The sequence below is a fragment of the Lontra canadensis genome, unplaced genomic scaffold (genome assembly GCF_010015895.1).
Source record: "Lontra canadensis isolate GAN:19392208 unplaced genomic scaffold, GSC_riverotter_1.0 scaffold21, whole genome shotgun sequence".
NCBI lineage: Eukaryota > Metazoa > Chordata > Mammalia > Carnivora > Mustelidae > Lontra > Lontra canadensis.
In genome coordinates this window covers 2,715,396-2,829,149 of record NW_022631015.1, presented here as the reverse complement: position 1 = coordinate 2,829,149, position 113,754 = coordinate 2,715,396, and the positions used below count along the sequence as shown (strand labels likewise).

The window sequence follows — 113,754 nt, the reverse complement described above, 5'->3', positions numbered from 1 at the left end:
TTTCTCCTAAGGTTCACGTCTGGAGCATTCTGTTTCTTCGTAAAAGTCACCTGACTGGGTTTTCATTTATGGAAAGGCTTGGTAAATAAAGACTTCCTGCTGACACAGAGGTATTTAGACAACATTCCATAAAGAAAAAAAGATTCCTTTTTTTTCTCCATCAGGTGAGAATAAGGTGGTCATCTAGGACAATGGAGAATTGACCCTGGGAAGTCAGACTGAGTTGCTTTGGGGAGACATGGATTTTAACTGAAGGTGGCAGAAGATGTAGAGGGCTTACCATGACATCTGTTTCTTTCTTGCCAATCAAACTGCATTTGAAACCTCATGCTGAGAGGGCTGAAGACCAGAAGATGAACAAACTGTGAGAAACTGGATGTTCTGGGTGTAAATGGTGCTGCTTTGGGAGCTAGAAGACCCAGCAGCACTGAGTTGGAATGGTCTTTGCTTGGGTATGGTAGTGGTCTTCTGCTCTGGCTCCTGAGCACTTGCGGACAGCACCTGTGGACAGCAGCCCCGGCACAGATGTTGATGTTTGCACCGTGGACACCATGAGCTGCAGCAACAGTCAGGCTTCTTCGAGGAGGCTCTTGAGCATTGACCTTCACTATGTGTAGAACCCTGCAGACATGACATGATGACTGCAGCCCACAGTAACACAAATGAAGCAACTCTTTGAGGAATTTCCAGAAATAAGTTGGGGATACGTTGGGAGCTGCTAGGTGACTGGTTGTTAGAGTGAGGCATTGCAAAGGAGAATCTTAGACACCTTTTAAAAAAAGGCATTTAAAATTAATGTGAAGGTCACAAATGATCTTGTCAAAAACTGAATAAACAAAAGAGAAAAATGAACTTTGGCTTCTACCTTACACCACAGGCAAGAATTAATTCAAGAAGGATCACAGACTTTGATGTAAAAGCTAAAAGTATAAAACTTCTACAATAAAATGTAGAAGAGTATCTTCATGACTTCGGGGCAAGGATTTTTTGGGAAAACACAAACAGCATTAGTTATTAAAAATATAGGTATATATAAATTGGACTTCATCAGAATTTAAAAATACCTGCTCTTCAAAAGATATCTTTAGGAAAATAAAAACACAAGCCATAGACTGAGAGAAAATATTTCAATACCTTTGTCTACATTGGACTTACTTCCACAATATATAAAGAATAATTGCAATTCAATAATAAACCAGAATGGGGAAAAGGTATAAAATATTTCATGAAGGAGATACATGAATAGCCAAAAACCACAGGAAACATGTACAGGGAGATGCAGATTAAAAGTACAACGAGGGGCACCTGAGTTCACTCAGTTAAGCATCTGCCTTTGGGTCAGGTCATGATCTCAGGGTCGTGGTATCAAGCCCCATGTCAGGCTCCCTGCTCCGTGGGGAGTCCGCTTTTCCCTCTTCCCCACTCCCCCAAATTGTTCTCTCTCTCTCTGCAATAAATAAAATCTTAAAAAGAAAAACAATGAAATGCCACTACATTCCTGCTAGAATGACTGAAAAGAAAAAAATGACTGACAATATTAAACATCGGAAGATAAGAAACATTTGGTGCTCTAACTCATTGCTCATACACCAAATTGGTATAACCATTTTGGAAAATCATTTAGCAATTTTCTTAAAAAGTGAAACATACCCTTGCTGCATAACCCAGTGATTCCACTCCTAAGGAAGTTACCCACGAGAAATGAAAACATGTCTACAACATCCAACACAACATAACTTGTATGCAAATGGTTATAGTAGATTTATTCATAATAGCCCCAAACTGGAAACATTCCGAAAGCCCATCAACAGATGAATGGAAAAACAAATTTTGGTTTGGTCATACAATGCAATTCTACTCAGTAAAAAATAAACTGCCAATATATACTGCAAGATAAATAAATCTCAGAAACATTATGTTGAATGAAAGAAACCAGACACAAAAGAGTTTATTTTGTATGATTCTAATTATGTGACATTCTAGACTAGGCAGAACTAATCTCTAGTGATAAAACTCATGTCAGTGGCTATCTGGGGCAGAAGGGTGGGCATTATTGATGGTGACAGAGTATTAGGGATTTGGCGAGGTAGCGACAACAATATGGTGTGTATTGATTGAGGGGATGGTTACAGTTGTATATATTTATAAAAATATCAAACTGAAAAAAAAACACATCAAACTCTACCCTTAAAATGAGTGCATTTTATTAATGCAGATTTTATCTGAACAATGTTGATTTTTAAAAATACAGTGAGATCCTATTTCATACCCAAGCAAATGATTAAAATTCAAATAACTAGCAATACCAAATGTCAGTGAGGATGTAGAGCAACGGGAACTTCCATACGTTGCTAGTATATTGCTGGTGGAAGTATAAATGGTGCAAACACTTTGAAAAATTTCTTGTAAAATTAAACATGCATCTACCTTATGACCTAGCACTTGTACTCCTAAGTATTTATGCAAGAGAGATGAAAACATGTCTACAAAAAATTTGTTGAAGAATGTTTATAGAAGCTTTATTCTTAACAGCAGAAAACCCCAAATCAAGCCAAAACAAAAAAACACCTGGAAACAATGTAAATCAGTAGGCGAAGGGATAAACTGTGGTCTATTCCCACAGTGAAATACTACCTTGCAATATAACAGGATGAACTGCGTATGTGTGCAACAACATAAAAGATTTATACAAATATTAAGTGGAAGAAGACAAACACAAAACAGCATAGATTATGATTTTTTAATAGGAAGTTCAAGAAAAGGTAAGAACAGGAGAAATATATTGTTTGAAATTAGAAGGATGGGGGCACCTGAGTGGCTTAGTAGGTTAAGTGTCTGAGTCTTGATTTTGGCTCAAGTCATGATCTCAGAGTTGTGAGATCAAGCCCCGCATCAGCTCCACACTCAGCAGGGAATCTGCTTGGGATTCTCTCTCCCTCTCCCTCTGCCCCCCAACCCCTTAAAATAAATAAATAATCTTAAAAAAAAAAAGGAATTAGAAGGATGGTTGTCTCTGGGGTAATTGACTGAAAGGGGACATAATGGAAATGTTCTATATCCTGATTGGTTTCTTGGTTTTTGGGTATACACATCTCTCAAAAGCCACAGAACTGTATAGTATTTTAGACTTCCACATTTCACCATAAGCAAATTTTATCTTGATTAAAAAAAATGAATGTGAGGGGCTTTCATTTTTAATAATGGCAGCTGGGAAATTCAGATCAATATCCCTGCTGGAAACAACTGAAGACGCTGGTAAAATATTTTAAAAATATTTAAATTATCAAAGGCCTGATAAAATAAGCAAAACTTCAAGGGAAGTCCAGATCCAGAGACAAGAGGGACCTGCACAGGAAAGTTCTTGCCCTGCGGGATTTGGCAGTTCTGCCAAATGTGGGCTTGGGTTTTGGTGGCCTCATGGGATGAGGAGGACAGTAGTCCAGCTTGGGGTCTACCCAGGCGGAGGGGTCTACTATACCTTACTCTGCTAAGCTGGTACCCCCAAAGGGCAATACCCTGATGGTAAGAATGAGCTAGAAGTAAACCCAAAGCCATAACTGCTCCTGTGAGATCATGGGAAAGGTTGCCTTGGCACTGAGCAATATGTTAAAAGTGCCTCTCTTTGAGCGGTGTGGCCACAGGCTCAGCTCTGTGTGATTTTGTAGCCTGGCCTTGCAGTTTCCTGAATTGAGCCTCAAGACAAAAACTTGTTAGGTCCTGAATTTCTGAGAAGTGCTTCCAGTATTTGGCAGAGGGACAGGGAGACCCTCTATACAGAAAGAAACACATTTTGGATAACCCATTAGTCAAGAATTCAGAATGGAAATAAGAACATATTTTGAGGGGCATCTGGGTGGCTCAGTCGATTAAGTGGCTGCCTTCAACTCAGGTCGTGATCCCAGGATCCTGAGATCCAGTCTGCTGGGCGGGAAGCCTGCTTCTCCTTCTCCCTCTGCCTGACGCTCTGCCTACTTGTGATCTCTCTCTATCTCTCTGTCAAATAAATAAATAAACTCTTAAAAAAAGAACATGTTTTAAGTTCAATGATATAAAAATATTACATTTCAAAACCTGAGAGATGTACTTAAAACAATAGAGATAAATTTAAAATTGTAACATTAATGCATGTGTTATAACAGAAAGAAGGCTGAAAACCCTATAAGGACTTTATTTAAAGGAAAAACTGTAGGCTAATCTTACTCAAGAAATATAGATGGAGAAATGTCAAAAACAAAATGTTAACACATCTCAGTAAGTAATATGTGAAAGATAGTAGGGAATAACAAGTTGAGTTTTTCTAGAAACTCAAAGTTGATTTTGCACTAAAAGATTCAATAATGTAATTAACCACATTAATGGATCTATATTGGTGTATACATTGAAAATATAGATCATGCATGCACAACAATTTCAAACAAGTCTCAAGCTGCAAATAGCCAAAATGTTCAATAGTAGGGTGTAAGCATAAATTTTATAATATTTATAGAACGAAATATTGCATGATAATGAAAAATGACAGAGACAACTATGCCCAATAATATGATGAATCAAAGACAGATTTAACAGAAAAACAAGATAAAAAGTAATGCAAATAGTATGAATACATCTACACACAAATCCAAAGCTGGCAAAACAAAACTGTATATTGGGGCACCTGGTGGCTCAGTGGGTAGAGCCTCTGTCTTTGGCTCAGGTCATGATCTTGGGGTCCTCGGACTGATCCCTGCATCGGGCTCTCTGCTCAGCGGGGAGCCTGCTTCCCCCTCTCTCTGCCTGTTGCTCTGCCTACTTGTGATTTCTTTCTCTCTGTCAAATAGGTGGGTAAAATCTTAAACAAACAAAACCCCCACTGTATATCCAGTGTGCACATATAAGTGGTAAAACTACAAAGAAAATCAAAGAAATTGTTATAAGATTTCAAATTAGTGGTTAATTTAAGGGGGAGGACAAGGGAATGGGATTTTGAGGTGCTGGCAGTATTCTAGTAGCTTTATGGGTGTTTCTAATTATTTCTTAGCTGTACATACAGTTGTATGTCCTTTCTAAATATGTATATTCCAATGAAAGAAAAATATATTTCAAGTTAGCATGACTTCATTTTGCAGCCATAGGCTGGTGAGGCCCTGATGTACAGTAGCAGTAAGTGATCTTGCACTGTCGTTAAGAAAATTGAGGTACTTGGGAGTATTTTTCCTTCTTAGAATTTAAGCTTTACGTTTTTCAATTGATACCTTTTATTTTTTATAAAAATACTACCCATGTATATATTGGTAATATTATATTATCAATGATAATAACCATGTAGGCTGACATTTTTCAAGTCCCTCTGATGCATTAGCCATTCTTATCTCCTTTCTTATATTTAAATGACCATATAAGGTAAATATGGTCTTCATTTAAGAAATGAAAAAAGCCTAGGTTCAGGAAAATGGAGCAACTTTGCTGACTTCAGACAACAAGCAATCCTCAAATGCATGCCTAAATGTTTCCAAAGCCCATGCTTTATCCACTAGGCTAGTCTCCTTAGTATGGCATTTATGATTTTCATGGCATTTTTTCAGATTAAGAGGAAAATACGTTTATTTTAGAAAAACTGGTAATTCTTGAAAAACACAAACCATAATTCCCATCCCTACTCTAGAGTTACCCATTGTTAATATTTGGTGTAGCAACCTTATCCATTTTCCTAACAGTGTATCTATCTGTATTACCATTCATCTATATATTTACAGTGTATCTTTTTTAGTCAAATTTGGAATCTTATTGCATACACTATTCTATAATCTGTCCCTTTCCTCCTAATTACCACAGCCATCTTTTCTCATGTTGTTAAACATTCTCTTACATGGGACTTAACGAAAGCCTAATTTTCTTTTTTCTAGAAGTACCATATCCATTCAACCATCTTGTACTTAGGTTCTCTTACAGGGTTTTAAATATAACAAACAATGTCATCGTGGATGACTTCAAACATAATATTTTGTGTGTAACTCTATTTGGGGAGAGGCAAAATTTTTAGGAATGCACTTGAGAGTCAAAAGGTATGTCTGAATTGCCTTTCATAAAGATTAGAACAATTTACATTCCAACGAGAAATATATGAGAGTGTCCATCGCCCTATGCCCACCCAAGCTTCATTTACACTGAGAATATTTCCGTATTAGGCCACTCTACCAGCTCCTATGGTCCTTTCTGTGTAATGCCATTTTGCCAGTTCCTATGGTCCTTTTGCACCCTCCCCAAAAATCAATGCTTTCAAGTATATAGCATAAAACCTAAGAACATACTGTTAACCATTACATAATAGCCAGATTTATCTTCTATGTAAAAATACCACTTTTACCTTTATTAGGGAATAACACATCTCTAAAAGTTGGTGAAGTATTCACCCATCTCCTCATTAGCCACTAATACCCTCTCTACTGCAGTGTTTTTCCCCATGGAAAATTTCTCCCCTGAACCTTACCCTCTTGAGAAGAGCAGGCCAACATTTGGTCAGAAGAGCGTGACTTGGGCTTTGCACTTCTGTAATTTCATGCCTTGTTACTATCATAAGCTTCTTCTAGCTCCTGAAATTCACTTCTAATTTAGAAGGTAGAAAAGTATTCACAAGAATGTAAACATAAATATACCCTTCCTCCAATTCCCAAAACTAAGGAAAAGATGATTCACGCTGTAGAATGGAATTTTTAAAAATTGGTAGTAAACACTTTAGACTTTGCTCCATTGGTTGAAGTAGGTAGTCACAGAGAAGCATGGATTTTACCTTGTAGTAAGCATTTTATTATTGTTTTTATTTTTATGGTTAAATAATTAATGGGAGGGAGATATGTATATGGAATGGGGGAAGGAGAAGAAAGAATCCTATGGTGTTAGGTTGGAATTAGAAATTTACAAGTATGAACTCATGATTTTTGAAAAAAAACTATATTACTTAGTTTTGTCCATGAAGGAGTTAGAAGCAATGACACCCTAGTAACAAAGAACACTATTACCCTTGTCTTAATTTCTAAATACCATTCTTCTCTAAAAGGAACCAAGGCTCCTTTGAGAAATGGCAGATTTTAGAAATAGAGCTGGAAAGGTACAACGTGAGCTATGAACATCTTGTTATGCCATAAAAGTAAGGAAGTACTCAATAAATAATGGTGGCATGTCAAAAGTACACAGGAGCATGATCAAAAGTGCTCCCATGGGTCAAATCTAGAAGAAATTGAGCATCAAAATGAATAATATAGGGAATGCATATTCATTTTTAAAAATCCACCAGTTCGTGGTGATACTAAAAAGCAAAGGAGGCCAGGATGGGGATGGAGAGCTCTTCTTTTACAGATGAATACCCGTTAATAAATGGAGAAGAAATGATACAATTAGGAAATCACTGCTTTGAGTGCTGTGAAATGTGTAAGCCTGATGATTCACAGATCTGTACCCCTGGGGCAAATAATACATTATGTTAATAAAAAAAATAAATACAAAAGGAGAAAAAAAAGAAAATCACCGCTTAAGAATGGCTCTGGTAATAATTGATTCAGGCAAGAATAGATACTAAAATCATAGGGTGATAGATTGTTGGGGAAGGGAGTATCCATAACTTCACAGAGCTGCTTATTAATTCCAAAAAGAAAAAAGGTAACTTTACATTGGAAAACTTAATCAGATCATCAAATTTCACATGACTGATCATACTACAAGCTACACCATGGACCACCTCTTGTGACATTTGGAAAGACACAACATCACTTACATGGTTTTCATACCCAATGGTTTGCTCAGTTCTAAACATGAAGAAACAAGGAGACAATTCAAATTGAGAGATATTTTGTGAAAATATAGGTCTGGAGTCTCCAACGCTATCAGTGTCATGAAGATGACTGGGTTATTGTTCCCCAAATATGTAAAAGTAGACTAAAAAGACATGCCAACTAAGTGTGCTGTGTGATTTGTGTTTGGATCCTGTTAGGTGGGAAAGTTATCTTTATTCTCAGGAGATATACACTAATGTATTTAGGGATAAAGTTTCATGAGGCCTGTGACTTACTCTCGGAGAAGACAGCAAATATAGAAAAAGTTAACATTTGGTGAATCAATGAAAAGGGTATATGGATAGTCATTGTTCTATCCATGTAAATTCTCTGTAGGTTTTAAGTTTAAGAAATAAATCAGAGGACGGATGCTTGCGTGGTTCAGGTGGTTGAGAGCGGGACTTTGGTTTCAGCTCTCAGGTCAGGATCTCAGGGTCTTGAGATCAAGCCCTGTGTGACCTCTGCACTCAGTGGGGAGTCGGCTTGGGAATCTCTCCCTCTCTCCCTCTACCCCCTTCCCTGGCGCCTGCCTACATGTGCTCCCTCTATATATAAAACAAATAAAAAAATCTTAAAAAAAAGAAAAAAGTCAGAGGAAAGGAAAAATATTTAACAAAAATTATATGAAAGTCATATGAGCTTTGGAAATTTATTTATGCACAATATTTATTCAATGTTCTGTCTTCCAACTGAATATTACATGTATTGTTTAAGCCTTAGTATATTTACTCAGTGACATGTATTTACATTCTATAAGAAAGTAAAAAAGGATATAACTAGTCGAACAAATTGTTAAACCATTACAGAAGTAATGAACTAGAACATTATTTAATTTTTCTGAAGATTAATTTTTAAATGGTCCCATCTATATTTTTATCTAGTTTTTTTAAAACCCTCCTGTTTTTATTTTCACTTTTTAATTACATGGAATTTAGCTACTTACGAAAAGTCACTTGGTAATATTAAGGGTCCAATGTAAATACAACTGTACTTTGTGCAACATCATTACCCTTGCTCTAAGAAGAAATGTCTCTGTCTCTGAGAAGAAAATGAGATAGAATTTAGTTTTAAGTTGCCACTAATTTTTCTATTAGTTACAAATCGTGCACTATGTAGTGTTCATACCAGAAGAAGAGTGAGAGTCTTGACTTTTCCCCACTCGCTGTTTCCTTCTCCTTTTCTTTGGCCCCAGGTGACCCAACAAGTATGGGTATAATTTATGTCTCCTTGGATCCCAGCCTTGGTCACCTGGAAAAGCTGTCCATAAATGTTCAGTAGTGCTTTGTTCCTTTATTTTCTTTTAACAAGCTTACTCTTTGTCAATCATATTATTAGGTTTTCTTTTTTCTTAATTACATTATTGAAGTATAATTTACATATGAAATTCACTCACTCTATACAATTCAACAATGTTTTAGGAAACTTAATGAGTTGCATACTTATCACCGAAGAACAGTTTTTTAAAAAATTGTATTTATTTATTTGACAGACAGAATCGCAACTAGGCAGAGAGGCAGGCAGAGAGAGAGAGAGGGAGGCAGGCTCCCTGCTGAGCAGAGAGCCTGATGCGGGGCTTGATCCCAGGACCCTGAGACCATGACCTGAGCAGAAGGCAGAGGTTTATTAACCCACTGAGCCACCCAGGTGCCCCACAGAACAGTTTTTTAACATTTCCACCACCTCAATAAGATTTTATTTACAGTTAATCCCTGTTCCTGCTCTCAGCCCCAGGAAACCACGAATCTACTTTTTGTGTCTATGGATTTGCCTTTTCTGGACATTTCAAACGAACGGACCTCTTTAATATGTGGTCTTTATTTCTGGCTTTTTTCACCTAGCACAGTGTTTTTCTTTATCCAAGTTGTAGCAGGGATCAGTACTTCTTTCCTTTTTATTATTGAGTAGTATTCCATTTGAATGGATGCATCATATTCTCTCTTTCTTTTTACCAAACCAATTGATGGACATTTATGGTGTTGCCAATTTTTGGCTCTTGTGAATAATTCTGCTGAGAACATCCATGTGCCAAGCTCTGAGTATTTATGTTTTCATTTCTCTTAGGTAAGATATCTAGAAAAAAAACTCTTAGGTCACACAGGAAATAACTTTTTAAGAAACTGCCAAACTGTTTTCCAAAACCTGTACCATTTTACATTCCCACGAACATACATGATGAGGGTTCCAGTCACTCCACATCCTCGCCAACATTTACTCTTGTCTGTCTTGTTAATTATAGCTCTTCAAATGGGTGTAAGAGGCTATTTCATTGTGATTTAATTTGCATCTTCCCTAATGACTGACTTCGAACAATTTTTCTTGTGCTTTGTAACCACTTGTTTATGTCTCTTCTTTGCTGAGATGTCCTTCAAATCTGTTGTCCCTTTTAAAACATTAGGTCGTTATTATATCGGTGATCTGTAAGAGTTGGTTATATTATTCAGGATACAAATCCTTTATCAAATGTATAACTTCATTGTATTTTCTCCAGGTCTGTAGCTTGTCTTTTCATTTTCCTATGCTGCCTTTTGAAGAGCAAATTTTGAATTTCTGTGAAGTGCAATTTATCAGTTTTTGCTTTTATGGCTCATTTTAGCGGTGATTTTTGAAAGGAAGAAAATTCAATAGTTATGTGGATATCAGGGATGTCTTTGATTTGCATTTTGGTATTTGTAAAGATTGCTCCACTTTTGTGAATAAATGTTTGAGAGGCTTGCTGTTCTGGAAACATTCAGAATGCTGTGTCCAAATAGAAATTATAAGCACTATCCAGCTTTGTTTGAATGCCAACCAGCACACGGTCATTGGCCATCCATGCTTTATATGGCTTTTTTGACATTACAGTCTCTCGTTAATTAGTGAAAATGTCCCCTGAAATGAATTGCAATTCCCATGGCTTTGTGGAATGTGGTTTTTCTGAGGTTAGTACTTTTAAACAAAAAGGATTTGTATCTCCATAATATCAGGGATAGCCAGGAAAAGTATCACCGAGTCTGTTTATAGCCTCATTGTCAACTTTTCCAAGCATAGGAGCATCTTTAAGACATTCTAATTATTTTTTGGGTATGGACTTAGGATGCTGAGGCTATGCAGACAGATCATAATGGACATGCATATGTTATATGGGTTTTTGTTTTGTTTTGTTTTGTTTTTGGTGGTCAAGTATTGTACCAGGCTGCTTTCCTCTGTGCTATCATAAGCTGAAAATAATATGACATAGCAGGAACTGGACTGTCATCTAATTTTAGAAGACAAGTAGCATAGATTGTTTTAATTGAGTTTTCCTTTTTTATGATAGACATAATTTAAAAGCTTCTCTCTAGTTATTAATCAACAAATATCTATCAAATACATATTGTGCATAGAGCTAGCTACATGTGATGACTTCCAAATTTTTATCTCCAATCTGGACTTCTTCCCTGAAGTCGAGATTTCCATTTCACAACCTATTCAACTTAAATGTCCAATGGACCTGTCAAAAGCTGAGCTCCTGATCATCCACCCCCAAAATTGTCCCCCACCCCCGCCATGCCCTTCTCCATCTTAGTTAATGTCTACTCTGACCTTCAAATGCTCAGGAAAAAAATTGAAAAGTCATCCTTGTCTATCATCTTCCTTTCACACCCCAGATCCAATCCATCACAAATTCTGGTGGCTTTAAATGGAATGAAAATCCCTAGATGAGATTCTGACACAGAAAAGGGACACTAGGGAAAACCTCATTAACTCTGAATGAAACATGCAGTTTCATATCAGCATTGGTTCATTAACTCTGACAGGTGTTGGATGTTAACAATAGGGGAAATTGCGTATACAAGAGGGTATGTGGAATCTCTCCATGCTATCTTTTCACTTTTCACCTTTTCTGTAGATCTCAAACTACCCTAAAATAAAACAACTTATTAAAAGAAAAAGCAAAGGAGCAGATCTTGCTGTTTTCTGGTTCACTGGAGCCTGTACCTGGTTTGCTGGACTGAGGGGATGGAAGATTTGATCCTATATGGATGGTCTGGATGGAAGTTATGGTCAAATCAGCAGAAGGCCATACACATTGCCTTTGGACAGGGGATTTGTCATTTTATCACTTTATCACTTTTTTCATGATTTAACTAGTCCAAGCAAAATTGGTAACCTCAAATTGGTTCACTCTTTTCATAACAATTTTGTTAAATAATTTACCTTTAGCAAATACCTATTTTGTTTAGTTACTCCTCTAAAGAACAAAGTTCTCTAATCCTAGAAAAACACCTAAAGTTTTCCTTTTTAAAGGTCTTGCTACAATTCCTTATATGCTACTCAAAATATAAATGTATTTTTATATTATATGGAACACAATGATCTGAGTTAAGAATAAGAAATTTTTTTCTTTTGGAAAAACAAGAGAACTCTAGAGGCTGGTTAGTTCAGGGGTCAGCTAAGGCTCCAAAAAGGAAGATGATTTCTGGGTCTTGAAGAATTGTATGATTGTCTGTATTACGAGCTCAGGTAGTCGAGGTTTTATGCCACTTAACTAAATCCAGAGATACGCTCCTGTTAGGATCATGGAGGTGGGTGGTTTGCCCTAGAGTCCCTCTTCTTAACCTGTGACAGACAATGGGGGGGAAAGTCACAGTGTTCTTTGTAAGGAGAATTTATGAAAATTCATTCTTGTTTTTGCAACTCCATGGATGCCTAAACAGTTGACCTTTCCTAGAGCTGGAAACAGTTGGAGATATGGCAAATCAACTTAAGCACTGAGAAAACCAAAACTTGCTGTGTTTTCAAAAGATGTCTCATATTCTAGTTATGTATGTTCTATGTGTCACATGGGCAAACAAAGGTGGCTGTGGGATTCCCACACCCAGAATCCTCTTGGCTGGGAATGAGCACTTAAATCATCATGAGTCTAAAAGGGGCAGGAGAACAGGGCATCTGATCGCCAAAGCAAATGGTCCTTGGTAATTCTGAGGGTATTGCCACACTGATGAGAAGAAAAGGTGAAGGTGATATTTCATCCACTGTTCCCAGTACATCCTCTCCTTACCTGACCTCTGAAATGGAGCCATTGGCCTTGAAAAGCCTGGTGTCTAAAATTAATGTTCTTCCCCTTCTGACTAAGAAGGCAACAGCTGAGCAACATGAGATCAAGGACCATATTAGTTTAAACAGGGGCTCAAAGTGGCATTTGAGAGAGAGGATACTTCCTTTCAGAGTGGACACTTGTCTTTTCAGAAGACTTACACCAACTGAGAGTAAAGACTTTTACCAGAGAATTGTGTAGTCATCTTGAACTCTGCAAAACTTCCTTTTATCTGCTGGAAATTGTACTCTGCACTTGGAGTGGTCCAAACCCTAGGATGTCCTCCTATACATGGTAATTGCTGTATTTTAAGTAATTGTTATAACCTCTCGCATCTCCTCTTTCTATATTGCCTTAAACAACAGGTTGTACCAAACTCCAGGTAGAGCTTAACATTTTTTATTTCTTTGCAAAATTATTATATCTTGGACCTGTTTTCTTTTTAATATGTTAGTTTTTATGTGGCTTCCTGATCCAACCTGAGTACCATCTGCAGCTACATATTGTATATAAGTCATAGTTTGCCTTAGAAATAGCCATGCATCTGCCTCCTTATTTTAATAATGACTTTTTTTCAGGGCAATTTGAAGGAATGCTAGTATTGATCTATAATGTATCAGAGAGAACTCTGTTTGGTACTACTTACATTTCAGAGTGTTTAAAGTAAGGTCTTTGTGTCTAAGAAGAATCTCACAGAGCATTGGATTTTTAATAATTTGGAACTCAAGGTATATATGAATTTTACTATCTGAGTTCAGAGAATGAAAAATGAAGTTTTGTGGAGATAATTGCAGGTGATTTTAAATTTGAGAAAAAGCTGGAAGTAATTTTCAGAAAACGTCCAGCAGGGGGCCTCAGCAGTCAGCGGTGAGAACCCGCTGCAAATTCCAACCGATTTCTCCCCAAACCCCCATACCATCAAGTATGTGGACACATACTATATGTAGATCTCTAGTAGCAGAGCAGTATTATGTGTATTATTTAATTTGTAATGAAAGTATTTCAAGGAAAGCACAACGATTTGCACTCCTTGATACCTAGCAGTTAATGACAATGCAAAGAAAACTATCTGGGTATCTTATCTGTGTGAGAAGGCTGTAAGGAAACTTCATTTTTAAAATAAGCAGAGAAGAGCTCTGGAATTGAGACATCTGGTGGAGATCACTCCCCAGATGGACAAAAGTCCCCCAGGGAAAGGATGAGAGACCCCCTCACACAGGAAGAAGCCCTTCCTGCTGAAATGGGAGGAGCGAAATCTGCAATCCCAGTTAGCCCCACCAAAATTTTATATTCTATATATAAATTGGCCACTTGATATAAATCTTATTTTATACAGTGAGGGACACAGTCACTCAGGGAAACTGAAGGTTGCCTTTTACTGTTCGCTTTTGTAGGAAAAAGGGGGGAAAAAACCTTTTTTTTCTTTCAAAGTTCCAGCATTTGAAACTTGATATTAACATTGGCATTTCTCTTCCTAATTTTGGATCTTCTTTTCAGTTTAAATAGAAGGGACCTCAAAATTCTCACTGGTCATTTTCTTCAAAAGTCAAATATGTGAGTAAGTGATGAGAACTTTGTTTCCTTTTTTTTTTTTTAAACAGTCAAGAGGAAGGCACGCTCAAAGCTCATGATTGCGTCTTAATTTACAAATCAGAGGGAGATGAAAACCACACTCCAGACAGTAACTTAATCGGACTCACCACCAAGATGTTAAAAGTGAAGAGGCTGGAAGAAATCAACACATGTTATAACAGTAACAAACTGGAGAAAATGGCTTTCTTCCACTGCATGGAAAAGGTTGAGAAAGTGAAATGTTTTCTGGAAGAAAGTTCTAGTGAACAGGACTCAAGATCTGGAAAGAATGAGGTAATTATGTGGTAATTTAGTCTTGTAAAAAGTATCCGTTCTACTTTATCTATTTTTACATGAATCAGTAAATGTAGTCACTTAACAGACTCGTCAAATTCTATTTTTGTCGCTTGTGTGAAGAATTAAGGAAATTTTATGGTTAAAACATTTTTCGTTGTGTTTCCCTGAGGATTATGTGTTGTAGATTATACACCCGAGTTTGGTAAGTAGATGCTTTTGAATGTGCATCTCTACCAGCAGGCTTCTCTTCATTGTGGTTAGTGGCTTAGACGTTATGAATGAGAACTTTTGGAAACACACATTTCTAAAGCAGGATCAATTACAAGGATGGATCTGCGTGTGAAATTCAGAGAAGCACTATGAGGGGCACAATTGCTCTGTAGAAGAGTTTCAAATTTTCTCAAGACTTTGAATTCCTCACAGCGTGGGTGGCATAACTGTTGACAGTGACGGTGAGTGACAGGGACAAGCAAACCTTCCCTGAAGGCTATGCCTGGGTCCTCAGTTGTGCACAATGAGGTCCTGAGCCTGATTCTGACTACTTGATCTTTGGCAAGTTCCTAACATCAGCCAAGATGCTACCTCATCAGAATAATGGGTTGATGACTGTTGAGGAAGCTAAGTGTGATAATGTATATAAAGCACTTAGCACAGTGTCTGTCATCATGATAAATGTTTGAGAAATGTCATCCAGCAGCAGTCTCCTCTCCTCTCTTGGCTCAGTCAACACCACTCATGGATCCATGGAAGTGCAGTTCCTGGCCCAGGGTTGGCCTCACAGCATGGTGCCTGTGCCTTTCTTCTAGCATATGCTATTGTTTTGAATGTTTGTCACCTTTCTCTCAACAGTGCTCTTCAAGGTCAAGACCTTGAATCACTCGTGCTTGGACTCTCCTAGTAACTAGCACAGAAGAGGTCCCCAAAATGTTTGTGGAATGAACAGATCTGTGAAAGTGAATTCTGCATTCTGGCTGAAGGCTAGGAATGAGTATTTTAGAAGATCAGAGCAGGTGATTCTTACTAGGTAGGATTGGGAAACATCCTTTGTCCAACCACTGTTCTGAAGAGCACTGTTCAGATAGGGAGGGCATTTCTAACTGTGTCAACGACAATGAAGCAGGGCCATTAAGGAACTAGGGCAGAAAAGTCTTCTCACTGTCAGTCAGTATGGAATGATAAAATGTGCTGGAGAAAAGAAATGAGATGGGTTGAAACTTAGGTCTCTTGAGAAAAGAAATTTCCACGGACTAAATGGAAGTGCCATATGAAGGACTTCCTCCTTAGGGCTGTTTTGATGCAAATGAATAAACAGAAGGATTCCTTTTTCTGTTCATTAATTTCTCTAGGACAGAGAAGACAAAACAATCTTATTGGATAACTTTGAAATAGCCAGCTGCTGGTAATAGTTTATATGAATTCGATTATTTTTCCAGTACTGTTTTTCTCTGGGTGTAATTCTGTGGTGTAATTTTTAGAAGTAGGAATTATCTTTGAAGAGTGAGGGGCTGCTAAACTGGAACAGAAATGTTTTAAGGAAGAATTGTTTTAATGATAAACTGCTTCAGGATATTTGAAATCAAATGATTGGGGCATAATATTTTGGGATATTTTTTGAGGACGAGACTGAGAATGTTGCTCCTCAGAAAGGAGCGTCCTTCGCACTTGGTCTGATGTCCCGCGTCTAACCCGGGCTTCCTGGCCTCGATCCGGCAGTCGATGCCATGCGGAAGGTGGAAAGGAGTGGCTGGAAGCTCCATAGGTCCCATTCAGCTTCTTCTTTGTAAGTGGCGAAGGGCCCAGAGATGTCAGCAATAAATTTCCCTGTCTCTCTCTCTCTCTGGCCCTCTGGCCCTCTGGCAGAGGGATGGAAGGGGAGACACAGAGCTCTTCTTTCTGTGGCTGCCAAGGTCATAGTCCTGGAGGCCCTGGCCGGCCCAGTCAGTGGGTGCCAGGATAGGCAGCGAGCCCTGGCCATGGGTGGGTGGAGAAGGGCACGCCAGCAGCTCAGATGTCTGCAGGTCTACAGACAGAGCTACACTGACATGTCTCCATCTTCTGCTGGGGCCACAGTAAATCTTTACAATATCAGTTATCACTCTTCAGGGATGGTCTAAAAAAAATGCTTGCCATAATGTACCGTAAGTGAAGAAAATTTATTCTCCTTTCTCTTTTTATTCCTTCTCTTTTTGAGAAGATTAGCATTGCTAATCACAGTAGAAAATGTCACTGTGATGCAGTGGAAATAATTTACTCTGAATTCCGAATACTCTAGTGATGTGGAAGCTTTGTTTGGAAGGTGTGAAGTACAATTTCTTTCTGGAAAGGTCTTTGCTCCCTAGTCCAGGCTGGTTATGCTCAGATTCCTTTATTTCCCCCTTATCTTAACCAAGTTTTTCTATTTCACTTACTTTTCCTCCACTAGATTAATTTTAACTATCTTCTTTCTTTTCCTCTACTTTATTTTTTGTTGAATTCGTTAAATGCCACATATTCTACTTTTCTCCTATGGTTTGCTTACTTTCTTTTTCTACTTCCCTTTTTATTCTGTTTTCTAGTGACTTTTCTCATTGCTTTATATTCTAGAGGATGGTTCAAAATCACCTAAATAATGCAGAACTTTTAAAAAGCTTATAGCAGAGATGCCATAACAAACAAGGTCTAAACCTACATAATGTGGTGTTGAAATAAAGTAAAACACAAAAAAATTAATCTGCTCCATACAAGGGATGAGCTCAGTAGCGACTGTTATATTATACTGTTATATTATATTATATGATACTATTAACTCGTAGATGGTAAATGACTCTCATAACTGTAATTAACATCATTTTTATAGAATCAAGTCCAAGTTTTCTTCTTTGGTTAGTTCCTTATTACCTATATGAATAGCCCCTTGCTATACTTGTCTTAGATATAATGTACTGTTTAATACACACACTTCTCTTAGATATAATTTACTGCTTAATACACACACACACACATGTGCGTGCACACATTTGTTTAATAAAAGACAAAAGGGCCAGACAAGCAGGGTTCTACTCTCCCAATTGGTTCTGTCTGCCTCCCTTTGCCTACTCCTGCTTATGACACATATATCTACTTTCTATGCCCAAGGTTATCTATGTTTCTCTCCTTGTCCTTTGCTCTCCCTCCCACCCGCCGCCTTTCTGTAGAACCCTGTTCCCATCCTCCATCTGAAAGGCACGGTCCCAGCCAGGGGAGTGAGGCAGAGCTGTGGGGGTAGAAATAAGGATGACTCTACCAGAGGCAGAATCTTAAATGCCTGCTACAAAGGGTCCAAAGGCCAAACAAAAAATATTTACCGACAGGATGTGAATAGCACTGAGTGGGTTGGAACAAAGCGTGGATCTTCCTATGTTGATTGCAGTTGGTGTGCTTAATTGCAGATGGCATTTCCTGACTAACCACTGTGAAATTATACCACCAGCGGTGCTCAGAATGACTGACGTGGATATCAAAATACCACGGCCGAGGGCGGACGTTTTGTGATTTTTAAAATTGCATTTCCCCACCCTCATCTCTTTGCTCCTTTGCTCCTTTGCTCCGAAGGGCAGGAGAACAGAGAACGCTCCCTGGCGGTGGCCCAGCCAGTGAGCCACAGGCCCGTTTCTGTGGTGCTAATCGTCCTTGAACTGGGGACAAGTGCATTCGAGTCGGTGTCCCTAGTCACCGGCGGGTCTGTCCCTGCCCCTACACCTGTTTCAGATCTGTCATGCAGGCCATCCTATTTTTCCTTTTAAAGAGACAGATTGTCTGTTGATCGTGTAGCTGGAAACACAGATCGCAGGACCCCGGGAGAACCGTCCGCCATCCGGCAACGCCTGCTCCTCAGGAACGGGCATGCAAACAAGCGTGTTCTTGGGAACGTGCTCGTCGTGCTGGATCAGGCGAGGGAAGGAGCATATAAGCCAGGTGGCTTCCATAGCCGCTCCCCGAGAATGGACTTAGCACTTAGAAGAAAAGACATCTGGATTGTAGGTAGCGCGTGCCTTATCTCGTCTTCCTTACTCTGGCGTGTGTTCCAGTCCGTGATGACACGGGGAGGTCACAGACAGACTCCTGCTCTGGAGGAGACGCAGGTAGTAACATCGCTTTTAACTAAGACAGATTCATTTTACTGTTGTTCTATTTACTGTGCTATTTCCAACCAGGGAGCGGTTCTTGCCAAAGGAGACGGAATGCATGCCCCGTCTTAATCCTTGCCTAAGACTACCGTGGCCTTAGGAGGGGTTGGGATAATAATAGTGGCATGTGGCACATTTCAACATTCCACACACTTGCACCAACTTTCGGGGAACCTCAAAGCAGCCGTTCCTGCTGCATGTTAAAGTCGGTGAGCTATTTTTGTTTTCAGAGCTAAATAATGGCAACCGTTCTCCATTCCCCTACTACGTATATGACTTAATTATGAAAATAAAATGACACGAGAGCAAAACTTCCGTCCCCCTTATCACGTCTATGGTGAAAGCAGCACGTGAAGGGTGGCCACCTCCCCTGGGGGAGCCCCGTGGGGGAGCCAGCTTGCCCAGCCTATATGCTCTTTCTTTGGAACCGTTGCCAGATAATGCCTTTCACGTAATGCCGCAGCTATTCTAGGAATGGAATTCAGTCAGGAGAACAGCCCAATTCTGAAAGAAGAGAAATAATTCAGATTCTAAGGATTTTAGCACCTCCCAAGAGAGGGTATTTGCATCTGGGAAAACAGCTCTTTCCACAAACTTAATTCTTTTATCAATTAGCATAAGATACATTATTTTAATGACAGTATAAAACTGGAAGAGACTACAGAAACAAGCCTGGTTCCCAGGAAGGGGATGTACAGCAGTGTCCCTCCACTTTGCCTGATCACCATCTACTCTCTGTACAGAGCTTTTAGGTTTTTCTCCCCCTAGTGAAACCCCTCCCATTAAATCTTTAAAAAAAATATTTTATTTATTTATTTGACAGAGAGAGAGAGAGAGAGATCGAGAGATCACAAGTAGGCAGAAAGGCAGGTTGTGGGGGCCGGGGGGCGGAGAGCAGGCTCCCCACTGAGCAGAGATCCTGATGTGGGGTTTAATCCCAGGACCCTGAGATCATGACCTGGGTTGAAGGCAGAGGCTTAACCCACTGAGCCACCCAGGAGCCCGCCTCCCATGAAATCTTAACACCACAGATATACAGTATACCTGCTTACGCATTACAGGTATGTCTGTGCTTTATACTTAAAAGGAATACTTTTTTTCCACCCCTCCTAAAGAAACAATTTTACCCCTTTGGGGGGCTGATACTGTCCTTGTTGAGAATGCATGATTTATAGTTAAAAAAATTTCTCCAGGGGAGTTGGGCATATATCCCTGTCCCTATACCTGCATGTAGATGGCTTCTTTATATTTATTCAACAAGGAACTGCCCCCTCAGCATCCTGATGGTGTTGGAGGACTGAGAGCTCCAGGCATTGGACTTTCATAACGGCTCCCTTTCCGGGGGACCCTGACCCAATCAGTATTTTGGGGACCGTTAAGTTCACTTTCAGAGGAATTGCCAAACCTTGGAATGGTATATTATCTGATCTATCTTTGTTGAGGGCAAGGTAAAAGAGATGGGAGAAAGATAGATAGGCAGGAACAGACTTTTTTTTTTTTTTTTTTTTTTTTAGTGAGATCATAAAACATTCTAAGTCTCTTTGGGTCTGACCTAGTGTCACCATTAGGTCTATGTTTTCAGACTTGGTCAGTGTTGTCCAAGCATTACTCATTTTTGGCTGCTTAACACATCTCCTGTGGGAAATACCATGCGTGTTTTCATCTGCTATATGGAAAAAAATGAGTTATTCACCCAAGCTCTCAGAATGTAGCCTTCATACTATTTCCCAATGACAAGGTCAGCAAGATATATGCGCTAATTGGGAATGTTGTGGGAATGTATTTCAAGGAGTTTTTGCAACTTTTTAGCTGTAAAGAAAATGTCTCTTAAGTTAGATTTTTATAACGTATCTTTTTGCTTTTCTCTCCCCATTGCTAATGGTTATTTAGAAATGTGGACAACCTATTGTCTTAGAAATATCTACAAGCACAGACGTTTTAGGAACTGCCTTTTCCAAAGGCATCGGGAGATCATACTTGTGATATTAGTGTACTCTGTATCCATAGAACATAAAACATAGCATTGGCATACAAGTATAGGGATATCCATAGAACATAAAGGAGTTGAAAGATTTTTCTAATACGTTGGGTACAAATGCTTGCCTATGTAAAGCTCTGGGTGTCCTAAACCAAACACACAGAGGAGTCATATTGTTTGTGTCATTTCAGGGTCTCAGAATAATTAAAATTATGAGAGTTTTATGTTCTTCAGTGTAATATGAGAAAAAAATCTTTTTTTCTTTAAAAGTTAAAGCAATATAATAAAAAATATAAATATTGCGAATCAAGTCTTTGCTCTTAAGTAAGAACATATTAACATACTTGTTAATGAAATTCACCTCAAACATTAGAGTTGTGAAAGCATGTTGAGCTGGTAGGGTTTCTCAGACTTCAGGTTTTCAGTCCACCTTCATGGGTTTCGCTACTTCAACCCCTATCGATTACTATTTTCACATACCAAGTCATTTAAAAAAATTTTAGTGAAAGCAACAACAGAGCGAAATCATGGTTTTGATATGTTTATTCTAGATTTTCAAAGACACAGTAACAAACACACATATACTTTTAAAAATGGTTTATTAGTGTACAGTCTAAAATTACCCCAAATCCCTAATGATGAGGTGATCTCACATTAGCCTCTGGACTGCTAGGCTCAGGAGGCTAGTTCTGGTTTTTTGCCCTGTGCTACTTGGTACTTTCAAATCTATTTCTCATTTTCTGCTCACTGTGTAGTGACAATAACAAAGACCAGGGAAACTGGTGATGAGCAGACAGCCTCGGAGAGCAGAGAAATTCAAAGTGTTCCTTAAATATAGTGGGTACGCAGAAAACTGATAATAGGTAAAGTCTACGTCTTGTTACGTGCCTAGACCCGTGTTCTCCCTATTGTCGCTCTTTAGGTCCCCTCAGAAGGCAGAGCTAAGACAAAAGCATGTGGGTAGATGGTTTGTTTTTGGAATTGACTTCAACAAGTATGAGTAGGGGGCTGGGGAATGTGAAGTAGAGAAGGAAAGAAGCCCCAACAAGCTCACATTGCGAGACTCGCCACTGCTGCGTAGGATGACCTCAGAGCTGTCCACCCAGAGGACTGAGGCGGGCAACAGTGATGCACTGGGTCATCGCTAGTGGTCAAGAGCTGTCCCATCCATCTGGTGACTAATCCCTTGGCCCTTTCAGTTGCGTATAGGTGACTGTCGGTTCCCAGGGGTGTCCCATGCACTTCAACCTCATTTGCAACTTTGACTTCAGGAAGAGCGTCTGACTTGCTAGTCCACTGATTTGGTAGGAATAACGTGCTCCTTTGGATCCCAGCACAAGCCTGCAGTATAATCCATGGCTCATGGGCTTCGTCCACTGGGGGGTTCTGAGGAGCCCAGGTCAGTGTGGCATTTCCATAACAAATGGGACACTAAAGACCTGTGCTCTAGCAAGGAAGCTGTGACTCAGAGATTAGGGATCTAGACACATAGGAGCCTTGGTGGTCAGCTCATCCAAATCCTTCTTTGAAGGGGGGACTCAAAGCCCAAGAAGGGTAAACTGGTCTTGACCAAGATTCATTACATGGAGGGACTATTCTCAGCTAAAATCAGAATTACCATCCCAACCATGTTTTCCAAGTTGCTCTTTACAAAAAAACAAAAGTTTCATTAGAGCCAGACTTTTTCACGGAAGGGGTGGGCAGCACTTTGCATGGCTGTGAAGGCTCCGTGTTGGCCATGTCCCATGTGAACACAGCGCCACAGGTATCTCGGGCAGGTGCTGGCTCAGCCGGTCCGGAGCAGGGCAGCTTTTCGAGTCCTGCAGGCCTGCCTCGAAAGATGACTGGCCATCAGCCAGGCCCACTGGCCTCTTTCTAGGCAGGAGCATCCTGCTTCTTAACTTTCCCGTGCATCAGGCTCTTCCTCTATGAACAGTTCCCACAAGGCTTCAACTCAGGAGCTGGGCACCTGAGCAGCAAGGTGCTCAGTTAGAAGGCTCAGGTGGTGAGAGATCAGGTTAAATGCTGCTGTCAGTGGCGGGTGTCAGGAAATTCTAAAGCAAGGTAGTGACCTGGCTGGAATGAGGGGCGTGTGAGCCCAGCCTCTCCGTTTGTCTACCTGATCTTTAGCTTCTAGCATTGGCATTCCAAATGTAAGCAGTGAACAAGGTTGTAAGCTTTCCCTGTTCTATTTAATATATGGTTTGGGGCTTATCTGAACTAATTGGGGTGAGGGATAAGTATAAAAATGAATTACAGAGACAAGATTTTAATTTGTAAGTGTATTTTTTTCTTGTGTCCTTGAGAAATGACTCTACCTTCTGTGCAATATAAATGTTTTATAATAGCATTTCCCCACATCCAGCCATATGGTTCTCTTTTAAAAAAATTGTATTTATTTGAGAGAGAGAGAGAGAGAGAGAGAGAGAGAGAATCTCAAGCAGATTCCCTGTTGAGCAGGGAGCCCCATGCAGGACTTGATTTCATGACCCTGAGATCAGATCAAGAGTCAGATGCTTAACTGACTGAGTGACCCAGGAGCCCCCAGCCGTACAATTCTACATGGACTTTTGCTCTGCTATTTCTGGAATGCCTAGTGCAGGTATACCCATGGAGTTTTTAACTGCAGAGTTTTGACGGGGCATAATAATCAACCTCTGACAAGCATTGTGCTATCCCTCTATTCCAGAGTATCTGTCATTCCAGGGGTCCCCGTCTAGCTTGGACATCTTTGCTTCTAGCATATATTTGGTCTAGAGGGTGGTTTCTGGTTCTGAGCTCCCTTGGACACTGGAGGATAAGAGAGGAGGAACTAGCAGGAGCTGAATATTTTATTTGGAGCTTCTAAGTCTCCTAAAATCTGCCAGAGGCCTTTGCACGTCCCTGAGTCACTCATGTTCCTTCAGTTCTCTGGAGAGGGCTTCAGATAACATCATTGTGTGGCCCCAGAAAGTGCTCATCACCCATTCCAGCCTAAACCCCAAAGAAGGTCTTAGCAACCCTTGGTATTTTTCCAAATTGTCCAAGAAAGAGAAACAGGGGGATGGAACAGGCAAGGGGAACTCATGATGAATCTTACCTTGTTCAGCACTGTCTTTCACTGGGACATCATCCACTAGGCCAGCAGTTCTCCAAGGGACGTCCCTGGACCCCCTGGGGAACCCTAAGACCCTTTGGAGGTCTGCAAGTTAAAAACTGTTTTCATAATCATTCAAATTATTGACCTTTTCCACTGCATTGACATTTGCCCTGATGATGAACAGGCAATGATGGGCAAACTCCTAGCTCCTCAGCACAAAATACGGCAGTGGGACCAAAGCGTCCTAGTTAATCATAGCATTATTCACCACCAGATGCTCAAAGCTTTTGTTCTCTTTTGTTTTTGAAAGAGCCAGTCTTCCTTAAAAATGTACTTGATGAAACAGGAATGTAAATGTAGTTAATCAGCTTGTATCAAAGTCATTTAGATCTTTGTGTCCATATTCTATATTAATCTTCTCAATAAAGAATTACTGAGTTTCTACTGCACGAAGACACACTGTTGATTCTCTGGGACTGTCCCATAGTCGTTGCAGGATACAACTCTGCTTTGGAGTGTAGATACCTGGAACTCAAAGACACAAGCAATTTCACATATTGATGCCCGCTGATGGCATCAAAAAGAGGCAGAATCTGATGAAACAAGATTATTTATTTAAAGGGTAAACACAGGATACGCATTTAGGTAGAAAATGTCTCTTTTCTGTTTAGTCTGAGTTCCCCGTATTAGAGACGTTTTATGTTAGGATCTCCCTTTAGACCCCTTGGCAATCTGTACTTATTTAGAAATTTAAGAATGGATAGTGACCTATGTTAGGTCCCCATTTTCTTCCCAACCTTCCAGAATAAGCAAGTTGAATTAATACAATAATATAGGTAAGTTTCTGAATTCTTAAGGCTGTGTTTCCATTTGACTTTTAGGATTTATGCTTTCAGTTTGGTCTGTTTATTTATTTACTTATTTTATTTAACAAGCACGTAAGTGGCCCTCATTGTGTTCCAGAACCTGTTCTAAGCAATTTACAAATAAGAACTCACTTAAACCTTGTAAGCACAACCTGATTGGCTCCATGGATAACACTAATGATTGCTAACACTTATGTTTATTGTGTCCCAGGCACCTGTTAAGAATTTTAATACAGCATCTCAGTTAATCCTCAATTGTCCAATGCATTTGTATAATAATTACCTCTATTTTATAGATAAATGAGGCTTAATGACATCAGGCACTTGCCCAGAGTTATACCGCTATGTATCATGATATCTGCTGAATATGTTAGCTTGCCCAAAGACGTGAAAAGGAAAATTACATTTATTTGAAGAAAATTTAACTGGAATTTATTTATTTTTTTAATTAAATGTGAAGTATTTGAAAACAAATGGTCTCTGATGAATTTTCCAAGGACAGTTTGTATTATCTTCACATTATCTGAAATGTAGCTTCCATTTGGTGAATAGCTTGCTTGTTTGTTCTATTTCTCTATGCAAACAGAGCCAGAGCCACGAGATTGAAAGCGGTCCAGTTTCTTTGGCTTGACAAAGTGAGGCTCTGTTCTGGAAATGTGATGTAACAGTGACCTCTAGCGGGGAGAAGTTGCAAAAGTTAACTGTGGCTGGGCAGTGACGCCACATCACTTCAGGCTAATCTTGATCATAGGGACTGTGCGTCCTGTGGCTGCAGCCATGGGCGGGTGTTGGTCCATGAACACAGCAGAAGCCAGGCGAGAATACATTGGAACTAATGCTTCTCTCAAATACATAATAAAGCTGGAAAATGATAAGCTAAATCGACTTATTTTATTGTAACGATACAGTACATCACATACAAAATATGTGTTAATTAATTGGCTGTTTACGTGGTTGGTAAGGCTTCTGGTTAACAGGAAGCTGTTGGTAGTTAAGTTTTGGGGGAGTCAAAAGTTATATGTGGATTTTCAACCATGCAGTTCAAGGGTCCACTGTGTTTGACACAAAGAAGGATTTAGTAACGTTGGCTTGATAGAACATGAGAGAAGGAAGAGCCCATTTATTTTATTGGACACATGTTACTGAACATGCCATAGGACCAGGCAATGGGTGGCTCATAAAGCCTGACACAGAGACAGTTAACAAAGAGTTATGAACTCCCAAATTATAACAGTTACTACCACTGGTATGACAAAAGGCGCAGGAGACTCCACTGATGTCCTGTCCAGCACCTTCATCTCTTGATATTTCAAATGGTGAATGATAAGACCCGACTTACCTACCTGTTGGGTACCACAAGAGAAGTTGCATTCTCTACTTCTCGACTCCCCAACCCTGTTCCCTGAGAACCACCCCTGGTCCCAAGCTCAGGAGGGCACACACAGTTTGCTAACAGAGCTGTACATTACTGGGGGATACAGGGAAGAATGGAAACTTACTAGGTGTAATATCTAACTCTTAAGCTTGTCCACCAGAAGATAATGACCTCTAATTGAAGCCTATCAGTCTATTTCCAGTTATTCTATTTTAATACTGTATGTTTGTATGATCATATCATCTTATGTGGGATTATTAATATTATTTCCCAACATATAACATTGGAAATTCTCAATGCATATTACAGTATTAAAAGCTCCAAGAGGTCCTCTGTTAAAACAACAGAACCATTTTAACCAGGCACATAGGAAGCATTCAAACAAATGTTAGCTGATATCTGAAATATTATTAGCATTCTACTTTATCCTAGAGCTTTCAAAATTTATCTAACCACTGAACTCTTCTGTTTCCTGACTCATCTTCATGTCTTAGGATGCCATAGGTGCTCCTTGGGGAATGCTGGTTTAGAGAGATCCATTATCGACTCTGATATCAAATAACCCCAGATTCACATCCGCGTGGGGCCCCTTACCCCTGTGTGACCTTAGCCATTTAACCTGAATCTCTATCCCTAGTTCATCATAATGGGTGAGAATGCCCATCTTGCAGAATAATTGGGAGAGTTAAATTAGCTAATTTATCTGTTAACAAGTGGCTTGGTGCCTGGCACAAAGATGTGACCCCCCCAAATTTAATATCTGTTCCCACTTCTTTATTTTCATCATACCTTACCTCATTCTTTTTCCTCTTCTATACCTTTTGAAATCCTTCCTGTCTTTCAAGGTTAGATTCAAATCACACCACCATTGATTCTAATCTGACATCCCACCTCACCCTGCCCACCAAGTTTTCCTTGACTACATCATTTTAAGTACACCATTTAAATAACGTGTGCCATTTGTGTGGATAGTTTTTGTGTCCTTTCTGGTAATAATTTTTTCACAGGTTGGGTGTCTGCTCCTAAAAAGCTGGGACTCCTTCTCTGTGAGGAATCACTCTCTAGATTTCTTTGTATCCTTCTTAGCAACCGTGTTAGGCATGTCCATTTTCATTTGTGCTCTAGTTATTACCAGCACATTTTAGGAAAAATTTCATATTTTAAGTCTTTGAAGTGAAGATAATTATTAATATATTTATGTCAAATATTTAAACAAAGCAATGAGTAGAATTCCAAGTAGCAGAATATTTGGAATGATATTGGTGTTGGACATTTCCCCCCAAAGTTCTAAGAGGATGTGCTTGAATAAAATTTTAATCATTTCTAGACTGGCAGAATCAGTTTTGAGAGATTGGTATGATCTGATACACTCCAGCATTCTTCATTTACCCACAGATCAGTGTGTCTGCAATAAGACAGCACCCATAGTTCTGGGTGTTTTCTGCCTCCTTTTGAAGAAGAAGGCAATCTACTTCCTCTTTCTCTCAAGTCGAAATCTCTCTATCAACTCGAACCCTGAAATGGCTCTAATAAAACTGAGTGAAAATTATTTATAATTATATCTAAGGGACAATGCATAGATTCTGAAGTCCCTTTTGAAATTAATTATCCAATAAAGAGTAAATTAATTTGAACATAGTTTTTATTTTTTTGTTCTTCTTGTATATTCTGATCCTTAATGGTTGCTGTTTATGTGTGATGAAGATGGTCATCCGCTACAGATCAGAATCTCATTGTTCAAAGCATAGTCTGTGACTTATCAGCATCTCCTGGGAACTTGTTAGAAATACAGACTCTTAGGTCGCACCCAGATCTACTAAGTAGGAATGCATTTTAATAAGGCCCCTAGATGATTCATATGCATATTAAAGTCTGAAAAGCACTAGAATATTCGTTACTCTTAGAACAGAAAAACAAAGGGCCAAAGTTTACTGCAAAAAATTGCTAAAAGGAAAATAAACATTTCCGACTGCACTTATGAATATACGCTTACCTAAGTAATCTATTTGTATATTACATGTATACATGCACATATATATTCAGGACATAAATGTATACATGTGTTTCCTCCAAGGGGTCTCTCTGGCTGCTTCTTGGGAACCAGGCAATATCCTTTCTTGAACATCTTATGAGAATATTTTCCTTGATAAAATAAATATGTCTAATAATAGTTCTTTCCATAAGATTTCCCAGGCAGACAAAATACAAAGCTTGCATTCTGGCCAGTGAGATTCGCTGCGGGAGAGAACTTGCCAAGTGTCAGGAATGGCCTGCTCTCTCTGGGGGGGTCACACTGGTCCTCTCAGCGATGGGTGCAGGCATCAAGGTCCTTGCTCGTTTGAGAGTTTGCAGCCCTCTGAAGAGACTGTGCGTCATGGAAATCCCTTGGTCTGCTCTTGTCAGCAAAGCAACAGGGGGTTTAATCGAAAGCCACGTATGTGCTGAGGAAAGGACTAATGCCCGCGATTCTATCCGGTCCCTGAGTTTCTTTTTGTGCTGGCGCTTCCTAGCACGTGAGCACGAGCACGTGTGGTGTGGAGCAGCTGGACACATCACGTTCCACTGGCACCGGTTTGGGGACGGCTTTTGATTCAGAAGCTCTCAGGGTCAAGTGGAAAGATCACTGGTATCTGGAGTCTGTGGGTCCTTCTGGCCTTGGCCACTCACATTAGATAAGTGACCTTGACTATGTTATGTAACTCTCCAAGAGTTCGTTTATCGGGGAGGAGAAACACGTTGGAATGCAGCATGTCCCAGACGCTCTTGAACACGGGGATCACCTAGGATCCCCAGCCCCCCAAGAGCCACTGATGAAGAATCTCCTTGAGTGGAGCTTGGGAATCTGTGTTTCTAATCACCCTTCAGGGGATTCTTATGGGGAGTGTGGTTAGCGCTGTTCTAGGGAAACCATTTGACTGATGTCCTGCTCATTTCCCTTCTTCTATCCCTGAACTTTTTCATATCGGCTGATTCTGACCGGCAGCTAAGAAGGTGATGTTATGTGATTACTGGGGGTTGGTTAGACTATAAAAATATATGAAACTTTAGGGGTGTCTGGGTGGCTCAGTGAGTTGAGCCTCTGCCTTCGGCTCAGGTCATGATCTCAGGATCTTGGGATCGAGCCCCCGAATCAGACTCTCTGTTCAGCGGGGAGCTTGCTTCCTCCTCTCTGCCTGCCTCTCTGCCTACTTGTGATCTCTCTCTCTCTTTCAAATAAATAAAATCTTTAAAAAATACATGAAACTTTGAAATATCTGGCCTGAGGATTTATCATCCCTACCTCTTACTGTGAAGTTAGTCTTGTGACCACTTGAATTTTCTTATCTGTAGAATAAGCTGGTGATAATACACATGGATGAGGTGATTTTTGTTCTGAGTAAATGCTGTGTAACTGTCAGCTGATATTATAGAACTTCTTGAGCCTCCTGTTGCTTGTTTGGTTTCTGGGGATTATGAATTCATGGAAAATTGTGGGAAACTATAGTTTTTACATATATATTTCCATTTCCACCATAACTCTTCTTTCCTTGCATCAGTTGCATCAAGACTAAAATGAGAAATGTTTTGTAGGATAAAAAATTGGGTTCTCTCATACCCAGTGAGAGAAGAGAGAGTGCTGGTTTCCTCACAGTTGTGTAGAAGATACACTAGGTAGTTAAAGTAGCCTACAAAAGAGGCTTTATCCAGGATAAAACCAACAGATTAACAATAATCTGATAAGAAGAAAGATATAGTACAAAGGTTTAAAGAAGATTTGAGAACCATTTTGCACAACATGCGAGCAGGTAGGAGACCCTGTCCCTGTCTGAATCATTATAATAAAGTAAGCCTTCCTTGAGTGTATTTGAGACACTGGATGAAATCCAACCCCAGTATTCTTAGCCCTCAACATAGCCACAAATAGACTGGGAGAGCAGTTGGGGACAGAGGGTCAAGGAAGGTTTTCAATGAAAGAATGTTTGGGAGGAACAGCCAAGGTCAGGCGGAGTGAAGCCTAAACCTTCTTCAGTGTGAGGTCACTCCCAGCAGAAATGAAGCACAGTCCAGTCCCTTTGGCCCTTCCTGCAAAACCCTCTAGATTTTCAGTTTTATGGCATTGGCAATAAAGATTCCACTAACCTTCCGGAATGCCGACTCCGCCTCCTCCCAAGACTCCAGCAGCTTCAGGGGTCATGGCCTGGCACAGAACAGCATTCCTAGGGTCACTGCAGAGTTGGCCACTAAGCTCCGTGAAGACCAAGGTCCAGCTCAGATGGATCCTGGCTGTGTGTGAGCCCAGGTGGGAACTACTGTCACCAGAAATGCAAGGAACTATACTATTCGGCTCAGGCCAGCTGGAAAAGATTTATGAAATGTTTCTTAAGTGCCCAGATACCCACTAGGCTCTATAGAGGAGGCCAAAGAAATGGGATTTACAGTGCCCGTCACGATTGGACCTAGGTCAGTTCCTGTAGCTTGCTGAGCAGGTATTTGAAATATGGGGTTAATAACACTGCTGTCATGCGGGCTGCTATGCAGAATACATAGACACTGTGTATAAAGCCCTTAGCATTCTGCCTGATACATACTGAGCACTCAGTAAATGGGAGCTCACGTTAATATTATTGTTACTGTTACTCGAGAGGCTTATCATTTAGTCGAGGTTGAAATGTCTGATTATATGAATCAGGAGGAAAACCAAGCTGGGCAAATTCAAGCATGGTTATTAGGAACTGTAATTCTCCAAGTGCAGCTGGCAGGAGGGTCCAGGCTGATCTCCTGTGGGACAGACCCACAGACCTTGGTTGTTTGGGGCTTTCTCTCCTCCCACTTGGGTTTATGCAGAAATGGAGTCACCTGCAGGACCACCTCACTACCATGTAGAAGGGAGCACTCATGGACATCCATTGTTATGATCACCCTCTCCTTGCTGCCACTTTCCCTTCTATACCGACCCCATTAAGTCTCCAACCTCGGAGCCGATCTCCAAGTCCTTTTGGAATAAAAGATAAACCAGATAAAACGGGCCTGTGAAACTGGGATCGCGGTTTGGAGTTCATTTGTTTTGCCAGTCCTCGCTGGACACCCCAATGGGTGGATGTCGGGTGGGTGGTGAGATGGTGTGGATGCAGCTGTGAGTGAAAGAAACTGTCTCCCCTCTGCCCCCACCACCCCCCAGAGAAGTCAGGCCATTGAAAAGAGGGCTGAGGGAGAAGAGAAGCCCAGAGGCTGGGGGACCGGACCTCGCCTGCAGGTAACTCGCCACAGCCTCTTTGAGCACACGGTGCTCCAGTTCACCTCCGCAGACTGAACAAGAATGGACAGAGCCGGGCAGCATACAGGAGGTGCTCGATAAAGGCGGACTGAATAGGTGGACTAAATAAAGAAGGAGGCACCGCAGAGGGAGATGGAGGGGAAGGGCTGAGTGCCCCTCCAGACCTGCCTGACCAGAGTCTGGGGAGAGAGGAGCTGGCTCCGGAGTGCAGATAGCAAAGGGAAGCCTGTTTCCTCGCATTTGACAGCTCTGATTTCCTGCTAATACTCCTACCATTATTTTGTCGCCCCTAAAAGTCAATTCTGGCAATCCCAGGGCTCATTTCTGGGACTTCTTAGAAATGAAATTATACTTGGTGCCATTTCCCTTCCTTCTGAAATTACTATTGCTATATTTTTAGTATGTTTTAGGGGAGTAAAAAGCATTACTAACCTCTAGTTTTCCATATAACCACTTCTGATGACTACTCCTTTTAAATACCTCTTCTTTTTTTCTAGGCCAGCCAGCCTGAATTAACTTTTCTTTAAGAAAAGGCCTTTCGTGGTTTATAAATTTTAATGCAAGATGCTAACTGCCAGGATATTTTTGGACCACAACCAGGGATTTAACCAGCCTCCCTTAACAGATGAAACGAGGCGAGCCTGTATGCACCTGGACACAGTGGCCCTTTCATCGTTCACTTTCAAAGTCATGACACCTCCTGGTTTTAACCTCAGGACGTCAGGAATTTTCTTTTAAAACCTGTTTCCTGGAAATAGGTCTTTGCTGTGCTAATGGATAGTTTTTCACTTCATATTTTTTAAGGTGCATAAATTCTATTTTTTTCCTCTTGCAAATAAACACACACACACACACACACACACACACACACATACACACACACACACACCAGGGTATGGAGGGGCATGGTAAGAGTCTCCTCTGTATTAAATAGTACAGACCATCCCTGTCCTGGATTTTAAATATTTCATTAGCAACAAGGGATTCTTACACTGCCCTATTCATTCCCTGTTCCTCCTGGAACACTGGACTGATTATTTTGATTAAAAGTGCTGAGTAAGAGAATGTGGGCTGAAAATTAGCCTCTTAAGCAAACGCCAGAGCCTTTAACCACATAAGGACCTGCTCCTCTGGCTATTTGGAGTTCTTGGTTCAATGCTGTAATTAAGGAAAACTGATTTTTTGAGACTTGCCCCCTCTCAATGTTTCCTTAGTCTTTCTCCCCCTGTGCTGGGCAATTCTCCTGAAACAGAGTCACTCCAAGCCGGGAGAGTACCTTTGTGCAACATTTTGAAAAGTGTTCCCTCTAAGGCAGTAGATTTGCAGGAATATCCTTCTACATGTCTCATGGGCTGAAGTCTTGGTCAGCTAACATCACTTATGGGAGAAGAAAAAGGCATCTGTTCCTTAGGCTTAGCTGCGGGAACACACTGGCTTACCGTCCATTTGCCTCCTGGAAGAGCAGCCTTGTGTGGTGTGTGACCCACACACTGAATGTGCGCGTCCGGCCTGAACCAGAACTTGCTCTTAGCGTGCTCTCCATTCATTCCTGTTGAACTGCTAAGAGTCCATCCTTAAGAATGTAAATAATGCATTTGCGAAAGCTTAGTGGGTTTCCTGGGAAGGCAGTGCTTTAGGGAGAAGAAAAGCTAGCATTTGCCAAATGCATCTCCATTTGGATGGAGGCAAAAAGTTGTCTTGGGCCCAGTGGTCCTGCTGGGAGAAATTGCTTGAGTAATCCTTCGGGGTTATGTAAATAAGAAAATCACAGAAACCACTGCCTCCCAGATAGGTTTCAACAGGCTTCTTTGTAGTTGGGCAAAAACTCCTCTCCCAATGGTCTTGGTGGGTGAATGCTGAAAAATGCCCCCTCAGGGGGAGCTCCTAGAAAGAAACAAAATGAGACCTTCGCTTTTCTCCCCGAAGTTATTAAAACACATCTGATGAAGATGAAAGTCTCCAGTCTGGAAAGGGTCCAAGAAGGCCTGAAGAGAAACTCCCCTTGGGGGGCTCTGGCCCACTGCTGGAGGGCAGGGTTGCCAAATAAAGCTTAGGACCCCCAGTGAAATCTGAATTTCAGATAAACCGTGCATCATTTTTAGTGTAAGTCTGTTCATGGAATATTTGAGATGTACATATATATTCTAAAGTTACTCATTGCTTATCTGAAATTCAAATTTCTCTGGGTTTCCTGTAGTTTTATTTGCACAGCAATGGGGTATGGCTCACAAATAAGGCTGCCTAGCATGTGTTTGTGCCTGGGGCTGGTTGCTAAAGCCCAGAACCTTGGGTGTGATTATGGACTGGAATGCCTGACAGAGGAGCTTAGCTTGAAACTCCCAAAGGCTGGGTGTTATCAAACTCTTATTTTTTTTTTTTAAGATTTTTTTAATCTTTATTTGACAAAGAAAGCACAAGCAGGGGGAGCAGCAGAGCTAGAGGGAGAAGCAGGCTCCCCGCTGAGCAGGGGCTGGATCCCAGGACCCTGAGATCATGACCTGAGCCCAAGGAGGACACCTAACCAACTGAGCCACCCAGGTGCCCCCAAACTCTTTTATTTTTAAGCTCTTTCTTCAAACATTGCATGATTAGGTAGGTAAAAGACTGAAATGGCCCTTCTAGACAGCTTGGTGCAAACCTCTCGTTGTATAGCAAACAGGCAGGTTTCATTGTACCCCGTTTGTCTTACATCTGAAAAACACCTTAAAACAAACAGGAAGAAACAAAGCATGCTGCTCAGGGATGGGATGGGACAGGACCAGAGGGGATGGGACGGGATGGTACCAGGTGCCACCAAAATCTCGACAAGTAGCATCAGACAGTGGTGAGGGGGCCCCCTCACCACTGTCTTATGCTACTTGTCGAGATTTTGGTGGCACCTGGGTTACCTTTAAAAATTGAATTAGCCACTCTACAAATTACTACCCACGTTGCCTTGGATTCATTACTTCACTCTTCTGTGCCTTGGCTTTCTTGTGTGTGGAATGGAAGAAAAATGAGCAAGATTGCGGTTGCTTAAATAAGAGCAGGGCCAAGTAAATGCTAGCTAATAATAGTAATAATTACAAGAAGAAGAAGTAGAAAAAGGAGAATTTAGGAACCAACCAGGCTACTCTTTTTTTTTTTTTTTTAAATTTCTGAGCTCTACCCCAGACCCGTAAAATTAAAATTTCTGATCCTTATGTTTAGGTACAACCCCTAGTAATTCGTAGGTATTCTAAACTTTTGAAAACCCTGCCCTTTTTTTGTCTATGAAAGGATGCCTGTCTGTGGGCAGCTTCCCACCTGCTTTTGGGGGAGATTGTGTCCTTGAGACTCTGGAGGAGAAGGGGAGCTTTCTAGTGCCTTCCTGTCACCAGCTCGGGGGCAGTGTCTTCTCCTGGCATGCCCCCCACTCTTCTCAATTTCCATTTTACCTCAAAAACCCCTGTGGGGCTTCCCTGTGCCTTGCTCTTTCCTTGTGTCCGACTCTTAGATTAATAGAATCCCAAGTTTTTGTGTTTGAGGCAGAAGATTGGATCTACTGTATTTTGTTTTAAAGAGTAGAAGCAATTGACTTCAATTTTGTTAACAGAGCCAGTTCTTTAAGATTAATAAAGATTGCCAAAGAGACCAGAAACAGCCAATTCTCCAGGCCTTTGGGGTTCCACCCATCTGCCTGTGTCTATGCTCTCTGAAACCACACAGTAGTCTTGACTAGCGCCACATTTCAGGTAACAGTATCTGACACATATTTATAATTCCAAAGTATTATATACCACAAAATTGGTCTTTCCTGCTGTAAGATAATAATCCAGTCTTAAGATATTTACATAGAAATTGTTTCAGCTTGAGTTATCATTTGGTTAATTATATAGGAAAGAAAAGCCAAGTGTGAGGGCTGCTTTGGTCTGGGGTTGCTTTGAGGCACTTCTACTTTTCCCTCTGCTTTCTCATCTCTTGTAATGGCCTTACAACTCTGGGCAGGGCTTTTGTGTCTTCTAAGTTGGAGTGAGGAATTTTTTCAATGGCTAGGAGAGTGCACCAAGGATGGAATTTACTTAAGCAGACACCTAACACTGAGATCTGGTTTCATGGAAACCACTCACCTGCAGTCTCCAAACACTTACAACTATTTCCTGGCAAATGGCTATGGCTTTGTGTGCCGAGAGCTCCTTCCTTCCTCTCACCTCCTACATCTTCTATGCTTTTTATTACATCTGTCTGTAACTTGAAACATTGTACTTTTTTGCAATTCTATAGTTGCAGAGTCTCGGTACCATTTTTGGACTTTAACAAGCATTACACGTTTTCTAAATACGTTGGAGATGTTGATTATTTTTTAGTCTTTTTAGAAATGCCTTAGTGCCTCTCAACTCCATGAGACATTCGATAGTAGGTACAACTGATAAGGAGAGAAGTCAGCAAAGAGAAAAGAGCCCAGCACCAATGGCCACTACTTGCTCCTTGGTAAACTCAATGTTAGTGTCTTTGACGATGAGACCAGGAATGCGGACCTTGGTATATAAGAATGGACCTTCCAAACACTGAGGTCTTTCCACATTGGAACGTGACCGTGAAGCCATGAGTTTGTAGCCGGACAACTATTTGTCAGGGTTTTGAATGAGACACGTTCACATGCCTCTCCAGACTGTAGGATTCGTCGATTTAAATATATATATATATATATATTTTTTTTTTAATATATATATATATATATGAGATTATTTTGAAAAGTGCTCTGCATGTCAAGATTTAATTCAAAAGATGCTAAGTCTAGCATCCTACTTAGCTACACAATATATTTTTAATTTTAATATAGTTTTAGTAAACTTGAGTTATTTGTGTCATGAGCTTGAACTTAAAAAATTATGTTTCTTAATAGAATATGAGAATTCTCCATGAGGATTTGCCTGTCAATCTTAATCATCATCAAGACATGAACTAATTTTTCATTTGTCTGCTGCTGTGCTACATGCAGTGTTTAGAAAGACTACATTGTGCCCTAATATGTTCACCCCATCATGATGAAATGGATTCCCTGAAGATCTCCAGTAAATAATGAACTGTGGAGTAGATTCAAATGTCTTGGATTATTCCACAACTGGCCATAAAGTTCTAAAGGATGAATTTCTGTAGTGTGAGTTTACTTGGCAAAAGAAAAAAGAGGCTTTCTTCTTTCCTCCACAATTTCCCTTATGGCTCTCAGTGACCCTTCTCACTTTCGTTTCTCAGCACAGGGTGACTAAGATCTTTAGATGCCTTTCTGCTTGGCTGCTTCTCAGCTGGTTCAAAGTTGGAGAACCCCTTCACAGCTCCTATAGATCTGAACCCTCCGGGATTCCTGCTGTTTTTCCTTAACAAACCCCTAATCCAGAGCAAACCCCCACTGGATCCTCAGGAGCAAGAACATCAGGATGATGGTGGCTAAGCAGCTGCCAGAATGTCCTTTACATGTCTACCTCACTAGCACAGGTGCTAGGTGAAAAGGAGAAACATCATTCTTGGTTACAGGGGTGACTAAAGGAGGATAATCTTTAAGAGCCAGTGTAAAGAATATCAGAAACCGTCAATAGAACTTTGCGTAGAAGAGCCCAGAAAGAGATAGGTTCCCCTGAAAACTAGCAACCTAATGAAAAGTGTCTGTCTAGCCAGATATGACTGGAGCCAGAGTTACCCACAACCCAAAAAGTTCTACCTGAGCCCTTACTGAGGATGCGAAAAGCCCCAACTTTATTAGGTGTTTTGACTAAGCCATAAATGAAGAGGAAATTTGGAGAAAGGATTCTAAATGAAAGAAGAAATGCAAACCCTAGGGTGTTAGTGAGAAAGAAAACCTCAAGATAGCCGAGTGTGAGGGCAGTCATCCAGTTTTACTGAGAGATCTTTGCATCTTTTGTACTTTTGACTATTTGAATGCTGAATTGCTTGAGCAAATTTACTTCACGGCAAACCTTAAAATACACTCTTTTTGATGCTGCACAGGGATGAGAAAGCTTACCTTTAAAACCTTAATCACCTTAATAGTTATCAGACATCACAAAACTTATTTTTTTAATTAGAGAAGTAACAATATGAGAAGTTGGTGTATCATTGAAAAAATGTGAATTAGTAAACATAAAAGTGAATTATTAAGGCAATATAACAGGGTCTCAAACTGTCCTGCCAAAATTGGGGCATCTCACTCATAATTAAAATATTTTACATATAAGACACATCAAATGTTTTTACATAAAAAATCTTCATATTTTTCATATAATTTTTTAAATATTCACTATACATTCACATAACTTAAAGAGTCATAAAGTTCTATAAATTTTTGGTGATAAACGGTGGTCCCTACCCTTAGTTTCTATTTCCCCATTATCAGAGGCAAGTATTTTCATTTGTTTTATCTGATTCTTTTGTTATTTACCTGTCTAAATATCATGTATGTGTTGTTTTACCATTTCATATTTAGGCTTCCTTAATTGAATGCTGTAGAAAGAGAGATAAGAATTAAGTCTCTTTCATCTCTTGCCTCCACCACACACACACACACACACACACACACACACACACACACACCCCTTTTATATCCTGCCTACTCTCCTCATTCTCCCAACATAATTGTAATTTTTGGTTAAATAAATTTTCAGTGTTTCAATTATGCTGTTTTTGAAAATTCTATCCATGACTGAGAGCAATGTAGAATTTCATTGTGTATTTTCATTTCTTGCTCGGCCTTTTCTTTTCCCTGGAGTTAATGGTTGCTTTGATTTTAGAAATTTGCTTATTAAAAAAAAATTGTCATTAGTTCCAAATCAAACTATTAACTGTCTAAATCTCTTCTACAAAATTTCAGATATATTAGGTATCCTATCAACTTTACATTCTTGAAGGAATTTCTCCCAGAGACTGCTGATCAATCTGAACTTTAATTCGTTCTATGCTGGTTGCCATCTAGGCCTGAAGCATAGTTGATATTCTAGGATTTCTACTCCCGCTCGGTGTAGAGAGATCCTGTCTACTATATTGGGTAACTTCTGGTAGATATCCTTTGTTTTTCTTTCTCGTTTTACTCCTTTGTTTAGATAGAACACATCTTCTAGTAGTTTCCTGGGAAGTGATGGAGGAATGTAATATTTTGAGAACTTTTTTACGTATGTACTTGAATAATGGTTTATCTGGTGTATAATTTCAGACTGGAAATAATTTCTTCTCAGGATTTGGAAGGCATTGTAACTTTTCTTCTAGCTTTCATGTTACTACGAAAAAGTCCGATAAATTCAGAATTCGGATCCTTTGTATGTGGCATATGTTTTTCTCTTTTCGCTCTAGCAGCTGTGACAGACCCTCTATTTTTTTTCCTGAAATTTGGAAATTTCATAATGATAGGCCTTGTACAATTGTTTCATCCATTGTACAGGATGTTGCTGGGCTCTTACATCTTTCAAGCTGGGAAACTTTCTTGGAGAATCTCATATTTCCTTGTTCTTGGGCTTCTAGTATTTGAATATTGGGTCTCCTAGTCTAGTCTTCTAAATTTCTTATCTTTTCACTTCATTTTTGTTTTCTATATCTTGCTCTGCTTTCAGTGAGACTTCTTTATTGTGGAAGTTTTCTACTATCATAGTCTTAATTTCCAAGAATTCTTTTGAATTCTCTGAGTGGTTCTTTTTTAATGAATCCTGTTCTTGTTACATAGACTTAATACATTTTCCTATTTCTCTGAGGGTGGTGATGAGTTTTTCAAAAAGCTTTCTTTTCTCCACATAATCTCTGTTTCCTTCAATTGCTTTGTTTTATTAGTTTTAAATCTCTGTTTTTCGTGTTAGGGCAGGGATCCCAAAATTTGTCTGCATATTAGAGTCACCTAGGAAATTTGAAAAAAAGTCCAAACTCTAGGCCACATGTCAGACAACAATTTTTGGGAATAGGACTTAAAGATAAGCACATTTGAAGGTTTCCAGGTAAGGTTATGGGACAATTTAAGTTACTTCTCAGTGTTTTCCTCTGTTGTCTTAAGATTCAGCTCTTCTGCATGTGCCCAGTTGATTACCACTTATTCATCTGCCTCCAGCTTCCAAAAGTCTATTACTGTCATCTCCTTTCATTTTTTTTTAACTGTGTGTTTGTGTTTTTGTCACTTCACAAATCCCTTTACTATTATTTTAAGGGGGTTCAAAGAAGGAGCAGAGTGTGGAGTTAGGAAATTTTTGAATCTGAAAGTTCCTATTGGTACATTTACAAATATATCAGCTGTGATTTCACTTCACATAACTTGTTCAAAAAGGGCTATTAGGTCAAAAAACAACCCCAGTTTTTGTTAAATATGAGAGCATATTAACGCAATATTCACACAGTAAAACCTCATGTAGTCCAACTTTGCTAACCTATCATTAGTGATAATGGAATTGGTTAAAGTTTACCTTTGTTCAGCTTGGCAGGACAGGATTTGCTTAAGAAAAACTACTTTTGTTCTACTTGGCAGAGGGAGGATTTGATTAAAAAAATTAGTGTAAACAAGATTGTAGATTAACAACCTAGGTAAGAGAGAAAATATTCAGGGATATTATTAGAACTTACACGTAGAAAGACAAACTAGTTCTTCTAATTACAAACGCTACTTGTCGATGTGAATCTGATATGGCATGTACTGGAACCATACTTTATTAGCTATTAATTTGTATTATAGAATTAAAAGACCTGGATTAAATTTGCACTTCTTTTTAAACAAATTTCATACTTTTTTTTTTTATAGACTTCTCAGGTACCCGAACTTGGAATTGTTAAGAACTTACTCTAATGAAAATAACAGAAAGACAAACTGTGAAATATAACATGTCATTTATAATTAATAAATCACTAAACACAGGCAAGAAATTCAAGGGCTATAAAATGCCATGCATTTTCACAGTCAATTAATACTAAATTATTTGGCACATTCAATTCTGTAGTTGGGTGGGGAAAATTACTATGTTTAATTGCTTTCAAATTCACAATTTTACCTGTGAAACAGTGGCCCTCTTTTCACACTCTAAGGGACTATTATAAAAGATGGGGAAATTGTACCTCAGCCTTCCATTTCACAGGAATGTTGTTTGTTCTGCTTCTTTTTAATACTACCCATTGCTCTTTTCTTTCAACTGTCCATTCTTTCTTTCTTTCCTCCTGTCCTTCTTTCCTTCCTTCCCTCCTTCCTTCCTTCCTTCCTTCCTCTGTCATTCCTCACTGATAAACATTCAATGTGCTAATCTTTATGCATAAAATTGGACTGTTTTCTGCCATGTGGATGGATGTGACTCAAAGAAATAACCCAAGATTTAGCTGCACTTCCTGCTCTTTGAAGAGTCTTCTTTGTGAAGAATGCTGGCTTTCCCTAAGAAGCCCCAAGAATTTTGCTCAAAATTAGCTCCCCATTTCTGCTCACTCCCTGTTTGTATGATCGGTTTGCAATAGCAGTCCAAAGCGATGCTAGTGGAATGGTGGAAAGAGGACCCCACCATGAATCTAGAGAACTGGACTTACAAAGTCACTTAGGGATCTAATGAGATTAGTGACTTCCAGCCTTATTAATGTAAAAGAAAAAAGGTTCACAGACTCCCTTACAATAGCAGCCATACTTCTGTTATTTCCTGTTGAGAAAATACATGACTGAAAGCTATTTTTATTCAGCGGTTCTTTCAAGTAAATCTGAATTTTACTAACCACACCAGTATAAACAAACATTTGAACAATAGTCCCACGTTCGGTTCATGCTATTATTTAGCCAGTATATCACTTAGAAATTTTATGTCGCTTCTAGACAGAGAGCTCTAGCTATGGTGGAATAAACACATAAAGATTTAGACCCTCACAATAAAGAAGCCCAGAGGTGTTGGCTTATAGCCAAAGTCTCTGAAATTCTCTGGCCTTTTCTGCATGGCCCCAAGGTGGTTGCTGGAGCTCCTGCCACAATCTCTGCTTTTCTTAGCGCTTGAAGAAGGAGGGGCAATGGAGGGCAAAAAAAAATTCTTTAAAGCTTTTTATTCTTTTACGTTTATATCTCCATAGCTACCTCATTTGCCAAGGAGGTTGAAAGGATGTAGCACATTATGCAGTAGCTCAGGTATCTATTAGAAGGGAAGATGGGAGAAGGATGTTGGATAGGCAATCCATGACACAGGCTCTAGACAATGCTTAGGGTACGTATGGAATCAAGGTAATACGGGGGTTCTCAGTGTATGGGCTGGAGACCACGGGGTAGATGTTTAGGACTTCTTCCATCTTTAACACTCTCTGATACTGTGACATCTTGGTGTGCTGAGTTTAAGGCATTTCTCAGAGGAGGCAGCAGATAGTGAAAAGAGCACTGAATGCAGAATTAAGTTGTGGCTACCAATCCTAACTATCGGCCAGGAACTTGGGCAAATTGTGTAACTTCTCAGAAGCTCAATTCTTCCCCTACAAGAAGGAAATCAGAATGCTTTCCCAGAGGCTCCTGGTGAGGATTGAGTGAGACTTAGCACAGTGTCAAACACGTAGGTGCCCACTCTAGGTGACTTTGAGTTGAGGAGTGTAAGGTCATGGTCTAAACTCAGATCTGGGGACAACCAGGGGAATATGATGATGCGCTGGACTTTGCCTTGAATCCCACTCAGTGGTGCTGAGGCACACCGGTCACAAGGCCATTTCCCAATACCCAACAGTGTGTTGCAAATGACTCGACCCCAGAAGCAGGTGTCAATTGGGTTGCAGAGGTGTGAGGCCTGCTCCATCCTGCATGTCTGTGCTCTGGAGGTCTGTGTAGGTATCTGCTTTATATTTCAGGTTTTTCATTTCTTATACTAGTTCATTTACAGATGTTTGATCAGGTGTGAACTTCTACCAAGAAGGCTATAAAAAAGCAATTTAACAAGTGAGTCTGAAATACCATATGAAGGGTCAGACTTTACACAAATTACGTACTGGACTTTAAAAATGAACAAAGTTGCTCTTTCTTTTTCCTTTCCTTGAGACGCTCCTGGAAGGAAAGTTCAGGAGTTCAAACTGCCTGTTTTGGGCTGCTGTCCAGGCAGCCACATCGCCTTGCCCCTCTCTCACACTGTTCTCTTTCCCTGAAATGTCCTTTTCCTTCTATTCACTGGCAAAAATGGATTTACCTTTTAGGGCCTGGCTCAAGCAACGTCTTCACTTCAAAGCCTTTGATAACCCTGGACCGAGGCAAAAGAAATCTCTCTTTGTCCTATGCTGGTGTACTACCTATCTCACATCTTTCCTATAATAACATTAGGAGTTTCGTGAGAACTTCCCATGTGCCTGACACTGTCCTAAGAGCTTTACATATGTTCATTCAGTGCTCATAAAAACGTGATAAGGTAGGAGCTCTGATTATCTATGGTAGGAGCTATGATTATCATTAGCTGTGATTATCCTATTATGGATGAAAATTGAGGCACAGAAAGGTTCAGTAGTTTGCCCAAAATCACACAGCTAGAAAATGGCCAACTTAGAATTTGAACCCAAGTTCTTAAACAATTACAGCACATGCATAATTATTTAATTATTTAATAATGTGCTTATTAGATTCTCTTACTAGATTATAAGGAATTCTCAGGGGCTCTGTCTTATTTCTCTGAGCGTATCCAACATTATTTCTTGAAAAAATATATATAATGTGTGTATATATGTGTATATGTGTATATGTATATATGTATAGGTATATATGTATATACATATGTGTATATGTATATGTATTTATCTTGAATATATATATTGTGTATATACATATATATGTATATATGTATATATACACATTGTGTGTGTATATATATTATCTATATTTATTGATATATCTATATCTATATATCTATATCTATATCTAATATAGATAATATATATAGGCCTGGGTTAGCAAATTCAGACTGTACAGAAAACTTTATTTTATTTTTTAAAAAAGATTTTATGTTTATTTGACAGACAGAGATCACAAGTGGGCAGAGAGGCAGGCAGAGAGAGAGAGGGGGATGCAGGTTCCCCGCCAAGCAGAGAGCCTGATGCAGGGCTCGATGCGGGGCTCGATCCCAGGACCCTGGGATCATGATCTGAGCCGAAGGCAGAGGCTTTAACCCACTGAGCCACCCAGGTATCCCATGTACAGAAAACTTTAAAATGGACAGAGATTACTCTGTGGTCCCAATTCAAGTTTCTCGCCTCACAGTAAACACTGTTAATCATTTCTTGTGATTTCTTTCAGAAGTTTTTATGTACATATCAGTATATATGCAAAGGCTTTAAAGGATTTATCCCAATAGGATCACACTTACACACATTCTGATCCTTGCTAGTATTTGATAGTCTATTTTCAACCTAAAAAGAAAAAGAAAAACCAAAGAAGAGAGTATTCATATTTTGATTACGATGCCTTGAAAACAACATTTGATTACGATGCCAGAAGAACAACCATTGACCTACGGTCCATAAAAATTGTTGTCATTTAAAATTGTTGATCATGGTACTAAATGCAGTTTTTAAAATGTTCTAACCACATGTTAGTAACCTCAAATTCTTTAGGGAAGAGGAAAAGAAAAAAGGAAAGAGATAATTATCTAGCTTAACCAATGCACTTATCAACAGTGCATATGCAGAATCTTTCATTTTTGTTATTCTTGTGCATTTACAAAGAAGTATTTATTGGAGGTTTTTTCAGGAAAAGGAACTGGAGAAAAGAGAGCTTTGAGTGTGGTGTGAAGACTCAAAAATTCACAGTGGCAGCAGTCTTGGGAACCTGGGTGGTGGGTGTGTAACAAACCATGGGCTCCTGTCTAGCAGAGAAAAGGTTCCATAAATCTTGGATTTTCCAAAGAACTTTAGTTTCACACATGCTCTGAGTTCTTCTACTATGCAAACATTTCATCTCCTTCTCTGGCAGGGAAAACACCTTCATTTTCCATATGGTGCAAATATGTATACCTCTTTCAGAAATGGAAAGAGAACAAGTATTTCTTCAAAGGTGAACCAGAGAAGAACAACGTATTTGTTTGTGATTTTGATCCTCACCTACAGACTGGACACCTGAAGCAGGACCAGCTCGTTCTTGAAAGTCAGCAGAAAGCTTTGACTCAGATGCCCTTTAGGGATGTACTCCTTTTCCCCTTAGCAGATAAAATCTTCTGTGCTCAGCCTTTAACGTAGCCAGGAAACCTTAACATGGCACTTTTCTCTGTCCACAATTGTCTGGTTAGCCTAGTTTCTCTCCAGAAAGTTCCCCCAAACAAAACATATATTAGCTTCTATGACTTAAAAAATTATGGCAAAATATAGCTTAAAATACACCATCTTAACTATCTTCAAATGTACAGCTCTGTGGCTTCAAAGAATATTTACACTGCTGGGCAATCATCACCACCATCCATCTCCAGAACTTTTTCATCTTGCAAAACTAAAGCTTTGTACCCATTGAAGACTAACTCCCCATTCTCTCCTCCAGCCCCTGGTAAACATCCTTCTGTTTTCCATTTCTATGAATTTGACTCTCTTAGGTACCTTGTTTATGTGGAATCATACACTATTCTTTTGCAATGGGCTTATTTCACTGTGCATGTTTTCAAAGTCCATCCCCATATTGTGGCCTGTGTCAGAACTTCCTTCCTTTTTAAGGCTCTATGTATATACCACACTTTGTTTATCCATTCATCTGTCAATAGATCCTTGAGTTGTTTCCTCCTTTTGGCTATTATGAATAATGCTGTGAACATGAACATACAGATGGTTCTTTGAGTCTTTGCTTTTAATTATTTTGGTATAAACCCAGAAATGGAATTGCTCATATGGTAATGTTATGTTTGTTTGTTTATATATGTATGTATTTTTGTTTTTAGCTGCTACATCATTCCACAGTAGCTGCACCATTTTACATTTCCACCAACAGTGCTCAAGGGTTCCAATTTCTCCACATCCTCACTGACACTGTTTTTTGTTTTTTGTTTGCTTTTATTTTTGATAGTAGCCATCCTGATGGGTAGCATCTCATGGTGGTTTTGGTTTTTGTTACTTTTCACTAAAAAAGAAATTCATTCTTCCTTCTGGGTTCAAGTGGGAGTGGCCATGACTTCCTTGTGTTTTGAAGACGAATAAAAAACACAACGTTCTCGACTGAAATGGTAGCTCAGGGCACATTGGCCAGCCTATCCTTGGTCCTAAATATGGAATACGACCTTTAAATGGTACTGGCTTGGAAACTCTGCACCACCTGGCCATCCGTGCTGGTCCTTAATGACCTCCCCAGGGGATTTCTGACAGTTAAAGCGTGTCCTGACTCTTGGGGTGGGGAACTCCCCCTCTCTCAAGTAATACCAGTGGCAACTTTGTGTGAACTCTTATGTAAGAGGGAGAGTGTTCTTCCAAACATCAGGGTCATGCTTGGACACCTTCTATTTCAGCAGTGGTGACAGTCTAGCTGTAGAGATGCACGGAGATGTCTCCTTTGCCAGTAGAGAGAGGATTCAGAGCAAATACCATTTGTGCAGACACTTGAAAATGTTGTTTGTGGAAGCTAAATCGTAGTGTTTAAGTTGCTTTTCTTTTTCCAAAAACACTTCCACATTTTCCCTGTATCTTAGCCTCCCAGTAATCTTTGGATCTAGTAGAAAGTATGTCCATTTGGCAGAGAAAAATATAGTCTTTGAGATATGAAATGCCTTCCACTGGGGCACACAGCTGGTAAACAGAAATGTGACTAGAACCCAGGACGCTGAGTTCAATTTTGTTGTAGATGATCCCACCTGGGAGTTAACATTTCATGGGTTTGAAGAGCCTGTTTTCTCCAGGACTTTTTATGACTTGAAGTACCCTGCCGAGCAGTGCAGAACAGCTTGTATCTGGCCCTTTTGCCATACAGTCTTAGTGTGAAAGGAGTAGGACTCTGACTCCTTGAAGATAGGCATACCTCAGCAGGGCCTTCTTCACCTCAATACTCCTAACCCCTAGAAATTTGGTTTGGTTAATCCTGCTTTAATTAAATTTAGAAACCACTGCTTATGACTTTCACGATCATTAAAATCAGCTTCTCAAAATATGAGTGTTATAGACTATTGAATATTCTAGGTTTTTATTGTTAATACTTTGCTTAGCTCAAGTCAGAGATCCCTTGAAATTTTGTATCACTGATGATATTCTCTGAATAATTGGTGGTTTCCTACTGGGTTTTAAAAGGCCTGAGGTAGACACCCAGGCCTGGGCAGAGCTCATCAGGCTATTTGCAAATATGCAAGACTCTGCATAAATGGTCCATCCTCTGGAATTTGCTAACTTGAGACCTATAAGACCTACGTGTCAGAGAGAGCACATGGGTACTTAGCACATGGGTACTTAGGAACACAGCAGGTGAACACCACTGATAGACAAAAGGGAACCAGCTGGGACTTATGGCTTCTCTCCACAGAGGTCATCCATCAGCTCAGGTGGCCCCTGATGAATAAGAGCCCCAGAACATGATGAAGCTGTTGTTACTGGGAGAGTAGTACCAGTGCTTGAGGGTTTTAGATTACGGTGAGTATTAGTGGGAACATGGTGATGGTTTCTTTAAATAAACCACTTAACAGTAGTCTTTCTTCTGTTTTAAAACTAAAGCTGAGAAAAAACTTACTTGAAGGGCAGACTCTGATATGTGCTCTAAAACATATTCCCCTGCATAATGCATAACTATTATTTTTATTGTTTATATCGGAGTAGAAGTACCTTTGGAGGGAAGAGCATTAGTGACTGTGGGAGACAATTATTACTGTATCTTCCTCTCTAGAGTGAAATCCTCAGCTCCTACTTTAAAATTACAGACCTTAAAATGTGCCTTATTTTTTTGTTTAACCAAATATACCCAACTTTAAGCATTACTGAAAAACTGTTTTTAATTAGTGGATTCTATTACATGCTGAATGCTGCCTCAGATGCCATTCCAAACCATCCTGACACCTCATAGAGCCTCAGATAATACCATCCTGTTAAAGCTTATTCATGTACCATCCCACAGGGCTGACACCCCATGGAAGAACTCATGGAAAACAACCAGAAAATTTTCATCTTGTGCCATACTAAAACACAGTTTGAAAATAAAAAAAGACTCTTCCGCTCATTTTATCTCATCTTTACTGAGTCATTTGCAAGAGAATTTAATGAAAAATTTGAAACTAACTGGTAGTTAAGAATATTTAGTATATAGCAGCATCTGGGAGTGAAAGTAGGGGTTTGCTAACATATCAACACTAACAAAAAATTGTAGCTTACATTCATCAAGAAAATGTCATGCTAAACTCATCCCTTTTCTCCTGGGATGTGGGAATGCCATGACTTAGATTGATTTCTGCAATTGAAATCTATGTCTACCATGTATAGTGGGAAATTCAGAGGCATATAAACTGGATAACAGAAGGTTGAAGTTGTAAGTAATTAAAACACAAGACTCAATGTGTATTAATGAATGGATTGATAGGAATCTAGAGCTGTGGTTTTCAGTATGTGCTCTGCTTCAGCATGCATGGAAGATGACGGTTGCTATCCTTAGACTTGTATGCATGGGTGTGGGCAGAGCAGCAGACTGGCCACAGGTCACCCCATAGGGCAGCAGATTGGCCACAGGTCCACCCCATCTGTCTCACTCAAGAAAAAAACACCTGGCAGGGCAACCTAGGTGGCTCAGTTGGTTAAGTGTCTGCCCTCAGTTCAGCTCATGATCTCAGGATCTTGGGATCAAGTCTCATATCGGGCTCCTTGCTAAGTGGGGAGCCTACTTCTCTCTCTCTGCCTGTCACTTCCACTTCTTGTGTTCTCTCTCTCTGTCAAATAAATAAATAAAATCTTAAACAAACACACCTAGAGATGAGTTAGTGCAAGATACAGTATTATGAAAAATCAACATACTACCCTGATTTGGAAAATAAAAGGTTTATAGATTTCCATACCTTGTGCATTGTTAGTAACAAACTATTTGTGATGCTGTGAGATATCAGCTGTGATATTGCAGTACTATAAAATACTCAGCCCTTTGTCCCTTGATCTCACCCTGTTCAACATTTTAAAACCAACTTTAAAAAATACTAAAAAGTGTGCTTTGAATCTCCTAAGGAACCATGTGGCTTGAGAGCTTCTAACACTACCAAAAATGAAAGTGAGGAGCAGGAGGGAAGCATCATTTAACACTGGAACTAGCTTTCAGCGCCGGAAACCCTATAGATGAAGGAAGCTTTAATCCAATATTTAAAAGTTTATTTTTAATAAGGTACCTTTGATAACTCTATTTAAAGAGTTGTTTTCCTATAAGTCTTGCTCCGAATGGACTTTTCTTAAAAGAAATAATGACAAGAATGTCAATGTGATCTATTACTATCTAGGTAATTATTTTTTAAAAGGTGTTCTTATTTTAATGGAATGTATATGCAAGTATGGAAGATTTTATTTATTGTCAAATCTTAGCGTGTCCTCAACACACACTGATAGTTTGGTGAATGAAACTCCGGTTCACCAGATCTGAAAGAGGAGTCTGAATGTGGCAACAGAATTCACTTTCCACTAAGACGAACTTTGCAAATTCAAGGGAGAGCACCCTAGCAAGCTAACCCTAGCGCACTTGTTCCCAACTCTTGACTGCACATTAGAGTTACACAGATTGCCAGAGAAAATATACAAGGCACCAGTTAAAATAAAACTTCAGATAAACAATCAATAATTTTTTTTAGTATAAGAATATTGTATGGACCATAGTTATGCTAAAAATGTATTTGTTTTTTATTGAAATTTAAATTTAACTGGGCATCCTATGCTTTCATTTGCTAAATCTGAAAGCTATAAGCCTTGAGAAAATACCAAAGTGTGGGCTCCACTCCACAATTGTGGATACAATTGGTCTGAATGAAGACTCCAGGGTTGGTATTTTTCAAAGACTCTCCAGGTGATTCTATCATGCAGCTAGGGCTGGAGGGTCATTGCCCTGTCATGAATGTTTTGACTTTGAACCTTGTTCCATGACTTCCAAGTGTAAGCTTAACCTCCTTTTCAAGGGATCTCATGCCTTAGTTTCCCACAGCCACCCTCACTGAGCTGTGGATCCACAGGCTTGGTGTAAAGTAAGAACCACTAGGCAGCCTTGACCTCTCTGCCATTCCTTAGATAGGGGGGCTTTTATTTTAGGAATTTCTGACTATTCAAATATTTGGGAAATGAAATGTTTCTGTGCAGATACTGGGTTCCTCTTGGTATCTCAAACCATTGCATGAAGCTTAAGCTGATCCTGGCCTCAACATAGTTCACAAATGTGTGGCTTACCACTGGGTTCCCAGAACCCTCATGATGAGCCTGTTACACCTGAACCCCTACACCAAAATACTCCATCTCCCGAGGATGTGCCAGATACTAGGATTAGGCTCTGCTGGTCCCTGTTTAAATTTTTTAAAAAAAGATTTTATTTATTTATTTGATAGACAGAGATTACAAGTAGTCAGAGAGGCAGGCAGGGAGAGAGGAGGAAGCAGGCTCCCCACTGAGCAGAGAGCCCGATGCGGGGCTTGATCCCAGGACCCTGAGACCATGACCCAAGCTGAAGGCAGAGGCTGTAACCCACTGAGCCACCCAGGCGCCCCCCGCCCCCCGCCCCGTTTAAATTTTTGATGGTGTGTGCAAGAGCTGAGTCTAGACCTCAAACCTAGGTGTTCTTTTAGAGGCTGGAGCTGTATCATTAGACCTGAAATCAGTACATAGTTCATTAATAACCATGGGCAGACCTTTCAAAATGTGGTCTTCTTGATTGGAATTCACAGCAATGTTTCTCTGGATTCCCATTTGTTCTGCTTTGTTCATTTGTTGGATTCCTGTCGCCATTCAAGGGCTCAAACATTGGAGCTTGTCATGGCCTTGGATTCTAAGATGGGTGAGCTTATTTTGTGAACTATGCACAGTGAGAGGATGGAGGGTTCTAGTGCAAGGCCCAGATCTGGCCTTGTCTTGCACTGAGTGGGACCTGACTTCACTAGAAGACTAACAAATAGGACACAAGTATCATTGCATTATTGACAGAAACTGGAATAACAGAAAGGCAAGCCAATGTGGGGTATCAAATTGTTAAGTTTTAGTTTAGATATTCAGAGTTCAAAATTCTTATACCATGTCCAGATATTAAGATCTAGTAATCACTGGGATTATGGGAGTAAGACAGTTTTAAGATCATTTGTATGGAGTTGAGTGAAAGGATTGGTGAATTCTTCAAGAGGAATAAATCTTAGATCAATGTTCATAGACATCAACTATACCAGTAGATGAAAAGACCGGTAGAGTGTTATGATAACCAAAATAAGAAGAAATGTCACACAGCTATCAGTTTCTGATGATGCATGAATAATTAGTATCACTAACAGGATAAGGTCTAAGCAGAAGAAACCAAGGGATCTTTTAAGAGAACAGGAACCACCAGAAATCTGATAGGTACACGGCTTACCAAGAGATGTTAAAGTTTTAAGATATTTTTAAAAGTGCCATATCAGAGTTGCTCATTTAGAAAGAAACCAGATAGTGTTTGCAGGGTGATGTGCTAGGTAGGAAAATACACTGAGGTGTTGAAGCCAGAAGGTGAACCCAGGCCTTCTTATAATATAAAGACTTCAGCATTGAGGGAGCCATGTAAGGAGGAAACCAGAACTTGTAGGTGTGAGTTGGAGTACAAAGTCACAAGCCAAAAGATTAAGTGGACTGGAACATATAGTCCTGGGTAGAAACAGAACAACAACCCTGGTGAGAAGCTGAGAGCTCCCAGAATCTCTCAGTGTGTTAGGAGTAGCTGACTTATCCCTGCACTTCCTCAGTCTAATAAGACTAATGGCTTAAATCAAAGCAAATATATTTTTTGATATTGGATAATTCCTTCTGTTTTGTTAGCAGAGGAAATGGAAAGGTGAGCCATGATTTTTTTTTCCCCACAGCCAAAGTTTATGGCAATGAAACCTATATTATATGGCAACTTTGTGAAGCTGAACTTTGATAAGTAGAGGTCAACTCTTTCATATCCTCTGAAAAGTGATCCATAAAAGCATTGAAGGAGAATGTACCAAAATATAATGATTCAAGACAAATTTTTTAAAAATGGAACTTTCATCAAAGAATATCAATCATATGCACACTGTTCTATTATTTCTAAGCACAAATATACAAATATATTTATATACTCACTGTCAGCTTTTTCAGGTTCTAGTTTGGAGCTAGTATTCTTTGACTGGAACTTGAGCTTAGAAAGGGAACTTATTTTAACATTATTAGTTATTAAAATGAAGCATTATTTAGATATTAGGTTGGGGTTAATTCTGTTAAAATTCTTATTTTTAAATTTTAATAATGATATTAGGTCATCTAAAGGGAAAGGTTATGTATAGTCTGCAGACATTAATTTGGTTAAATCAGTATTGATGGGGCAATATTTAATAAAAATATAGATGATTGTGAAATGTATGTGAATGGTATGCTATTTCATTAAAATATATATCCACATTATATAATATACTAGCCCTAGTTATTTAATCATTTAAAAAAAAAGATTTTAGGATTTTGAGTTGAGGAATTTTGCAGCTGGAGTCTCCATTTTATAGAATGTGGATTTTCACAGGAGTTGTAATTCTCATCTGGTTAATTCTCTTAAAAATTCTAAAGAAAAACTGCATTTGACTTGACATTTATTGTAACAACTTTCAGTAGAGAAAATTTTGTGGTAATTCTAATTATAAGTAGAATTCATAAAATGTACTTAACACTATTATAACATCTACTTAGAACTTACTTATTTTTAAATAACACTACTTCTCTATTAGATAGGAAAAGTTGGTGCCAATAGAGTAATTCTGTGGGAGTGAACAGAAAATGAACAACAGCAAAGTAACAGTATGTGAAGAAGTTCAGAGTTGACCAATATTGCTAGTAAGTTATATATATATATGTGTGTAAATGTATTTCACCAGTAATGAGGTCAGTTTGAAAAATATATTGCTTATAGCTGAATTAAATCAAAATGAAACATTTTACAATGATTGTTAAATGCCAAATTGAACTGATCTCATTAAATGTGAAATTCAAGTATATTTAGACTATTGCCTAAATTTTATACATGAACATAATGAGATATGACCAGAATAGTTGGAAATAGTTACTTCTATTTTTTTTTCCTTTTAGCAGTTTCTCATTTCACAGTTTAGATTTATTTTCTGGAATTTGATGAGATAGCTTGGCGCATGAGTATGAGGTATGTAGTCCCTTTCAGTCAATGGAGGAGGAACACACACATATATTGGTCTATGCTGTCTTATACAAGTATTTTGCTCATAATAGTTACTTAAGACTGTAGCTTTGAGTGTAAGTCCGTGTTCACAAAGAAGAGAAAGTTCATTAAGCACACTGAGAGAGGTGCAGCTGCATGTAGTAAACACAGAGGGAGTACACTTTTATGGAGGCTCCTAACTGAAAACAGACTTTAATCCTGTTCCTGGAATACCCACAATTGAACTTTCCCATCAGTGATTGTGCATTTCTGCTGCAGAGACCAGCTGTCACCTCATCATAGGCATGTATTTATGTCTTGCTCTCTGGGTATAGTCTAGCATAATCCCCAGGAGGGTGGAAGTGCAAGTCTGCAATTGTTTTTTGCTTCCTATGGAAATACATGGCATGCATGATAGTGCTCTCCTCTCACCTCACAGAGAGTTCCAAGTGGGGCTCTTCACAAGCCAAGGAAAATAAGCCAGCCACTCCCCATTCTCAGGGGATGTCTAGCCTAAGGCTAAAGATTCTCTTCAGATAGTTACTGCAGGTGCTAATAGAGTTTTCTTAATCCTATCCATCATTATGTCTTATTTGAGAAGGATTTGTTTATCCTCCAAACAAAAATAGACACTTTAAAGCTTACTTGACCTGTGTACTTCCTACAATAGTAACCCAGTACCAAAATATATTTTAATGCTTATGCTTATGCCTATACCTAACACAATCTATAGCCCCCTACTTCTTTTAAACATTATAAAAAACTGATATATAATAACAAATGAAAGGCCAAGAACTATGTGTACATTCAAAAACTGTATTGTGGTGGGTGGATTTTTAATGAGAAGAAATAAAGATCGAGACTATTTGCCACAATGTCCTATTATGTTTTTAAGGATGAAGGTGTTGTGGGAAAAATTACCAGTAATATCAACAGCCTTCCTCTCAGCAGGAACATGTTAAACATTGTTAAAATCTATACTTAGGTGAAATTGAGTAGAATCCCATTTCTCATCTCCAGTTGAGCTGATTGGGCCATGTTCTGTCAATCTTTTAAAAGAGAAAGCTAGTTTATTTGGGAATAACAGAGGAATTGCAATTCAGGACAAGCAAACTAAGGCAAACCACTTGCCTATGAGAACAAATGAGGAAAGTGTCCACTTATAAAGAAAAGGAAGAATTTGAAGGTGTTGTTTTGAACAAAAGTTCACTGGAGAAAGATAAGTTTGAAGTGGTGGCAGCTTCTCATTGGTTGCAGACATTGGAAGTGGTGGTGGCCTTTCATTCGCTATAGGTTGGGCAGGGGAGAGGAATTCTTCCTTTCTCTTGCTGGATTTTGGAAGCTGTGACAGGTGCCATGAGCATGAGAATTACCCGCTTCATGGCCTCCTGGCTCCAATTTTGTATTAGGTTTCCTTAACACATTTTCACATTTCCCCCATTTGAAAGAGATCTTTCTTCAAAAAGATTGCTGATCAAGAATTGGATCATTTATTCCTTGGTACCAGGAGGACCTTTTCTGTGTGTCCTGTCCCATGCTGGAGGGAAAGTACACAGACTGGGAAACACTGAGGCCACATTTGGATAACAAGCAAGGATGGGGAGGGAGAGCTTCCAGGCATTTTCCACCTAAAGCCTGCATCTTATCAAGGTTGTAAGTGTTGGATCCATCTTGAAGCATTGATTCAGCATCACCCTACTGGGTACAATGTTTTTACAAAGGTTCAACAGGCAATAGGCACAAAGCTTTAAAAGTGTTTACACAAAATAAGATGAGGAGCAGAATAATGACCCCAGCTTGTATTATAGTCCTAAAGCAGGAGCCCAAACCAGTTGAGATCAAAGGACCATGGACCATCAGGTGGAATTTTTTGTGGCCAATGTGCTTGTTCCCAAGTATTATGTAATTGGGTTTTTACTTCTCTGGAGGAATTTATTCTTGTGAATAGGTACAATTCATGCATTGGGAGTTGTGATGAGAGATGACAAAGCAAGATACAGGAAAACCTGGTTGTTGAAGTTTGACTCAGTGAGAAATATCTACAAGGGTGCAAGTATAATTAGGGGTCACATTGGAGATGAAGGAAAAAATTTGTTTTTGGAAAGACTAAAGAGTCATGTCTGTCACAGTGATCTAGATTTCTGATGACAGGTCCTACAATCAGAAGGGCTTCTTCCTTTTGTGATGATTTGGGAAACATAAGCAAGGACATTGTCTCTCCAGGACAGAGAAGGAGAAAACAAGGTGAGAAAAGGCAGAAAGGAAAGAATATACAGGCCTGATCCTGTCATCTTGGGAAAGCTGTCTGCTTCAGTTCCCAGAGATCTTTAATTTGAGGTCACCAGTTGGTGTTCAGGTCCAGTCAGGGTTTGGGGTTTTTGTTAGATGAGACACATGGATCCAGGAGTCAACTCCTTACAGTGTGGCAACACAAGGATTGGTTAGTAAGACTTGATAGGGGCCTTTCCAGCATGGCTGAAAAGAGTCTTTCTGGAGATGTCTTTCCAATAAGCAAACTTCTTGGGTTACAGAGTGTGGTCTTTGATCTCTTTGTGTCCCAGAAGTATGCTGTGGAAAGGTTGCTCTATTAGAGTATGATTATTTTCAAGGGATGTAATTAGAACTTTGTAACAGTAATGTGTATCTCCTTTATTATATGCAGGTCAAAAGAGGGAGACGCTAGGTTCATGAAACATCCAGTAATTTTCTCAAAGGATGAGGGTTTACGAGTTCTAAGGGGATGGATCTGAGATTTGGAAGGGCCAATGGCAATACTTTTGGTCAAGGTATTTGGAGGGTTTCCATAAATTTTTCCAATTGAGTTCAGTTCGCTTGAGTAGTCTTGAAGACTGAGGATGGTAAACAAAAGGAAAATGCTTTCCAGCTGCCCAAAATTGCACAGACTTATAATACTTGATGAATAAAATGGGTTCTTCAGTTGCTATGGAGCTCAAGAGAAGTTCTCCAGGTAAGGATGGTTTTATCCTACTGAAGAAGGAGAGTAGCTTGTCTACATGGAAAGGTTTTGGCTCAGTGGGAAAACATGCAAATCATTACCAGGACATATTTGATTCCATGAAATGGGGGTAGCTGATAAAGTCCATTTGCCAAAATTTGAATGGTCCATAAAGCAATTTAAGTGCCCAGGAACAGTGTGGATAGGTTTCCCTGGATTGTATCTGAGGCAGGTAGGGAAAGCAAAGTAGGTGCATTTTGCAGTCTTGTTGATATTTCTCCAGTATTGATTTATAAACATCATTTTATATATAGACCAATGGTTAAATGCATGTACAGTAGTCAACAGTGGAAGCTTCAGAATTTCTGGTAGGATCAGGTTTATATTTGGTCCAAACCAGAGGTTTCTCTTCTTATCATACTAGCAACTACTTGATTGCCAATACTGTTTTATTGTTGGGTGTCCATAGTTAATTTCTCCATATTATCATCTGGAGGAGAGTTCCTTCGGACCATGACAGAGATTTGACTTCTAGACCCTTTGAGGGTAGCATTTTAAAAAAATATTTTATTTATTTATTTGACAGAGAGAGAGAGATCACAAGTAGACAGAGAGGTAGGCAGAGAGAGAAGGGGGAACCAGGCTCCACGCTGAGCAGAGAGCCTGATGAGGGGCTCGATCCCAGGACCTTGAGATCATGACCAGATCAAAAGGCAGAGGCTTAACCCACTGAGCCACCCAGTCACCCCGAGGGTAGCATTTTTAAATGGAAATGTAGGTGATGTGATTTCCTTTGGCTTCCAGAAAGTTAAGTTTAAAATGCCCCAGGATTTTAGTAACAGTCAAAGCAGCAGGTATGAGTATGGCGCCCAGCAATTCCTGAATGTAAGGGCTGCTTTTAATTTTATCTCCACTGGAAGTAAGGAAACTGCATTGTTTCCCTAACATTCCAAAATTACCAGTCACTCCAAAGGCATATATACTGTTGGTGTAAATGTTGGCATTTTCACCTTTGGCTAGATTTGGACCTGTATATGCTTATAACTCCTTTTTAGGCTGGGGTAGTCAAAGGCAAGGGTGCTACTTTGCTTGCTTCAAAAGGAGTTAATGTTGAATATCGACCACAATATTTACCATTTTCACCTTTCAGCTAAGAACTATCAGTGAACAATGAAAAATCACTGTTATCCAAAGGAGTTTCCTTTAAGTCATCACAAAGGTCAGAAGGTGATCTGTCAGTATTAAAAAGTTGTGGGTGTTTTCACTGGTAGAGGAGGGGAGACAAGTAGCAGGGTTAAGGTTATTATAGCAAGAAAAAGTAATATAAGGGGCAGTCCACAGCAGAATTTCAGAGGAAGTAAGATGGCTTATTGAAAGATGCTGAGTGTGTTGAGAGGTAAGAGGAGTTTTGGCAGCACAGAATGGGTTAAAGGGGATCCCAAGGTGATTTCCTCAGTGGCCTTTACAAAAGAGGCAGTAAATAGCATGTAGAACTTTGAGGCATGGAGGGTATCCCCAGGCTGTGGGACCTCATTGCTGCTGGATCCTATGGATTGGTGGTAATCTCCATGATATTGGTTGAGTATCCCAAGGGCATTCCCTTCTTTTCTGTAGGCAAAAAAGAAAGGGAGCTGATAATTTGGATGTTCAAGGGCAAGGGGCCTTATTAAAGTTTTTTTTTAACATTGGAAAGTCATGTCATCTGGATCTTCTTAGATGATAGGTCAGGTTTAATTAATTGTTTTTAACAAGGTATATAAAGGTGGGGTCATAAGAAGAAGTTTGGGATACAGTTGCAATAATAGTCTGACAATTCAAGAAAATCTCACAGTTGACATCTGTTTCGGAGCTTTAGGAAGCTCAGGATGCCATTAAAACTATCTAGATCCAAATGCAGTCCTTGTTCTGAGATTGGATGTCTTGAATATTGAACCTGAGTTTGAACAAATTATAATATTTCCTTAGTGATGTTATATCTTTTTTTTTGGTTAGGAGTTTTAGCACATGGATGCTATCTTCTTGTGAAGAGGCTTGGAAAAGGGAGCAAAGAAGTAAGTCATCCACAGATTGTATTAAAGTGGAGCCTTCAGGGAACTTGATATCATCTGGGCCAGCCTTTAATGTTTGTGAGCTTTCTATGAAACCCTGGCATTCCCGTCCCATAATATTGCTGTCCTTCCCAAGTAAAAGCAAGAAGATACTGACTACCTTTATCTACAGGGATATTAAAGAAAGCACTACATATATTGATCATGAAAAAAATTTGCTCTCAGTAGTGATGGAGATAAATAAAGTGAAGTTTGGGAAAAATAGAATGGTGGGGGTTGACAGTATTGTTTATGGCTTGGAAGTCCCAGACAAGCTATTTGGTTTCTTCACAGGTAAAAATAAGAATGTCGCAGGGACTGATACAGGGGATCAGGGGGCCCTGGCCCTTACCGTTTTATTATAGGCTTAATGTCTTGAAGGGCCTCTTTATTTACAGATATTGATTAATTATGGGGAGAGGTTTTGGGGGATCTATTTGTATCTTAATAAGAGATGCACTGTATATTCTGACAATATCAGTTGAGGATTTACCCAGAAGGGTGGTAGCTGATCCAACAGGGACAAATAATTAGCATCCTTGGAATTAGCTCTAGGGGCGATCAGAGACACAGCAAATAAAAGATGATGAGTGTCCTGAGATTTACCTAGTGGGCTATTTTGGTTGCTGCTGTGAAATTCTAGAATTATTTCCCCTTTTCAGGAGAAAGAACTTCCAGCATGATATTTTCCTAGGAAATCTTGGCCCAATAAACCAATAGAGCTGGAAGAACTAAGGAGAAAAGGATGGGTATCTCCTAGAGTGCCTAAGCAGAAGCGGATCATTAGACATAGCAACCTGTTGTGGTTTATTAGAGACTTTCACTCTTTGAACTATTTAGGACGCTGAGGCAGGGGCTGTTTAATGGTAGTAGGTTTGAACACTAGAGTGTAGCTCCGGTGTCAATCAGGAGAGAGAGAGATTCATTTCCAGTCTGGAGTGTGGTTTCTCCAAGCACATTCCAAGTACAGAGAACAAAGGAGGAGAGTGTCCTTTCATGGAGGAGAGGAGGAAGTTGGAAGAGGTTGTTTAGAACAAAATTTCATTGGTGCAGAAATGAGAGTTCGTAGTGGTGGTGGCTTCTCATTGGCTGTAGGTGTTGGAAGTGAAGGGTCCTCATTGGCTGCAGTTTAGGGCAGTTACCAGGGTTGAGAGGAAATCTTCCTTCTTCCTGTGGAACTAAGCAAGCTACAATGAGTGGCATGTGTGTGACCATCCCGGCATGGCTTCCCCCTTCCAGTTTTGAGTTAGATTTCCTTAACTCATTTCACAATGCTCTTTAAGATCTCTCTAGATTCAAATGGATTTTATGATTTAGTAAGTTTTTGAATTCCTTGTCTTGTTTTGAACCCTTAGAATACTGTGGATTTTGGGGAGTACGTTTTGCGGTTGAGAATACAAAAGAATACAAATGTTATGTATCTGACCCACTGGACTGTGAGGCAAACTCCTTCCCTTCCTTTAATTCCTCTCTAAAACCTCATTTAAATTTGTGATGTTAAATCTAAGGTGATTTTTCAGACTCCTTCCTGTTCTGCCATGAACCAAAAATAGCTGATTTCCACAACATCAAAAAGGTTACCTTTTGCTTTGTTTTGCCTTTGTCTATTGAAGTAGCAATGTCTTGGCTTTGAGAATAAGGACATTGTTCTTCTCAGAATCAGCATACGAAGCTCCCTGTTTAAGTAGGGAGGCAGGCTCTTTGCCATAGCTGCCTAAGACCATGAATTTGGACAGGAACCTGAGCGGCATGTTTTACAAACTCAACCCCACCTCACTGGTCACTACCTCTGAACAGTGCTTGAGAAGACACAGCAGGAGAATTCTGAAGAACTCAGGGACTACTCCCATCTCCTGGTAGCAAGGAGCAAATCAGAAACTTTGCTGATAAAATCTGGAGGAGAACTCCTTTGGTGTTGACAGGGCTTAAAGTTGTTGAAGCAAAGCCCTCACCTGCTGAGAAATGGAGACCTAAATAAATAGCACAAACCAAACAAGCATTATTTTTTTTTCTATGATCTGCCATAAAGACACTTTTACTTAGGTCTTACTTTAGTAAATCATCCCTATAAATAGATTCCAAGAGGCAAGATCCATAGAAAAGCACCGAGCAGCAGATTCTTGCCAGCATGGGAAGCTTCTGAGTGCGCTCTGTAACTGTGCCAAGATTTATTCTTGATTCTGTGGCATCACAGAACTTGAGCGCTAAAGGGATGTTGGAGTAATGGATACGATGTCTGACTTAATCACCATTAGAAATATGGTAAAGGGCTTCGGCAGGAAAATGCGGAGCCATTTATTTAGCATCTATTTTAATGTTGAGTTAGGTGCTCCCCAAAGAAGTGTAATCAGACACTTCAGAGGAGATAGGTACTGCTTGTCTCCTTCATAATCATAACAGAGTGAAATGTGGCCATAACAATATCTAACCTCTTCTCATTTCTATTACCAAAAGTATCCTTTAAGCAGCTCTTGGGGCACCTGGCTGGCTCAGACAGCAGAGTGTGCGACTTTTGATCTCGAGGTTGTGAGTCTCAGCCCCAAGTTGGGTGTAGGGATGACTTAAAAATAATAAAACCTTCTAAAAAATATATTCATTAAGTGTTTCTCTATGTTAGTGTATTATTGAATGTTAAAAAAGTTATGGTTGATATAGTTATATGAATAATAGATCCTAAATATATGCATTAAGCAAATGAATGTTTACAGGACATGTTCTGATTTTTATGAGGTCGAAGACATTTGCTGAGAAGGTGGTCAAATGATACATTAGTTCAATAACCCACACTCAGGGTGGACTCTCAGATGTGAATTGGTAACACAAGCCTTTAAGTTCTTGCAAAGGTCTGAGAAGACTATGAGCTTTCTCCTAGAGGTTCAGGCCAACAAATTTCTCTACATGAAAGAGGGAACTTCTAGGTGCCACAGGAGCCTAAGGGCAAGACAATCAAGCCTGAAACCGAATATAATAAAGGGTGTGCTACAGCATCCCTTCTGGAAACTTTACACAGCTGGTTGAGATGCTCAGTAAATATTGCCCCACGTCAGCCCTGACCCCTATTTTCTACTCAGTCTGTGTTTATCTGTCGAATGCCGCATGAGATGCTAGAAATACCAAGATATGCAGGCAGACTCAGGTGTGAAAACAAATAATGCCAACACAGTATGATAAATACGTGATGGATGTATCATCAGTAAATGTGGAAGAAAGAGTGACTCCTCTTCTGGTAGAAGGATGTGGAACCAGAGTGTTTAAGGAAGAATTCACAAAGGGAAACTTCTTGAGGTAGGGTCTCGAATAATGAGTAAGAATGTCTACACTTTTTGAAAGTATGATCCCTGGAGCACTTACAACAGAACCATTTCCAAAGCTTGTGAAAAATATTCTTGCACTGCAGCCCAGACCCACTGATTAGGAATCTTTGGGGCAGGAGATAAACTTTGGACCACTGTCCCAGGGACTAAGGTGGGCAAAGGTATTGCTGATAGAAACTCTCCTACCTCTTCTTTACTCCTCTGCACTGCTTTCTCCTTGAGTGTCAAGACACATTTTCCAATTCCTATGAATAATTAACTTCTAGGAACAGCACAGATAATATTAAAAGCTTTTATTCCAATATTAAAAATTATACAGCCATGAGCCTACTCTTGTGGCCAGGTGCACTCATACTATATTCATGTTTGCTGATGCAGAACTGAATTTCATAGCTGGGAGTCTGCAGTCACTCACCTTTCAGAATAGACTGCACTGGATGGTCCCCATGCACATAGACGTCCCAGCCATGCCAGATACTGACCTTCAGGGTTTCAGATCTTAGGAAGGTCCTGAGGGTGGTTAGGTCACAAGTTGTTTGGGAAGGCTCAGGACATCCTCCAGAATGGAAGTCCCTATTTTTATAACTGGTAGAGTACCAGAGTACCAGCTGAATATTCTCCTGTATGTACATAATAAAACAAGAGAATGAGATAAGAACACGAAGAGTTCACTAAGGTGTTCAGAATGTTCTCCATAAATTGAGCCTTTAAGTCTATCTTAGGAGTGAAAGCACAGACAGTTAGATGGTATCAGACATTATGTATTATCTGTGTACTTTAAAATTTTTGTTTCATCAGAACTGGGCTAAATAAAATTTCTTTTGCTCCTTTTAAGGGGTTGATTATCACCTTTATAGCAACCAAGTTATAGCACTTGTGTTAACAATCCTAACTGTATTCTTTGCATTTTTGAACTGATCAGAATATATTACTGATTTTCTCTAGAGTTTACCATTGGCGCAGTTTCCTTGTACCTTAGGTCAGGTTGTTGTAACAAAATACTGTAGACTGAGTGGCTTACACAGCAATTTCTTTCTCATAGTTCTGGAGGCTGGAAGACTGAGGTCAGGGTGCCAAGGGTGGTCTGATTCTGATGAGAACCCTTTTCCTGTCTTGCAGACAGTTGCATTATCTCTGTATCCTCCCATGGCAGAGACATAGAGGAAGGACCAGGTTTCCTTCTTATAAAGACACTGATTTCACCAGAGATTCTACCCTCATGACATCATCTATACCTAATTACCAAAGGTCCCACCTTCTTATACTATCATATTGGGAGTTTGGGCTTCAATATATGAATTTTGGCAGGACACAAACATTCAGCCCATAGCAGAACCTTTACACCTTAGTGTTGCTTTTCTATGAGACCTGAGTTTGGCAGAGACCCTAGAAATTAGGTACATCAGGTCTCGCTCACACACCCTTCTGAGTCCTTGCTAGGACTCCTTGGGTCAGTGTCAAAATTCTGGGCATTCTTCAAAGGTCACTGATATTCCACACAGTTCTGGACTTCTACTGGCCATTGCCCTCAAGGGCAGCCGACATCCAGACCAGTGGAGCATTTGTTGGCTCCTTCCTGCTTTCTCCACAGTCCTCCCTCTGAGCTTAACCAAATGTGACAATGGCTTTTTGTGAATGGAGGACAGATTCAAATAAATACAAGCAGCCATGACAAATATTTTGTGAAATATTTCTTTGCACCAAGTCATTATGGATGTTATCTGGATCAATGTTTTCAACATTGTAATGTGCATGGGAATCACCTGGGGAATAGTTAAAGGGCAGATTCTGATTGGATAAGTGAAGGGGGTGCTGAGAGGCTCTACGGGTCCTGGGTCGCTGTGGTCCCCAGACCTACTTTGAGTAGAAGGGACTAGACAATTAAAGCTTTGGGGATAGTCATGACTGATTGTTTCTATCTACTGAGTTTGGATTATATATTCCAAAAACTATATAACTTTTTAAGAGCTTTAAGAAACTTTTTAAGAACTTTGCAACTTCTCATTATTTTTTCAGAGATCGCTTTTTAAAGCTACTTTGTAGTGTGCTTACAAAATTTGCTGTGCAAGGCAAGATATGGAAAGACAAACCATAAGGAGGTTAGATATTTTGCTCGGTAAATCTAAGTTCAAATCTTAGAACCTCCTTAACAACCCGTGGGACCACACATCACCTCACCTGAGGAAACACTGAGCTCCCCAGGAACCTCTGCCAGCAGACGCTACTTCCACGAGCCAGCCTGTGGTGAGAGGCTGGACCAAAATGCTGATTGCTTACTCAGAGCAGGAGACAGGAGATGGAGTGATAAAAGTGAACCTAAAATAAAAATTAAAAAGCACACTGAGAACACTATGTGAAATGAATGCTTGTAAAACTGTCTGCGGCAGGAAGAAATAGAAGAGTTTTATTAGGTGATGAAAAAACACTGTATACTTCATGTGAAAACATTCCAAGTTTGGGTCTTATGTAGTATAAAAGAAGAATCTTACTAAGTAAGACTCAATTTAATCAGAGGAACATCAAAGAGCTATAATCCCATTTATACCTGCATTTGAAATTGGTTGTTCTCTCCTCTTTCTCTGTCCCTCTCTCTCTTTTTCTCTCTCTCTCTCTCACACACACACACAACACACCACATTGCAATTCCTTAATAATCTTGATGCATTGTTTTTGAAGTGCTCAGGTGCTTGTTTTTCTGGTGGCAGAATCCCAAGAGAGCAGAGCATGCCACCATTTATGGTTTTCAGATACACTTTTGTGTAAAGGGCTATAAATAATTCTACACTGTGTGAAGTGGTGTTTCTCCACTTAACCGGAGTCAGGCTGCCTTCTGCTCACCTCCGTTTTGGTAGAGGAGCTAAATCACTTTCAATTAATTGAGCTTTGACCAGGAAGCAAGGCAGAGGATTTCAGGTGTGGTTAGAAATGCTGGTTTTTTTTATTGGCTTGCCCTCCTTGGATGCCCTGAGATCACTTTTGGAGAGGAGGTTTTGTGGTCTTTGGGCCAGTCTACCTGAGGCTCATTTCCATACATGTGTCCCTGGGTGGCCAGCAAGGAAGAGGCAGTGGTTTGCTGGATAATCCATCCTAGAGAGGATCAAATACCTTTGCTGGTGGTTGAGAGGAACTCGGGATTAGGAGAAATACTACGTCTCCAGTGTTATTACTATCATTCAAAACTATGGCACAGCAGCCTGGATGGTAAGAAGGACTCAGGGAAAAAACCCCACATCAACAAAACAACCCAGAGTGAGGGGAGCTGAGAACACAGAGACAGTGGCTCCCAACCCTTGCAGTCCCTTGGAATTATTGGGGTGTGTACGTGTGGTTGTGGGGCAGAGGGTGGGGTGGATATTAGAAAAAACAATAGTGTGCAGCTGCACCCCCTCCTTAGGGGTGGAACCCGTGCATTAAATATTGTCAAACCCCTGCCCCCCGCCCCTAGTTTTGACCTTGTTAGAACAAAGGAGGGTTAGGGCCTGGAAGGTGGGGTATAGTGTTTGTGGCCAACCGAAGTCACGTGGGTAGTTTGGGGAAAAAGGAGCAGTTAGAGGGCTCAGCATTTTCTGGTGGGGAGGGCAGGAGAAGTGATGATGAGAAGGATATAAAATAATCTGAGTTCATTTATAAGATGTTTTGGGTAAGCTTATCCCTTGGGCATAAGATGAGGGAAAAACACAATCTATATGATCAAAGTACCTGACGTGACTAAATATTTAGGTGATGATTCTTAACTTGTTCTAACTGCTTCTTCTAAAATCGACAAAGGCAGGCTGGTTAGAAGAATGGAGGCGAGCCTATGGTTTTAATGACTTGTACCTCTCATCCACAGCCTGGCCTGGCCCTTGGGATGGTGGAGCAGATATTAGGGGTCTGCCACCCCTAACCCGTCAGTCTTCATACATCGCATCAGGACTGAACATATGGTCTGCATGGTCTTGGCCATAACAAGTGGTTATTGGAATAAGAAAACCTGAGAGTGTATTTAAATTAAGAAAAGTCTGTAGTCAATGAGGAATAACCTGATACAGTGCATTTGACCAGTGCTGTTCCCTATTCAGTCTTTCCTGCTCGAGGAGACAGTTAAATGTGGTAGCACACTTTTTTTTTTTAATAGATCTGTTCAATACATCTTAAAGTTGAATAAAAGTAAAATTACCACGTATCTTCACTTGACAGATGGTCTAATTAGCTGTCCTGAACCAGCGGTTAATTTCTGGTCTTTTGCTTTCTGAATGAAGCACTGCCCATGTAATAGCGAATGCATCAAAAGGCTTTAATTTTCCTGCAGGGTTATTTTCTCAGGTGACTGATTATCCTTGATGTTCTTCTCAGCAGCAGGGGAGGGTCTGCTTACTGAGTTTTGAGGCCAAGGTGAACACTTTTCCTTTGGGTTTGGTCAGTTCAATCCTGTCCTGCCTTATTCTATGCCAGTCCCTATGGACCATGAAACCGGTTATGCTTTGTGAACATTCCTTTCATCAGCCTGGGGACTTTAGGGAGTCTTCTCACTCAGGGCAAGAATTTGAGTGTGCCCTGAAGATGAAAAGAAATAGATTTACTTTACAAAGAATTGCTAAAATTATCTTTTTTACTCAAGCAAGGAAATATAGTTTCGATATTCTGAAAATTCCTCTTTTTGTATTTCTTTTATTGTATTGTATTTCTTTTATTTGTATTCCATTTTTTTTCTCTTCCTCATGATGAGCCCAAAGTTTAAGTCATTATACATTGTTATCATTTTGTTTTTGTATTTCTAGGCATTAGGTTAAAATTACCAAAAGGTGTTCATCTTGGCATCTCCACAGCAGTTATAATGACAAGCCCTCAGCTCGGGCTGTGCAGTTAGTATAGTCATGTTCCATTGTGATGGTAAGAAAACAGTTTTCTGTACAATCATAATCCCCAAATGCAGGGCCGAGGATGTAACTTACCGTCAGTTAAGTGATGCAAAAGATATGAGCATCAGTGACAGGGATACATTTTGGATGGTGCTTGGGAGAGTGGGGCTTTTCAGTGACACAGCCTGATTAAAGAATATTGTCAATTATCATATGGATTCACTCGTATGTGAAACATAAGGAATAGAGCAGAGGACCACAGGAGAAGGGAAGGTAAACTGAATGGGAAGAAATCAGAGGGGGAGATAAACCATGAGAGACTCTGGACTCTGGGAACCAAACTGAAGGTCACAGAAGGGAGTGGGGCAGAGGGATGGGGTAACCGGGTGATGGGTACAAAGGAGGGCACTTGTGGTGATGAGCACTGGGTGTTATATGCAACTAATTAATCATTGAACACTACATCAAAAGCGAATGTTGTATTCTATGCTGGCTAATTGCACATTAAAAAAGTAAAAATAAATAATAAATAAAAAAATACTCTAACAAAAAAAAAAAAGGATATTGTCAGAATGAGGGTACCCGTCCTGCAGGCACTTCTTTCCTTTACTATACATGGGTTCACCAAGCATATTCAACATGTGGTGCTGGGGAAACAAATGTGAAGAAAAGGGTCCATATCCCAGGTGGGGGACAGGCATGTCAAGTCACCATAGAATACCAAGAAGATGATCACTGCTTTGAGGGCATCCAGAGGAGGCAGTAGCCTCTGTTCTTTAAAAGTTTAAATCCACTTTAAGATGGATTTTTAAGGTTGGTTTGTATTGAATGGAAAGGAGAGGGATGAGGCAAAGTCGTTCAACAGAACTAATATTCCTTTTGGTTGTTCTACCACTTTGAAGAGAAACAGAGTTGTTGTGTAGTACTGGGACAGGCTTGTGGTCTGCGGTGGGAGTGAACTCCACACTGGGTAGGTGGACACATACTTCCGGATGGATGTTGCCTTCCTGCGTAGCTCTTGTTTCCATGGCAATCAGTGAAACTGCTTGGAGACCAGAGTATAAGGTGCATACAACTGGTCTAAATGTCAAAATAGTCATTAAGCAATGAATCTTGACCTCTTAGAAGCAATTTGCAAGAAATGAGCTCACTGTTCAAATTATGTACTTGTCCTTGAACCTGCTGATTAGAATAATTCTTCTCTAAAGCACATATTTCAGAAAATCGTTATGTAAGAAATGCTGTTATTTGGAAGAACGGTCCTCAAATTATTTTGATTTTGCACTGCTATCAGTAAAATGCATTTAAGTAAATCCCAACGTTTATTCAGAAATATGCACATTGATAAACAATACATGTATATTTATTTTTATAAATAAATTTAGCATATGACAGAAACTTATAAATTATATACCTGTCCAACTTTATTCATACATGTTTTAAAACATATATAAAATGTAAATTTTAAAAGAATAGAAAACAAATAGAAACGAGTTCTAACATGTCCTTTATATAACCTGAAAACTACTTTGGAAACTTACTCCCCACTCAGGACACCAGTCAAATAAACTGTACAGAGTGGAGAGAACAGAACTTCTTTTAAATACTTGGGCATTTGGGTCTCCTACTTCTGTATGTCATTCTAAATGCATCAATGGATTATTATAAAAGCAATGAATAATTGATCATAAAAGGAATCCATATGCAAATATAGAAGTATTTATTAAGTGAAGGAATAATGAGTGAATTTGAATGCACTGAAGCCCTCACACTCATCTCAGTCATCAGTGTGATTTTAGCAAAGGAACTTAGTTTCTGACATGACTTTTATCTATTAACAGAAGGTGACAGTAATCCTTACAGGAACATCATGCTTAACATGGTAAAATGGGTAGAAAATACATTCATCTTTTGACAAGATATATCTACAGACTTGTGCTTCCTATTTTAGCATCTTCTTCAGATAACAGGGAAACCCTCTTCATACTGAAGTTGCTGTTCAGAAGCAGGAAAGGAGAAATACAGTTTGTGTTTTTTGGAAACTCAGTTCAAAGTTCCTCTAGATGTCAGTATTACATAGAGAAATAAAAATACAATGGCCTGTGGCAATGAATAAAGACCTCCTTACATTATTTAAGTGGTAAAACATACGTGATATATAGTTGACAAAGAAAAAATCCAGCCTCTTTTGGAAGCTGGTTTCTTATATTCTTCAGAATCGACAGATTCTCCTGTTGGTCAACTCCAATTGTGCAACTCCTAAATCTTTGCCACCAGTACCTGGATGACCTTAGAGGCAAAGGCTCATCAATTTGGCACTCCATGGAGTCTTACCTCCAAATTCTCCATTTTACCTATTTTGATGAACTGAAATTGATTGATACATACCCGTTTTCTTTATCAAGTCCACCTATGTTCACATTATCCAGAATAAATCTAGAAGCACAATGCCTATCCACCAAGAATTTTCATTTCAAAAAAGAAACACTGAAAAACAAAATTGTACAGTATCTTACACACAATTTGTTAGACTATCTTATTTAGGCTAATTTGACTTGTTTCAAAGTTGGACTTGAATTCTCTCTCTCTTGCCTTTCTTCTATGTTAATTCTAATTGTTTGGTAAATATTTATTTCTTCACTCTACTAACTTGTTTCCATTTTATACCCTTCTCTCTCTCTCTTTCTCTCTCTTTTTTTAGATTCTTATTTATTTATTTGACAGAGTGAGAGAGAGATCACAAGTAGGCACAGCAGCAAGCAGGCAGAGAGAGGGGGAAGCAGGCTCCCTGCTGAGCTTAGAGCCCTATGTGGGGCTCTATCTCAGGACCCTGAGATCATGACCTGAGCCGAAGGCAGTGGCTCAACCCACTGAGCCACCCAGGCGCCCCTATACCCTTCTCTCTTAATCTTCCTTCTTATCGCCTGTGGTACTGGCTGTGCGATAGATACTCAGTAAATACTAACAACACACAGTAATCTATTTTTTTTTTCTGATTGTAGTAGTTAAGAGCACAAAATAAAGGAGACAGCTGACTAATAACCCTGGCTCGACCATTTCTGAACTGTATAATCCTTGGAAATTACCTGATTTCATTATAAAATGTGGCTAATAATATCTATCCCAAAGGGTTGCTATGAGGATCAACTGACATGCTTAGAAATGTGCCCGGTATGTAGATAGTGCTTAGTGTATATTAGCCACCTTGACATTGACATCATCACCACCATCACCCTCTTCATCATCTTCATCACCACCACCAGCATCATCATCGTCACCACCACCACCATCATCATCACCATCATTGTCATCATCATCACCATCATCACCACCATCATCGCTATATCTTAGTCACTGGGCTAAGTGCCTGAGATTCAAAGATGAACCAGTCTTCCTGCCCATTTAAGCAAGGCCTACAGGCTAGTGGGAAATTAACAGGGAAAATGTTTAAAAGTGTTGTCGGTGATGCTGGGGTGGGTGCATATGCAGCGCACAGAGGGGAGAGCAGCTGGCTGTGCCTGAAGACCTTGAAGAACATTTGTCCTGCACTTTCATTTAGAAGAGGAAGTTACAGACTCTGAGGATATAATCTCTAATTTGGTTTTCCACGGATTTACTAAACCTACCACCTTTGTGTTTCAATGTCGCTATCTGAAAAATGGAAATGCTCTGAAACTATGAGATGGCCCCTTGGATTATTAAAAGTACATTAACCGTCTGTCTTGATGCCCCTGAGCTGCACTTACATGGAGTTTCATGCTTGCAAGTCACCCTAAGGCAGATTTTACTCTCTTTCCAAAGAAAAGAAACTGATTCTTTGGACATCCACACAATTTAATTAATTTATAGTGCACAACTTTGGAATTTATGATAACTTGGGTGGATTGGACTAATGTTTATATTTTATGTGGTATTTAAGAAAAGTTGGCTAAGCAAATTCAGAGAAGCCAGAACAATGAGAAGGATGTTTATCTGCCTAGGAAAAGGGTCATCTGTTCTAAGCCACATGAAAGCTTATTTACAGAGGCTTACTTTAGTCTCCTACTTTTTGGTTTACAAAATCTTAGTCACATAGATCCTCTCATTTTTATCTGATTTATATGTGAACCATATCAAGACAATATAACCGGAGGTCAGAGGTGATGATACACTATCAATATCCTTTAATCCATTCATGAAGATGGGCCTTCTTTTACAAACAATGCCAGAGTTTAACAGAATTTCTTTTAGAGTAGCGAGTTCATTTGTTTTCAAGTATTGTAGTCTATACAGTTTCATTAATTCAGACTGTCCTCTAACTTACTATTAATTCTATTGTTTTTTTTTTTTCTTTTTTTGAATCATGCAATACAGTGGTTTTCAATCTGGGATGATTTTACACCCAGAGGACACTTAGTAATTTCTGGAGACATTTTGGATATTAGAACTGGGAGGGAAGTTACCATTGTTTTCTGGTGGGTAGAAGGCAGAGATGCTACAAAATGTTCTATAATGCTCATGACATTTTCCACAACAAAGAATTACCCACACCATGTGTCAGTAGTGCCGAGGTTGAGAAAGACTGACGTAATTAATAAGTGACTTCAATTATTCAATTGTGTATCCATAGGCTAAGGAGAAGTCATGGTCACAGCTTGGCCTGAAGGAAACAACCCCTGTCAAAGACAAAAGGACATCGGCCCTCACAGGTAACATCTTTAGAAGACTAGAGATTTATGCATAAAGAAAGCTCTGGTATAAAAGTCCTGTTGTCATTGTTCTTATTCAGAAGGAATTACATGTTCATAAAGCCCTGTGTTGGGAGAAGCGCTCTTTGAATAACTTTATTTGATTGGCTTTGGGTCCTACTAATTACAAACTAAAAACTCTTTGGGAACCCAAACGTCAGTCAATTGGTCATGTTCACATCTACTTTGCATTCCAAAGCGTATATCTTCTTTTTTTTTTTTTAAAGATTTTATTTATTTATTTGACAGAGAGAGAGATCACAAGTAGGCAGAGAGGCAGGCAGTGAGGGGGGGGGGAAGCAGACTCCCCGCTGAGCAGAGAGCTCGATGCGGGGCTCGATCCCAGGACTCTGGGATCATGACCCGAGCTGAAGGCAGAGGCCCAACCTACTGAGCCACCCAGGCGCCCCCAAAGCGTACATCTTCTGATAAAGAGAAACCTGAATAGAAATGCCATTATGTGAAGCCGAAATTATACTGATCACATGCGTCCTCCATTAAAATATTTTGTGGCTTTTAGAGAGATCTTCCCAGAAGAACCAGCCCTCCTCTGAGAAGGAAAAGGTTAATAAACTCAACAAGAAAAATTCTGAGAAGACCAATGCCTCTTTAGTTCAGAGAAGTTTTGCCACATTTCATACCGAAAGACCACAAGACAAGGTAGAAGATTTTTCTCTAAGAAGTTCCATAGAGCCAAGAGAAAATAAAGACACAAGAGACATTTCAAGCACACAGAGACTGAGCAGACAAGAAAACAGTAGTGCTGGAAATGATACGCAAGCCATTGTGGATAAAAATGAATGTCCAGTGTTCAAAGGAGAGAAAAATGGGCTTCATTTTAAGGAAGATACTAGTGGAAAAGAAGTTGAGATGAAAGGAGGACCAGCAATTGCAAATGAAACAGTGTTGGACAAGTGTTCAGATAAAAAGCAGTGTGTTAATAAAACTAACAGTGATCAATTCTGTGAAAGGTAGGCTCTAAACCATTGCTCGCCTACAACGGATGTCTTTGGTAGACTTATGTGCCATTGCAATTTAAGGCCATACCAAAAGGAGAACTGAAGTGAGTTTTTAAAGCAATGGTTTAAAAACTAGTTTCCCAGCTGGTGTGGGTTTTTCTTGGCTCTGTTTCTTGCCATTACTTTTTCTCCTTGCCTGTGATATTTTCAGGAATTTTTACTGTTTTCTTCTACTAACTGATAGATAAAGATAATGACTATTATCAATCAATATTTTTTAATATTTTATTTATTTATTTGACAGACAGAGATCACAAGTAAGCAGAGAGGCAGGCAGAGAGAGAGGGGGAAGAAGGCTCCCCGCTGAGCAGAGAGCCCGATGCGGGGCTCAATCCCAGGACCCTGGGATCATGACCTGAGCCAAAGGCAGAGGCTTTAACCCACTGAGTCACCCAGGTGCCCCGAATCAATATTTTTTAAAAGATTAAGTAAGACGTTCTTATTTTTAGCAATATAAAGCACATCCTTCCTAAGATCAAGAATTGAATAATGAGATCAGATTTATCCATAAGTTAAGAAACTAATTCTTAACTTATGCCTGATAAATTGGCTATTTTCTGAGAACATTGTAAGGATTGAGTAAGAAGTAGATTATCGAAGGGCTCTTCCTCAACTGCAAAGTTTCACATATAAGTTCAGGTAATTATGTAGCCAATTACAATCAATTACTCTATATTGTGATGGGCCACAGAATCTATCTGGAACAGAGTATTCAAATACCTGTGTGTTTTTTAGGGAATTAAGATATAATTTTTATTTCACTTATAAATAATGTATTTGAAACCTAATCATGGAGAAGCCTAATTTTTAAAGAATTAAACGTAAAAACCAATATTTATTAAGAAAGTCCATCACTGCGAGGATGTGCTTAGTAAGGTAAGGAGCTGTTAAAAAACTGAAATTAGTTCAATTCTTTAATCGATAAAGGTTTACTCTCCCTGCTGTTTATATTCAGAGAGATGATTACTTCCTTTAGTATACTTAATTTAGTAATCTTTCTCTTCTATAAGAAAAGGAAGTGAAAAAAATGAAGATCGAATTATCTAGGTATCATAAAATGACTCCTTTGGTAAAGATTCCGTGGAATAACCTGGGGTCATAATGAGGTCATTAGGGGAGTCCCTGGGATCCAAGTCATCTACACCTATTCTTGGGCTCCTTCATTTGACCGGGAAACATACTGCTCCATTTCATCCCAAATGCCGAACCAGCCTACTCTATCATGAAGCTTCACCAAACCACCATGTTCAGCAAGCTTTAGCGCTAAGACCTTTGACCGGCTGAAAGTTATCTCCTTGAAACGTTGAGAGCTGCAGCTGGATTTTATTTTCCAGGTGTATCAGCAATGTAAAAGCCATTTCCTCATCCCGAATCCTGGAAAACTCAGCACTAGCACCCACTTTCCAGAACGCTGAGGAAGCAGAACCCACTGGCGGCAGCAAGCGGAGGGTGATGGAGGAGTGCTTCACCAAAGAGGACAACAAAAAGTGCAGAATAGATGTAGCGAGCCCAGGTGAAGGACACGCATTTAGGACACAGGAAACTGGACAAGCCCGCGGGGGCTTACAAGGCAAACCCCTGGAGTCCACTGGAACTAAGACCTCCAGACAGCAAGATCTGGTGGCCCTACTGGGTAGGAAATGGCTTTTGTTTCAGTCTTTTAGAGCTTCTTAACCTTTTCCAGCAAACATTTCCAACTGAATTCCACCTAGCCTAACAGCCTGAAGGAGACACAATGCCAACTGATGTCATTGGTGTATGTAAAAAATCACCCCCCTTTTTTTTGTCTGAAGAGATGAATGCCACCAAGAGAATTCTTGCATGACTTCTTTCATTTTCAGCATATTTATGGTGTGAGAGATGAATGGCTATATCAAATCAGATTCCCGGAGACTTCTAGCATCTGAATTTTTAAAAATATTAGCACTTGGCAGAGTGCCTAACACAAGATAAGTGCTCCAGAATTACACGTTGAATACATTTAAAGTTCTGAAACCAAAGTTATTATCTACTCCCCTCCCCTTGTATCCTTGTATGCATGTAAGAAGCTGAATGCAATAGATGCTTAAATATGGAATAAATGGGGAAATGAATAGGCTCACGGAAAGCAAACCATGGAAAAATTAAAAGAACGCTGGAAGGATATTACTGAGTTTGTGCTTTAGAACTGATCATGACGTGGACTAGAGTTAGAACACTTAGACTTGAGGGTGGGAAGTAGGAGAAATTTGAGAGCTGTAGCATATGTACTTAGCCAGTTTTATTGGTGGTTTTATTTCCAGATAGGAAAATTTCATCTTTGTGCCTTAAAAGTGTCTTAAATAAAGTCTAAAATATTTTGGAAAGTAATATAGAATAATAGCCAACATTTCAATGACATGAAGAATCTCTTCATCTTTTTTTTTTGTTTTAATTAAAATAATGGACCTTATCAGTGTTTTGTTTTGCTTTCTTAATGGATCAAACAATTTCTTATCTTTGAACTTACATGGTTTTGGGCTTAAGAGAATTATCTGTATGGACTGTACTGGGGTTAGAGCTTTTCAACTATTGTGGCATTTCTAAAAGTTGTTCTGAAGATGGTACAAACCATAGTTTTGTGGTCCTGACATTCTTTCTGAAAGATGTCAGGTGTCACCTTTATGCATTACAGACCATAATATGCAATAAAAACATACATTCCCTGGATCACTAGCCATAAAATAGATGGCCCATTTTATTTTATTCTCGGGCCCAATTTTGGTGCCAGAAAGAGGTCTGTTTAACAAATGGCCCTTCTCTTCCTCTCACCATCTAGATGATGTCCCGGCTCCTCCCGCCCCGTTTAATCACCGTATCGTGACAGCCAAACAAGCAGCCATCAACAGTTTTTATACTGTGAGCAGAACGGAAATTTTAGGAGGGTAAGTAATGCTCAATTTTAACACACTTTCAACAAAGGAAGAGAGTTTTCAAAGAGGCAGATCCTGAGGATTGTGTAAAATGTTTGCCAGCCTTGACCCGACAACCAGGAACATCATAAAGAAGCATTTTAAGGGATTGCAAACATATCTGAAATTCGTCACTGATGTCAGAAAGGTTGATGTGGTGACAGTGACTGAAGTCCACATTTATTATCTGCTTTACTTCCCATGTTGTAATGTCTGAAAGTGGGAGAAGCCCTAGTGAGTCACCAGGAGGCTTAGAAGCTGTCCAAAACTTGAAAATGGAGATACAAAATGTAGAAATGAGTCAACACTGTGTATTTATTGTGGCATGTGTTAAATCTTTTTTTTTTTTTTTACCATTGTTGTTGGTTTTCCATTTATGTCGTTACTGTATTAATTGCTACTATGTGTTTTGAGTGACTGCTTCAGTCACTGAAGAATTTTTTTAAAGGATGTCTAAATGTACACTCTCCCCTTGAAGGAGGAAAAGTACAGTCCATCAGACCGAATTTATTACTGGGAGATATTCCTTCCTCTTCTACAATAGTCATAATCCTCCTTTGATATCTTGTAATTTAATATCTAAATTATAAAGTTTGCTAATGTCAGCATATCTATGTGAAATAGCAAAAGGAAGTAGAATATTTATACTGCTATACACAAAAGTTACTTACCAACACATGGAAAATATGCATAGAAACAGGGCATGTTTCTGCATTTGGTCATTGGGGTGTCATCCCTACTGTGAAGTCCCTTCTTCCTCTTCCTGCTCCATATTTCATTTGCCCTCCACCATGGGGAACCACCTGAATGCTTCACTCCTCAGCCTGCTGATTATAGAGAACTGCCCTTGAGACTATGAGGAAGGGCAGACAGACAAATGGGAACTCTGAAACGTGAATAGGTTCCGTGGGAGTCTTTAGTATTACTGCACGTAGAGGCCCATTGGGGTCATCAGGGACTTCAATGGTAACCCAGCAATTGTCTCGGAAGGAGAATAGTTATTTGCTGAAGACGCTTTGAGACAATTCCAAGGGCATTTTCTTTCTTTTTTTCTTTTTTTTTTTTAAAGATGTATTTATTTTAGAGAGAGAGAGTGAGGGAGAGAGAGTGAGCACAAGCAGGGGGAGGGGAAGAGGAAGAGGGAGAAGCAGGTTCCCTGATGAGCAGGGTACCTGATGAGAGGCTCCATCTCAGGACCCTGAGATCATGACCTGAGCCGAAATCAAGAGGGGGATGCTTCACCCACTGAGCCATCAGTGGCACCCCCAGGGCATTATCTTCATCAGTAGTCACAGGTGAGGTTCCTGGGCTGTGTTCATGTGGTCCAGTAAAGAGACTAGATCTGGAATGGTAGCTGGAATTCAGGTTCTTCTTTGGCTTATGTTTACAGGAATGTCATTCTCTGAGACCCATCTGTTTTTGCACAGATGTAGCTGAGTTGAGTGGGACATAGTGGTGGTCACCACACTGCCTCTGTCAGTTGTTGCCACCATTCTCACCTCTGCAGTCCTCCAGATGTGGTGGGCCTTCAGGTCACAATGTTGCTCAGGAAGTTTCCCCTTCGACCCACACCATGATAGCCACATTTCACAAGCAAGCACCTGTGTTGTGTTTTACTAAATCAGGAATAAAAGCAAGAGGTCATATTTTAAAATTGTTCAAGACTGTGCGTTTCGATATGTGATTACATGTGTAAGAAGCTGTCCTTCAAAGTACATATAAATTTATATCCAAGCTAAATTGTCAAAAAATATCATGGGTGATTATATAATATATATTTTTATTATGTGTATCTATGTGCAATATTGCTATTACTTTATTTATATGCAGTTTCCAAAATAATTTTATATGGCTGACCTACACCCTGTATTGTTCATACGCTTACAAAACCTAGCTTATTCCACTCACATGTATTCAGAAAGCTTCTCTTTTTTTCTATAACAAGTTCTCAAATTTTAGGCTGCATGTGAATCACCTAAGGAGCTCTGAAAATGCAGATTCTGGGGCCTCACCCTGGATTCTTGCCTTAGTAGGTCTGGGGTAGGGCCGGGAAACCCCTCAGCCTGTGACAGATAGACCGCACTTTAATATTATTTTAGAAGCTTATTGGCTATAGTAGATACACTTAACAGGTTTGCTCACTCAAACCCCAAAAAAGAAATGCCCCTACAGCTGCGTCTTCCACTGGGGCCCAGCTCATGCTGCACCACGTCCTTTTCTTCCACAGGGGGCGTTTTGGCCAGGTTCACAAGTGTGAAGAGAAAGCAACAGGTCTGAAGCTGGCAGCCAAGATCATCAAGACCAGAAGCACGAGGGACAAGGTAAAGACTGTGCCACGTGGGTCTCTCCTTGTCATCATCATCTTCACTTCTCTAAAGCATCTGTCCTTCTTCTCAGGATGAAGTGAAGAATGAGATCAACATCATGAACCAGCTGGATCACGTGAACCTCATTCAGCTTTATGATGCCTTCGAGTCAAAGAATGACATCGTCCTGGTCATGGAGTAGTACGTGTTCTACCGGCCCCTGGCCCCTCCCCTGCACAGCCACGTGCAGCCCCCATGATTACGCAGCCGTAGCTCTGTCTTGCTTTGGAAGTTGCTAGATCTGTGCTTAGTGCACTTCTGATTCCGACTGGCATGTACCAGACAACTGCATCGGTTTCGGAAGGAAAATTTCCTAGGAATCCACATCTCCATGTGTGACTTTACTGAGAAGTAGAATAACCTCTTAGACATAGCTTTAGGTCTAAGCTATAAAACTGTCAAATACGCAGCCTAAAGGTTATTATGGTTAACCTGAAGGAAAGTGATTTTTGAACTACATTTTAATTTCAGCCTAATCATTAATACAAAGTTCACATCAAATTCTTAGTAATTGGGACTAAGAGACTTGCAACTAGGTTTCATTTTTGTAAAAATTTAGTAAACAGTTAGAAAGTGAGTAGTTCTCAGTAATGCTGATTCACTATTATGATTCAGTTCATTCTTTCCTCCGCTTGGGGTTTTGTTTATCATTGCGCAATAGGAATTTTGGGTAACAAAATGTCTAGCATCAGAAGCACACAGGAGTGGGTTAAAGTGCCTTTGGCTTAGGTCATGATCCCAGGGTGCTGGGATCAAGCCCTGTATCAGGCTCTCTGCTCAGCAGGGAGCCTGCTTCCTCCTCTCTCTCTGCCTCTGCCTACTTGTGATCTCTGTCTGTCAAATAAATAAATAAAATCTTAAAAAAAAAAAAAAAGCACATAGGAGCTCTTTAACACTGAAAGTCTGAGGAGACCCTATTTGACCTTTGCTTGGTATTTGGGATTCCTCTCCCTGCCTTTGTAAGGTCCTCTTTATCTTTTGTATATGTTAGGAAATGGCCGATGTGGACTCACTTCAGAGCTGCAGCCCCTGGATGATAGGGACCTTGAGGCTTTCCCATAGTGAAATTGATGGTAGCATTAAAGGGCCTCAGCTAAGCATCATCTATCTGAGATAGCGACGGAGGTAGAGAAGTCACACAAACCTGCTGGAGGAGTTAGGGGAGCTTAAACACCCAGCTGCTATGCCAAGAAATAGCTGTGTTCAGGAAGGAGTCATCTCAGGACTTCACACCTCTTCCTTCTGCAGTGTGGATGGAGGGGAGCTGTTTGACCGCATCATCGATGACAACTACAATCTGACCGAGTTTGACACCATCCTGTTCATCAAGCAGATATGTGAGGGCATAAGACACATGCATCAGATGTACATTCTCCACTTGGATCTGAAGGTAAAGCATGCTGTTTGGTATGAAGCCCCTTCCACTTTCCCCTCCTGTAGATCAGTAGGTCCCATCAGATACTATTTGCCAGCTTGGGAAATTTATGCTGTCATGAGGTACATATTCAGGAATTAAAGAAAACCTGGATTCTTAGCATCATCTTCCTAATCCCAGCTTTCATCACCCCCTAATATTTGCACATCTCTACCTTCAGGTACAACTATTCAGATTCTTGTAACTTCCCTGTGAAAGAAATCCACGTCGGAGATCCTTTCCCTAAAAGTTTAGGATTAAAACCACCACTACCACCACCACCACTACCAGCACCATGGGGGTTATTGCTGTGTCCCTCCCATTTTTAGAATAAGTAGGTAGGAGGATTTTAGCTAACTCAGAATTCCCTAGTGGTAGCCAAGTTTTCCCACTCTCCAAGCATCCTTCGTGGTCTCAAACTCTTTTAGGAGGCACTGGACTTTAGGGATTTGTTTTTCTGTGTCATGCTAGAGCAGTGAGTAGAGACCTATGGCAGAATGGGGTATAGGACAGCCAGAAGGGCAGTGCTAAAATGCTGAGGAGCTGGGAAGGGTGGTGGAAGTGGGGCTGGCACCACATTGGACATGGTAGAGAACCTATGTAAGCAGCGGGGAGCCAAGCCACCTGCCTTTCTCATCTAATTTAATTACCCTTCACTTTTGGTCTCTCTCCCATTATGAAGTGCCTAGAATTGGACTATAAATTGTTAGAACTAAGGAAAGACCCAGGCTCAGTAACTCTGATCAGCTCTAATATTGGGGTTAAATATCATAAATTGCCTCTTCTTGTGTGGCACAATCATTTTCTCATTTCCCTGTTTTCACAGCATGACTGTAAGATAAAATATATATTCTCTAAAACATACCATCAATTGCAAGTCATAGGGGATTGTAGAGCTAAATAAATTTAACTTCCTTAAATTGGTTTCCATGGTCTACTCTTCTTGTAACTTAGCTTCCCTCACTGTTTTGATTTATGTGTGCTACCTCTCCCATTCACAGGGCAGGAGGAAGTGGTATATGAAAGACAAAGTCAGAGGTTGAAAATCATTAGCAAAGCCCTGGCTTCAAACTGAGTTTGATAATGTGTGTTTCCATGGAGCATTTTCCTTGAGTGTAGATACTCTGCAGATATCCCTAAAGAGATTTGATTGGCAACTATAACTAGGACCTGACCTATCATAAGTCAAAAAGCTCAGTATGTGGCTTCATAACATTGATTGAGGACTTGCAATGGGCAATTTTAGTCATGGCTTGAAGGCAAAGATAATAGTAAAGGCGACAGCTGGATGGGTCATTAAGGACCACTCATCCCTTACAGAAATCTCCTTGGAAGAAAAAGGGCCAAAAATATTAAGAGTGCTTGTCACCATTGGAGGGGAGATTGTAGGTGACTTAAAAATGAAAAATGGTCTCCTTTATATTTTTCTGTGTTTTGCAAATCTTATTCAATGAACATGCTTTTCTTTAATAGTTAGGAAAAAAATTAACTTTTTGAAGTGCCTTCAAAGCTATAAACACATTTGGGGCACCTGGGTGGCTCAGTGGGTTAAGCCTCTGCCTTCAGCTCAGGTCAGGATCCCAGGGTGCTGGGATCGAGCCCCACATTGGGCTCTCTGCTCCGCAGTGAGCCTGCCTCCACCTCTCTCTCTGCCTGACTCTCTGCCTACTTGTGATCTCTGTCTGTCAAATAAAAAAAAAAAAGCTGTAAATACATTTTTATATCATAGTATTCTTTGACAATTGGACAACTTTATTCATATTGATCAGTTATTTAAGCTTGAAACCAAATGTTCTTATAGAGTGTCCACTTCATCATCAATAGCTTTTATTCATAGACACCAATTTTAGAGATATTTTAGAAAAGGGCTTCCAAAGACATTATGTCAACCAAATGGTCCATTGAATGTTGATCAAGTGCTTCTTAGTTTCTGATTTCATTTGAACCTCCTTTCCACCCAGACAGGAAGAGCGGGGATAGCTGTGATCCCACCTATAGGATGGGACATGGGATCCTGGGGATTCAGCAACTTGGCTAATGTGCCCCAGCTCTTAGGTGTGAGTTGGGACTAGAACTTGAGAGTTCCAAGCAATTCTTTGAAAATTGTCTTTTTTATGGATGACCTAGATTTTAAATCAAATTCCCTATTTCTCTCAGATCTCAGTTTTCTGACCTGACAAATACAAGCATCCTTATAAGACACTCCATAAACACCGAGTTGCAATTCTAATATCCATGTTTTCTCCCTCTTCATCCCCCTAGACTGTCACCTTGACAGAGAGCAAAGACTTAACCAGAGTCAAACTCAAGAGAACACTTAGTCAAGGGTTTGGGCACTGAGAACAAACTCAGCAAAACTTTGGAATTGCTGAGAATGAAGAATGAGGGGGAAGTCTTCCTTTTACACATGACTTTCCCATAGACTAAGCTCAAAGGGAAAATCTGGAGGTCAGGAGCGTTCTCGTTATATTGCATACTCAGTGTGGTTGTTTAAATGAATCAGGCTATTTCTCCTGGAACTCATAAATCTTCGGGAAAGATATTCCTCCAAGAAGGGGAAATTCGTACTTAATAATTTTAGAGGGGCAGAGTCAAGTCCGAGACAGCCTCCACCAGTCCATTTGGAAGGTACTGAAGCAGGCTCCTTGTCTTTCTTCCCTCAAAGAGGCCTCTGCTTGAACTCACACATTATGGTAAACTGCAGAACCAGGGAGAGAAACAGGCAGGGTAATGCAAGGTTGGCAGGGTACCCACAACCTCATCCACCACAAAATTAAAGGAGAAAATACCCACACAGACAAGCCAGACCCAAAGTGAAAGGCCTGATATGTTTTTCCTGAGCATTGCTGTATTTTTAGTTGTGGTTCAAGGACAATTTGAGTGAATGATGGTTGTTTTCATTGCTAATGTGTCTCTTTCTCCTGGCAGCCTGAGAATATCCTGTGTGTGAATCGGGATGCTAAACAAATAAAAATTATTGATTTTGGATTGGCCAGAAGGTATGTGTATTTGGACATAGGTATATGAATGGAGGTAGTGAGCATGTTGGTGCTCTTTCTTTGCAAAGATAAATCTGATACACTTCTTGGTTTTAGACTCTCATTTAGAATTAACTTGACAAAAATTATATCCCAGCCTTACCTTGCTGACTTTGGAATTGGAATGTTTAGAGGTTTCTACAGTGTATCCAAGAAAAAAAAATAAGAAAACTTAAAATCTTATACAGTGAAAGTTATTAAATTTGAAGACATTAATTTAGAATTTGTAAGTTTGTCTTAGTCTTTTTATTTGTTCCATCTGTAAAGAGAAGATTTACTTTAAAAAAAATGAATAAATGAGATTGGAAAAGGTTCTGGTTCCTATAAGCTTCTTAAGTGAACAGAGTTTATATGTGGACTTCAGTCTATTAATGGTGAATATAAAATGGATGCAAATAATTGCATTTCACTTACTCATTAAGATGGCCATACTCAAGCCATTGGCATGTCAAGGATTGTATCAGTTTTCCTTTTGTCGTGTTCTAGATTTCAGGTGTTTTATTTTCACCAGCTTTCCCCACCACTGTTTCAGATTATTAAGGTTTTCCAGTGTGAATTATGAATCTTAAACTCCTGGAACTTTTTAAAACAAGTTTTTAACACTATTTCCTAAATACATGATTTCCTTTAAAGCCTGTGTATTTAAAGTTTGCTGTGTGGCTGACGTTATTTTGTCTTATAGACAGCATCTTTTCAGTTTCTACAACTGTTGCTGTTTGATTGACCCTCTCCATCCCTCCACTTTGTCTCCCAAATTCCAGGTACAAACCCAGAGAGAAGCTGAAGGTGAACTTTGGAACTCCAGAATTTCTTGCCCCTGAAGTTGTGAACTATGATTTTGTTTCCTTTCCCACTGACATGTGGAGTGTGGGCGTCATTGCCTACATGCTGTAAGCAGGTCTCCATTCTCTCTGACACTTACACACAGGCATCATGGCCCAATTTAGGTCTTTTAACAGATAAATAACACCGTGCCATGTTGAGTCACTTTCTGGCCTCTGTGAATCCTGTGGGTGAAAGGAGTAAATTCTTTCCCTGCTCATCACCTGAAAAGTAAATGTATGTCTACTTGTAATTGTGTTAACTCTTAGGATAATACCTCATGTAATAAAAGTAATTAAAAAGCAACTTGGGTCCTGATCTCCTAAATGATGAAAGTTAGCCTTACCCCTCAGGGGTGACCCTTTGGTGTTTGCCATCTGAGTGTGTGGCAGACTTCAGCAGCTGTAAAGGCTTTAAAAATGAGGTTGTGCTCTCCTTAGAGATTTCATATTTCAGGGTGGCTGCTGGTGTTTCTGCAGGTATTTCTTTAGGGGACAGGGTGGGGGAGCGAAGCGTTTTCCTGATTACAAAAACATATGATAAAATTATGCTTAATTATTAGGTTATTTGCCTTCTCTCAAGTTTAAACAACAGAGCCAAGAAAAAGCAACCTCTCTGTAAAGGGTTTGAAGCTATTTAAACAAGACTCACTCTGGTTCCTCTGTCTTACAGACTGAGTGGTTTGTCTCCCTTCCTGGGTGACAATGATGCTGAGACCCTGAGCAACATCCTGGCCTGCAGGTGGGACTTAGAGGATGAAGAATTTCAGGACATCTCAGAGGAGGCCAGGGAGTTTATCTCCAAGCTTCTGATTAAGGAGAAGAGGTAACCCAAGTTGGTTCCGGGCTCTAGAAGAAGGAGGGAGAATAGGGAAGCATAGGCTACCATAATACATGGAAATAACTCCCAAATTCTCTTTGTGACATCTCCGATGCCTGAGAAAAGTTGTAAATGGAAGGAGTTTGATGCTCTTGACCTTGCTTACTGAGATCAGGGACTGGTTTGGTCACAAGGCTTGAAAGGGGCTACAAAAACTTCCCTGTTTCTGCCTTTTGCAATAAGACTCTAGCAATTAGGGGCTCTTGCTGGGCCTCAAAATGAAGGGTTTGGGATAAGTTATTTCCATAACCCCTTTCACATCTACAAAGCACATATCCGGCTCTGTGTAGCTGAACACTTAACTATCATTTCATTTCAGAGCCTGCTGTGGGCCGGACTGTGCCAAGTGCTTTATAGGCTTGTCTTTTAACCCCTATCCATCTCCAAGAGGTGGGAATTATCATTCCTGTTTTATTAATGAGACTCTAAATAGTCTTCCCAAGAGCATATGGCTAGTCAGTGGCAGAATGGAGCATCCAAAATTCAACCTTGCCCTAAGGCTGCCCACTTAACTATTATATATTATGTGGTCTTCTATTTTCTGTCATGCTAAAACCACGTTAATTCAAAATTCAGCAGATGGAGGCGCCTGGGTGGCTCAGTCTGTTAAGCATCTGCCTTTGGCTCAGGTCATGATCTCAGGGTCCTGGGATCCAGTCCCGCATGAAGCTCCCAGCTCAGTGAGGAGTCTGCTTCTCCCTCTGCCCCTCTCCCCTGTTTGTGCTCTCTCTCTCTCTCTCTTTCTCTCAAATAAATAAATAAAACCTTAAAGAATTCAGCTAATGAAGAAAAGTGACCTTGAAACAGGGGGGCTTGCATTTTAGAATTACAGGCAGTGGAAGGATATTGTGATTTAGTAAAAAACACTATTTTTTGGTTTTATATTTAAAATGTAAAATGGTAAACAGTGTTTAAGATTTTCAAGGCCAACCATACTGGCTTCACTGTTTTATTATCTTTATGGCTTTTAAGTTATTAATAAACATGACCATGAACAGATAAGAGTGTGTAATTTGCGGGGAGGGGATTAAAGAAGCAACAGGGTCTGGAGCTATACCTGCACCAAGGAGGTGTTTTATCAATGGGTCTGGGGCATTGAGAACACATATGTAAAGTCTGACCCTGTCTATAGGTAACCCATGATCTAAGAGAAGAGATAGGTATTTTTTTTTAAAAGGATAGAATAGAATGCAGTTAATGCAAAGGTAGTGTATTGAAAAGGGTCAGTCAGAACTGCGTCCTTACCCTCTAGGTAAGACTTAGCCAGGCAGGGGGTGTCAGTGTGAGGAGGGGGCACTGTACAGACATGGGTTTTATCTTTCATGGAAAGGCACAACACCTGATATTACCATTACTATTATTATTAATATTTATACATCACTGAACAATAGGCAGTGAACAGATGGAAAATGTCAACTCTATCAAATCTTTGGTGGGAGAGATCTACATTTACCGAGAATCTATTAGACAGATATGCTTTTATGTGTTATCTGATTTAATGCTCTGGATTAAATGAAGACACGGAGGCTGATAGCAGTCAAGCAGTCACATGGCTAGCACAGGGCAGAGTCATAGCCATGCTTCGTGGCCTCCAGTGCCATGTCATGCCTGCTCCTTTGGTCTGAGCATTTCACTAATACCTTAGGAGGGATAACATTTAAGCAGAATGACAACTGGGCGAGTGTTCAAATCAATAGCTGGATGAAACTACAGTCAAAACCTGATACCACTATCATAGAATAAATTTCTGGGTGCAAAAATAAACTTGAAACTGTACCAAAATTTTAATTATTTGTACTATATTATTGTTTATTTTTTAATAGTCAGCTTTCAGAAATTTATATTACTATAGTACAGAAATAATAATTTTTGGCACTGTCAGTTATTAGAATGCTTCAGGAGGTCCAATACTGAAAATTTATGATATTCAACAAAATAGCACTTCCAGGTGAGGTTGGTGGAGGTCAAGAGTTTAAAAAAAAAATTATATCTGGCTCTTTAAGGTCCTACTAATGGTGATGTTGTCACCAAGTTATTAAACTTTCCTTTATGGATTCAAGTTAAGAGTTATTATCTCTTCAGATCTTTTACTTAAATGTTCAGTATCTGATGGAGCAATTTCACTGAAGAAATCTACAAACTGGAGCTCCATGCCCATTGGAAACTATTTTCTTGATACTATTTCAGAAGTAGGCTCCAGGCTGTTGCACTCACTTATAGTTTCTATTTTGAAAGGTTATTTGGTTTAAGGTCCTAAATGTTAGCACACAAGACAAATTTATAAAACTTGGAATTAGAAGATAATATCATCTTTATAATTCTTTCCCATGTTATTTTTTGAAATCGTATAAACCTTTGCTGGCTCAAAAGGATATAGTTTCTTTGTAAAGGTATCTAATGAACTCTCTCTCGGTACTTACGTTAACTCTTTACCTATTTAAGTCTTCAAAATTTCTTTTTAAAAAATATTTATTTATTTAATTTGGGAGAGAGAGAGAGACAGAAGAATGTATGGGAGGGGTAAAGGGAGAGAGAAGGAGAATCCCAAGCAGACTCTGCATTGAATGTGGCAGAGCCTGACGTGGGGCTCAATCTCATGACAGTGAGATCACGACCTGATCAGGACCAAGAGTTGGAGCTTAACTGACTGTGCCACCCAGGCACCCCCAAAATTTCTTAATTCAAAAGTTAGTGATGCATATTATTCAAGAGCTTTAATATGTAAAGTCACTTTTACAATGATCAAGAATCATTGTAGCATTTTGTTTTTGGAATAGTAAGTGTACATTTATTTTTTTTCCGCTGATGGATAGAAGTTCAATTCATGAAGCTCAAGCATTGCATGAAAAATGGTTACTTGTGTTGGAAAGTGGATGTTCAACTATGAACAACAGTTTTGAATTATTTGCCTCACTTGTCTCACTGCTGTTGTTACCCTGACTGGATTTGATAGTACCCTATAATCATCAATGATAGTTCCAGAGAAGATAGAACTGCCTGTGAATTTGACATTTGGCCATCTGGTCTCTCAAAAGCAATGGCCAGAGCTGAGGTAAATGACAGATTCAGGCCTCCTTAGTGTGTCTCTGCTAACAGCCTTCCAAATTTCCCTTTAGCTGGAGAATAAGTGCAAGTGAAGCTCTCAAACACCCTTGGCTGTCAGATCACAAGCTCCACTCCAGACTCATCACACAGGTAACAGGGGCTTATCGCTTTTCCTCTTCTTTTCTACCTGACCTCAGTCTCTTGATGATCAGAGGCTAAAAGCATATTAGTCTCATATGGGGGTTCTGTCTAATTCCATCTCTCACAGCCTTCCAATTTTGTGCTAATGTTGAACTGCTTAAAATGTTTTTATTGAGCAGTTGTGTTTTTTTTTTTAAATAAATACTTCTTACATGGTTTAGGAGATATTATTTTCAGCATAACTATTTATTATGTTTATTATTCAATCATTGTACTCGTTATGATATAATATTACATCACTGTACTATGCACACACACTTATACACATATATAGTCTAAAATATATAAGCAAACAATATTTTGGAATAGATGGGTTAGTGTACATTCAGCATAAATGAGCCTTCCTAAAACAGAACTCAGAATTTTAATGTTTATGGTTACCTTGTTCAGTCTTCTTTGGGTACCACAAAGCTGTAAGACTCAGGCTGATCCAGATAACAACATAAATATATGTGAAGGAGACTTACCAAAGACTGAATGAAGATGACCTAAGTACTTGTGTTTTTTTTCATCTTTTTTTTTCAAGTTTCTAATTAAATTCAAGTTAGTTAACATAGAGTTTAATATTAATTTGAGGTGCAGAATTTAGTGATTCATCACTTACATGTGATACCCAGTGCTCATCACAAGTGTCTTCCTTAATCCCATCCCTCATCTAGCCCATTCCCAGCCCACCTCCCTCTATTAATCCTCAGTTTGTTCTCTAACCTTAAGAGTCCGCTTCCTGGTTTGCCTCTTTCTCTTTCTTCCTTTTCTCCTGATTACTTGTTGACAATAATTGAGCCCACACTCTGTGTTAACTTCGTACAATAAAATTCCTAATCTACTCTTACTGCCTCAATTGCCATTTATGTTCTTATAGCCATCTGCCTCTTTAGCATAGATTCTTTTCCTAAGTTTCAGATCCATATATCCCCCTGCATATTTGACATTTCCATTTGGATCTTCTCAGTCCTAAACTGAACTTGTCTTCCCCAACTCCCTCCTCCTCTACCATCTTCCAAGAATGGCCCCCACTGAGTGGCCTAAGCCAGACCCCCTGGGCTTTGCTGTTTCCTTCCTCACCCTCATCCTCCCATCTTGTATTTAATTTATCTCCAAGTTCTATACATTATTTTCTCTAATTACTTCTAGAATCTGTCTAACCTTCTTCATCCTGTTGTTATCCTGGCATATGACACTCCTCATCTGAATTACTGTAACAGCCTCCTCTAGACTTTTCCACCCACATCCTTATGGATCATACAAATAACACAGAACCAGAAGTGTAACATTTAAGAAACTCAACCAAACATTTAGGATGTTTAACTGGCCAAGATATATATAGAGGCAATAAGTAATATCTGTCCTCAGGCCTCGTTGGGGAAAGTCTAACTTGATCATCAGTTAAGATGGTGGTTGTCATGCCCTGGAGCCATATGCACTTGATACACTTTCATTTCTTCCATCTATGCTCCCCATCCTTCCTACTCCCAGGGTTTTGGAGTGGAGCTTTTTCACTGACCAACAAACCTTGGAATGAGTATGTTTCAGGTACTCATTTTTTCCACATCCAGTTTTTATTGAAATTAACTTTACTTCTAAATTCAGCATCAGAACTAAGTTTTATTTGTGTCTGAATATACCTTTCCTTGATAATTGGTACTGATGTCAAGTAAAAATAGACTTTTTACCTAGTTGGTACCTCACTCAGACTACATAAACTGCTTATTAGGGTTACCAACCTAGTTTGGGCCAATTTTCCACCAATGTATTTTTATCCAAGCTTATTGGTGTCCAAATACACTTTGACGTGGTAGGACAATATGGAAACCACGGCAAATAAATAATGACATTATACAGTTTAAAAAGTGCTTAAAATATTTTTAAACCACATAACAACAACAAAAATCACCTTTTTGTTATTCTGTCCAACCGTTGGTACCTAGGTGAATGGACATTTCAAGAATGATGGGATTTGGAAAAAAATTTCCATTGTAGAAATCTAGTTAGTTATCATTAAAGTTATAATTATATGACACTGTGCCAGGCACTGTTCTAACTGCTTTACAGAAGTTAATTCATTTACTCCACATGCCAATTCTCTGAAACAGGTACTGTTATTCTCCTCATTTAGATGAGGAAACAGAGGACAGAGGTTAAGTACTTGTACAGGATCCCACCAGGCGAAAATGATGGAGCTAGCATCCCAGTGTAGGCAGTCTGAGCAGAACTTCACCACTCTGCTATCCTGCTGGATAATGGGCTTCTGGGCAAAGGGGGCCTGATGATGTTTCCAGAACTCTTTACGTTCTGTACATTTTTGGTGTTACTAAAAGCCAGTATTCAAGCTTAATGTATTTTATTTTTCAAGGAAATATTAAAACTAGATTTTTCCAGAAGATTCATTTTTGGAATAATCTTGGTTCCGATATGTTCTATAAAATCAGAATTTAACTTTATGTTGAGAATTTAAGTCTTATCCAAAACTATTTACTATTTAAATCTAACTTTTATTTTTAAAGTCTTTCCAGAACTTTTATTTATCTCTTTTAATTGTTTCATGCTTAAAAGCACTTACCATTCCTTAACCACTAAGCCTGCCTATAATCAGTCAGTAAATTTAAGAAGGATTTTTTCCCCCCAGGAATTAAAGCCCTGTAGCTCTCTGCCTTCTGCAGTATGCTCTTACATTTCCAACCATCCATATATAACCCATCTTCCATCAGAAACAGCTCTCAGCTGGAGTGGAACAAAGCATTTCCAAATTACAAATCTGTTAGAACTCATCAAGCACCTACTGCAGACTTAATAAATGCTTTGGGCCTGAAGGAAGGAAAACTGAACAACTATGACATTGTTTCTTCTTTGCCAGAACTAATAAGTCTATCTTTCCTTCCCATTCCCAGCTTTATGACCTTAGATCATGCCCTTTTTCCAATTTACTGAACTAATAAAATACCTTAGAACATGATATTCTACTTCTGTCCATCTGTTCTCTAATTCACCAAATCATTACTTCATTAATGACAACTCTGATCATCTTACTGTATCACCAAAAATTCTTCCAGTGTTCTCCATTGTGGACACCAAACACACACACCCAGCAGTCAAGGCCTGCTATGACAAGCCCTGGTCTCAGGCATCTAGTCCTGTCTCCGCTACTGCTTCTTGCTTAGTCAAAATCCCTCTGTTTCTGATTCTGAGAGTGATGACAAGGGAAAGTGGGGACATGCTCAAGTTGGACCCTGAATGTGGGTCAATGTGTCTGTCAGAGGGTCCTGAACAACGTGGGCTTTTTTTTTTTATATAATTCTTTTACTTTTTATTTATTTTTTAAATTTCTTTTCAGTGTTCCAGAATTCATTGTTTATGCACCACGCACAGTGCTCCATGCAATACGTGCCCTCCATAATACCCACCACCAGGCTCACCCAACCTCCCACTCCCTTCCCCTCCCAAACCCTCAGATTGTTTTTCAGAGTCCACAGTCTCTCCTGGTTCATCTCCCCCTCCAATTTCCCTCAAGTCCCTTCTTCTCTCCGTCTCCCCAAGTCCTTCATGTTATTTCTTATGCTCCACAAATAAGCGAAACCATATGATAATTGACTCTCTCTGCTTGACTTATTTCACTCAGTATAATCTCTTCCAATCCCATCCATGTTGATACAAAAGTTGGGTATTCATCCTCTCTGACAGAGGCATAATACTCCATAGTATATATGGACCACATCTTCCATATCCATTTGTCCATTGAAGGGCATCTTGGTTCTTTCTACAGTTTGGTGACTGTGGCCATTGCTGCTATGAATAAACAATGTAGGCTTTTAGAACATCTCTCTAAGAGCATTTTCTACTCATTAGCTGGTCATTAACTCTTCAGGTGTTCTCATACATTAGGAATGAAGTGATAAAAAAAAAAAGTTCTAATCTTTCTCTAAATCTTTTTCTGGTTTCCCTAGAAGAAGAAGAATTGTTGCTCTAATGCGAAGAACCTTGTGACTAAATAGCCCATGGAAGGCACCCATTTGAAAGGTTGGTCTTGGATCTTTTCCTAAAGAGATGTTATTGCAAGCCTTCAGAGAGAAGAACAAGAAATAAGTCAAATGTGTGTTACACTATGTGGGAAGGAGGGCAGTGTTTCTGCAGAGAGGGAGGGCCTTGATTTTAGACTGCTTTGTGTGCAACATGGATCTGCCATTTTCTAGCAGGAAAAACCCATTTCCTTATTTATGGATTGAGCATAGTCTTACTTCCTATGCTTGTTGAGTGGCTCCAACAAGATAACCCAAGCAAAGCCTGCAGACCAAGGCCTGGCACATAGAAGGTGCTCAGTAATTAGCTCAGGAGACGTTAATAACTGAAGAGGACAGTCTCTGGTAGTCCTCAGAATTGTGTGGGATCAGAGGAAGTATTTGTATTTTTTTTTTTTTGTTTTTCGTATTGATGGGAAAACCAATCTCAGAGACTCATAGACTACATAACTCCCCCAAAGCTGTGCTGCAAGTACATGGTAGAATGTGACTTCTCAGTTGTCTCTGAATTAAAAGCCCATGCTTATTTTTTTTCCCTGAGCTGCCTTCTGGTATTGGCCCATTCTTGGACCTGGAGTAATCACCACTTCATACAAAGCTTCTACCCTGCTTAGAATTTTGTCAGAAAACATAAGCGATAGTTTTACACATGAACACATTTGATTATATCAATAAGCTAGCTTAATTTATGCTCTGAAGGAAAAGCCTAACACAGTGTACTTATTACACAGGACTTTTAGGAATCCCAATATTTATATTGTTGTTGGGGGCCCATTTACCCTCCAGCAAGTCAGTTCTCTAATTTGGGACAGTAAGTCCATGGCCATTGTTTCAACTCAATTTTAAAAAATGTGTAAGACCTTCCAGTCTGTGTTCTTGCTGCCCACTAGTCTTACTCTTTTATTCTGATTGGTATTTATTCTGGTCTGAAGTTTTGGTTTGTCTGTTTGACTTTATATTCTTGTAAAGTGTTGAATCTTTCATAGAATAAGATCATGCAGAAACAAATCAGTAAATCATAACAAAGTCACAGACCAGAGTTAGGAAAGCATTCAGTCTTTGGTGCATGGGTCATTTACTTAGAAATCTGTCATTTATCTAGAAATCTATGAAACATCAAAAGAAAGCCTTGGGCTTCCTACTTACAAAGACCATTCTCATGTGTCAAAGTAAAGTTTTTGGGAAAGTAGAAGAAAGCTTTAAGTCTTGTGAAAATGCAGAGAAGGAAAGTACTCTCCATGCTCCGAGGCCTGGGTCACTGGGCTTGCTGAGGTGCAGACCAGCCTTCCCTGTGAGTGGTGGGCACCAGAGTTCGCAGGCGGCTCTCCCTCCCAATTTCATCCACAGTGACCACAAACCTCAAGGGTTTGCCACAAACTGCATTCCCACCATGAGCACTGGAGTCACTTTTGAGGCCTGGTAGGAATGAATTCATTGGGTGACAGGAGGTTGCATTGCAAGGCAGGCCTGTGATCAGGGTCCAGCAGGGAAAGAATGAGGAGGGAATGACAGTGGGAGATGGTAGAGTCCTTCCATGTCATGCTGGCGCTTTGACCAATGTGATGGAGGATGGTGGCAGTCCAAGAGGTGACATTCTACAGAGGACAAAGACATGTGAGCCAGTCACACTGGCGCTTGGATACCGTTTTGGTTGGAATTGCTTGATGCGACCTTTCTCTGGGCCCGCCTCCAGATGGTCACTTGGGCTGGCTGCCTTCCTCTCCTCAGTCCCTCCAGCTCCAGTTAACCACAGAAATTCACCTTGGTTGCACTGCAGGTCCGGGAAGAGCTGTTTCAGGTCCATGGGATGTGGGCACTTCCTAGTTCACTTTTTTCCTTTTTTTTTTTTCCCAAATTAAAATGTAAGCTTAAGATATTAACTCTGAGTGCAGCCTCATTTGAGAAGTTTTTTTTTTTTTTTTTAAATCATTTTTTTTTATAGTATTTCCTGCCAGGATAAGATGGGGCTTTTGGCAAACTCTGTTAGGAGTAAAACCAACTTTGTGATAATATTGATTTTTAAAATCTGGTGGTTGAAGATTATTCCTGTGGAAAAAGAATGACTTCCAGGCCCTATGAATAAGGCCGGATCCACAATGTAAATTGAGGCATATAAATCTCCTGCAATTTGTTAGAGGTTTTTTGATGCGTTGAGGAAACACTAAAAATCAACCCGGTGGCATTTCTCTTGGCGTTTCCATTCCATCTTCTGCCAACCTGTGAAATAAAAATTGAGGATATGTCCTCAGATCCATAGGAGTGATGTAGGCCTGCAAACTGTGTGGGCCCATGTCACACATAGTCATAATGCAAATGAAGACATTCCCACGCCCACTTCTTGATGTCACCTTGATGTGGGGTCAAGCTGACAGGACGGACAGTGTGGCAGAAAGCTCGGGAGCTGGCTAGGCTTCATATGAAACAAAGCGGCCTTGTCCTTCGATCTTGCAAATAGTACAAAAATATCTTGCATAAACTGAAAAAATAAAAACCCAACCCAACTCTGGTAAGCAGTGGAATCCTGCAAGGGGTTTCTTTTTTTTCCTTCTCACACGCACACATGCATTATAAAAAATCATGTGTGGTTTTCCTAAGGGGCACAACCAACTAATTACAATTTTAAAAGCCCTGCTGAATTAACAAGAGTCATATTTTGTTTGCTTTGCAGGAAAACTGCTGCGGTTGCTGCTGTGTTGGGAAGATTTTTGGAAAAATCAGCAGTTCTGATGCCTTGACCCCAATGACGATGGGTGGCTATGGGGGCTGGGGGTGACACTGCATTTGAACTTGGAGCACCCAGGTCAGGGGGTGCCTACTGCTGTGGTTCTGGGGACGTAGACAAGCCCCATGCCCCTTTCCTCACATCCCCACACCCCATGGTAGGACACAATTGGGAAGATGTTTCCTTGACATCTTGAGTTTCCAACGTTTATTTTTTTATTTTAGTCGCTGGGATAAGGGGTACATGATTTCTGTTCTTTCTCAGCTTACTAGAACAATCAGACTGGAGATTTATTGGAGACATTTAAACCTGGAGGATACCTTGAGAGGGAGAAAACTGCTTCCAGTTCTTAAGCTATGCCTTTCAAAGGGGTGATCATATCACCAGAAGAAAATTATGTCTTTTGCACCTTTGAACACTTGGTTTCTCTCAGATTTTGTTTTTTTTGATTTGGTCTGAAATCAGGTGACTCCAAATGATAAATAATTTGCTTTCTGGAACTTGAGCTGTCTCTGAATCCTGAGGCAAGAGGCATCAGACATTGTGTCTTCCGTTTATTCTGAACTTTTCTCCCAGTTCATTGGTTTCTTCCAAATAGCAATTCTACTTTCAAATGAGTGGCATGCATTTCACAAGGCACTCTCTGCTCTCTTCTGACTGAGCATTCATGAGATGAAAGGCACTAGTTTTCACCACTGGAGCAAGAGGTGTTTGCTTATGGCTAGTGTTTAGAATTTGGAATAATGGTAACAGTCATAAGAGCTTTCCTCATGCTGCTGTTGTCAACGAGAGATGGGTCATAAGCATCCCAAGGAAGGATGGCACTTTGCTTCCAGTGTTGAAACTACTTTGACAATAACACTCAGGTTTCTGGTTAAATTCCAACATTTCTGAAGCCCAATGATCTCACCCACACAGAGTCTCACATGGCTCAGTGGTTGTGAAGAAAGAACACTCAGAAATCAGAGGTCAGGCAAACACTCCTGCTCACTCTTTGGATATGAGAATGATTCCAGTTGGAAGCTTCTTGTTCCTGAGCTCATGTGCCATCTCATTACGGATTTTTAATAACAGAAGCGAGCCCTACCATATATAGCACAGAAAGGCGAGGGCTTCTCAAGGGTGAAACGTGTGTGTCATTTCTTGATGAAGAAGAGGCCGTGCAGAGCCACACGAAACTCCTATCACACATCCAGCCTCATGATCACCATTCAGCTTCTTAAGCTGTCCTCCTGGTTCCCATTTCCAAATAACTCCTGTGTTGAGATCAGCTATAAGAATGCGTTTTTAGCTGTAAATGGTTCTAGGCTCCAATAGACACCATACACCCTAGGAATGGCTGTATTAGGGAGGGCAGTTTTACCTGGCATTGGCTTTTCTCCACCATTGCTCGTATCCACCTAGTGGATCCTTCTAGCATGTCCTTGAATAACTGTATGTGTAATATTCTTATTCTCATGTGCAAGGTAAAGGGGAGGTAGAGACAGAAGAAAATGTGTAATTTAGGGAAGACCACATGCCAATTTAGTGGTCATGCTAGCTATAAAACCGACTCCTTTCTAGCTTTGCTCTTGCATTATGATGCATTTTTCCTTTGGCCTATGCATTTATTCAAGGTTGGTTTTCTCCTGCTCCTGTTATGTGACTATGCTTAAAATGTTTAATTTGGTTTTCTTAAAAACAAAACAAAACAAAACAAAACAAAAAAACCCCAACAACACAACAAAGCCCTGTGACTGAAGTGTTATATTACTGGGCTATCTTTAGTTGATGGTATTCATCGAGTCTGGAAAAATACAAGCCAGTGCGTGCATTAATACGCAGACCGCAGAGAGCTGGCATCTTCTCAAATGCTAAATAAGATGCAAGGGTCTGATTTGAAAGCCCTCATGGAAGGGTGTTTTCTGTCCTATAGGGTGGAATCTACCAGATAGAGCAGGAGGTCTTTTGCATCCAGGTCCCATTCTGACACACCTTGGCAGAGAAACTTTCACCAGACCCCAACACACGGGAGAGGCAGCTTAAGCCAACTGAAGGAATGATTTCTTTGTCAAATGAATCCACTAAGGACCCGGCAGTCAGTGGGTGTAATTTTTTTTTTTTAAAGAGGTTTAGAAAGGAGACTCTACTTTAAAAAAAAGAATCCTCTTTGAATTTGGAGTTTAATTTCCACATTTGGATGGGGAGGCCCCCCCATGCCAGCAGGGTGCCTTTTTTTTGAGAGCTGAGGATAGTCTGCATTGCAGAGTTGATGATTACAGTCTCGAGTTACAGTGAAATGGGAGAATTTCGGTCTCCTGCTCATCCTGTTCCCTCCCTCCACACCCAGTGTGGCTGCTCCTGCAAGAACTGGTAACTTGGTAGATTGCCACTCTGATGGGAAAGGGGGCTTTGCACAGCGGAGAAATCAAACCAGATGCAAGCACGGACCAGAGAAGCTGAGTCTGGCAAGACTGGGGCTATTGTGATCAATTTTTCCAAGAAGTCATTAGGATTTGATAGCCTGATTTGCTCCTCCGCCCTCCTAATGGACATTATGGCTTCAGTTGCTTGCATCAGGCAGTAGCCATTTCTTTGGAAAAAGGCAGAAATTCAGCACGGATGTGGCACTTCCCACTGCCTGGAGAGAAATAAAATTCACAAAGGATTCAAGAAAAAGCATGCCCTCATTTGTCATTTGTAAGATACCAACACTTTCCCAGAACCTGTTGCTATTTAAAAATCAGGGAGAGAAGAGCGCATGCCCCAGTCCATGCTATGAAAACAAAACCCAACCCAACTCTGAAATTGGATTCTCACCTGAACTACCTTGGGGAAAGATTTCTAGGTTGAAATGGGGTAATTCTCATGTTTGTTTTTAGTCTGACTTCATATTATTTTGCTTTCTTTCCTCAAAAATGTAAATAGGCATGCTGCTATTGTTGTGGCTTACTTTGATGTGAATGTGTTTTGAAGGATGCGTGAATTATGTATGACATTTTCACCATTTTTATGGAAATTAGCATAGCAAAATTTTTTCTTGCTTTAAAATCAAAATACGTATTTGATATCGGGAAATGAGGGTCTTATTTTTAATTTCATTCCTTTTTTCTTCCTTCTGCTCCCACTACCCCTACTCTAAGCATGAGCCAAATGGTGTCAGGTTGCATACATGTACTAGTTCAGTTTGGATGATGGGCCAGTTTTGATGAGGAAACCTCATTTGGAAAGTCCCTCTGTGCGAGTGTGACAAGAGGGCAAGGCAGGTGTCTGTTCCTGGGCAATTTCAGCATGGGTGGAGGCTGTGCCCTTGCTGTGGCTCACTTCTCAAAAGCCATGATGCTTCCTACCTTGCTTTTGCTTTATCTTTTTGCTTTTTTTTTTTTCTTCTTTCTCTTTCTTCAGTTAGAATCAAAGTCCATCTTCTTATCCATCACGGTGCTCCCCTAAAGCCTTTTTGAGATAAAAATGGTATTTCCAAAAGTCAAGTTGCTTGCTGTCCTAAAGGAAACTTGAAGCTGGACTATTAGATGACTAGATGTTCGAGTCCTGGATGAAGGTGACTTCCTTGTTTAGCATGAAGTCAATGGTTTCTCCCACTAGAAGTCCTACATATGTCTCTGAGCTCCATTTTAGTCAGGTGTGCTTTCTGTAAGTGATCTTGATGTGGGTAGTTTCACCTTCCATGAAGGCTTATAACTCAACTACTACTTATTTGAAAGAGCAGAAAACATGAATACCCGAGTGTTCCTGTCTTGAATTGTATGTATTTTGTAGTTGTCCCAGCCGATGGATGTCAGTGAGTGCTTTCGATGAGGTTTAGTAGTGTAAGTAAGAAATAAAAATGGATTTGTAATGTGGTGATTGCACATGTCATGTATATATTTTTTTATTTCTGAACATAGTTTCATTCAGCTGTATTTCTTTGCCTTACAAAGATGTACAACCGTCATATATATGTATTATATTGAAGAATAAACATGGACTTTATTTATCCTTTGGTTAATGAGTTAAATTATTCAAAGTGGACTTGGTAATTGCAATACAAACTCTGTCCTTTATGATAAGTTCTGATATGTTAAAAATCCCATGGCATTTAGAACACAAGACCTTAAGAATAAGGTTTTTTTCTTTTTAAAGATTTTATTTATTTATTAGAGAGAGAGAGAGAGAGACAGAAAGAGCATGAGCAGGGACAGGGGCAGAGGGATAAGCAGACTCTCCACTGAGAAGGGAGCCTGACCCCAGGACCCTGAGATCATGAACTGAACCAAAAGCAGACACTTAGCTGACTGAGCCACCCAGTCGCCCCAGAACCTCATACCTTAAAAAAAATGATGCCACACTACTTATTTGAGGTTCCAGAAGCATTCATTTTTGGCAGGGCCCAAGGTGGCAAAACAACTCTCCCACTTGAAAACAGTGGTGGTTAGGATGTATCCACACAGATTTAGGATTTTTTCCCTGTTAATTTCTATTAATAGAAAACATGGGCTGAGGTATATGTAAAGTGTCTAGTGCCAGAACAGTGTTTAATAAGTTATTAAGGCACTTAGCAATTCAATCTCTTTAAATGTATCTTCATGATTATTCCTCAGACAGGTGTCTGTAAGGTGTCTGCTACAGAAAATTTGCTACTGAAATATTTCAGTATATAATGGCTCCCCATTGTCAGCTGCCACATCACTTTCTGGGGTCAGCATTGGCTGGAAATGCTGCTGGGATGCCTCAGCTCCCAGCACACATGCATGCTTGAAGATGATATGCTTTCTGTGCCAACAGTCACATGTTAGCCCGGCAGTGACTGGCACTGACTCAATGTCAACTAGCCCCCTCAACCCCCACCTGGCTTGAGATAGCCCTACCGAATTTTCTATTGTCTCACACAAAGGGATCCTATCCTTCTCATTGAAACTCTGGTTGCTTCCAACTTGCACTGCTAGGTGAAGCATTTTGACTTCTTCCCCAAAGTGAGGAAACCTCATGGATCATCTGTGATATTGTGATATTTTAAAAACTATGTATTTGGTATCATCCCTGGTTCCTGGTGCAGAGCTTCCAAACACTTAGAATTTCCTGAGTGATAGGGGTGAGAGGAGTATCTTTTGTTCTCCGTGATCAGCCCCTTCCAACCATTCCTGAGTTTATGCCACTGAGCAGACTCTTGGAGGATGGGGTTGGTTGCCTGAGGAAACAACCATGTGATTAGACGATTGGAATTTTCAACCTCACCCCTCCACCTGCAGGGAGGGGAAAGGAGATGCAGATTGACTGAATCACCCACGGCCCGTGATTTTATCTGTCATGCCTATGTAATGGAACCTCTATAAAAACTCCACACAAAGAGGTTTAGAGAGTTCCTGGGCTGATGAACAAAAACACCTCCTTGTGCCAGAAGAGTGACTTACCTCAAACTCTACAGGGACGGAAGTTTCTGTGCTTAGGACGCTTCTAGGACGCTTTTAGACCTTGCCCTATGTACCTTCTCATCTGGCTATTCATTTGTATCCTTTATTATGCGCTTTATAATGAAGTAGTAAAAGTGAGTAAAGTTTTCCCATGGATTCTGTGAGCCATGGTAGCAAATTATTGAGCCTTAGGAAGGAGTCATGGGAAGCCTCCATGTGTAGTCATGTCAGACAGAAGTGTGGGTAACCTGGGCACCCACCGTTGTGATTGGTGTTTGAAGAAGGGGCAGTCTTGTGGGACTGAGCATTTAACTTGTGAGGTCTGTGAGAACTGCAAGTTCTTCATGCCAGAATTGCTTAATACAAGGGAAAACCCCACACAGTCAGTGTCAGAAATGTTATAAGAAACAGTTTTCCTTTACCTTCCAATACTGGCACAATATAGGTCCCAATGGACAGCTCTGCTCTTCAACGTAGAGGTTCAGGTCCTGGGACTCAGAGGTAAGAGCCAATCATCTTGCCGCCCTTCTCCTTGCTCTGTCCTGAAATAAAGTGAGTGGGGCAATCTCCCTCACTACCCCTACAAAGGGAGGACCCTGCAACCCACTTTGTCACTTCCTCCTACCACTCCTTGCTCTGAAAGGGGACACCAACCCCACCTCATGATCCACACCCATCAGGAAGATAAGCAGGTCCCGAGGCTCCTCCTTCAGTAACTTACCTCAGCTGCTCTTCATAGTGGGCTTCTCCGAGTGCTTGGAACTTGTGTTCCCCAGACATTGCTGTGGGTACAAATAGGGTCTCGTAAAAGGTACTAATCTGTATTTAGTTGGCTCATGGCCTCACCTGCAGAGCCGAGGGCTTCTGAGCCTCTTCCAAGCTCACCCAGTTATTTTTAGAGATTTCCAAAGGCTTCATACACGAGTTCAGGAGCCAGCACGTCAAGCAGAGAAGTTTCTCCTGGCAGGACACCATCTGAGGGCACCTCCCTGCTGCGCTTCAGCCCACCCTGAAACAGCTGCCCCTGCCAAGCCCCACCTCCTCGCTTCCTTCAAGAGGCCAGCACTCTAAGATGTCATTTCTGGAGTCCCCATCACACTAACACTATGTGCACAGTGTCATGAAAGTGCCGAGAATGCTCACTGCCCTGTCAGTCTCATTCTTGGTGCTGGGAGAGACCGAAGCCACCACAACTCCTGGGATCTTCTTGGGAGCTGTTAGAAGCTTCCAAGAGGTAGAAATAAGTGAAGGCTGTAGTCTCCCACCTGAGCCAGCTACTCGGTGGTTCCTCGACCTTGCTCCTGCGTAGGGAAGTTTGAGAATTCAAAGGCCCCTTTCCTCTCTGTGCTCTCTTTGCCCATTTTAGTCCAAGCTGGTGGTGCACCTGGTGACATGAATCTTTTAAAAGTTTTATAGGTCGCCTGTGAATTTTATTGGGATCGACTCTATTAGAAAAGACCACCCCCACAGATCTCTTCGAGATACACTTTTCTCTACCTTAGACTTCTGCTGAGCCTACTGAGGGACTTAGAAGTTCTTCAAAGCCCTGTTATTTGACTGAATGATTCCATGTTGTATTGTCTTGGATATTTCGGAGGTCTTTAAAAAAATTTGAAACTCTTGGCTTCATGATTGGACTATTTTTTCTTCAGAGTGCCCTGGATTTGATCTTTACCTGGTAGCCATTTCTTTTGTTTTCTTTTTTTAAGATTTTATTTTTCTAAAAAATGTGCCTGCCCAGCGTGGGGCTTGAACTCACAACCCCAGGGACCCCTGCCATTTCTTAGTTGTACTATCATTTGTTATCTGGAGAGGCTGGAATTTTAAACTCCCTCTTTGTGAAGAATTCCTTCCTTTAGTTTACCTCTCTTTTCTCACATTTTATTATAAGCAGCAAGAAGAAACCAAGAAGTACTGTCAATAGTATCTGGAAATCTCCTTAGCTAGATCACAAAGTTCATCGGTAAACTTTCTACTTTCCTTCCTCTCAAATGACAGTGCTAAATTTCTGCCCCTATATTACAAAGATTATTTTCCTCCAGTTTCAGTTAACATTTTATTCACTCTCTTCCTCAAGTCATCACTCACAACCTCCTCAAAGATTATTAGGGTTTCATGAGACACTCTTCCAGGCTCTTCAAGCTCTCAAATACACCTCCCTCACCCAAGTCTTCCCAGCTTCTTCCCACAGCCTGTTTCCAAAGCCTCTCCCACCTTTCAGGTGTTTCTTACGGCACTGCCCTACTGCATCTGATGGCGACCACACAATAGGCTTGCTTGTACTTCTGCAAATTCATACACCCCCTTCTCTCTCTCTGAAATGTTTGTCTCTAATGTTGTCTACCTGATAAACACCCCAATCCAACTATCCTTCCCCTTCTGGGGCAATCCTCTATATTTCTCATGGGGATTATTACATTATTTCACATCCTCTATATTTCTCATGGGGATTATTACATTATTTCCAACCTTCTGCTTTTCTGGTCTGGCTTCCCTCTTCCTGTAAGCTCCTTGAGTATAGGACTTAGGTCTTATTTTTGTCATAGTTATTCTTTTCTCTGTAAGTTTCAACAGAGATACCCTTTGAATGCATGAATCCTCATTTTGCTGGATTTGGGAGAACATTTCAACAATATTAGCAAGACTTATTGAATTAACTTTTAAAAATATTTACATTTTTCTTTTGGTTTAGACCCCTTTTTTTCCCCTTCCATGTGTCATCAAGTGATTAATGGCAAAAGTATAGAATATTATGAGTAAGTAAGAGTTTATTTTCGATGTGTATTCATAATTTTAAAAATTTCCTTCATGATACGCTTAAAAATATGCCAACTCGAGAGAAAACAATTCAACAAGGATATTCATAATTCTTGCTAATTAATGTCTGAACTTTTTTTCCCCTCAATTACTTCACACACCTGTTCACTATAAATTTCCTGAGCAATTTTTATACCATGTTAATGTTGCCCAGAACTTGGACGCACACCTGAGGTTTTTCTGTATTTTAATTATTTTCAAATTAATTTTAATATTCTGAATAATTTCAAATTTACCCATATGTTTAATAAAATTGAACTTTACATTTCAAAAATTATGAAGTTTTCCCAAGGTTTCAAAAGACAATTATGGTCTACTTTTATAAATACTTTAAAATAGTTTAAAAAAAATCCTTTTACCAAAAAGCTTCCTTTTTGTCCCATATCTTATCATGTAAAATTAACTTGGCAGCTTTTGTGGTGTGCAGTACCTCACAGCTTTCCAAAGTGAAACATGTTTTCGCTCCTCTGCCAAGCTTGCCTTCCAAGTTGCCTATAACCAGATCCCATGGCTCTGCTCAGTTTTTCTGCAACAGCTTTCCCTTTCCTTACGTCCCTCTCAGCAGTCCTTTTGCTTCAGCTTGTGCTATCTTACAGATTTGGGTAACAACCAGATGTTTCTTAAGACATCGAATATTTATGTTAAGGTACTTTACAACACATTACCAATAGCATAAAGAGAACAAATCAGATAATAATTGTTTCTGGGATGGGAATCCACTGGGACTTGTAATTTTCAAAATAATAGCCTTCAACATATAAGATAAGAGGAGATCTTGTTTGTATCAGCAAAATGAGGTTTCCATTTTCTCCTAGTAAGCTGTAAACAGTGTTTACTGTTCAGCATTTATATAGTCATTTATATTCCATATAACTTATTAGCCATTTTTATTAGTTATTGGTAGTTATTATGTGGTATTGGTATCCTGTGGAGACAGCTAGAGAAATAAAAAAAAAATTAGGCTTAGATGGGTATATGCAGCACATGGACTTTCTGACTTTAAAAACAGTCTATTGTTTTTGTATGAGCATATACACACATGTACACATATTCCCAGATTTATGAACAGATGTACAATTGTCATAACAATGGAAAAATCAAATTAAGATCAAATAGAAACCCATTTAGTCAATATAAACTTAACTTAGAAGACCAAAATCCTGGGGCACCTGAGTGGCTCAGTTGTTAAGTGTCTGCCTTCGGCCCAGGTCATGATCCCAGAGTCCTGGGATCGAGCCCCACATTGGGATCCCTGCTCTGCGGGGAGCCTGCTTCTCCCTCTCCCACTCCCTCTGCTGTGTTCCCTCTCTCATTGTGTCTCTGTCAAATAAGTAAATAAAATATTAAAAAAAAAAAGAAGACCAAAATCCTAGGCCAATATTTGCCTATTCACCATTTCCAGTTTCTCTTGGAAACAAACAAAATGGGCAGATAACAATGATAACTACCTGGAAATAGTGGGATACATAAAGCAAAGAGGATTTGAAGATACTTACTTTAGAAACAGGCCTAAAATATACATTTAAATGACTACTGTACTCAAAATAGTCATCTTCTTTGGCTATACATTTATTCCAATCTCTCTCTCTCTCTTTTTTTTTTTTTTTTTAAATTTCATGCATGTTTGGAATTCCTCTTTAGGAATTGCCCACTATCTTGTTTGGAAAATGCCTCTATCAGATCAGTATCATTTCTTTAGGCCAACAGTGGGATTGTTGAGTCTCACCACTCACTTTATGCACTAATGTGGCACCAAATGACTTCCGTTTTCAAAAATTAGGTAAAATCTTTAAAGACTTGCTATCTTTGAAGTTTTTTTAAAAACTGTAATGGATACCCTAAAAATTACTCCTTAAAAGTCCTAAAATGGTTTTGAGATATGTTGGTACAATTGAATAGATGTAACTCTCAAGTTACTTCCATGACGGTGATCACATCCATCTCTAATATAAATGTTAACAGTCATATAAATTGGGTATAAGCGCTACTTTCCCTGCATCCCCTAAGTTTTGATATGTTGTGTTTTAATTTCATTCATCTGAAAGTATTTTCTAATTTTACTTATGACTTCTTCTTGACTTACTGGTTATTTAGGAGTGTGTTTCTTAATTTCCACCTATTTGTGAGTTTCCTTCCATTACTGATTTCTAACTTGGGATCAGAGAACATACTCTGTATAATTTAACTTCTTACAAATTTACTGAGACCTTCTTTTATGACCTAATCTATGGTCTATACTGGAGAATGTTCTTCATGCATTTGAGAATAAAGTATATTCTGCTAAGGTTGGGTCTGAAGCAAAGCAAAGGCTGGACTTGGGTCCCCTCAATTCTAACTGCAAAATCCAGCATTCCTTGGCTGTCTCCATAAAAAGAAAAGCTAAACCTCGGTGCCTCTTGAGTAGTGTATGTTGCAGGAATGCAGAAGCAGGAGGAACTTAGAAAGGAGGAACTCAGCTATGAAGGATGGAGAAGACAGGACCAAACCTCTCTCTGTGCCAAAGTAGACCCCAGCACTGACCTTTCACCAACATGTCCTCTCACTGTAATACTAAAAATCACACCCAAGGGTGGAGATTAACATTCCAGTTAGACTTGCAATACATGAAGAAGCATGACCTTTAAGTGTACAGGAGCCAAGAAATCTCTACCTCTACATGCTTAAATGTTACCCTTTTTCCACCTGGGCCTCTTTAAAGCTCTCCTGCAACTCTTCTCGGGGCCAGCCTGAAGGACTTTTCCTCTGTGCTGTCTCCCTTGTGCTTGAGCATAAGCCTCAATAAAGCCTCACCTGGAACTCCTGTTTGGCATCTTGTCAATTTCCATTGTTTAGAGAGCCCAAGGGCCCAGTTCAGTAACAGGTGTTCTATACACATTTGATCGGTATAGTTGATTCACACATTCTCAATTCTTCTCTTTCCATGTTGATCTACTGTCTAGTTGTTCTATTCATTATTAAAAGTAGGATATTGAGTTTTCCAACTGTTACAGTGAATTATCTATTTCTCCTTTTGACTCTCTAAGTTTATGCTTCACCCATTTTGGAGCTCTCTTGTTAGGCATATATGTTTGTAAGTTTTGACTTCCTGATCAGTTGTCTCTTTTGCAATTTAAACAGCATCCTTCTTTGTTTCTAGTAGTAATTATTGTCTTAAAGTCCATATTATCTGATGTTAGTATAACCACTCCAGCTGTCTTTTGCTTACTGTTTGCATAGTATATCAGTATATCTTTTTTCCTACAAACTAACTTTGAATCCAGCATTGGTCACTTGTAGGTACCATGTAGTTAGATTGTGGCTTTTTAAAAAAGTTAATTCTGCCAATATCTGCCTTTTAATTAGAATATTTAACCCAATTGCATTTAATGTAATTATTAATCAAGTTTTGTTTTCCATATGTCATATTTTTTTGCCCCATATTCTTCTATCATTCTTTTATTTTGTGTTAAATAGTATTTTTTAGTGTATCATTTTAAATCTCTCATTTTTTTTTTTTTAACTACTTTTTTTAAGCTATTTTCTTAGAGATTTTCCTTGGGATTACAATTAGCATGTTAAGTTAAAACATTCTGCTTTGCATTAATATCAACTTAATTTAAATGGCATATAAAACTTTGCTACAAAATAGTTCTATTCTTATCCTCTCCTTTGTGCTCTTATTATCATATAAATTATATCTTTATATATTATCATCCCATCAACATATTTTTATAATTATTTCTCTATGCAGTGTTTTTTAGATCAGATAAAAGATGTTATATTTACCTGTGTACCTTTACTGGTGCTCTTTTTCTCTACATATGGATTTAAGTTACTATCTGTTGTCCTTTCATGTTAGCCTGAGTGGTTCATATTATTATTATTATTATTATTATTATGACTATTATTGTTTTTTAAAGATTTTATTTACTTATTTGAGAGAGAGAGAGAGCACAAGTAGGGGGAGCAGCAGAGGGAGAGGGAGAAGCAGTCTCCCTGCTGAGTAGGGAGCCTGATGCAGGGCTTGAGCCCAGGACCCTTAGATCACTACCTGAACTGAAAGCAGATGCTTCACCCACTGAGCCAACCCAGGCACCCCTGAATGATTCATATTATTATTATTTAAACTACTTTATTGAGGTATTTACTTTATTATACTTCATTAGCATACAAATGGTTTTCCCTTACTATTTCTTATACAGAAGGTTGGGTATTAACGCATTTTCTCAATTTCTGTTTATCTTGGAATTGCTTTTCCTTTATTTTTGAAGTATCATTTACTACATATAGAATTCTTGATTGACAGTATTTTCCTTCAGTACTATGAATACACCATTCCACTGCTTCCTGGCTTCTATGGTTTCTGACAAGAAGTCAACTTTTAACCTTATTGAGGATCACTTGCATGTGATAAGTTCTTTTCTCTTGCTATTGTCAAGATTGTCTTCTGGCAGTTTGACCATGACATGTTGCTAGGTGTGGACCCCTTTTAGTTTACTTGAAGTCTGTTGAGCATCTTGATGTTTTTCACCCAAATTGGGAAGTGTTTGGTCATTATTCCTTCAAATATAACAGCAAGCCTTGAAAATGGGATTTCTCAGGAAAACATCAGATAGGTCTGATATTGATAATGCTCACAGGATGAAACTTTTTGAGGAATTTCAAATTACCATACACCCCCTTATGACTGCTAAGCTGCTGTTTTTCAAGACTACCACAGAGCTGGGGAGGAGGGAATGAGAATAGGGCAAGTTAAGGTGTTGCAAAGCTGTCTGTACTTGTGATATTCAGCTACTCTTAAATAAATATTCCTCAGATTATTGCAAGCCTTTGATTAATTTCTAGAGTTCTAAAAATGTTGATTTGGACTGTGCATGAAACACAGTATATTTATGCATTTAACTAGATCTTTAATTTCTCTTATCAGTGTTTTATAGTTTTTTGTGTCTAGGTCTTACTCTTTCTGTCAGATTTTATCACTAAGTATTTCCTGTATCTTGAAGTTAAATGCATTTTTAAAGATCTAGCTTCTGATTGTTTGTTGTCACTGTAAAAATAAAATTGAGTTTGCATATTAATCTTAATATCCTGCAACCTTACTGAACTAAAAAATTCTCATAGATTTTTTTGTTTTCCATTGAATTTTCTGCATAAACAATCATAATGTCTGCAAAGAGAGATGATTTTACTTCTTCCTTTCCAATCTGGATTTCTTTTATTTATTTTTTTCATATCTTATTATACTTGATGGAACCTCTAGTACAATATTACAATTGACAACCTTGTATTATTTCTGGTCTTAGGGAAAAAAAAATTCAACTTTTCAACCTCAAATATAACATTAACTGTAAGTTATTTATGGATGCCTTCTATCAGGTTAAGAAAGTTGCATTCTATTGCTATTTTTATGAGAGTTTTCATCAAGAATGAATACTGGATTTTATCAAATACTTTCTTTTCATATATTTATATGATCATATGGCTTTTCCTTTGTAGGCCTCATAGAATAAACTAGGTAGTATTTCCTCATTTCACTTTTCTGGAAGAGTCTGTGTAGAATATCCCTTCAATATTTGGTAGAACTCACTAATGAAGCCATATTTTTTAGAGTTTTCTTTGTGAGAAGGTTTTTTAACTTCAAATTAAATTTAATTCTTATAACAGATATAGGGCTATTCAGAGTTTTTATTTCTTCTTGAGTTAATGTTGGAAGTTAACGTCTTTCAAAGAATTTGTCTATTTCACATAAGTTTGTTGGCACACAATTGCTCATAAAATTCTCTATGGTTCTTTTAATAACCTTAGAATCTATGATGATTCCACCTCTCTCATTTCTGATTTGTTTCTTGTCTGTTTTTTCCTGATCAATCTGACTTGGGGCTTATCAATTTTATTGATCTTCTCAAAGAACCAGCTTTTGTTTCACTGGTTTTCTCTATTAGTTTTCTGTTTTCTAGTTCATCAGATTCTTTTATTATCTTAATTATTTTTTTATTTGGAGTTCAGTTTGTTTCCCTCTAGCTTGAGTTTCTTGAGAATGAAACTTAAGTCACTGATTTGAAATATTCCCTCTTTTCCAATATAGGCACTTAGTGCTAATAATTTCCCTAAATACTGCTTTAGGTGTAAACCCAAGGAAGTTTGTGATACAAGTTGGGAGCTTCTCAGTTTGTGCCATAAAATAAAATATCCACTAGTCTCCTAATAACACTGTATATGGGACCCATTCCATGGGATATTTTTGTAGACAATACTGCACTAACTCTCTTACGGCTGTACTCCCTTGGATATAATACACAGATATTAGTGTTACTAAATTTTATGCTCTCATGTACCATTTTAAAATGAGGTCCTAATGTGCAGCCAAAAGAAGCAGACTAGCCCCAAGACAGGGACAAGTCAAGGAGGTATTCCAGCACTGGTGCTTTTGTGCATGAAAAGTTATCTGACATACCATGTTTGTAGTTATCATCATTAATTGAATGGATATTTTGTGCTAAGAGATTTACCCTCATTATTTAACTTAATCTCCATAGTAGTCTGTGTGAAATGTTGTATCCTTCCACAATACCAATTTTCCACATAAGGAAATGGAGTCTTCTACAGCAAGGTAAATTGTCAAGGTCATTCAGTGACCAAGTTGGGGTTTACCCTAAGGTCTTTCAAAACCAAAAGCCACAGTGAAACAGTCTATCACATTACCTCTAATTTCCATTCACAGGCATGTCCTGACTACATGGATACTATTCTGGTGAGGATGGCACTAAGTCATTGGGTTGGGGAGAAACATGTAAAAGAGCCAATTTGAAAAGGTTTGAATTCTCTCCCTTGTGAAAAATGCATCTACTTCTTAAGGGTTACGGAGGAGATGCTCCTTTGATACTAAGATTGCAGCAATGGCAGCTATGGTCATAAAGGCAGTTAGCACATATGTGGCACTTATGGTATCATAAAGAAACTCTATAGAGAGTCAATTATCATTTGGTTACACTTACATGTGCAGCATAAGGAATAACACGAAGGACATTGGGAGAAGGAGAGGAGAAGGGAGTTGGGGGAAACCGGAGGAGGAAACGAACCATGAGGACTGTGGATTCTGTGGAACAAACTGAACATTTGGAGGGGAGGTGGGGGGTTGGGTGAGCCTGGTGGTGGGTATTATGGAGGGCATGTATTACATGGAGCACTGGGCGTGGTGCATAAACAATGAACCTTGGAACGCTGAAAAAATAAAATAAAGTTTTAAAAAAAGAGAAGCTCTCTTTATGCCTATATTCACATAGGTATTATTTCCTATTCTCTATGAATTCACACATGCCCACACACATACACACACACACACACATAGAGCTTCCCACAGCCTGCTTTGCAGCATCTGCCATGAAAGGATATAAATTGAACTGGAAGACAAGGAAGCACATTTTGGATGATCTGATATCCTAGCATTCTTCTTAGGTTAGGTCAGTATTTTACCAGATAATTATTCATTGTAAACATGTCTATGAGTTTATTAGATGCTCTTATCTGCCATCTTTGTTTTAGAGTCAATCTGACCATTCAAAATGAAAATCCCCCATTACATTTTTATTATTTAGTCTAAAACTTTGTTCGTATTTGTCAGCCATTCTGGAATTGTTGAAATTAATGCATTTTTTTATTTCTTTTTCTTTTTTTTTTATTGAGTGTCAAATACACTCTGGGGATAGACTGGACTCTCAGTTACCCAAAGTGTTTAGCCAGGTTCTGGAAATTTGCAATACAGGGAAACACTATTGCTAATAAAAGGTTTAGTTATTAAGAGCTTATCTGAAATCCCTCCTCTTGACTTCTGATTTCCCATCTGTGAGCTGCTTGAGGATTGGGTCTCCTCTTTTGCGAGGATAAGAGTTTTGTTCTAGGATGTGAGCTTTTTGGAGAATTAAAGACATTTCCTCAAAGCTTCAGGGTGAAGTGACCTTCACAGAGCAGGCTGGGCACATTCAGATAGTATTTCAAAAATGGCAGAAACCTGCTGATCATCCCTTGTCTCCAAAGAAAAGTTCAAAAAGCACAGATAATCCCCCAGGCCATTTCGCAAGTATCTGGTCCCCCCCACCCCCAGCTCATTTTACGCATGTGCATATTCTACCCACCCACCCCAGGAACAAGGTTAGGGTATCAGATTTTCTCCAATGCAACTTGTCTTCCATTTAGACCTGGAGCCTTCATTCCAAGTGCAAGGCACCGGGCAGAAAGTGAGCCCTCGGCTTGCACTGGAAGAATTAGAAGCAATTAAAGTGAAACCATTAAGCCTTGTCCTCATATCTGTTTGTGTGATGGCTTAGTCTGAGTCTTAAGTTGAGGGCCTCATGCTAACAATTTCCCACCTCCAGTTCTTCCAGACAGGGAGACCCACACCATTTATTGGGTCACAGGATCAGAAGGTCAATGGTAGTTGGGAACCTCTCCAAATTTACCTTCTCACCCCTGAGCAGCACTGATGTGGCACCCAACACATTTCACAGGGTAAACTGTCTGCCCCACTCTTTTACTGTCTGGCACCACACCCTTCAACTCACCTAAGTTTAGTGCAGCTGCAGTGGGTTGTTCCAAGTCCATGCAAATGTGTACTCCAGCTGACTTGCTTCTTTGGCTCCAAGGCTATGCCTTTGCTCTAGGCACAGCCTTGGAGCAAAACCTATTTGAGGGACCCTCAGCCCGTGGGAATTGAAAGTCAATGGGAAGTCTGCAACTTCTTGTCCTCTGGAGAGAGGATGCCAAGGTGCATTCTTCATAGTTCCTCAGAATCCACAGGGGAGCTGAGCCCAGTTGCCCATTGGGTTGGCCATCCCAATAATAATCTTGATGGATTTTTCTTCTCTTTTGGTCTTTCTTTCTCCATTCTTCACTCTGCTTTCTGGGATTACTTTCTCTATAAACTACCTGCATCCAAACTCTTGTCTCAGGCTCTGTTTTCAAAATAACTCTAAATGATGCTTTCCCAACATCCTTAAAGTTAAAACTCCATGGGAACAAAGTGACCAATTGGCTAGGTCATTACAGCTAATTCTCCACTACTCAATAAAGTGGAAGAGAAGGTCCATTTATTTAAATAAATACCCACTTGGTATTTGGCCCTGTATTTAGTTTTTATGCAATGAGAGCCTGGCTACTGTTCCCATTAATGCTTTGCTCTATTACATGCTCCTGCATTGGATTTGAGACCTCCTCCAGGGTTTTTTCTTACACAGGACCTGCCCCTTCAGCACAGTCTGCACCATCTCTCTCTGCAAGGCACCACCACCCCATGTAGAAGTCAGGGCTTCCTGAGAATAGCAACGGACATCTGGAAGCCTCTCTACCACTGGCCTCTTTTCCCTGAGCTCTGTCCCAAAGGGCGGCATACTTTACTTCTGCACTTGTCTGGTTATCCTGCTGGAAACAGGATGTTCTCAAATTGCAATTGCCCTGTGGGCCAACGAAAGAAACAGTTGTCCACTTAGAATGTGCAGAGGTGGTAGAGTTGAACTGAGGCTGATCCCTAAACTTGGCCAACAGCCCCATAAGTGAGTGATACTGGCCATGGTGGGAACCAGCATACACTTGCTTGCCCTAAGGCTAATGCCATAATGATAATATTAAAAATAGATGTTGCATGGGAACTTAATTTTTTAAATTAATAAGGCATTATTTACATACAACAAAATTCAGGCATTTTAAGTGTACACACTGTCTACATCATACACATGGTAGAGTACAGTGTAATGAATTTTGGTCATTTGATATAGCAGCCATCACCACAACAAAGACATGGAACATTCCCATTACCATAAAATTGTCCTTCTTTCCCTTTACATCTAATCCCCTCTCCTGATCCCAACCCCTGACAACTACTGATACCTTTATGTCACTATAGTTTTGCCTTCTGTGCACTTTTATATATACAGAATCAAGCGATATGTAATTTTTTGTGAAAAAAAGTCAACTTCCTTCACTTAGCGGAACATTTTGAGCACCATTCATGTTGCTGCTTGTGTTACTATTTTGTTCTCTTCAAAAAAATGTTTTCTTCCTTTCTATTGATCAAGAGTTTTTATCCTATGGATATTCCAGACTTTTCTTTATTTAGCAACCGAAGGACATTTGTTTCCAGGTCTTCATTATTTGAATAATGCTGCCATGTACGTTGGCATTTGAGTCTTTGTGTGGACATACAGTCCATCTCCTTGGGTAAATACTCAGGCATGGTATTGCTGGGTCATATGGAGGCACCATAATACCACATGGGATTCCAGAGTGGTTGTGCCATTTGGCATCCCCACCAGTAGCTGTTCCCATCCTCACTAATATATGGTATGGTCAATGCCTTTACTTCAGCCATTTCAGTGGGAGTATAGGGTAACCTCAGAGTGGTTTTCATTTACACTTTCCTGGTGAATAGTAATGTTGAGCACCTTTTTATGTGCTTATTGTCCAGATACTGCTGCTGCTAAACAACATGCCCCAATGTTCTTAGGGAACACACCAAGCCTAGGCAGGTGTTATTGCCACAAATTTACAAGTAAAGATCTGAGGTCTCTAGTGGCTGCATGACTGATCTAAGTTACTTCTGGCAGAACTGGGAGTGAGGCTTCCTAGAACAGTGCATTCTCCACTAGACCACAGGCTCCCAAGTGCCTGGGACAACTTTTATCAAAGGGCCTTGCAGATATATTAGTAACTTGAAGTTTTGACAGGCCGGTGGCACATTTTAACATTAATATTTGTCATATTTTGACATTAATAGTTGACATCAGCTATTCAACATTTGCCAAATATTTTGTTCTTTAAGCTGTTGCACCTCTAACCATTTCTACTATATCTAATAAATGGCAATGTCACATGCTTAATTAGTAAGTGCTGAAAGTTATTTTGCTGTGAAGTATTCCCTTCCACTAACTTGGCCCATTTGGGGTTTTGCAAGAAGGAAGCCTTCCATTTATCTTCCCATGATCTGGGGAGCAAGTGGCAAAGACCTCATGTCGCTCAATATTCCCTCCCCTGTTCCTTGATGCCCCAAATATTTTCTCCCCTGGTAGAGATGGTCTTTAGACTTAGGGCTTAGAGCCTAGTGGGAGTAAATGCCCAATATATACCAGCTGGCCGAGATGCTTGAAAGGGGGTCTAGTGACAGATGAGTCCTTCAGGACTGAGTCAGGAGTGTTGGAGGGGGTGAGGTTGTGGTGTGTGTTTCACTCCCAGGAATAAAAACAAAGACCTGAAGCTCTTGGGCTTCCCCAGCCAGCCACTGGGAAAAACAGATAGAAACTGGAGGTAGGAGAGTGTTCCAGATCTCCTTGAAAAGGCAATTAGGAGTGTCGGAACCATGGTTCCAGAATTTTCTGCATTTTTTAGATTCTGTAATCTCACTTGCTTGTTATGTCTTTACCCTCGTCTATTTTGCTCTTTTTATTTTTTAATTATTTTTAATTATTTATTTATTTTTTATTATTTATTATTATTTTTTTTTGCTCTTTTTAAAAATGAAATTCTCTAAACCCAAAAGGACTTGCCTATTTATTTTTAGAAGAAGTGCAGGAGAAGGGCCCTGGGAATTAGCAAAACTTAGGAAAAGAGGTTTTTAAAAGGCAAAAGATCTCCCCAGTATTCTAAGATTTGAAGAAAGATGGAGAGTCATAAAATATTGATTAGTGCGCACATGTGTGTGGGCGTGTGTGCGTGTGGGTATGTGTACTTGCGTGTTTGTGTAGGTGTGTAGATGCACATGTGCACCTGTGTGTTGCGGGGTCGTGGGGAGGATGGATCAAGTTCCAGGGCTCCAACCTAGGACATCGCTTTGGTTCTTCATACAACCAAAAAGAATTGGTTCTCCGTGGTCATTTACTCTTCGGAACGCATTAATTAAATCCGTACACTGAGTGGATTTTTAAAATGAGGATGGAGGAGGGAAGTGTTTGGGAGAAGTGGGGCTCACAAGTCTCTCCTGGGTATTGGTGTCCGGTCTTTGCTATGTTTTCTTTACTTGCATCCTGCCGGAAAAGTCACAATTCTCTTAGAGATCAGCTGCTCACTGCCCAAATCAAAGAGTCTTTGATTCATTATATCCTTTTGAAATGTCTTGTGGCTACAGCTCCCCACCTGCACGATCAGATTGCCTCTGGAATGCTCTGGGGCCACCCATTTGCCTGGCAGTGGTCATGCACCTCATGTTTCGGCGAGAGTCAGCTGCTGCTTGGGTTCCACCCTGAGGGCGCCCAACCCATCCAGTGTGTCTTGGGTGCAGGCCGGGCACTGGTCCCTTCAAAATCTCCCCAGGTGATTCTCCCATGCATTAAGATTGGGGACTATTCACTGCCAGAAGAAATGGGATTGGGTTTTTGTTTTGTTTTTTTTTTTTTACCGAGTAACTTGGTTTTTTACTAGTAACATTACTCAGTTTATTACTCAGGCGGTTTTTACTAAGTCCACTCTTATGGTTTACAGATGGGAAAGCTCTAACCACATCTGGAATTCCACACTGTCCCTAAGAGGACAGTTCCCATGCCTCTAGGATCCTTGGTCCTGGAGT

The 113,754-nt window shown here is 39.8% G+C and overlaps 1 protein-coding gene across 4 annotated transcripts; it reads left to right on the top strand.

Annotated features, from left to right (window-relative positions):
* The first annotated feature begins 12,925 nt into the window (after positions 1-12,925).
* MYLK4 (myosin light chain kinase family member 4) lies at positions 12,926-94,705 on the top strand. 4 transcript variants are annotated; one of them, XM_032861447.1, is made up of 15 exons: positions 12,926-13,155; positions 14,463-14,727; positions 70,458-70,536; positions 71,096-71,546; positions 72,929-73,227; positions 74,392-74,497; positions 76,752-76,845; positions 76,922-77,031; positions 78,139-78,280; positions 81,233-81,303; positions 82,104-82,232; positions 82,837-82,989; positions 86,160-86,238; positions 90,234-90,303; positions 92,971-94,705. In XM_032861447.1, exons 1-14 carry the CDS (start codon positions 13,139-13,141, stop codon positions 90,276-90,278), a joined length of 2,040 nt encoding a protein of 679 aa, XP_032717338.1. In that variant the 5' UTR covers positions 12,926-13,138; the 3' UTR covers positions 90,279-90,303; positions 92,971-94,705. The 4 variants fall into 4 exon arrangements, with proteins under 4 accessions (XP_032717338.1, XP_032717339.1, XP_032717343.1 ...); XM_032861448.1 differs by lacking the exons at positions 71,096-71,546; positions 72,929-73,227 and having other exon boundaries at positions 90,231-90,303; XM_032861452.1 differs by lacking the exons at positions 12,926-13,155; positions 14,463-14,727; positions 71,096-71,546; positions 72,929-73,227 and adding an exon at positions 15,469-15,515 and having other exon boundaries at positions 90,231-90,303.
* Positions 94,706-113,754: the final 19,049 nt, after the last annotated feature.

What these genes read in the sequence shown, in the direction of transcription:
- MYLK4 (XM_032861447.1), top strand. An exon ending in AGTGATCAATTCTGTGAAAG is followed by an intron (nt 71,547 to 72,928) that starts GTAGGCTCTAAA and finishes TTTATTTTCCAG; the next exon opens with GTGTATCAGCAATGTAAAAG. An exon ending in ACTCCAGACTCATCACACAG is followed by an intron (nt 86,239 to 90,233) that starts GTAACAGGGGCT and finishes TTTCCCTAGAAG; the next exon opens with AAGAAGAATTGTTGCTCTAA.